Here is a 144,179-nt window from a genome sequence, read left to right on the forward strand (position 1 = left end):
TCTTTTATTTGCATCTTTGGGATAACTTTCATCAGGTTTCTCTAGGTTTTGGTGGGGACCATTTTGAATTAAATCATGATGCTGCAAATCTGTTACTGGAAATACCCACTCTCCTGGATCTAATCCTATTAGTGACTCTCCTATTCGAACGGTTTGCTCTTGATTATCACATTTGGAGTCTTTATTCGGCTCACAATCATGGATCACAGCAGTTTCACCCAACTCTGATGCTGTATCAGAAAGGCTAACAGATTCATTAGACCTTGAAGTTGGTTCTGTTTCAGAAACTAAAGACATTTGGATAAGAGCTTCATCACAGGCCTCTGGAGGAGTTACACCTGAAATTTTCTTAAGAAATTTCATCATATTCGAACTCATAGCTATGTTGGATATAATCGTCTAAGCCTTTTGTTTTTCTTTTTGATTCCCATTTTCTCCCTATGCCTCTGTCTCTTTAGGGTCCTCCAGACATGATGATCTAAAAAACATTTTGTGCTAAGTACATTGACAAGTACAGGAGGGTATTTAAAGCACTCAATCTCATAGTATAAAGCCAATAGGCTGTGCGATTATCATACATGGCAGAATTTTTTTTTTTAATGTCATGTATGATAGCAGCCAAGTAAATACATCAAGAAATGTATTTGTATACTGACTTACCATAGGATGGGGTTCCTTTAGAATGTATGGCTGAAATGGGTACAACCACACCTTCAGAGATAAAAGACTTGTTCACTTGTACCAGTCCAGTAACTTGAAAAAAAGAGCGAAGGTACACTTAGTAGGATTGGTTTCAGAGAGCCAAGACAATGCTCATGCCCGTATTGTCTCTTCCACAAAGCAGTGTTGCATTTACTTGTTATTTGGATTGAAGTGTCAATTCGGAAAAACTGTGCGTACCAAGCAGGCTGGGAATATGATATAAAGAAAAGTAAATGTATTTTCCATTTAATATACATCTTTCTTTAATATGGTGATCAGCTTTCTCTCTAAATAAATAATTTAATAATTTATTGTACAAAATTTTTTTAGTCTGTGTGAACGACTTTACAACAAAACAGTCTCCTTCAAGTTTCATGCGGTACTGCCGTGTAGTGCACATGTGGTGATCCACGACAGGTGTATCACGCGTGAACCTTGTAGTGTAATAGGCCTACCAGAAGCAGTCTGCAGTCCCAAACTTGTACGCTTAATGTGTTGCCCCATAGATATACATCTTAGATGCATCTTGTAATGGGACTTAACTGTCATAATGTTACCAGACGACCCTCGATAAATACTACTACATTCATACAGAAATAGAGACAGACAACTAAGCAGCTAACATTGTAACACCTTCAACAACTTTGCGACAATCCCACAGGTGTGAGGCCATCAGCAGTCACCGACACTTAATGCCGCCACTGGTTACTATCAATCTTCCTCAAGATGAAGGCCTGACTGGCTGCTTAGCACTTCATGACCAATGATGGGCTGAGAGATGCTGAAACAACTGGCTGAAACATTATACAGTTCTACCCTTTGATGAAAGGATAAAGCTGCTGGTGTCAAGCTAAGTCAGATGTTTAACTTTTGGTGATGACTGTGTGGAGAAGTATTGTTAATGTGTAAGTACAGATTTTATGCAAATTATCTGTTTTTCGTTCTTTTTTTATAGACAGTTGGACGTTAATTTATGAATAGCCTTCATAATTTCAACACCTAGAGTCATGAACACAACTTATCAAATAAAGGTTAAATTAATATTTTTAATACAACAGCAAAACAGCCAAAGTTGTGAATTTCACTTTTATTTACTCAGTGTCTAGCTTTGAGTTGGGACCTATTTTTAAATCATCCAGATAGTCAAAAGGTATTCCCCAAAATATAGGAACCATGTCAAGATAACAATCATATACATTTAACAGAGTGCAAATGATCAGTTACAAGGTGTACAGATAATTTTATGCTCTGTAACTATTCATTTACACTTTGTTATACATATATGTTTGTTAACTGTATGCTCTTTAACTGACCATTTGCACTTTGTTACAATGTATGCCTGTTATCTTGACGTGGTTCTTATATTTTGGGAAATATCATTTTTCCTTCTCATCTTGTGCATTAAGTCTCCCCTTACGCGCAGTTTTTTGTGACATTTCTGAAACCTACCCCTTTTCCTAGACCTCTCCAGTCCTTTTCCTTCCCCCATATTCCTACCCTTCAATCCTTCTGCCTGAAGAAGGAGCTACTGGCTCTGAGAGCTTGCCTAATTACAACCTTCTTTTATGTGTGTGACCTGCCACCACTTCTTGAGTAGATTTTTTATCCATCCAATTAAATTATTTTGTCAAAAATTGATCGTTTTCATTGTTACATTTTGACTATCTGGGTGAGATGAAAATGGGACCATACCCAAAACTAGTCACTGAGCAGATAAGGTGGAATTTGCAACTTTGGCTGGTTTTCCATTGTATTGATTAACAAAGTTGCTGCCCAGCAATTACTCTAGCATGCTGGAAGTTTGTAATATTCCTTAGTTCTTCAAGTTGTATTTTGATTTAATGTTTTGTGTAGTTGTGTCAGTTCTCTGAAATTTTCTAATATTGCTATTGCAGGGTGGATCTTTCCTGTCTTATGGTTACTTTTGAATGAGTTGGAAAAGTATTGTATTAACTTTACTTATTGTTCTTTGATATGTCTTGTGCTAGTAGTAAATGCTCGTATACGGTACGAACATAAAAAGCTTCACAGTTCCCATGACATTAAGAGATGATGTAATATTAAAAGTATGACATAAGGAATTAAGGTATCTTGTTTGTTAAATATTGTATAAAGAAGTATACAATCATATTTTAAAAAAAGATGCTGTGACTTACCAAACGGGAAAGCACTGTTAGATAGACACACAAATACATATACACCTTTCCCCCAAAGAAAAAGAAAATTGATGAAAAATCTAAAAGAAATAGAGGGCTGTCCATAATTTTTTCTTCATTTAAGATGTTGGTGATTTCTGGAATCCAGCCATGTGAACTCATTGGTGTTAGTAATTAAAGGCATAGATAGACTTTCTTGAAGACTTTACCAGAATAAACGGTAATTACACAAGGCAGTTGCAAGTCAAAGATACTTCATTGAGAGTTCTGTTTTGACATAAACTGAACAACCTTACACATTTTAATTGACAGAGAACAGTAACAGGTGTAGAATATAATGTGTAACAGGCTTACAGTATAAGATGTAAATGTATAAAAATATTTTGACTTTAAAATAAACCGAACGATAAAAACAACATTATCCAGTATATTTAAAATATTTTTATGTTACAATGATATCCAATTATTTTATGTGTGCAATAACTGAAATCATTATATTGCAACTTCTGATGGCTCCACCCCTACAATGAATGATGTTCAGTCCTGGAATTTTGAGGTGATTAACCCAGATGGAGATGTGAAGTGGTCTTCTTTGAGGAGAATGGCCAAGCTCTTCTGCAAACCCTGGAGCATAGAAAGAATCAGCTGAAAAATGCAAAAAATTACTATATTTCAAAGGAGACAATAATTGTATATTTATTTGTGTGAAACTGCGTACATGTAAACAATGACCATGTCTCCCTTGTAACGAAAATCACAATACTATCAGTGACGAAGCTTGTAAAAATATCTTCCACAGTTTATTGCGGAATCATTTTTGTTTCTTCCATCCTTAATCAGAAGGCACAATTTTAATTATGAATGCTTTCATCTATACATTTGGCTATCTTCAGAAACCATAAATCTGCACGTGGTGAACGGTATGTCCACTACATGTGTTGTCATGCTAAACCAGAGAACTCTGTTCACCATATGATGCCTAAGTCTTATTGTCTCTGAAGATGGACAAACTGGCCACAATTAAATGTGTATTCTGTAATTGGGCCTAAAAGAAATGAAAATTATTGTATAATATGTCAATCACTTTTTCCCATAGGCAGAATACTATTTGTACCAAAAATTCTAATTTCAGATTGGAATGTATATCCCAAAGAAAAGATAAATGCCAGTGGTGATGGCATGTTTATAGCTGTAAAAAAATACTGTAATATCTGGAGTGGTTAGCACAGATTCTGAATGTGAAATAATTTGGCTTTGAATGAATGTTAAATGTGGATCAAATATGGTCATCAAATGCGGTTATAAATCTTCTGCCTGAGGAGCAAGAGCGTCAGAACATTTGAAGGAAACTTTGGGAATATTTCACATAAATTTCTTTCTCATGTTGTAGCATTAAGAGTAGTAATATAGTATTAATTGGAGATTTTCAACTTACCAGCTACAGACTGTGAAACTTGAGTGATTAAGTTGGGTAGTAGGGACAGAGAATCATTGAAATTGTCATAAATGCCTTTTCCAACTGACTCATGAGGTAACATATTAGATCTCTTTGCATCTACAGGCCTGAACTGTTTGATACAGTTATCATAGAATGGGGAATCAGTGATCACAAATCCATTATAGTATCACCAAACATCATTGTAAATAGGAATATAAAGAAAATTAGGATGAAATTTTTGGATTAGCAAGATAAATAAGAAACAAATTTCAGAATACCTGAGAGGTCAACATGAAAATTTCATCTCCAGCACTAAAGATGTCGAGCATCAATGGGCAAAGTTGATGTCTGTAATTGTGTCTGTAAATAAGTATATCAGTAATATGTATAAGAGATCAAGCCTATTCTGTAGTGGTTGTTGACAATGTCAAGTACAGATGATGAAAATACACTCTGGATAGGTATGTGCTGAGCAAAGTTGTGGTTCAACAGCCTTGTCAGAAAGCTGCTACCAAAGAAAAAGATAGCTTCACTGCAAATTTAAATGTTGCAAAAGCCTTGCAGACAAACAAAAATTGAACAAAGCCAAAATCAGTGTAAGGAGAGCAATTCATGAAGTATTCAATGAATTTTAAAGTAAAATTCTATATATTGATGTAACAGAAAATCCTAAGAAGTTGTGGTCTTACATTAAATCAGTAGAAAGATTGAAGCAATCCACCCAGACACTTTGTGATGAAAGTGACATTAAAACAGAAGATGACACAGGGAAGACAGAAATATTAAATGTCATTTCACACATGTGTTTCTCTGAGGAAGGTCACACCATGTTCTTGCTTTAAATCAGTGCGCAAATGTCAGTGACAGATATCAAAATAAGTGACTGTGGGATAGAAAATTAATTGAAATTCCTCAACAGAGAAAAGACCACTGGACCTGAAGAGATACAAGAACTGTTTTACGTACAGTATGCAAAAGATCTTGCTCCTCTTGTAGCAGCAGTGTACTGTAGGTTTCTTGTGGAGGGAAGTGTTCCTAATGATTGAACCAAAAAAAGGGCAGACAATTTGCATTTTCAAGAAGGGCCAAAACAGATGCACAGAAGTATAGACCTAAGAGGTGCGACAATAAAGTAATGAGACTGATTTTCTTTGCAAGATGGGGAAACCCTGCAGGCTTTCGTGGGCACAATATCTTTGACCTTGATCTATAAGTTGTTTCTAGTCCAAGCAGCACATCGATGCAACTGCTCAGTCATGAGTTGTGCTGTAATAAGTTAACATGCGTTTGTGTATCTTGTCCCAGAAATGGAACCGCTAATAAGTTGACAAGTGTTTGTGCCTCTTGTCACAGAAATGGAACCGCGTAATATTGCGCAACGGTATGCCATTTCTTTTTGCTTTAAATTGGGTGAAAACGCGATGACAACTTATGGTAAACTTCAGAACGCATTTGGAGAGGAGGTTATGTCAAAGAGCTCAAGTTTTTCATTGTCATAAAATGGTTAGTGAAGGTGGAATGAATGTTGAAGATGAAGACCGCAGTGGACGACCATCAACCTCATGGACGGATGTCGACTTGGCCAGGGTGCATGAACTTGTATGATCTGTTCGAAGATTATCTGTGAAAATGATTGCAGAAGAGCTGAACATCAATCGAGAAATGGTTCATCTAATAACAACTGAAGATCTTGGTATGAGAAAGATTTGTGCAAAAATGGTCCCCAAAAATCTCGCGCTACAACAGCAAGAAACATGGAAAAATGTGGCAGCTGATCTGTTTGAGCAAATGGAAATCAATCCAGAATTGTTGAGCCATGTTATCACTGGTGATTAATGTTAGTTTTTTCAGTATGATCCAGAGACAAAACACCAAAGTTTGCAATGGTGCTGAAAGGGATCACCCAGACCAAAAAAAGCTCACATGTCAAAGTCAAAAGTGAAATGCATGCTTGTGTGCTTCTTTGATTCCAAGGGAATTGTTCATAAAGAGTGGGTGCCTCCTGGACAAACAGTTAACCAATATTACTACAAAGAAATTTTCGAAAGACTTCATAAAAGAGTTCTTCATGTCTGTGCCAACATTGATGTTAATTGGAATCTGCATCACAATAATGCGCCATCCCATACTGCTCTGTCAGTACAGCAATTTTTAACGTCAAAACAAATTTAAGTACTACCACAGCCACCTTATTCACTAGATATTGCTCCATGCAACTTTTTTCTATTTCCAAGAGTCAAAACGGCGGTCAAGGGACACCATTTCCAAGCAACACAAGATGTCCAAAAAGCTGTGACGAGGGTCTTGGAGGATCTTACAGAAGATGAGTTCCAGAAATGTTACCATCAATGGCAGAAATGCTGGAAAAAGTGTGTGCAGTCAGAAGGGAACTACTTTGAAGGAGATAACACTAAACTTGACTAAAATGGTAAGCAACATTTTTTTTCACATCAGTGTCATTACTTTATTGTCACACCTCGTATATCTCTGAGGTCGGTCTGTTGCAAAATTTTGGAACATATTTTACGCTGACATATGATGACATTTCTGGAGCCCAAAAATCTACACTGTAGGAATCAGCATGGGTTCCAGAAACAAGGACTGTGTGAATCTCAACTCACTTTGTTGGTCCCCAAGATCCAGAAAGTGGTAGACATGAGTGTCCAGGTTGATGACATATTCCTTGACTTCTGGAAGATGTTTGGTACAGTTGCGCGCTGTTTTCTAATGACCAAAATATGAGCTTACGGGATATAAGACAAGTAGTGTGACTGGACTGAAAAGTTTCTAGCAGACAGAATCCCTGCACATCATTCTCAATGAAGAGAAATCTTCAGACGTAAGAGTAACTTCAGGCATACTCCAAGGGAGTGTTGTTGGACCATTGCTTTTCACACTATATGTAAATGACTAGTGTATAACATTGGAAGTTCTGTGAGGCTTTTCATGGATGATGCAGTTGTGTACAGAGAAATTGCAATGGAACATTTAGCGAAATGCAGGAAGACATGCAGAGGATCAACACTTGGTGTAATGATTGGCAGTAGACCCTCAACATTAACAAATATAACATATTGCACATATATAGGTAGAAAGACCCATTATTGTATGATTACACAATTGCAGATAAATGACTGGAACCAGTCACATCCATAAAATATCTAGGGGTATGCTTAAAAAGTGATTTAAAGTGGAATGACCAGATAAAACTAATCACAAGTAAGGCAGATTCCAGATGGAGATTCATTGGAAGAATCCTCAGGAAATGCAGTCCAGTCACAAAGGAAGCAGCTTACGAAACCATCATTTGACCAGTACCTCAATATTACTTTTCAGTCTGGAATCTGTACTTGAGAGGATTGATAGAGTAAATAGAGAAGATTGAAAGGAGAGTAGGCATTTTGTTACAGATTCATTTAATGGGCTTCGAAGCATCGTGGAGATTCCCAGCCAACTCCAGTGCCACAGTGCCAGATGATACAACAGAGGCATTCTGCATCATGGTGTGGTTTACTGTCAACATTCTGAGAGCAGATGTTCTTAGAAGAGTTAGTCAATATATTGCTTCCTACTATGTATATCTCATGAAAAAACCATGAAGTTAAATTCAAGAGATTCTAACTCACATGGAGGCTTACCAACAATCATTATAATCTGGGATCTATTCACAGCTGGAATAGGAAAAGTACAGTGGCACACAAAGTACCCTCTACCATACTGTAAGGTCACTTGCAAACTATAGAGGTAGATATAGGAATTTGTACACTGAGCCAGTATCTTCTGATGGTTGTTGCAGATAGCCCTGGAGATATACAGTGTGTTTGCAAGTTGTTCGAACAACTCTCTAATCCTGAATTGAAAGAAACTGGAAGGCTTCAACCACTAGTCATTTGTTTCCAGTTCAGCCAGTGTTGCCCAACTGACAGTACTGTCTGAGGTATCCTTTGTCTGCTGTGTCACTGCGCTGTACTTCACTCTATTTTGCACTGTTTCCTTTCCTTCTAATAAGTGTACATAATTGTTGCAGTTATGTTCTTTATTAAACATGCCAATACATAAGACAATTTCAGTTTCAGTTATAAACAGTATTTAAGTCTTTTTTACCTCGGTACATGAATTCTGCTTTTGCTGAAGCATGAAGCATAAATTAAGGTGCCTGTAATGTGGGAGGCACATGGAACTTGTTCCTTCCTCCCCTCTTCCCCCACATAGCTCCTCATCCCATGGTGGTCTGTGTGGGGGTTGGGCTTATTTCCTCTGCTCACCACAAAACCCTCAGGTATTTGGCCAACTTACACTTAACACACTATACTTGGCTCAAGTAATTAATTTAAGAGTAATTTTATGGCTTGTTGTTTGTAAGTTGTCATTACTAATTGGGCTACCATAGTGTCTAAGGAATCATATTATTGTGGTTTACTGCAATCTGCAGTTTGGTCTTTAGGAATTCAGTATTATTTGAAATGAGTGGATTGCTACTCATCGCACAGAGTATGTATTAAATGGCAGGCAAGGACATTGAAAAGACTGCTAGATGTTATCAGCTGCTGGACTAAGTCCTTGCCAGATACAGCCAAAGCACACATACATTCACAAGCCACATACAGTGCATGAATTATGCATGTGGATATGGATGTGTTTTGGCTACATCTGACAAGGGACTTAGTCTGATAGCCAATAATATCTAGCAGTCTTTTCAATAAGCTTGTCTGCCACTCAATACCATTTCTGTGTAGTTTGATCTTACATTATTTATTACACTTATTTGTAAAAATTGGGGCACTTTGTGAGCTCTAATAATGAGAGCATAGTGTATGCTATACGAACTTAGCTAAAAGTGAAATTATTAAAGAAATGTCTGAGGACATAAGATGCGAATTGTCCCAAGAAAAATTCTTAATCAAGTAGCTTCAAATATTGCAGGAAGTTTGTTACCAAAAAGAAATTCTGAGTGTATTTTTCCCATATTTATCAGATTTTGTTTCCTTAAATAGAAATGCAATATTCTTGATACGTGTCAAAATGAAAAAATGTTTTACTTTGATATTTTTTGTATTAGTAGAGAAGGGTCTTTTCAGTTTTTGAAAACTGTGAGTTATATTTAGTCAAGTAATTTTGATAATAAGCAAAATCTGGTGTTTGTAATTCAAATGAAGCCAAGTATACTACTTGTGTCAGAGAGCTACTTTTAGTTTTTGGTGAGGTATCTACTCAAGAGATGAATTCACTAAGCAGATTCAGAAGGACGTAGGTTGCAGTAAGTACTGGGAGATGAAGAAGCTTGCACAGGATAGAGTAGCATGGAGAGCTGCATCAAACCAATCTCAGGACTGAAGACCACAACAACAACAACATCTACTAGAAAAAAAAATCAAAATGCATAGAACAGATGCACATATAGGGTAGAGTGTATCCTGACACACTGTCTAAATAGATGCAGCGACAAGTGTCAACAGTGCAGAATTAGGCCAACTACATCAGGCTTTTCTTTTCATGATAATGTCATGAAAACTAAAATCTGTGTCATAATTGTTTCATACTGGTTGTTCTGAGAACGGACCTGTCAATGTATTTGTGAGATATTATAATTAATTTTGACTTAACAAATAATGTCCTTTCATACTTCAGTGTTTTTTAATAGGATACTTCAGTCACACATATGATATATATTAATTTTTTCCTTTCCTTAATAAACATATAGAATTTTTTGTGGTATACCTGTCTATTCCTCTTCTTCTTCTTCCTCTTCCTCTTCTTCCTCCTCTTCTTCCTCTTCTTCAACCTCCTCTTCTTCAACCTCCTCCTCTTCAGGCTCAGGTTGGAACTTGGGTTCTTCAATTTCCTCATCTTCATCAACAGGCTTCACTTCCTCTTCCTCGGGGCTGTCTGGGTCTCCCTTCTTCTTGCCTGGCCTCTCACCAAACCATTTGGGCAGCTTGGCTGTGGGGATAATGCTTTGCATTATGATTTCAATAATTAATGCCAAAATAGCTGACTAGAACAAACTGTGTTTTGGCCAAGAATATTTGCAAATATTATGACAGTGACTCAGTAAGTGAAGTTTACAAGCTGTAACAATGTAAATTTATTCAGATGTTACCTGTGAACAACAGAATGCCCTGATAGATATTGCATCTTCAAATTGTTGCATTTTAGCAGGAAAGAAGTAAGTGTTAAACACTTGACTACCTGAAAGACGTCTAGCTTATTTTATGCATTACCAAAGGATTACATGCTGTCAGGCACACTGACAGTCCAACTATGGAGACAGCTTGACTAGTGCAGTTAGTAGTACATTGCATGGAAAGGGCAGGGACATGGATTCCAGTCATTGTGTGACACACTATTGTAACTTGTTGCAATGATGAGCACATACCACTGTTTTTTTCTTATTTCATAGGTATTACCTCCGATAACTATTTTAGTCTGTCATAAAACCTAGCACAGTCATTACATTTCCACTGAGGGGAATTAGCAATAAACATCACACCATCATCATCTTCATTTCCCTTCTATCCAGCATCTGGTCGGGATGGGGTGTCAATGGTACTTCACTACTTTTCTGTCTTTCCACCATTCTTCTTCCACAGTTTGGTTCCATAGCAGGTTTCTCCTCCTTAAACTCATCTCTGTTGTATCAATCCATCTTGTTCTCGGTCTTCCTCTTGGCCTCTTGCCCTCAATCTTCAACTCTATCATTCTTCTTAGTATTCTTCCATCTCCCACCCTCTTCACATGCCCATAACATTTTAATCTATTCTTTTCAATTTTCTCAGTCAACTTCTCCACTCCAGTTTCCTTCCTAACATCTTCATGACCGGCTGCAGTGGCCAAGCAGTTCTAGACGCTTCAGTCATGCCTCAGGCATGGATGTGTGTGATGTCATTAGGTTAGTTAGGTTTAAGTAGTTCTAAGTTCTAGGGAAATGATAGGACCTCAGATGTTAAGTCCCATAGTAGTTAGAGCCATTTGGACCATTTTGAACATTTTCATTTTTCACTCTGTCTCTCCTAGTCTTCCCTAGCATACTTCTCATAACTTCATTTCACTGGATTGTATCCCACTCTCCTCTCTTCTGGTCATAGTCCAAGTCTCTGAGCCGTAAATTAGTATGGATGTAAAGTAAGTCTTGTATAGCACCAGCTTGCACCTCATTAGCACTTCCCATCCCCACACCAAGCCCCTCACACACTGGTAAAATGTACTGCTCTGATGTATTCTTTTGCTGATTTCTGTCTCCAAACGAGCATTCCCCATTAATACACTTCCCAAATATTTAAAGTTGTCCACTATTTCAATATCCTGTCCCTTAACATGAATTTGTCCCTTGCCCTCTCTATCCCCTCTGGTTACCACCATGGTCTCGCTTTTCTCCACACTAAATTTCATTCCATATTTCTTGACCTTATCATGTGGATGGCTATTTGTTTTTGTACCTCCTTACTGCTTGTTCCCCACATCACAATATCATCAGCAAATATTGACAGCTTCATCCTCATCCTCTATGGGCTTCTTTCACCTCTTTGACTATTACATCCATCACCATTATAATTAGTAGTGATGATATCACACTTCCTTGTCTTAGTCCCATAACATTCTTAAACCATTCAGATCTTCCAACTGGTGTCTGCACACATACATTGCCTGGATGACTTCAAGTGTTTGCTTTCCAACTCACTTTTTCTTCAAGGTTGCCCATGCCTTTTCCCTGGGAACACTGTCATATGCTTTCACTATGTCGAGAAAGGTCATCACCAGATTTTTCATCTCATCAAACTACAAAATACTGTGAACTGTTTAATGTTCTTTGGTAACATGCTTTTAAATTTCCCAGAAAAAGAAAAAATGAATTCTGTGTCTAACTTGGTACAATATTTCATTGTTAACTGCATTCTTTCTTCATGTCATCACATCTTGTAAACATGAACAATGACTTACTTAACACACTATAAGTTATCTCAGTAGTCAGTGTGGAATGCATTGTTTTTAACCCAGATGCAAAGTCCCCAGTGAGATGCTACACTAACTAGCATGGATGAAATCAGAGTTGTTGATCACCCCCATACATCAGTGCTACACAGAGTCTGATGTTGGTTCTTGATCATCAGAGCTGTGCCATTCTCAATGCCTACACAGTTGTTATTGCAGCTAGTGTTCCAGTTCTGCACCTTTTTTTCATTTGATGCAATATTACCTCTCTATTCATCAACAAATAGGCAGTAAACTATACCAAGTGAGGCAATATTTGGATGTGTAAGGTTGACCACATTGCAAATCCTATTTCTGTAAGTTCTGTCATCTTTCGGATTGAGTGTCAAAAGATTAAAACATCAGTTGGTGTTTGTGAGTAATTTGTATTAAATTATGTGTCATAAAGTTATTCTCCTCTGCATAACAAATACTTTATAATAACTGCTATTAGGAGTGCTGAAATAAGAACTGTGATATGTAATTTAACCTTGTTCATAACAACTAAGAGCCTATAAGGCTGTTCATTAGATTAGGAATAAATAACAGTTATAATTCCTAGTGATGTGTTTATTCAGTGTATTCCTTATAACTGAAGAATCAACAGTTCCTTTCTGATAGTTTTCTCTGTTTGATTTTCTTTTTTCTTTCTTCCCATAAACCTTTTAAATGTATCATTATCATCTTATAAATAATTGTGATATAGGAGGGAAGCTATTTATTCTAGAAGACCTTGATTACTTGAGTGTCTCTATATTAGTTATTGGCTCTCAAGTGTGACATCAAACACTGATTTATAATTGGGGGAAAATACTGCCGTTTCATTTTGTGGACATATTTTTATGGGACGTAATACTTTTAATGAATATTTCCATATGCTTTACCAAGAATTTTCAAGGCATACTATACCTTTCGGTTTCTTCTTTGTCATAGATGTCTTTATAAGTATTACTCACAGCTTTTAGGGAATAGTTGCTGATTTGTTTGTAAAGCAGGCAGTAAAAATTGAAATTTTATGATCTGCATCTATACCCAAAATCTGCATATTAATCACATTTGCTGCTGTCCTGTAAACTAAGCTGTTCAGTGAACAATGGAACAAATTTCTAAGATTATTCCTGTTGTAAATGTTTGTAGTTTGAAAACATTATGTACCTGTAGGAAAACTGTAATCTTGTTCATCAAGAGACTACATAAGAGCTCATTAAAAATAGTAGCCATTAGGAAGCAGCCAGCAAAAGTTACCAGCTATTGTTTGTCAAGGCCTTCTGTGTTCATTTTATGAGATGATGGAAAATTCAGGATGGAATAATAACTATATTATGAAAAGGATAGTTGCTACTCACCATATAGTGGAGATGCTGAGTCGTAGTTAGGCCTATCGGTGTCTCAGCATCTCCACTATGTGGTGAGTAGGAACTATCCTCTTCACAATATTGTCATTTTGTCAGATGAAATTGATTATAATATGACACAATCCAAGGAGTTAAATAAAGCTAAACAAACAGTGTGACTGCTACCTTTGATTATTTTTCTAGAACCAACAACATAGCAATCTTAAAATGAAGTTCTGCACAATGGTAAAATGCCCCCATGGAGGGCAACCTGATAAAATAATCATTATACTGCATTGTTACAAAGTATTTTTCAGCTGCATTTATCAAAATTCGTTATTATGTGAAATAATTTAACAGTACATTGCATAGAAAATAAAACTTATACAGTCCCACATTCAGCTTGACATTATTACTATAAAAACACATTAAGTTATAACATGCATTCAAGGAAAGAAATCTGGAGTATTCTGATTCAAGTTATAAGTTAAAAACAGCAAAAATTCTCTCACATTTCAGTTGCAGTGGTACGAAAAAACAAACTGAGGAAGATCAGTCATTTGGGCACAACATACTCACACATTATAACAAAAGTAAAGAAAAATTGGCTCAAAATACTGATCTTGGTTTTAGAACCTTTTCACTGAGAAGAATGACATATTAGGAAGTTATAATCATCAGTATTAGTCTTAAGATAATAGTTTTAGTTTCTGTCATTAAGTGAATATTTCAGTTTACTCCTGATGACAGCAGATTATGACTGTGGTAGTTTATTTCACTACGGGATCTAATGTACTTAAGGAAGACAATGACTCCTAAAACAACATAGTTCAACCATATTTACAGTTTGAATCATTGCAAATCTTGGTGAGAGGCAAATCAGTGAGTTGACAAATTTTACATATTTTCATTCAACAACGTGATATAGAATAACTTCCTGGGGTAACTCATCTTTAAGAAAGAAAGTCTTCAACTCTCAAGAATGTGCTGTTAAGAATAATATGTGGTTCTCACCCACAGTCATCTTATAGACATATATTTAAGCAATTAGGCATTACATTTTGGTTCTGTTTGCATTTGTGATTAGGTGCAATCTGCTGGTTCATTACTTACCATGAACTACAGTTTTATATTTTTATTTCCCCTGTAATGATATGTTTGAGTGTGCAGATGATGTCATTTGTACATACATTTCCACAGTTTGGAAATGTTTCCAGTTGTTACAGTAAATAATTTGCATTGACACATATGTACTGGTAGTATTCTTTCCATCTTATCTCAGTTGCCTCACAGACTGTAAGACCAAAGAAAAGGAATTTTTCTTCAGAAAATAAATGATTGGAATATTTATGAGACAAATTATCATTTGTCCGGAAAAGCCCCTGTTGATCAGCTGATTATGAACAATTGGGGGTCCTAAAGTTTAATTCTGTGCAATGTAGTCATGTCGTAAGAATCTTTCCAGTCACAGAGTTGTTTCAGTTGTTCTAATTTAAGCATTCATCATTAATAACCATCTGTAACAATCATCTTATACTATCTAGTTCACAAGATGAACCTGCACTTTAGAATTCCTTTTTCTCAACTACTCACTTTGTGAAGCATACATCTGCTCCCCAAACAAGAAACATCATACATTAACAATATATTCACATCACTTATGCAAATGAGTGGCATTCTATTTTTAAAATTTTCACTGAGCGATTGAAAATAATTCATCAGCTATATGTGACGAGCACCTTCAGTTGTGCTTATCTCCCCAAAATGTATCAGTGTTTACAGCAGAGATAGTACCCATCATCATGTCAAGCATCTAGGACTGCAACGAGATGCATACCACATCGGACTTGGGAAGTGTACTGGCTCTTAACACCCCAGAAGTATGGAGGAACAACATTCATTTTAAGAACATAATACAAAATGTGGTTGAGCTATAGAAGTATGAAAATTCACTGAACTTTCTATGGATACCACCTTACCCAGACACCCAACAAAATGGGTCTTGGACCTTCTTGCAAATGATGTACCATACAACACACAGTTGTTTTACCATGATTTCAATTTATCCAACAACATCCCTGAAATTTTAATATGTGAAAAGAAGAGTGGAAAGAAATATAGTGTTGCAGAGATAATGCCATAATTTGCAACCCATACCCTCTAAAGATCATGGTTTACAGATTTAGCATTTGCTAGACTGCACCTAATGTCCATCAAGACAACTTTCCTAGTCATTTTCATAGAGTAGGCATCAGAGACTCCCCTATTCTTTCCTCTGACTACTGCAGAAGATGATCTAAATCGTGTATTCTCTTTGTCTGAAGAATACCACAACCAGCAACTCAATTTGTGCAAGAGACTAAGCATATTGAAAAACCAGCTGACCACTAGTATCACCACTATCCTTGCACTGCACTACAAAAAAGACTGAAGAAAATCATCATAGACTTTTTAAGAGATTGTAACCTTGAGCGTCTTGTCTCATGGAGAGATTCTGTAGCATTCCCTGGGCTATGGGCTAAGTGATAGTATTTTGTCTGCAGGTTGTTTAATGTCATCTTGTGGAAGTCATCATATAACCAGAAGATACTGTAGCAGTTTCACGAAAGTTAGAGTGTTTTATTTGTATTATTCCTTACCTTTTTTTATAATCTAAAAGAACTGTATTAGTTGTCAGTGCAAAAAAAGATGTTATTATTAACTGTGTGCTCTGATGTTCTGACAAGATCATTTTTTAATGTTAAGATTCTATATAAGGGACTGTTAAATTACAATATAAAACACATTGTCTAATAATGTTAACCTGACAAAGGGCAATTTATAGAACTAAGAAATTTGTAGTTCATTTTTCTCAGTATTCGGAATATGTAATTTTAAATGATTACCATGTATTATCAACATTGCTCTTGAGTTTATTGTGACATGCATAGATTTTTGCGCAGAAAAAAAATTCCCGGTGGATAAAAACATTACTTGAAATATGAAAGAAAGCAAAAATTTTAAATCAGTTTTAGCAGTTTGCTTTTCTCAATGAATGTGATATGTAAACTACAAAGTTATTTGATATAATGTAACATTTTAGTGTTAACTAATTTTCAAATAAAATGCTTTGATGTCATTTGAATTTGTTATTTACTGTTAAAACATCACAATGAATCTATATGCAAGTGTTTGTTAAGAGTGAAGCATAGGCTCCTGAGAAAGCTCTACTGATATAGTTGTTTTAAGAAAGAGTTAACTGCTAATTAACTGCAAGTTTAATTTTGTTGCTTTTTTCCTATGCCAAGCTACTGCAAAAACATATTAAAATCGCAAAAAAATGTTACCTCCATTGTAAAAATTTTTCTTGAACATAACTTACATTTTTGTCTTGAATCAAATTCGGTAGCCTTATCGGTCCACTGCTTCTCCAGGACTTCTTTGTTTTGCTCAGCTAAACCCTGAAGGGGAAGACCAAGCAGCCACGCATTGTATTAAATGGGAGCACACAATCAGTCATACAAATGCATCAGGAGTCAGATATGTTAGTTTTGCTGTGTTGTCATTCTTCCACAGAGAGATGGCGATACGATTTTGCAACCGGTGCTGTTCTTAAAAAAAAAATTAATTAAATCAAAGTGAAAAGACATTGCACGTGCACATGCTGTACGGTTTCGTAAGGACCCACAGATGCAACCTGTTAGCTTTCATGTCATCGGCAGGGAAAGAGAACTATATAGGCTGTAGTTACAACAAAAAAGATCAATTTTGATGGCACAACTATTCATCTGTGTTATGTGCCAAAACAGTGAAATGAACAAGGCAATGAATTTAACAACTCTCTTTAGACGAGAATGTGGTTATTTATCTAGGTTTAGTAATTAAAGAGAAGAAATATAGTGAATTATTTTCTATGTTATGTTTTTTGTTATTCTTTACTTTGAATTAAGGCAAAAAATAGGAAAGAGTATTGTTTGAAATCAGAGGAACAAAAATCTTCTTTTAGCTTGCAGATAGAGGACTATAAACAAATATGAATAAATATCTGCAATAAATTGCTTTTCCAGAGCTTTTGAATCATTTGTTCTTTTGAGAAATTGATAGAACTGAGATTCATGCAGTCATTCATTCAATTGAAGGATGAATTGATTAGCAAATTCATCTTTAGCTGCTTATGTAGAAACTTCAAACAAGAAACTGATAAATTATAAATATTATACAGGTTGGTTTCCTTTTCTGAAAGAATACTTTTGACATTCTGGTCCAAGCTGCCAGAGTTGATGGTCATGTGTGGATGAAATATGCATGTTTGTGTGAATGAATGGGTGTGCATGTTTCTCTTTCTTTTTCTGACGAAAGCTGTGGCCGAAAGCTCATGTGTAAGTGTCTTTTAAACGCGCCTGTCTGCAGCTTAACATTTCATTTTTATGGTATGTAGCACTCTATCTTTTCCGTATGTTGTAAATATTAACTTTTGTTAATCTTCAAGTAGTGACCATTCTCCACTATACAAGTGTTTGTCACCAAAAATGTGAACATAAACTTCTGACGAATGACCACAACATTATTTTCTGCATTCATATGCTGCTGATAGTGTTCAGTGTTACTCAAAATCCTCCAGAATGAAAAGAACTATAAATATTTATTATTGATCTGAATTTTCAGTTCTCATGTTGCAATGAACAGAGATTTGTAAAGGGCTGCAGTAAGCAGTCATATAGTTCTCTTTAACTTTATGGACAATTAAGTGTTGTGTTAGTGTTATCACATTTTAATAAATATTTAACTGTTATTTGACTGTAAGTCATGAAATAGCAAACAATCTCGTAAAGGTCCAGCCATATATTCTGTGGAAGAATATCCTAAGGGAATAAACACAGGTATAATAAATAACATATTACATCAGTGCAGTAATACACATCTCTAGGAGATATCGGCAGGCCTGTTGCTTTGTCCCAGCAGTGAGGTGCCTGAGGTAGGGAAAAACAAGCAGCAAAAAATGCAGTTCTCTGTGGCTGGAACCACCTCACTACTTACTCTTGCTTCTCTTGGTAAACACTTCGTACTTCTCTTTCCAAAGTTTCTCATTTACCTCAGAGCTTAATGTGGCCCAACCCTGCATGAGGACAGGAATAAATGTTACACTAAGCAAGAAAAATGTGTGTTTTTTTTCATTACAGTTTCTTCCATGAATAAAACTGCAGCTAGATATGTGCCTTTTGTTTTGAAAGTGGTAGTAAGAAATCATACAAAAGAGGTAAAAATGCGGTTGTCAAAAGCATGAAGTCTGACGTCTGATAAGAAATAGAAATTAATGTGATTAAGATCCACAGTAAAGGCCACACACAATTAACAAGGAAAATAGTATTATGAAAGTGGAAGTACAATGTATAGAAATGCAAGAAAATAAGCAAGATGTCTTCATGACATCAATGGTGTTTGAAAGTTAAGCAATATATTCGTGAAATAAATAAATGGTTTTTAGCCATTGGCACGCATATTTATTCAAACAATATTAGAGTCCACCAGCTGCAGATAACAAAGTGTGTGCAAAGTCAGGTAACCAAGTCAAGTAGTTTAGAAAAATAAGTTAAAGATTGCAAAAATTGAGAGATACCATTAAATGTAACTAAAATTCTGGTTAACTATTTTAGACTTATGTCTGTGTGCCAAAGGGAATTGAGTAATATTGTAATACTAACACCAGGGTTTATACAAAAGGTTTACTGGTTAAGATACCTCCCAGTTCATTTACTTTGTTCTGTATTGTGTGTATTTCACAGCACTGTGAGCACACTAAAACTATGTATTCAATATGCCTGATAACTCAGGCACCGCTGATCTTGATTTGCAGGATAGCACTTGTAGGCCATGTTCCCAAGTTAGCCACCCATTTGTTAATGCCACACAGATGATAGTTTTTCTTTCTATGTCTAAACTACAGACAAGAAAGTTAAAAATGAAAAAAAAAATCAAACAGGGATAGATATGTAGAGAAAAATCACACTTGCCTAGCAATAAATGTCTGTATATGACCATCAAAGAGAGCAAAAAGTAAATGATGTGTTTTCACTTTAAAAAAAATAAAGAACATTAAAAAGAAAAATTAATTAAAACATTTACAAACATTTATAATGAATACTTCTCAAGAAGATACCATGATTTTTTTAAAAAAAATAACGGCTTCAGATAAAAGAACTCTATTTCTCCCCATTCCTTCTTTTGCTCTGTCTCATGATTTTGTGTTTACTTTTTACTTTTCTATTCACATAACCCTGATTTTTAACATATTTCATTACCACTGTTTTTCCCTTAGATTACTTTTTACTCCTACATTATTATGAGCTTTTTATGTTTCAGTTTCTCAAACTGACAGTTGTGAGAAAATGCTGGTAAAATGCAAAAGATACAGCAAGCAATAGAGTGGTTTGCAACTCCTTTTGGAGGTACTATGTTCAGATGGGAATTAAAGGATATAGTGAAACAAGATTTATTGCTTTACTGTATTAGTGTTAATGGCTTATTACATTTAATTTTTTATCTGTCTTTGTCATTTACGTCTCTCTCTTTTATATTATGTTGAGTATATATTAAAAATGTCTTAATTCTTTCAAATTTAATATTGCATAAATGACTCCCATTACTTTATCTTTGTTTTGTATTGGACTGGGACATGTGCCTAGATGCAAATAAGGAGTTTAGAGGCATCATTTTTCTCACTGTTATCGTTTTTCCATTGAAATATGCACCTGGTTATCACAGATGAAGAAGTGGTTAATATACAGTATCCTTTGCTTTTTATGGGCATATGGTGCCAGAATTGAATGGTTTATATATTTTTCTTGTACCATAATTTGCATTTTATGCCTGCTGTGGCTGACAGACTTCTTTTTATATCAACCTTCAGTGTATGAGGGAGCTGTGAAGTTCTTGTTGCCAGAAAAATTACTTCAGAAGATAATGAGAACAACAAGAGACTACCAATGTTATTGGATGTTGATTGGTTAATTAATAAAGACATTTTTACCATTCTTTATAAACATTTTCTCATATTTAGCTCAAAATGAAATCAGACATTGTACTCTTTTTCTTTAGTTATATACAATATGTGTGATTTCTGCAACTATTTAAATGTTTCAAAATGTGGTTTCATGAGCAATGACTGTTGATTGTCTTTCAACTTACTTGGAGGGTGTGTGTAAGATGTAATACATACGGAATGTAGATTGTTTACAAATGAGGAATTGAAAGTCTTACCCCTTCAAAGAGCTTCTTCTTGTCGTCATATGATCTTGTATCAACACGGCGCTCATACTTTGAAGCAACCTGGATTTTAGGCTGTGAAAGTGATGAAATTAAGAAAATGAAAAATTAATATAATCTATGATGCTGAAGAATAAGTACAAAAGAAGACTACTATTTGAAAATATAAAGATAATACTATTTATCATCCTTAAATACTTCATTATAATGATACAGATAAAAAGAATGGTCTGTAGAAAAATCTTCCTCACAGGAGATCTACTTCTAAAATATTTTGGAAGTAGTCTTGTGATTAAACATCCAAGAAAATGTATTGAAAATTTAATTTTATGATTGAAAGAGTGGTTGGCCAGTTAAAGTTTTTCCTACCATACAACAGTAAGAAAAATAAGTTTAAAGTGAAGTCGCTTTTGATACTTACTGGGTACTTTCCAGTCAGTGCTCTGAAAATTGAGAGAGAGAAGTGGAATAATTAGTAAAGGTTTATTCATGTCATCACATAATCCTGTAAACATAAATCTCTATGAATGGTTCTGAGAATTAGAATATACTTGGCAGTATGAATAACAGGTTAGGGGATATTAAATTGTCTTATTTACTCTAAGAATACAAATAATACTGTGTGCGGTAAAATTCATGAATGTAACTGCAGGTACACTTACTCTGGATCCAGACCCTTCTTCATAGCTTTGTGCCTAAGCTGCTGCTTCTGCCTCTCCTTCAGTTCTTTCAGCTGCAAGACAAAATCATGCAGTTGTGTTGGATTATACATATCATGAACAAATTATGTAGAGGTAGAAACATTCATGTAACTATCATCAAGCTATTGATTTTTATTTGTGTACTTATCATGTGTGTTTTCAATTGTAAAATGTTCATTTAGTTGAACTCACGTCATAGTCCTGCCTCTTCTGCCTTTCTTCGAGGTCATATTTCTCTGTTTCAAGCTTTACAATACTTTCCCACAGTTCTGTTGCTTTTGTACGCAGCTTATCTAAACTGAGCCCGTCAATATCAAGAGGCTTGATGCGAATGCTCAGGGAGATTCTCTTCTCTTCCTCCAACTGTTCCTTGGTCTTGTTCCTCTCCAATTGTGCGGATGACATGTTGAACTGTTGAAGAGGAAGAAGTCATATAGATTATAAACTCACAAATCTTCTCTTTTGTTATACATTTGCATTATTTATACACCTATAAGTATGTTATTTCATGATAATGGAAAAATCCAAAATTGAAGTAATTTTGATAGTATAAAATCTACAAATATAATTAGTAGTAGATCAAGTACTTCTAATTTATCATAAAAACATGTCCAGTTACAAGTAGTTATCAAGTTTTACAATGGAACATTCACTCTGCAGTCAGATATAATAGGGTGGTAATGTTCTTGACACGTTAAATTTGTAGGCCTTTCTAGACAATGTTCTGCTATCTGAAACAAAAACTGATTCACATCTACGGCCTTACTCTGCATACCACTATGAAGTGTATGGCAGAGGGTACTTCCCATTATACAAGTTAGTAGGACTTCCCATTCCATTTGTCAATGGAGCATGTGAAAAATATTTGCTTAGACACCTCTGGATGCACAGTAATTAGTCTTACCTTGTCTTTATGACTGATACAATAGTGACACATGGGGCAGGGGTTGTATTATATGCCGGCCGGAGTGGCTGAGCGGTTCTAGGCGCTACAGTCTGGAACTGCGTGACCGCTGTGGTTGCAGGTTCGAATCCTGCCTTGGGCATGGATGTGTGTGATGTCCTTAGGTTAGTTAGGTTTAAGTAGTTCTAAGTTCTAGGGGACTGATGACCTCAGCAGTTAAGTCCCATAGTGCTCAGAGCCATTTGACCCATTTTTGATTGTATTATATTCCTAGATATCACTTAAGGTTGGTTCTTGAAACTTTGTAAGTAGAATTTCATGGAATAGTTTGCGTTCAGCCTCAAGCACCTGAAAGTTCAGTTTTCTAAGCATCTCCATGATGCTCTGTCCCTCCTATTCTTTTTCTACAGAAGCTCACTTGCATTACTTTGTGTGACTAGCATTTTTAAGAGAAAGAAGTTGGTTGAGAAATAGTTTAACCATAGCTTAATAATTAGTTGCCGAATTGAACTTTCAGTCTGCACTGAGGTGTAAGTAGGAATAAACTTAAATAAACATGACTACCAGGTTAAAACAGTCTACCACACTGAGACATTTTCCAGTGCCAACCATGTGCAGGACTGTACCTTCCCCATAAACTTTGACATGATTAAAGAGGTTGCATCATTAATGTAAACAACCAGCCTCTGCAGACAACTGCAAACCTCCATGGAATATTTGTGTTTTTCTCAGCAGTAATACTTTAGTATCGATATTTTGTCTAGGTGCCAGTGTTTGGGTTCGAATTACTGGTAATGACATAATGAGCCAATCATTCTTCACCAACATGTCAGTGGACAAATAAATTAGCAGTTTTTTCAGAATACTGTACTTTTGAGTTACAGAATGAGATATTGGCAGATGTGTGCTGATGGTCAATTACGTGTTGCCATTCACCAACTTCTCTACAGTGTCCTCTCTGGCAGGTAAATTGGAGAATGTTCTGCTCTCTGGTTGATAATCTGTACTTCATTTATTTAAGGAAAGAAGGAGAAGGGGAGGTTAGGGTAAACAGTGATTTATAAAAGCGTCATGTATGCTGCTTATCTGCGTCCTGATTGGTACATACACAACACTGCAGCAGAAGTTATCAACAATTCTCAGTGTAAACCAGAACATGTGGACTGATATTTTTCCATTGTGGAATGGGCTGACACCTTTTCTTGACCATGAATGACACTTCAAATGGCAACTGTAAAGTTGTCCATTCACTAAGCATTATGATTCCAGTACAATTTCACAATTTGGCTGCATTGTTACCCAGTAATTGATTTGATCACCAGTCAAAGGAGTGGGCAGAAAAATGTAAATTGGTTTCAGACCAATAAGAGGTATTTAATCAAGAGTTAAAAACTTTGGTTTTAGAGGTATTATGTTGTAATGTTGCTATACTATTACAATATGAACTGTTTACTTACGGATGCATCCTTCTTTGTAATCGTGAAGTTGGGGCCCTTGTTCTTGCTCTGGTCCTGTGGAAGGAATTGTAATTTTCAGTTCATGTACTGTAAACAGAAATTGTTAGAATGTTCGTTTCTTTTTTTTTTTCTTTTGAAAATTGATTTACATTTTACATTTCTGTCCATATTTTCATTTTATATGTGACATTTAATGAAAGTAAGTCATATTCGTATTCAGGAAAACTTTTCTGTTTTCTAGTTTTGTTCAAAATTATGATGCCCAGATACAAAAATTTAAAAAAGAATATTGTAAAAAAACTGACTTACCATACAGAAAAAAGGTTTTCTTTACCTATGTACGTTGTTGCACAGGAACCAATTTCGGTTGAAAGCCTCAAAAATCTTTCGCAGAAAAGCTTTGCGTTGAGGAATTATTTAGCAGTTATATTTTTAAAATGTTCTTTTGCCATTTTTATTGTATGTACATGCTGTTTGGTTGTTAGCAATCAGATAAAAATAAATTGTCTGATTTTTAAAAACTTCACTTTTGCAATTAAAAGAGAATTTCTTTCCATACTGACTTTTGTTAGAATTAAAAAAAGGAAAAAGAGAAACATAAAAACAAAAACAAAAATCTTTGCAGTGAATAAATATTTTGTAAAGCTCACAGACTTCACAGATTTCACATCCTTATGATGTGTCAGCACTGTAAGAAGCAATCTTAAAACATGTTTTAATTCCTTCAAGTATCTGCAGTTTAAACAGAAAGACACCAAAGTATTTATTAAACATCCAGAAATAAAAAAATAAAAGCAATTTTGTTACACAGTGTTTGAATAGAACATTGTAACAGATCTTATGCCAGATTAGTAGGTTTTATAGCACAGGAAGAAATTGCTACAGCACATGCTGATTATATGTGGAATACAGTAAGTTCTTTCAGTTAAAAAAGGTAAGAGGCTTAATTGTTACAGCATCTGTTATTGAAGAAAGGAATGGTAAGAATTAGACAGGGGCACTACAAATCATGTTAGCCATTTATTTTTGAGGTGGTTGTTCCTAGAATGATAAGCATTCTTCCTAAGTCAAGAAAGATGCAGGAGGACTATCTTCTGGGCAGAGAAACCAACACTCGCCCAGAGTATCCAGGATAATACACAGGCAGGTTGGTCCAACAGGTCTCACCACACTACACTGTAAATTTCAGCGGTCACCACTAGCTTACCGGCTGTGAAAAATAGAGAAAAACAGAGAGAACACAGTTAGACACTGAACATTAAAAAACTGTCTGTACATCTAAGTGGATAGACTCAATTCAGATCTACTGTACATTGATTTTAGGTCTAGGAATCACACTTTTGTGTGTGCTTAATAAAAGTAAATGTATGCTACTGTTTACAATGATGCGTGAAAGTAAACAATTTAATACATTACTCTATGAATCTAACTAACATTTTAATACCTCATTTTCACATCCTTTTGTTTTTGCTATAAGGAATTTACTACTTATTGGGCATGCATCATATAATGGAATTTAATACAGTACAGTGTAAAACTATCCAACATATTAATATTATATCTCATAAAATCTTTTTACTACAAGGAAGTAGCTACAAATGGTACATGCATCGTATAATGCAGTTAGAAACCCCTAAACCAGTATGTATCTAAAGAGAATGTAGCAACTGCAGTTACTTGGGTGTAAGTTATCTACTAGTAGGTGTCATACAGGAAAAATACAATAATAATACAGGATGTACATAAAGTCTGGGAACACTTTCAGTTATTTATTGCACAAGAACTAAACATTGTACAGATATCATACATAGTGCATTTTGAAGAGTTTTTTTTTACAAACATTCGATATGGAAACCGTGAGTGATCCGGCAGACGTGAATACAGTAATCGTATTCTTGCCATACCCATCCCAGCATGGCATCGTCAACTGTGGCAGTTGCTTCCCATATTTTCTCCCGGAGTTCTGCAACATCACGTGGTAGAGGCGGTACACACACCAAATCTTTAATGTGTCCCTTCCTTGTTGGTGGCTTCTTACCGTACATGGTTCTAAACATCCACTGAACAGCTGTAGCACACTTGTTATTGTCAACTCCTGCATGCAGAAAGCTCGCTCCCCACCTGAACTCGCCATGTTTGCCACTAGCGCTGACTATCAGCAAATTACCAAACTAGGCTGTGGCAGTATACCTGAGGAAAAACTTTCAGGGTTTATGACATATGTATGATATCTGTACAATGTTTGGTTCTTGTGTAATAAATAATTGAAAGTGTACCTGGACTTTATGTACACCCTGTATATGGTGTGCTCAACAACACATACGGTATTTCATGAGAACAGTGAATCTTTGAAAACTTTATGTGATATATTATTTTGCTTTTAAGTAATAACCAGTATATCTGTTTAAGTGTCTGGCATTACAGAAATAATAAAAAAAAAATGCAAATTACTTGTAGCTACTGATGAAAAATATTAAAATGCTTTGAAACAGCATAAAATAAATTTAAAATCATTCCCTCACTTCCTTCAGCTCTCCTTGCATTAGTACACCCAAATCATTTGAGTTCTTTTAAGTGGAAGGTAATATTTACAACACAGATAGCCACTTCATCCAAAATCACATGCCAGAATCTTGTGAAATAGAATCTGGTGGAATGTAGGTGATTTAAAAATGTGACCAACACAATTTAGGGAATGTTTAACTGATGTGTCATTTGCAATTAGAACATGCAGGAACTCTGTCACATAAAAAAAGAAAATGTGTCTTAAGGAATTTGTGATCACTCCTTATTTTACCTGTCTTCATTAACTGCCAGGGTCATACAACAGTCTTATGGTGGTTACTGGTTTTGATTTTTCAGTAAACCATCTTTGGATCAGTTAATTCCTTTCACTACGACTGTAGTATGTCTGCCCTTTGAGCATGTCATAGGAGATGTATGATGATGAAATGTCAATATCTAACACAACATGTGATATGACATGCCTATATAATGGATCAAATATAGTTGTAGTTAAAGAAATGTCAGATTTGAAGATGATTTCTGAAAAACCAGAACTGATATTCACGAAAAAATTATGTTATTATTCTGATGGTCAGAGAATGCTCTGTTAAAAGTATTTAATCTTGCTGCTGAAGAATGCCTTCCAGTAATAGTGTAAGCTAAGTTTCAGAAGTTTATGTAGACAATACATAAAATGAAATTTTATATGTGTAGGGTAAGTTCTAGTAGAATGTAAAGGAGACCACTTACTGAATAGCAGAAGCATTGAGCTGTCGACAGGCACACAAAGAAGAGTGGAAGCTTTGCTAGCTTTCAAAAGAAATTCTTTGATGAATTGGGTACAAATACATTACGCACACGCGCCCAAATACACACACATGCACACACGCACACACACACACACACACACACACACACACACACACACACACACACACACACCTTTGGATCTACAATGTGCTGACTAGAAGCTCAATGCCAGGGTCTCAGTTCGGTGACCAAGTCATTGCTACCTGTCCTCAATCCTTCCTCCTGCTTCCTGCCTCTTTCTTTCTCTACCCACCCCATGCAACTAAACCCCCAACCCAGTCCACCTGCCAAACTGCAATCCTGGCATTGTGTGTCCAGCCAGCACTGTGTAGGTGCACAGGTGTGTGTGTGTGTGTGTGTGTGTGTGTGTGTGTGTGTGTGTGTGTGTGTGTGAAAGGATTTCTTCCTAAAGCTAGCAAAGTTTTCATTCTCTTTTGTGTGCCTGTTAACAACTGAACATTTCTGTTATTTGGTAAGTTGTCTCCTTTGCTTCAAAGTATTTGAAACGTAATTTTATAAGACAACATTCCCAATTGTCAATCACACTGTCAGCACTGAAAAGCAAACTTAAGTGTTGTATGTTGTCAGTGCTGTAATGTGTGAAAGTGACTTCATCGAGGTACAGTGTTAATGGAAACATATGGTGATAAGCATTTATCCGTTAATAAATTTTAAACTGAAAGTAAAAATGTTATATCAGAGAGCTTTTTATTGATTCCAAATACCAATACTGTGTGCCAACTGCAAACAAATTTAATGTTACGCTAACTGAAAATTAGATGCAAATCTGTGTGTCCGTCTTAAGCCGGAATTGTACATACTAAAAGCCTCAAATAATTATGGTTCCTCATAAAAAAAACTTTGTTTAAATTTGACATATGAAACTTTAAGATGTGCAGCACACTAATAGATAGTGAATTTAAGTTCATACGACTAGCAAAAGATTGTCACTCGGCATGTTGAATCTAACAGTATCTTCATGTGTCTGCAAATACTGTGGAATAACGAGAAACAGAATTCAATTGCTTGGAATGTTTGCACTAATGTTATAGTATCTATGGGAATGGTACAGGTGAGTGCCTATTACATTCATCTTGAGTAACACAGTGCACAATGCTGATATGACAGATTGGCAAAATTGTGGTTATTTTCCTTCAGCCATAGTAGAGGACATTCTATGGAGGAGGTGGCAGATTTTACAGTTGCATCAACAAGCACTATCCAATAGCTTTATGTGTTTATAGGTGATTAAGATCGTAGTTGCAGTAAAAAGATGATTGTGATTTTTTAGCTTTGTGTCTCCTTGTAGTGGCTAAAGATGAACTTATATTGTGGTCCTTTCCAACTTGTTTTCAAATGAAAACTTAATGAAGAACAGCATCAGATTGACATCTGGAGCAGAGCTGCATGCAAAAGACCCAGAAAGTCTGGAAATGTGTGAAATGCTGTTTCGTAGGGGTAATAAATGTGAATAATAGTTGATGAAAGGGATAAGCCAAGAAGCATTGTATTCTGACTATACCTTGAGAGCTGCCATCATAGCTTGTCTCTTCTTCTCAGCCTCCTCCAGACGGCGTCTCTTTTCCTCAATGTCCCTCTGCTTCTTTTCCTCAATTTCACGCTGTCTCCTCTCTTCCTCTTGCTTCTTCCTCTCAGCCAAGCGCTTCTCTTCATCAGCACGCATGACCTGTTTGGAATGGTTTTGTATTTAGTTTGAGAGGGCTACAGATTATGTGGTAAGGAATTGAGACTACATGAAGAGAATTTAGTACCAGCTACATTTTTCAGCCTGTTTAATTTACTGATAGTCATAAGACACAGCAGATCACTAGTGTCTCAGCAATAATAATGATGATGATAATAATAATAATTTCTAGATACCGCCTACAGGAAAATTAAAGAGACCTTTGGAGATAAGAGAACGACTTGTATGAATATCAAGAGCTCAGATGGAAACCCAGTTCTAAGCAAAGAAGGGAAAGCAGATAGGTGGAAGGAGTATATAGAGGGTCTATACAAGGGCGATGTACTTGAGGACAATATTATGGAAATGGAAGAGGATGTAGATGAAGATGAAATGGGAGATATGATACTGCGTGAAGAGTTTGACAGAGCACTGAAAGACCTGAGTCGAAACAAGGCCCCCGGAGTAGACAATATTCCATTGGAACTACTGACGGCCGTGGGAGAGCCAGTCCTGACAAAACTCTACCATCTGGTGAGCAAGATGTATGAAACAGGCGAAATACCCTCAGACTTCAAGAAGAATATAATAATTCCAATCCCAAAGAAAGCAGGTGTTGACAGATGTGAAAATTACCGAACTATCAACTTAATAAGTCACAGCTGCAAAATACTAACACGAATTCTTTACAGACGAATGGAAAAACTAGTAGAAGCCAACCTCGGGGAAGATCAGTTTGGATTCCGTAGAAACACTGGAACACGTGAGGCAATACTGACCTTACGACTTATCTTAGAAGAAAGATTAAGGAAAGGCAAACCTACGTTTCTAGCATTTGTAGACTTAGAGAAAGCTTTTGACAGTGTTGACTGGAATACTCTCTTTCAAATTCTAAAGGTGGCAGGGGTAAAATACAGGGAGCGAAAGGCTATTTACAATTTGTACAGAAACCAGATGGCAGTTATAAGAGTCGAGGGACATGAAAGGGAAGCAGTGGTTGGGAAGGGAGTAAGACAGGGTTGTAGCCTCTCCCCGATGTTGTTCAATCTGTATATTGAGCAAGCAGTAAAGGAAACAAAAGAAAAATTCGGAATAGGTATTAAAATTCATGGAGAAGAAATAAAAACTTTGAGGTTCGCCGATGATATTGTAATTCTGTCAGAGACAGCAAAGGACTTGGAAGAGCAGTTGAATGGAATGGACAGTGTCTTGAAAGGAGGATATAAGATGAACATCAACAAAAGCAAAACAAGGATAATGGAATGTAGTCTAATTAAGTCGGGTGATGTTGAGGGAATTAGGTTAGGAAATGAGGCACTTAAAGTAGTAAAGGAGTTTTGCTATTTGGGGAGCAAAATAACTGATGATGGTCGAAGTAGAGAGGATATAAAATGTAGGCTGGCAATGGCAAGGAAAGCGTTTCTGAAGAAGAGAAATTTGTTAACATCCAGTATTGATTTAAGTGTCAGGAAGTCAGTTCTGAAAGTATTCGTATGGAGTGTAGCCATGTATGGAAGTGAAACATGGACGATAAATAGTTTGGACAAGAAGAGAATAGAAGCTTTCGAAATGTGGTGCTACAGAAGAATGCTGAAGATTAGATGGGTAGATCACATAACTAATGAGGAAGTATTGAATAGGATTGGGGAGAAGAGAAGTTTGTGGCACAACTTGACCAGAAGAAGGGATCGGTTGGTAGGACATGTTCTGAGGCATCAAGGGATCACCAATTTAGTATTGGAGGGCAGCGTGGAGGGTAAAAATCGTAGAGGGAGACCAAGAGATCAATACACTAAGCAGATTCAGAAGGATGTAGGTTGCAGTAGGTACTGGGAGATGAAAAAGCTTGCACAGGATAGAGTAGCATGGAGAGCTGCATCAAACCAGTCTCAGGACAGAAGACCACAACAACAACAACAATAATAATAATAAAACACCCAACATATGACATAACAAAAGTTAAGGTTCACAGCAATCATTTAGTTTTTTTGAACAAATAACACATAGTACAAGCACAAATGCATGAATGAGTATTTATGAAGTTAACTCACTGAACAAAAACCTTAACACTATGCAAATATTTCATATGTGTAGACTTAAATAAATAAAATTGACATTAAAAACCTGTACCTATTTTGCAAACTGATAGTTAAACGGGGACATTAGCAAATATTAAACTATGATTATGAAGAGCTATTTATCTGTCCTGAAACTCCAGTAAATACATAAATTTATTCCTTTTACTATGTAACATTACGTGCAGATCTCTCATTGGCCTCCCATCCTCCTCCTTTTCCAAATTATTCGCAATAGGCATAATAGTTAATTCTTGATATAAGGAAGCTGCAGCATATTTATTCATTTATTAATGTTGTTTCCTTGTTGTTTTGGCCTCTTTTTCCACAGTTGTGCATATGCAGCTTGTATAGGTTAATTGCCATCTTTAGCAACTGTAATAAAAGTCTTATTCAGACCAGATGCATTTTGTTTTATTTTAACACATCCTCAGTCATAAGGTTTTATATTGTTTATTCCGTTCTTCTTTGCCTTCCATGTGTATTTGTTGAGTGTTTGCATTTGCCCACAGGACCACGTGTATGTGTTTAGTATTTGCATTTGATTTAATTTCATTTGATTTGCGCACAAGACTTTCACTGCTCTTCAGGACAGTGCGCGGAAGTGTAAATGTGTCAAGTACAGTGAAAATCCTGTATGCAAATGCAAATAATCAATACATACAAGTGGAAAAAGAGCATATTTAAAATAAAGCATAATGTGTACGGTCTGAATAAGACTTTTATTACACTTGCTAAAGATGGCAGTTAACCTGTACAACATGTATTTACTTATTTATGTCCATGGACCATTCTGCACAGTCATATTGGACATGTTTACATGAAGTTTGAAAAAATTACAAGTTTGAAAAATACATAACTATATGTATATATCAGTAAAATGACTGATTTCTTCAAAAATAGCCTCTAAAATATAAGCATCTAAAAATGTTGATATACATACATAATTACCAAAGATTAAAATCACTTTATGCTTTCTGAAAGTGTTTTTTACATATTTTCACATTTACGTATGAAACATTACATTATATTTTTGGTTTATGGAATTCTTTAATACTGTATGGGAAAGTTTTAATCAAGTGACATTTTAGTTTATTTTTGAGAGAAGACATGAGAGAAGGCACTCTGCTTTTATAGGCTCATTTTCTGTTAATTTGTGTCAGTTTCGTTCAGTATGATAATCATTTTTATTTCTTGTATTACAGTTATGGATATTACTGTTTAACAATGTAGCATGTTTACTTTTTACATGAATAATTGTTTCATATATGTACAATGATGCTACTGTTATTTATTTGTGCAGCAATCTCTAGGGGATAATTTTGCCTTCTTTTGTAGCTTTAGTACTCTTTGTATGTGCACCAGGATACCATATAATTTGTGAATGAACTAGCCCATAGTTCATTAACAAATTCAAAATTTGAGCAGACATTTGTGATAGTATTGTTCATATTTTGCTTTATTTCTACACACTTTTCTTTATTTTCCATGAATGATTTTATGACATCAGCTGCTTTCCCCCTTATCTATAGCTGACTTATCTATATAGCTGATTAATTTTAATTGGGATATTATTCGCTCAGAGAATTTAATTTTTAGAAAATTGTTGAGGCTTTGTGGTTGCTCTCCGACATATTGCCTGGGGGCTTCTGTCTTTGGAACTTTGGGCGATGCTTATGCAATTATTTTATTGGTGTTTCATCATTCGCAAAAACAAAAATTATTGGATTATAAAAGGGATTAAAACATCTTTAATAAAAATGGGCCTACTGCACAGAGCTAGCAAACTGGACGGTGGCAGACCGAAAGAGTTCAATTTGTACTTCAAAAGTGCAAATGTACTTGTAGAAGAGTGATTAAAACAGCAAAAAAGGGTCACAATGATAATGTCATTAGGAACTCATCTAACAAATGTAAGACAATATGGAGTATAATAAACGACCAAAGTGGAAGAAAGAGAACCACAGACAATGAATTTAAGTTGAACATAGAAGGACAAAAAACAGAAAATGCACATAAAATTGTCAATGATTTTAACATTTTTTTAAGAAATTTCAAAAAAAAATATATTGCTTGCCTGTTCAAATATTGTGCACTCTTATCCAAAAAACAATGTTCCCTTGAATTCCTTTCTCCTATCTCCAACAACACCTTCTGAAGTAGAAGATATTATAAGGAAAAGAATCAAAAAAATATTCTCTGCTGCACATGTATGGTACCTTGCTTTTTACTTGAAAAGTGTTCTCTTTCATCTGTGGGCCCGTGTGTAGTTTCATGAACACCTCTTTTGAAGAGGGAACATTTCCTGATCAGTTAAAAATTTCTAAAATTACCCAACTGTACAAGAAAGAGGCAAAAGCTGCCATGGAAAATTATAGACCTATTGCAGTGTTATCCACATTTTCAAAAAAAATTAATACTGTGTTTCCGTAAGATAAGGAAGCTTTTTTAACTCCAACAACATTATAACATCTTCTCAGTACAGTTTTCACAAAAATGGGTCAATCACAAATGCACTGCATAAGTTTTTAGAGAAGTGCTCAAGTCTAAATGATCATAAACAGCCTGTTGTTGGTATATTCCTTGACCAATCCAAAGCCTTTGATGCGGTCAACCATAAGTTGCTCCTTGCAAACTTGAGAAATTTGGAATCGGTTTTACTGCTCACTGCTGGCCCAGAATGAAAGGTGACAATGTGTAGAATTCAGAAACCCCAAGGATGCTACCTATTGCAGGTCAGAAAGCCTAACTATAGCTTTTTGTGTCCCACAAGGGTCTGTTCTTGGGCAAGTCCTATTCACATTATTAATCAATGACCTCCAAGAAAACATCTCTAATGCTATTTCTTTTATGTATGCTGATGATACAAATATTTTAATTTCCAACAGAGAAGATGCACTTCAAGAAACATTCAGTGAAACTACTTGTCACACAAAATATTGGTTTGAGGCAAACAGATTACTAATAAACACCCAGAAAAGCGTAAACATGAACTTTCACACAAGGGAGAATGATAACCATTTCAGTGCAGATGTACATATTGGCAAATATGAAATTGTCAGTGTGGAGGACACCAAATTCCTTGGAATAACTGTCAGTAGTTCACTAAACTGGAAATTGCATGTAGAGATAGTAGCGAAGAAGTTCAGCAAAATGTGTTACCTACTCAGATCAGTGAAAGACTCATCCAACATTGACACTTTGAAGCTCATATACCATGCTCTGTTTGAATCCATTATGAGCTATGGCCTAATTTTCTAGGGAAATAATTCTGAAGCCAATACAATTTTCAAATTACAAAAACAGGTGGTCTGAATAATGGCTTCAAAAAACAGAACTGAACACTGTAAACCACTGTTTAAAGTATTAAAAATCCTGCCAATGCTGTGCCTTTGTGTAATAGAATTGGTTTGTTTTGTAGCTCAGAATTTAGGAACACTACACAGAAATCTAGATTGCCACATGCACAACACTAGAAACAAATCTCAGTTAAAAATTATAGCACACAGCACCAAATTATATGCTGAGACAATTAATAATCTGAAGAACTGAGACCAAAAATTTTAAAAAAAATTAAATTACTGTTTTTACTCCATTACTGCATTTCTTGACACAGAATTCTAATTTCACCTTAAAAGCTCATCATCTTGTATATAATGCAGCACTGTTCAAATTGTTACTTTTTCTGTCCATGCTCTATGCATTTGTATGCAAACATAAACTGTGTAATACAGAAGTGAGTTTTCCCATATGTAATGTATTTTAATGTATACTTTTGAATTTCCATGTTGTTTGTTTTGCATTTTGTACGTAAACCTCAACACCTTTTATGTAAACCTGAACACTTCAATGCAGAAGTGTGTCACCTTTACTTTTACTTTAGTAATGAATTTCTAAATGTATGTTGTGCTTCTGAATTTCCATTTAATTTGCTTACACATTTCTTTCCCTTAATAGTGTGAACTTATTTAGAAATATTGAGCAATTCTGAATGTTTCACAAGATATTCAACTATATGCTTTCACAATCAGTTTAACCATGTATCATCTCATCTTCATTTTTGACTTATCCCGCATCATCATGTGTTTCTCTGCACACAATGTATGATCTACAGGATAAATAAAATTACAAATTACAAATGGCTGGCACTGTTAAAGATTCAGCCCTCATTGCTGATGGTGGCTGTTATATCAATTTACTTTTTGTTTATTACCCAGGTCCAGACCTTTAGAGTACACATTTACAATTGTTACGGTGGAGAATACTTGTATTGTTATTTGTAGTCTTCTGTCAGTGATATGTTCCACAAATAATGGGCACTTTTCATTAAACACAGTGACATATTTTTTGTGCCACTAATGACTTCTTAGCTTTACATTGTTATAAAAAGGATTATTAAGTCAGATAGCAGGAAAAGCAACTTATACAATAAAAAAACTTCATATGCTGGCTGCAAATTATAAATCAAACATTCTGCTTAATCTATGAAATTCGCCTAAATTTTGATGAGTGTATTATGAGTACTACGTGTTGTTGCATTCAGAATTTCTAACTACTTTAAGTCGTGTGTTTATGTTTTGTTCAATTATTGTCACAAGCTTTTTGTGAAACAAGTAAGTTCTGTGGAAATTATTCAGCTTCTTTGGTACTTGTGGCTTATTTATGGGTAAGATATAGGTTTTTGATTGATTTGAGTAACTGAGAAGAAAGCAAGTGACATGGTCCATATATTACATAAATTATATTTGCAGCCAACAGTTGAAAAGTGAATGTACCTTGCGCTTGGCTTGCTTTTCTTTCAACCTCTTGAGTTCTTCTTCTTCTTTGGCTCGCTGTTTGCGCCATTCTGTGATGTATTCTTTCAACTGTTCATCAAGATCGGATTTCTTCTGCTCTTGCCTCTGAAAAATTAATCATACAATTTCATATACATTAGCTCTATTTTTGGTTTAATCTAACAAAATTGCTTGGCAGTTTAATTCAAAAACTCACCTTAATAAATTCTGGGTCACCAGCAGGAGCAGTTTCTCCCCTATTCCAAAGAAATAGAAAATAAATTACAACTAGTTACAAAGTGATGTTTATTTATAATGCTGATAAATTTCATGTTTAGCATACTTACATAGAGAAGTGATGTTACAACTTATCATTTGATTTACCTTTACAGAAACATTTAAAAAATGTTTTCAACTTGATGTTTTTTGTTTCATATCAGTACTATTTCAATTTATTTATAAATCACTTAAAATGTTTGAATTATAAATTTATTGTCTGCCAAAATGTAGGGAGCTATGTAAACTGTTTTCAGTGCAATGGCTGACTCCAAGTAAAATATCTTTTGTCCATAAGTAGGAACAAAATTAGTGAAAAAGCAACTGTCTTCTGTTCAGTGAGTTTGCAGAGCTGTATTGCAAGCAGGAGTATGGTTGATAATAAGAGACATCTACAAACTTGAGTATTTCATCTTCATAGTGCAATGCAGTCTGGTCTTAGCTGAGCTGCTATTAAATGGGTTGTATGGCTTTCTTATCATAGACAGCTCTTTAACAGGTTAGAGTAAAAGATCTTTGTCACAGGAATATGATGTCCCATTGTGAGGATGTATATGCAGACAGCATTGTTTATCTCATTACACTGAGACGGAGCACATGTCCACACACTTTTGTGTATGCAGTATGGCAGCAAGTTGAAAAGCCCTTGTTCGGTACTGAGGTGGCATTAATATTAATAAAATCTCATTTTTGGTATTTTAATGCATTTGATAAGTCCACTGTAAATAGTATCTGTGGAATAATTTTGCTTCTACAGCTTTTAAAAGTAGCTGTTTTTCACTCAAATGGATGAACTGGAATACTGTGCTAAAATTCTTGGCTTGGAATTATTTGTCATAAAGGAAAATTTCTCCAAGTTCACAAAATGTTTATAAACATCTACTTCTTCTTTCTCAATAGTTAAGAAATGAGCATCAGAATTCAAATGCAGCTGTACTTTTCTTGAAGATAATCCACCTGAAAGATCTCCAAAAACTGCAACCACAGTGAAGATATTGAGAAAATGCACCATATGGTACTGGATGATCACTGATAAAAAGTGTGTGAAATAAATGATACTATAGACAAATATAAAGAAAGATTTGTAAATGAAGAATTTATTGGGAGAATACTTTGTGCAAATAGGTGCCATGATAGTTGAATGCTGATGAGTATATGCAAAGTGAATGGTTCAGAGCATTTGAAAAGAAAAAGAAAAAAAAAGTATTTTAAGCGAGAGCTGTTTACAAACTACATTCAAGAAATGAATCAGCAGTAAAAGAAGTAGGTGGAGGCTGGTCGTCCTGCACCAATAAAGACAAACTCTTTTTCATCTGACAGACAAAAGGTCCTTCTTTTCTGTGTTATAAAAGGATTTCCTCCTACAGACTATGCTGCTAAGTATAAAACAGTGCTGTTATGTATTATGGAAGTCTTTTAGACTGGGAATGACATGTAATTATGGAACAGCAATATTATATATAGGGCTTTCATTTTAACTGAAGACATTGAAGTATATTGAAAAGTACACATTGGATCAAAAAAAGTTATGATTCCAAGTTGCTTATCTTGGAGGGGAAAGTCCAGCAATAACACACTTGACCTGCCACCCCACCCCATGCATGGCGCGGAGGGCAACTTTGAAATCTTCAATGGGAACCCCCATTTTTTATTTCAGATTACAATTCTACAGCAAAATCTACATACATTTTGTCTAAAACCTTTTTATTTTATTTTATTTTTTATTTTGCCACATATGGCACTGTAATTGGAGGAATAGAAATGGGTACACACTTGTAATTTATGACTTGCTACTCGGTGGCCCTCGAATATCGTATAACACCTGGTACCACACCTCCATTGCACAAGGGTAGGACAGGCCAGTATTTCATAACTTCCTGATGGAAACCCCATTTGCAACATCGTATTCCTCCAACATATTGAACAGCAGATTACTCAATGCGCTGTTGTGGCGGAGTAGTGGTCTGTGATGTATCATAACAGGCAGCACACTGCGACTGGAGCTCATGTATCATGCAGATGTAAAACAGATAGAGGCTCTAAATATTATAATACTTGCACAGTTTTTATTGCCTGCTTGCCTACCTATCATTTGGAGAACAGATGTGCAAGTGGACCCTGCATGTTACAACCACAGAATAAAAAATTAAAATGACCCTAATTTATGGAGACTATAGGAGAAATGTTGAGGCTGCTGTTGCCTCATATGCCGAGCATTTTCCAGAGAAAGCTCGTTCTCATTCGTTATTTTACAAGGTTGTGAACACCGCCAACATACAGACCGGCAGAAGGAAACAAAGCAAGGTGTTACAGGAGAAGCTAGTGAAATAGCTGTGCTAGCAGCAGTTCACCACAACCCATGGATAGGTGCCCGGTGATTATACTGTGATTCTGGTATGTCCATAGGTAGTGTTGTCACAGTACTGCATCATCATAAGTATCATCCATACCACATGTCACTGCATCAAGAACTTCACTGTGCCGATATCCATAACCGGTTAGTGTTTTGTGAATGGGCACCTCAACAAATGCAAATGACCCTGACATTCTTTGCCTAGGTACTATTTTCTGACGTGTCTGCATTCACAAACCATGGTAGTGTTAACTGGCGAAACATGCATTACTGGAGTGTAGACAGTCTGCACTGGTTATGACAAGTCAACCGTCAGTGTCCTTGGTCAGTTAACGTATGGTGTGGCATCATAGGGAACAAACTCATTGGTCTGTATTTTATCAATGGAATGTACAATGGATGCAAATATCGAACATTTTTGGAACAGGAACTACCAGTACTATTGCAGGATGTTACCCTGGATGTTCGACAATGTATGTAGTTTTACTAGGCTGCCAGATTTGACATAACCGGATTTCTTTCTATGAGGATTTAAAGGATAAGGTGTACCAATAAGTGCCAACATTCCAGGAAGACATGACCGACTGCATCAGAAATGCTGGTGCTGGCAGTCCCACAGATATGCTTCTATCCTTTGCATAGTCATTTGAAAAGTGGATCACTAAGTGTATTGAAGTTGTTGCTACTGTGCTCAAACACTTATTTTAATTTGAAAAGTACAGTAGTGATCGCCACGAGCCACATCAACAGTGGCACGTCGAGTAGTACCCTGTTCGATATGTCGAAGGAATACAACGTTGCAAATGTGGTTTCCAACTAGAAGTTATGAAATACTGGCCTTTCCTACTCTTGCAGCGTGGAAATGGGGTCCCACATGCCATTGGATGTTCAAGGGCCATTGAGCAGTATGTTGTGCCCATTTCTATTCCTCAGATTACAGAGCCACCTGTGGTGAAATGAAGAAGATGCCTCAGACACAATGTATGTAGATTTTCTCATAGAATCATTATCTGCAATAAAAAATGGGGGTCCCCATTGAAGAGTTCCAAAGTTGCCCCAACCACTCATTCATGGGGTGGGGTGGGAGATTGAGAGTGGTATCATTGGATGTCCCCTGACGAGAAAGTAGATTGCATTTATAACGTTTTTTGATCTGATGTGTAGTTTTTGAGATATTTCAATATCTTCAGTTAAAATGAGCACCTTGTATGTTTACTGTGCACAAGGCTAAACAGAACTGAATCAAAGCTCACACTTCCCAACAGATTTTGGGCACAGGTTGCATGATCAGGATAGTGACATTTTTTTGAGCATGAAAATGTATTAGTAAGTTGAGAAGTGCAGATTTAACAAGTTCATTAGACCAATGAATGTGGTATGTAGACTGCTGCACACTGAGGTTGGGTGGAAATGTTGTTGCATAACAATTATAATGCATGGAGAATACAAATCAAAGCATTTCTCACATAAAAAAAAGACTGATAATGGGGAATTGTATTAGGATATATCTGTCAATACATCCAAAGAACGTTCTTGCGAAGCAACAATTCTTAAAGTCTCACATTTCACAAAACAGAAGTTGGCAATGACATGATATAGCATCATGTTGAATTCTTTGATTCTGTGGACATGTTACAAGCAATGGATGCTGATAATGCTTTCAGTATTCCAGGCAGTCATGATAATCTAAGGTGTGCCATTAAGTCTTTTGGCAATTTGCTGAATATTGGGACACTAAAAGTAAAAATTCTAGGAGAACACTACACGAGGATTCAGAAAGGAATGGAAAATGTAGTGATGCAATGTTTGTTAAAAAAGTGTTTGTGAACAGGTCAAAAGTTGCCATGAAAAAGTGACAAATCAGAGCAAAAATCAAACCGAAAATTGAAAAACCATACAAGTGTAACATTTGTTATAAAAACACACATATGGCAGGGCGAGCACTCTATCAAGAATAAACTGAATGAATGAGCCATGAAGGAAGTCAACAAAGCTTATTGTTGTTTTTCCATGAATGAACTATTTCCTAAGGTTGTGACTTGAACGCCCTGTGATGCATAGAAAGTAGCTACGTATCTCACATGTGTTATGTAATGTTCTCATATGTGACAGAAACTCATGTACAGATGATCTCCCAAAACACACAATATGTCTTGAAGCAAAGATTGTGTCCACTCCTTTCACCAAATGAGGGACAGATTCAAATTTCTGCAATTAATACATCCTGTTGTCCGTGGACCAAGGAGAAAAACATCTCTAGATGGAGCAAGATTTTTTGGTGACTTTCATAGACAAAAACAGCAGTTGGAGTCGAGTGTATTTTCTTCATCATAAGGTAGAGGTTTCTGATAAATCTATTGAATCAAAAGCTTGGCAGAAAATCAGACTGGACATAAGATTACGCCTTTTCAATCAGACAACAATAAGGAATACTGTAGTGAGAGAATGTTCTCCACCCTCAGGATGGCAGATATATGGTGATGTCTAATGGCTTCATAGACACAACAACAAAATAGTGTCACTGAATAAAAGAATCATCCCTTGCTCGAAGTGGCTCACTCCATGTTGATTGAATCAAAATTACCACCATATTTAGGGGTGAAGCCATCAATATAGCAAAACTACAATAAAAAATCCACAGTCTCCTTAATAAATGGGAAAACTGAAGATTTTGAAGTACTTAGTGCTGGAATTGGGAACATTTGAACATAGTATGTTGACATAAAGGGTCCCACACCCAACAAAAAGTGAAATTTTGATACAGAAGAGACAGTCTTTGACAAAGAAAATATGTTTCATCTTGCCACCATACATGGCTTTATACAAGCCAAAAGTCAACAGGTTTCACAAAAATGCTGGCTTTATTACAGCTCTGTATATTTACTGACATGATATGAAGAAGGCAGTGGTACTCTGCTTGTCAGTAGGAACATTATTTCACTTTACTCTCTGCATAGTGCAACAGAAAAAAGTTTCCATACATCTTGGCATAATGGTACACAAATACAGATAAAAACACACAGTAGACATGGCAACAGAATGCATTTGTGTTTTTTACAAAACAAGTAACAGAAAACTGAGAAGAAAACCACATCATCATTAACTTTATTAATTAATTTGTGCAGTGTTAATTAATAAACAGCATAAATTTAAAAACTAAAGTAAGTCTTAACACTGTCACATGCTCAGCACTTCAAAAAATATATTTACAAAAAGTGACATTGCACCATATGTTAATTGATGGTACAAAAGGGAGAACATTAGGGCTCTAGGAAAGAAAACTTCATTCTTGTGATGTTCAGTTGACAGAACTGGTTGGTATTTATTATGCTGAACAAATTCATCTGCTCATTAATCAAGTTGTGTCTATAGGAATGTATCTCTAGCAAGACAGCACACAGTGTGTAAGCTACACAATATATCTTCTTTGGTGTAAGTCCCCCAAAAAATTACAATATTTGGGTATTGCTGGCTTGTGTAACCTATGTTTCTGTAGTGAACATATTGCAGACATAAATATAAATATTATATTTTAGTTTTCTTTGTCGTTTTTTCATGCACCCATAGTGAAAACAATATTAGTAGGTTGCAATAACATGTTTAACGATATTTTTTATTGGCAGAAGAATATCACGTATACAGTGTTTTGTTTTTGAACTTGACATTTTTTTTAAACTGTGCAAATGACAAGAAAAGAAAACTATCCCATATATGCTGAAGAGAGCAGGTGATTGTTCAGGCACTTTTTTATTGAACTGGAAATGGAAGTTGAGAAACATCCTGACAAATACAACCATCTGTTGGACTGGAACTCAAAAGTTTCATAACAGAGAACACTCAGCAGAATGAGAGATTAAAATTGGAAACATGCTGTGTTGCTCCTAACCATTCCCCATGATGTCCTTTCTCTCACTGATAATCCAGTGTGAGCTTTTGAAAGTTGGAGAGAAATATAAGCAAAATTGAGGCTGTGAGTTGTGGCTGGATAGCTCTTCAGTAGGCATGTAACTAGTAAAAGGCAAGGATCCTGGTTTGATTCTAAATCCAGTACACAGTTTTAATCTGCCAGAAAGATTCAAAACAGCTTAATTCCATTATAGGATAAAATATTATTCTGAAAGGGAAATGAGCCACATAACATTGTGTCAGTATTGTCAATGTTAATTGCTTATCTAGATGGGAGCCTGTCAATCTGCAACTGATGTTATTGCATACATCATTTTCTGCTCACATTTACCATTAGCTGATTTTTGATTTTGTAATAAATAATTTGTCTGCAAAAATAAGTCACCATTAATGAGAAACTTGATCTTATGAAGTTTTCTTTCTCATGTATTCATCATACAAAAACTGAGGGTGAATGAGAACTATAATTCACGTGTAGCTAACTCATTGCAAACATAAAAACACAAGTCATAAAAATCTTTCACAAACCAGACATAAAGCACTTGAAAGGTACAGACAGATTCATGACAAAACCAGACCATCAATTCCAAGCATACATTTAGCTATCAGACGCACATATATTAGCATTTTATCAACACCAAACACATAAACATATGTACAGTAATGCGATAACAAACAAAGCTTATTTTGACAGTGTATGTTCCTTTAATTGTACAATGACTTGGGGTAAACATAGAAAATAAAACAGGAGAGAAACTATGCTTCCATAATGATTGTAGGATAAGTGTGAGCCTGACACCTTGTTCCTCTGTTTTTAGAACACGTTTTAATGCTATGTGATACTAAAGTAGAAACATCGATACTAATGACCATGTCATTGGTGAGTATAAACAGTGTACAATAAAATGGAAATGTGTGGTTAACAGAACTCTATTATACAATAAACATGTACAGACTATCAGTGTTTTTGTTGCCTGTTTCAAATGTATTTCAATTACCTGTGTTTTTCAGTACCCCATTTTGTTATTTGGGCACAATACGTACAGTCTGTATTTGTAATTTTTTTGACAGTTTCTATCTCCACCACATGTGCAATGCTGTTAAGATATTTTATTGCTGTGTCTTGAATTTCCTGGAGTGGAACGGGCCTCAGAGTTTTATACTCAATTTAAGGTCTGTTTGTAGTATATATTAATAGTATCACATTCATGTACCCTTAAATTTGAAGATGAGTTAGCACCAAACGTCATGTTAGAGCTTGTGGTAATAGTAAATTTAATATTATCAGTAGAGGTAGATTTCAGCAGTTTTTAATTGAGCTAGCATATTGCAGTGCTCTGCAGCAAGCTGTGTGAAAGAATGACATTAGCATGTATTTCATGCATATTGGACAATAACTGCAATTTTTCTGAAAGACAAAGGATTGACATTTGATCAATTCAGGACACAACTTCAGATCAAGCACACATGTCCTTATAATTTTCTGAGCATTTTTTGATATTTCTGTCTGTATTGCTGTCTTGAAAAATGTAAAAGTTAGTACATAAATGTTCTGTTCTGTATAATCAAACAGTGGAAAATACAGGATGGAATTGAACAATATTATGAAAAGGACAGTTGCTACTCACCATATGGCAGAGATGCTAAGTCTCAGATAGGCATAACAAAAAGACTGTCAAAAAGTGAGCTTTCGGCCAACAAGGCCCTCATCATAAATAGACAATGCACACACTCACACATGCATGCGCACACACGCACACACACACACACACACACACACACACACACACACACACACACACACATGCCATTGCAACTCACACACACATGACCACAGTCTCTGGCCTCAGCAACCAGAGACATTGGTCAGGTGTGTGTGAGCTGCATTTATGTGAATGTGTTTGTGCATATGTCATGTATTTGTGATGAAGGCCTTGTTGGCCAAAAGCACACTTTCAGACAGTCATTTTGTTTTGCCTGTCTGCGACATGGCACATCTGCTATTTTGAGTAGCAACTATCCTTTTCTTAATACTGTTACATTCTGTTCTTTATATAAGTAACAGATATGTACTTTTCATTTGCACAGATTGTGCTTAGTGGGGCAGCCCATTGTCAAAATGACTGGAAACAATCAGTCACAGAATATGATAAAAACATTATAAGACAGTGTGCTACAAGTCCATATTGTGATCTGAAGAGCAACAGTATTGCAAAGGAAGCACATTTATATGTAAATTCTGCTTTTCATCCTTTATGTTTTGTTAGTGAATTTCTGTGTGATGTGTTTGCAACTACTAACATCACAGATTCATTGATTGTCACTGAAAGATGTAGGTCACACTTACACATTTATAGCATGGCTTGTACATTATATAATATGCCAAAAGAATATGCTTGAAAGTGAAGTTATTATTTTTAAAATATCGAGTTTCCTAACAGAGCAAAAAGCAGAATTTATGTTAAGAAGCATGCCACTGACTGACATATAATGCTGCTGGCCAAACTTACACAATGCTCTTTCTGGGCCTAAAAAGAAAAAAAGTATCAGGTAGTAAAACTGTTAATTTATATGATACTGTGTTAGCATACAAGTACTCAACTAATTCTGCATTAAAATATTGGCTTTTAAATTCTACTTATAGAGGGTAATCTAGAACTGTATTCAAAGGTGAACTCTTGTTTTATAACATTGTAACAAGTGACAGAATACATTGACATATTAAATATCGTCTGACCTTATGCTGCATATAGTTGTGAAATGTGGATACCATTTTTCATTTTCATCAGGTATCAAATATAAAATTTCCTAAAAATGTCAGAACTGTTCATTGCACATATGTTATTCTACATTGTAGTCACAGTACTTCCAATATGAATCAGAAGAAAGTGAGAAGATATTTTGTAATTAATTAGCCTTATATCAGTCATTTAATAATATTTTCATTACATAATGAGATGATGTATTCCATTTTTGAGTTGGACTGCATGATGAAAATAAACATAAATTGTTTTAGAAACAAGAGCTCACTTTCAACAGTATGAAGTATATGACTAATAGCTAAAGCACTGTAGAATCTGAGGATACAGTGATGTTTTACTTTACCCAGGACATCTGCTGTTACCATGCATAATTTCATGCTAGAGGGCCTGAAAGGCAGTTTAGAGAGCTACAGTAAAAGGACTATTTCATCTGCATGTTATAATAAGCAGTAAAAGCGAACAGCTAGGAAGCAAAGCTACCCATTTTATCTAATATATATAAAAGCAGAACCTATAGTGATAAAACTTAAGGTTTATAACCATAACCTGTTTGAGGAATATGTCTAAGCCTTTTCAGACACTTTTTGTTTGAAACAAAATACTTTTATGAAAAAAAATCTAATTACTCCTAACACTGGAATTTCATATCTGTGTTTAAATTTAATTTCTGGGGAATTCAATTTCTTCACATATTATTTTGATTTATCACTCATTTGAAGAGATGATTGTCATCTTTTTGTGAAACCTAGAAATGCCACATGTCATTTCACTATATATTAGAATTCCAAACTTCTTTAAATTATATCACTATACTTTGATGAGGAGCTGCATATAAGGCTAAATATAACTTGACAGAAGGCCTATGATGCTTCAGTTGGGCTGTTTGTTTAGTTATAAAACAACTTTAGCAAACTATCTGTTTACATAATGCAGAGTTAAAACTGGAATACATTTGTTGAATAGGTGGAATAGGACTGATTAATTTGCATTGTCTCGTATGTAGAACGTGTCTGTGTTTTTAATTCTTAAGCTCAGAAACATAAACCTTAGTTTTTTTTCTGTTTTAATACATCATGAAGAAACTAGTTTAAGTCCTTTAAATTGGTGCTAAGATGCTTTAATGATTAATAGCATAGTCGACATTACAAGCATAAGGAACCTAACTCTTTTCTAATATATATTGTTCTCAATCATGATTCATCATTTAGTTGTATTTATAAATGGAGCAAAGTGCTTAAAAAATCTTTTTCCACCATTGGTGTCTAAGTATGATACAGGCTGAGTTCCATAGTTCAGGGGCATTTATAGCAATTGTTAAAGAGCTCCAATGAAACTATTTTTTTGGTCTTTGTTGTAGAGTAGATGACAATGAATTAAAATATTTTTTTTTTTTTAACCTTCACATTATCAGTTTTTATGAGTGACATTTTACCAGTAACATAAAAAAGAATTGAAGCTTTACTGCCATACTAACATTTAGATCATTACCCATTGTCTGTAAGTGTTACCAAATGCAGTATTTCATAACGTTCATTTGGTGCTTATGTTTGTACCAGATTATGACCAAGAAATATTTCCAATACAAATAGATATTTACTTGAATGATGTGGATGTTATATAATGTAATCTAAAGGATAGTATTGTGTCCTGATTCTGGACACATCAGGAGAAGACACAAATTAAATGGGCATTTGACAGACAACACAAATTGTATAAGACATCAATATACACTTTACACATTAAAGTTTCTAAATGAACAAGGACAGTGACAAGGACGTCGCACAACTGCCAGACAGTCATGTTCACAATAAAAAGAAAAACAACACATTTGAAAAATGATACCATCATTGGAAAAAGGCAGGAAAATGATGATAGACAAAGTTTTCTTTTAAATTTTTTGAAGTACTTTTGTATTAAAGTCCAATTAGTAAAAGAAAACCATATGGGCATTATTTTGCAAATAGCAAAAATGAAAATTAAAAATGATATCTATGGCATTCATAAGTAAATCAAGTAATTAAAATATGGAAAATACAGTTAAATGCTTCTGAAGCATGTGAAATCTACACAACGCAAACATAAACGACACTACTGTTTGTCTGTATGTAAAGAAATACCTAATTGTTTATTAAAAAGAAAGCCAGTGCATATAAAAAGCATTATCAGGGACATAGTCATTTCATCACAATGTTATTCCTTTTACAAGGTTTTGAAGAAAAACTGAAATTTGTTTTAATGATCTATTCAGAGTTCTGCAGTTGATGTAAGCTTTTATTCTGTTCAGTTCATTTATTAATCACTGGATGTCTTTGTTGTTCCAGTAATACATTTTTATTCAAGCCCACCTGAATTAATTGCCTTAGACAAAATTCACGGAATCCAATAGTAGATTTATAAATATCTAAAGATAATGTTTTTCCACTGACACCAATAGGAATTATTAACCACAAGCTTGAATCAGTCCCTCATACAAAAATTGTAAGTTTACTTTTTTTCTGTTATGGATGTTAAGTCAGTTATAAAAGTTTTGTGATGAAATGACTGTTTAGTGAAAATGAATATTGCTCATATTGTATCAGCGACTTCTGGCAGGTGTAGTGCGACTGATGCACAATCCACTTACTCTTTCTTTGCTTCTTGTGGCTGTCTTTGATAAGGGTGACATCATATCGAAGAAGATAAAAAGGAAAACAAAAATGTTTAAAGTAAATTAACTTGGTTAAATCTTAGTAATATTCTTCACTGAGAAAACATTTGAAAGTTTAATTACAGCATCTCGGAACAAGACCCATGGATTAAAATGAACACTATAATATTTAAAGTATGAAATAAATTTGGCAGAAAGTAGTATTAAAATGCCAATGTGTATTTCTAAAAATATACATAATACATTTTATGTTTGTCATACATTTCAAAAACATACTTTTAATTTAATTTGTATAGTTCGTTAGTTCCTCTGTGATTGTCATTTCTGAGATGCTGTCATTTTCTTGTATATATAACTTAGTAGAGAATCAATTTTTCAAAACAGTATTAAATGTACACCATATCACCAATAAATTTAATTTGTTATTGTAGTGCTATTTCATTTACTGAATACAGTTGTATATCACAAATGCAGCAGGGCACAACTAAAAAGTGTTTATTCAGACCTAATTGGAATGCATTTTTTGTGTCATTTAGTTTATGAACATTAGATAAAAGTGAGATTTTCATTGATAATACCTTGTCCATATTCCAAAAAAATGAAATGTGATGGAATGAATGTGTCTCTGACCTACAAAAATGACAGCTTAGAATCACTATGAACATTACTGTAATTTTTTTTAGTATTAAAATATTTTTCCCTCCACAGGAGAGGTCTTTCCTGAGCTGTTAGCTTAATCACATTTCTGTCTGTGTGCTGTGGCACTGGAGAATTTTTTCTTTCTGACTATCTGTTTTGCCTTTCACTGGTACTGAAAAACAGTATACTTCCTTTGTGTTTACAGGCTTTATCACTCTGACCTTCCCTGAGGGCTTTTGTATGTCAGAAAGTTTATTTTTTCATCATTCTTATCTTCACAGATTTCTTAGAAAGATTCCACTGTATTGTGAAACAGTTTTTGCTTGAAAATGTTAAGCAGATTTAATACTCCACAATGATTTCACGAAAAATAAATGTTGAATAACTACTATCATTGTGGCATTGAACAAAGATGCAGAACTATTGAAAGTAAGATAAATATATGGTTTCATTGGCAATTGATGATATGAAATATAAATGGTAAATAACATAATAGGGTTCTTGTGATTGTTGTTATGTACAGTCACGTACCATCTGATATACTATGATGATGATTGTAAGCCATGAACACATAAGAGCCAATATGGCTATAGACTGTCATAAATGTAGGCTGCGTACAGATGGAAAATCCATATTGTACTTGTTTATTCAGTGCAAGGTTCATAATGATGTATCTTTTGAAATTCACGTGTGATTCATATTGCTGTATTTCTATGATTATTGTTCTACAGAGAGAAAAAAGTTTCCCATACTTGTTGCTACATTGTGCTAATTTATTGTTAACTCAGTCAGAAGTTGTTTCAGTTTCCATTCTTTGTCACTGCCCGTGGTCCGCTATCATGGGGGTATGATAGAAGACAGAAGTAGTTGTTCATTGCATCAGTTGAAATAGACTCAAAAAATATTTTTATGTTGTAATATATGAATCCATATGCTGCAGAAACACTGATAAGCCAAAACATTATGACCACAGCCCACCCTGAAGTTGTATGTTGCCTGGTGCTGTTGAGGGAACATGACATGGTAAGAGAAGTATATAAGTGGATCAAAGACGGGTGGGGAATCATTCTAGCATGACACCGGCCACAAATGGGGAAATCTACTGATATAAGCGACTTTGACAGAGGTGATATTATTCTTACCCAGATCCTGTAAGCAAGTATCTTGAAAATGGCATAGCTGGTTGAGCCTACACATGCTACTGTAATGAGGGTCTGTGGAAAGTGGAAGAATGACAGTGAAACTACCACTGGGCAATAAGTGGTTGGACGTTCACGACTCTTCACAGAACATGAGATTTGGAGGTTTCCCTGCTCTGTAAAGCAGGATATGAGCCAGTCTGTGGCATCTCTGCTGAAAGGGCACAATACTGGTGCATGTGTAAGTGTTTTGGGGCACACTGTTCATTGTACATTGTTGCACATGTGCTACGCAGCAGACAACCACTATGTGTTCATGTGTTGGCCCAATGACATTGCATATGATTGCAGTGGCCGCAGGATCATTGAGATTGGACTATGAATCAATGGAGAAATATCACCTCATCAGATGAGTCACGGTTTTGCTACACCCAGTTGATGGTCATCTACACAAATGCCATCATCCACATGAACGGCAGTTTGAAATGTGCACTGCGCCAAGGATGCAGGCTGGTGGGGGCAGTATTATGCTATGGGAGACATTCTGCTGCACTTACATGGGCCCGGTCATGGTAATCGAAGACACACTGAGAGCCGCGACCACCTGCACCCCTTCGAGCTTGATGTCTTTCCCACTGGCGATGTCTTCTTCCAGCAGGACAGTTGCCCATGTCTCAAAGCCAGAACTATGCTACAGTGGTTTGAGGAGCATGGTAGTATACTCTTGTTGATGTCTTGGCCATGAAATTCTCTTGATGTGAATTCAATGGAACCCATTTGGGTCTCTATCAGGCACCATCATCGCGCTCACAGATTAGTAGCATGCTGTTTAAGGAAATTACATGAGTTGTGCATGGTCATCTGGTGCGACACATCTTGATGTATTGCGTTCCAAAGATGGACCAACAAGTTATTAAGTACATGATCATAATGCTTAGGCTTGTCAGAATATGTGACATTGATTCCAAATCTACATAGAAGTGCATTACAGGAGAGCATTAGCAACATAGATATGTGTAATAACAATAACCAATGAAATTATGTTCAATAACTATTGTTTGTGGGGAGATTCTCACAAAAACTGAGTAGGCTTTCTTCAAGCACATGCAATTTTATATCATCTTATCTGCCTTGTTTCACAACAAAATTCAAAGCACATCAACGTTAATATTCACTTGTCATCTTGAAGTTCTCTCTCTGCTGTGGCATGCAGTGTTTATTACATAGCACTCTTCACTTGTTTGTGGCAGTTCAGTTAGAAGCAAAATTGGGGAACAATCATTATTCTATTATAACAGATTTGTAGCAATACACAGAGTGTTTGAATAATATAGCAATACAGCATATGCTAGTTTTCTTCATTAATTCTTCTCTCTGTGTCATAGAATTAACAAATGTAAAATTTTCCTTAAAATTGTGGTATGACACAGAGAACATAGATCTATCTATCTATCTGTGTGTGTGTGTGTGTGTGTGTGTGTGTGTGTGTGTGTGTGTGTGTGTGTGCGTGCTTGAAAAGGATAGTGGGATGTACATTCTTTGATTATTTAGTTTTGAATTACTGTACAACAACAAAAAAAAAAAAAACAAATATAATACATAAACCCCATCTGTGAATTTCAGTTCTTGTTATACAAAATTATATAACATATTCTAAAGGTTAGCAAGGTAACAGAGTTTTATTATACGTGCAAACAAAGTTGACACTTGCTGCAGTGGCTGAAGGGAATGACTGTAAAGGCATTTCCCATGTACAGTCGCTCCCATCAGCCACCTTGCCAGGTGTCAACTTTGTTTGTGTGAATAATACTTGTAGCAGAATGGAGGTTTATGTTCATAATATTGAGTCACTTTTGTTTCACACAACATAAATGAATAAGGCGTGCTGAATATTCTGCTTCACTTCTTCTAAAAACTCATCATATTATGTACAATACCTGATATGGTGTACAAAATCATTTTCCACTATGCACATCTATGCATGAACTGCTAGTATCGGATGGAACAGTAAAATAACAAACTTCCAGCAAGCTACCATAGGTGTTTTCAGATTGCTCATGGCTGATGTCCATGGGTAATAATTGTGTTATTTCATCAGCAAATACTTCACAGTAATTATTGTCCATCTAGGGCTGTAACTGTCATTTGACTAAAGTAGAATAAGTGTTGGCTGCCGGTTCAATACTTACTTCCTGTAATCATAAAAAGAAATATATTGTAAACCCTTCAGAAGTTAAACTTTTTATTAATAGAAGCTATTAAGTATTGCATTTAAAGTTAATAGTGCCAGAATAAAAATGTATACAAATTAAACAATATACTTACACCTCAACCTCCTCTTCCTCCTCCTCACTAGAAAAGAAAGAAAGAATAGGTTTAGTTAAACAGTAAGGTGCTTTCAACACAAAATAATAGTTTTACAATGAACAATTTATTTTAATGAAGTATCAAATTTAGTTATAAATATTGTTACATACAGCAAGTAGCTTTGTTTCATCTTTTGGTCATGAACAGCTAACAGGGTTGTCATACCATTTCCAGTGAGAGTTAACAGAAATATTGTATGTCAGCTCTTCATCACAGTTTTATTCACATTTTTCTTGTGTCCAATTTATTCATTGTTCCTATTTGCTATTGTATTATCTCAGTATAGCAGAGACACAGCACAATTTGTCTTCCATCCAATCTTTTTGCTTCAGAGTTCCTGATATGAACTCCTTACATTTCCCTCTTTTATGCATTAATATTTTCACAAAACTGAAGCATCTGCTGCATAGGAACTAGAATGGCTTTCTGTGAGGTAGCTTGTATAATTAGACAATGACTATGAGCTGCCCAAATTACAAAACTTTCAAAATATTACAAGCTGATACAAGGAACATCAGAAAGAGAATTCTGCATGAAATGGGAAGTATAGTATAGAGAAAATATTGATATTTTTGCCTGTGCAAAAAAAAATATGGAACAAGTGAATGCTCTGTTGCGTTTCTAAAGAAATTAAAGAAGGAAACAGATGTCGCTGTGGCAGCTGTAAGCATCAAAAGGTTGTTAGAGATAATTTTGGTAGAAAAATGGTGGTAACTGTAACAACAATGTGTTTGATGCATACATTCATACTGGAGGGACATAGATCATAGTATTCTGAGCCCAACTGAAGAGGGAAAGCTGGTAAAGCATGTTGTTGTTGTGGTCTTCAGTCCTGAGACTGGTTTGATGCAGCTCTCCATGCTACTCTATCCTGTGCAAGCTTTTTCATCTCCCAGTACCTACTGCAACCTACATCCTTCTGAATCTGCTTAGCGTATTCATCTCGTGGTCTCCCTCTACGATTTTTACCCTCCACGCTGCCCTCCAGTACTAAATTGGTGATCCCTTGATGCCTCAGAACATGTCCTACCAACCGATCCCTTCTTCTGGTCAAGTTGTGCCACAAACTTCTCTTCTCCCCAATCCTATTCAATACTTCCTCATTAGTTATGTGATCTACCCATCTAATCTTCAGCATTCTTCTGTAGCACCACATTTCGAAAGCTTCTATTCTCTTCTTGTCCAAACTATTTATCGTCCATGTTTCACTTCCATACATGGCTACACTCCATACGAATACTTTCAGAAATGACTTCCCGACACTTAAATCAATACTGGATGTTAACAAATTTCTCTTCTTCAGAAACGCTTTCCTTGCCATTGCCAGCCTACATTTTATATCCTCTCTACTTCGACCATCATCAGTTATTTTGCTCCCCAAATAGCAAAACTCCTTTACTACTTTAAGTGCCTCATTTCCTAATCTAATTCCCTCAGCATCACCCGACTTAATTAGACTACATTCCATTATCCTTGTTTTGCTTTTGTTGATGTTCATCTTATATCCTCCTTTCAAGACACTGTCCATTCCATTCAACTGCTCTTCCAAGTCCTTTGCTGTCTCTGACAGAATTACAATGTCATCGGCGAACCTCAAAGTTTTTATTTCTTCTCCATGAATTTTAATACCTACTCCGAATTTTTCTTTTGTTTCCTTTACTGCTTGCTCAATATACAGATTGAACAACATCGGGGAGAGGCTACAACCCTGTCTTACTCCCTTCCCAACCACTGCTTCCCTTTCATGTCCCTCGACTCTTGTAACTGCCATCTGGTTTCTGTACAAATTGTAAATAGCCTTTCGCTCCCAGTATTTTACCCCTGCCACCTTTAGAATTTGAAAGAGAGTATTCCAGTCAACACTGTCAAAAGCTTTCTCTAAGTCTACAAATGCTAGAAACGTAGGTTTGCCTTTCCTTAATCTTTCTTCTAAGATAAGTCGTAAGGTCAGGATTGCCTCACGTGTTCCAGTGTTTCTACGGAATCCAAACTGATCTTCCCCGAGGTTGGCTTCTACTAGTTTTTCCATTCGTCTGTAAAGAATTCGTGTTAGTATTTTGCAGCTGTGACTTATTAAGCTGATAGTTCGGTAATTTTCACATCTGTCAACACCTGCTTTCTTTGGGATTGGAATTATTATATTCTTCTTGAAGTCTGAGGGTATTTCGCCTGTTTCATACATCTTGCTCACCAGATGGTAGAGTTTTGTCAGGACTGGCTCTCCCACGGCCGTCAGTAGTTCCAATGGAATATTGTCTACTCCGGGGGCCTTGTTTCGACTCAGGTCTTTCAGTGCTCTGTCAAACTCTTCACGCAGTATCATATCTCCCATTTCATCTTCGTCTACATCCTCTTCCATTTCCATAATATTGTCCTCAAGTACATCGCCCTTGTATAGACCCTCTATATACTCCTTCCACCTTTCTGCTTTCCCTTCTTTGCTTAGAACTGGGTTTCCATCTGAGCTCTTGATATTCATACAAGTCGTTCTCTTATCTCCAAAGGTCTCTTTAATTTTCCTGTAGGCGGTATCTATCTTACCCCTAGTGAGATAGGCCTCTACATCCTTACATTTGTCCTCTAGCCATGCCTGCTTAGCCATTTTGCACTTCCTGTCGATCTCATTTTTGAGGTGTTTGTATTCCTTTTTGCCTGTTTCACTTACTGCATTTTTATATTTTCTCCTTTCATCAATTAAATTCAATATTTCTTCTGTTACCCAAGGATTTCTACTAGCCCTCGTCTTTTTACCTACTTGATCCTCTGCTGCCTTCACTACTTCATCCCTCAAAGCTACCCATTCTTCTTCTACTGTATTTATTTCCCCCATGGTAAAGCATAGGTATTATAAATAATATAAAAATTGTGACAGCCTTATAAAACAACACTTGAATTAGTTGGTTTAGCTATGCCAATTTTTACAGTTCACTTCAGTTTGCTCTACAATGCAACTTCTGTCAGACTGCTTGTTCCTTTAGATTATGTAGAGCAGTGTCTCAGAACTTGTATAGAGTACTGCCACTGAACTCAATGCAGTTTTCTTTCTCTGAACGGTGTTTTGAATCTAATATATTAATTTCATTCATTTCCTTCTTCTCTTTCAATTTATGATAACATATGCTTGATGTCTTTGGATATTTTTTATTCTAATTTCCTGATTATCATACAGCTTGCACACTAAAGAATTTTACTAAGAATAAAATTGGTATGGCATCGACATATTTTTACTCTTCAGCAGAAAACTTGCGACAAGTTAAAACTGTCTCCTGGACTGATTCTTCAAACTAGAAATTTAACTTTGCAAACAGTGCATTAACAATATTGCTGTCCAAGCAAGTTTCAAGGACTGACTCAAATATTCACCTCATCACCAGTTTCAATTTGTCGCAAACATGAAACAACTTTGAGGCAGTTATTATTACTTAAGTATGGTCATGATCATAAAATAATGTACTTACGAGTAGACTTCCTCATCATCTGACATGGTTGCAAGAGGTTAAAGAGCTGTAACCAAAAGGGAAATAATTATCAACAATCAGTTTAATTATGCTATATATGAAATCTATTAAATAATTTACTTTAGACAATGTCAATTTTGCTGAAATAGCCACATTCATCCACAAAAGATTAAACATCATCCACAGAAGTATTTTAATTGTAGGGTGACTAAGATTCTATAAAATACCACCACAAAAAACTACATTCTAATAGTGGTAGAAGAAATTTTTTTGAGAGATGGTACATTGCTAAATGGATGGTGAAAGGCCCATTTATTTATCTGACATACTGGATGTTTATAATTAACATGCAGCTACTCATGGAGGTCCAGTGTAGGCTGTAATTATTGTATGGCAGTGAAACTTGGTAGATATGCTAATATATTATTCCAAAATCGATTTATGTTGGGAAATAATTAGTTCCAATTTTGGCCATCTGGTGTAAGTCTGCCACTTTACACTGTTTGTATGATGGTATGACATCTATGCTATCATTTGACAAGCCATAACGCAAGTTAACGGTAAGACTGTCAAGAAAAGAGACTGTGTGCTGTGCTGTTAATGAAACTGTTTTACATGAATGGCAACAATTACACTGATGCATTTCTTTATTCATTCTGTAAATCATGATTAACTGAGATAATATTACCCAACTGAAAGGTCTGAGGAGAGAAGCTTAATGTCATTAAATGGTGTAAAGAAGTTGATAATGAAATTTGAAAATATGTATCACCTCGGTATGGGGCATGGAAGAGGAAGACATCTGCTGGAAGTTATTGACAAGGTTGCTGTTTCTGTAATTGATCATGCAACATGTGTCCCAGATAGTGTCAGTGCTCATTCAGTGTCATGAGAATTGTCTATCCCATGGTTAACAGTACTGAAAGTTTTGCGGTCTATTTTACACTGGTACCTATGCAAGATCTAGGCTGTATAGCAACTGAAACCTCACAATCGACTGCAACATTCTGAATTTGCTCTCTGGTTTCTGGCACAGATCAAAGTTGATGAGATGTGCCTGGCAATATTCTATCATGGGACGAGGTACATTCTTCACTGCAGGGGTAATGTTAAACTGCATTATGTGCACAAACAGCCATAGCTCTTGCCGTATGTGACCATGTCGTGTGTTTTCACAAGCACCTTTGTTGTCGGTCTGTTCTTCTTTGAAGACAATATACGCAAAAGGTGTCTCAGGTGTACCATGACGGATGCGCGTTACCTAGACCTCCTTGCACAGCGTATGATTCCTGCTTTGGAAAAGCACAACTGTGTGGAAACCACTATTTTCATACAAGATGGGGGAACACCTCATGTCAGTTGCCCAGTGAAATATCTGCCTAATGCAACCCTCTAAAAACATGTTATCTCCATAAGTTTTCCAGGTGTATGGGCTACAAGATCATTTGATCTGAATCTACATACCTTTTGGCTATGGGGATATCTAAAAGAATGCATTTGCTATGGATCTACATCTACATCTACATCTATACTCCGCAAACCACTCTAAGGTGCATGGTAGAGGGTATGTACCAGTTATTAGGGTTTCTTCCTGTTCCATTTGCATATACAGCATGAGAAGAATGATTGTTTGAATGTCTCTGTGCATTCAATAATTATTCTAATCTTATCTTCATGATCCCTACGCAAGTGATACATTGGGGGCTGTAGTATATTCCTAGAGTAATCATTTAAAGCCGGTTCATGAAACTTCATTAATAGACTTTTTCAAGAGTCTTCCAGTTCAGTTCCTTCAGTATCTCTGTGACACTCTCCTACAGATTAAACAAACCCGTGACCAGTTGTGTTTCCCTTCTCTGTGTACATTCAATGTCCCCTGTTAGACCTATTTGGTATGGACCCCACACACTTGACCAATATTTTAGAATAGGTTGCGTGAGTGATTTTAAGCAATATCCTTTGTAGACTAATTGCAGTTCCCCAATATTCTGCCAATAAACCAAAGTCTGCTACCTGCCTTATCCATGACTGAACTTATGTGATCATTCTACTTCTTATCCCTACAAATTGTTACTCCCAGGTATTTGTATGAAGTGTCTAGTTCCAACAGTGACTCATTGATTATAGTCATAAGATACTACAATTTTTAATTTTGTGAAGTGCAAAATTTTACATTTCTGAACATTTAAAGCAAGTTGCCAATCTCTACACCACTTTGAAATCTTATCAAGATCTGACTGAATATTTACGCAGGTGTGACATGTGCATTTTTCCTAGAACTGGGGACGGTTTTTTGTTTGAGGGATCTATGACAGATTATCATTAGAAGAGGGGCTAACACAGCTGCAAATTCAGTGTAGAACCTGACAGGGATTCCATTGGGTCCCAGAGCTTTGTTCAATTTTAATAACTTGAGCTGTTTCTCAACAGTAGTGACACTAATACTTATTTCATTTATCTTTTCAATAGTACAAGGATTGAATTTGGGCAATTCTCCAAAGTTTTCATTTGTAAAGTAACATTTAAAAATGTAGTTAAGCATTTCAAAGTTCCTGTCTCATTCACTATGGACTGGACAGTGACTTTGGTGCCACTAACAGCCTTCATATATGACCAGAATTTCTTTGGTTTCTGTGAAAGATCATTTGACAATATTTTACTATGGTGGTCATTGAAGGCATCAGAGACAAGTGTATCATCAGGAGTGCCCCAGGGAAGTGTGATAAGACTGCTGTTGTTCTGCATATACATAAATGATTTGGCAGACATGGTGGGCAGCAGTCTGCAGTTGTTTGCTGATGATGCCATTGTATATAGTAGGGTGTCAAAGTTGAGTGACTCTAGGAAGATGCAAGATGACTCAGTAAAAATTTCCAGTTGGTGTGATAAATGGCAGCTAGCCCTAAATGTGGAAAAATATAAGTTAATGTAGATGAGTAGGAAGATCAAGCCTGTGATGTTCGGATACAATATTACTAGTGTCCTGCTTGACACAATCAAATCGTTGAAATATCTAGGTCTAATGCTGCAAAGCAGTATGATGTGGAATAAGCATGTGAGAACTGTGTTAGGGAATGTGAATGGTTGACTTCTGTTTATTGGGAGAATTTTAGCAAAGAGTGCTTCACCTGTAAAGGAGGCCACGTATAGGACACTGGTGCGACCTGCTCTTGAGTACTGTTCAATTGTTTGGGATCTGTGCCAGGTTGGATTGAAGAAAGACATCAAAGCAATTCAAAGGTGGGCTGCTAGATTTTATTACTGGTAGGTTTGAACAACATGTTAAGTGTTATAGAGATGCTCCAGGAACTCAAATGGGAACTGCTGGAGGGAAGCTGACGTCCTTTTTGAGAAACTCTATTGAGAAAATTTAGAGAACAAGCATTTGAAGCTGGCTGCTGAATGATTCTACTGCCACCAACACACAGTGTGTGAGAACCACAAAAATATGATGCAAGAAATCAGAGCTCATATGGATGGATATAGACAATTGCTTTCCCTTGCTCTATTTGCAAGTGGAACAGGAAAGGAAATGACAAGTAGTGGTACAGGGTAGCCTCCCCCATGCACCATATGGTGGCTTGCGGAGTATCTATGTAGATGTAGATGTAGAAGGCATCACGCATTGCTCTCTCTTGACAGCCAAAAGTGTTTCATTCAACATCTCTCAATCTATAATCCTATGCTTCGTTTTACACCTATTATTCAGTTACATTTGGTCTCTACCTGATGTCAGTATACAGGAACACATTGCACGGGAACACATTGCTCAAATTCCACCAGAACTGCTGTGAGCAACAGTTGATTATATTGTTTTACAGATGCAGTATGTTGTCAACATCTCTGGTGCTCATATTGAACAAACTGTGTAAGCAGCAGTTAATGACAAAATCATCATTATGCCTTTTTCACTTTTCTGTCCTTGTCCCATTCCTAATCCATTATATATGGAAACATTGCTGTATGTAGGTCTTTCTTGCACTCACAGTGCCAGATTTGCACCTGGTGGCTAGAATTGCAACTAACTTTATTTCTAGCATAAATCAGTTCTACATTAACATGTTACCATATCTGCCAAGTTTCATTACCATATAATGATTACAGCCCACACTGGACTTTTATGAGTATCTGCACTTTCATTATAATACCTGGCATTTTGTTCGGTTATGAAGATCAAGCACAATATTTGATACTTGTGATTCAAAATTGATAAAATGGTTCATACAACAGGACCATGAATGATTTATTCTTCCACCTTGTCTAGCTGAACTAGTGCTCCATCTGTCTCCAGAACTGATGAGTATAATTCATCATCTCTTTTGCACACAATTTGGCACATTTCACTATGACTGATGCAGTTTGCTCAAACTGGTCGCACAATGTGCTGCAATGCAGTTTCCCATGCCAGGAAAGGTGTGTAGCCTTATTTTATTTGAGAATTTTTTTGTATTTATTACACAGGCAGAAGGAAATAGTGAAGCATTTGTCCCCTGGTGTTCAAATTTTTGAGTGGCATAAACCAAAGTTACAGGGATTATTTTCAAGGAATAATGTGGATGGTGCCAGAAAATGTGGTGAGTGTGGACAGCAATTGCAAGTTTCTGTTTTACTATCATTTTGAAACAATTTTAATCACTGTCTTGTTTTTCTTTAGTGTGTATGTAATGCTATTATGTTGGTCATGAAAATTCAACAATAAATTTCATGGTTTTCTTATCAATGTGGTGTTTTAGTTAAGGCACTGAACTTTATGTGGGATTAGAGGGGTTCACATGTCCATCTGCAATCAAGATTTAGACTGCTTGTGATTTACATATGTTGACTAAGGTCTGTGCTGGGATGGTTACTTTTGAAACCACATCTGATTTTTTAAAGTCTGGTTTTACTATACGAGGAAGTATTCTGTCTTTAACATTGTTATCATTGGCAGTGTGTTATGCAATAAGCTTCATTTTATTCCATAATTTAGTGTCTTACATACTTTATCATTTGAGTTGACTCCTCATTGTTTGTATTTAAGTGAAGCTTATGCATGATTGTAAGTATAGTTAATTATGTAGTACATGTACTGAGTATAGAATGCAAACATTTCAGACAGGAAGATTGGTAAGACTAAGATTCACTCCATTCATAGACCTAGCAATCATTGAGTTGCACACTTTCCAATCTGTTTTTTAAGTTTTTTCCCTCATCTTTTTAGCCAAATGCCTAGCTCGCTCTTCACGTTCATCTCATAAATATAATGTCATAAAACACAAAAAAACCAAGAACAGATTTTGAATGATTTGCAAGTATATGTCATTCATAACATTGTTCTTGAGAAAGTTACAAAACTGCAAAGACAGACTGGCTGAGTAGCACTTAATTTCAGGAGGCAAAATCACAGTACTGCTAATAGACACATTTAAAATCGAGAAAACTTCTTGTAGGTTTTGGAACTGTTGGTTCCATTCTTAGGGAGGAAAGAGAGGTGGATGGAAAAGATTAGAAAGTAGGGGCAGATCATCTGACTCCAAGATGAGAGGGGTCCTTGTTTTTTGAGGACAAGGGGAAGCAAAGATGATGGGGAAGGTGTCAAAGAGAGTGGGTGCTTCAACCCAGAGGTGATGTGAGGATGGAATGAGAAGTAAAGATGGATAGAGGAAGAGAAAGGAGAAATAAAATGGGCTGTACGGATCCTAACACCTGGTACAACAAGTCCATCCATGGCACCACCTACTTGGACTTGACCGCCTTAACATGTCATCAGACCCACTTCTTTTTTTATGATTATATGATTTATTTACTCAGTTATTTCCCTTATTCCACTTTCTATATTTTTCACTTTCTCCCTTCCTTTTCTTTATCTCCATTTCCACTTTCACCTTATTTTTTAAGAGTCCTTTTACTTCTCATATCTCTTCCTCTGTCCATCTCTCTCTCTCTCCCTCCCTCTCTCCCTCCCTCTCTCCCTCCCTCTCTCCCTCCCTCTCTCCCTATCTCCTTATTTCTTGACTGAAACTGGGGCAGCATTACCAACATACTATCTTTGTCCTCCTGTTTCTGACACCTCCCTCTTCATGTAGGAATAAGTTTTACACTGTAGCATTGGAATTTCACCTCCTGAAGTCAATTTTGGCCAGACATTCTGTGTCCTTATAATTTTATAACATTCCACTTATTAGATTAAAGTGATGTTCTAATGTTGGAAAGGCAGTCATCACCAGGAATAAATACCAGACAAACAATAAACATTGACTTGCCGTGTATGGACCAGACGATATAAGAATAAACCAAATAAACTCACAATTCTTAATATTATTCCTAGACCTGTCTATGGCTCTGGTTTTGAGCCAGTGAAGACATAATCAGATTTTGAAACCATTTAGGCTGTGAATCTTATATTTCGAACTTTCGGTTAATAACTGCAGGAGTGCACTAAATGTCTCATAGGTATTTGTATATAAACGTGCAATTATGCACTTCAGAAACTTGGAACATATGACAGACTTCTAACACAGGATTAATGAGTCATTATAAACACTGTATTCTACCACTGTCAGTTAAGACTGTCCAGCAGCAACACCATTTTCAGTCAAGTCTGCTATGAATCTCACATTTTTAACTTATCAATTTTTGAAAATATGATATAACTCAATAGATAAAATATTTACTCACCAAGTGGTGGCAGGAGAATGAAAAGTCATCCAGAAACCCAGATCATGGGGACTTACCAGACAAGATGATAAGGGAAAACTGACCGTTGGGGCAGCACAGGATGATATTTGAAAACTGGGGTTATAGGTGGAAGATACAGTAATAAGCAAGACAGAGATTACTGACAAAACATTGTGCAAGAGATAATCAGAGTGGAAAGCTAAGTGCATAGTATGTGGTAAAGTGGGGAGGTGGAGAAAGATAGACAGGTTAAAAAAAAAAATAATAAAAAAAAAAATAATAATAGAACACTAAAACGGACTGAAGAAAGGAATAGTTGCTGAGAAGTAATGCTAAGACTCAAGAAATTAACGTACAAGGTGATTATAATTAAAGTGAAACTTTCAAAACGCTGTATAAATAGGACCACTGGTCAGAACAGCATCAAATTGTAAAGGAATATTATGGGAGAAGGGGGAAAACATATGGCAGAAGAAAAAAAATAGTGTGTAAATTGATGAATAGATGGTGCTGTATGTGTCAGACTCATTGAAGTTGGTATAAACACCCCGGGTACATGGCGTTTCCTCCTTTCACATCTGCGATGTTTGCCATGACTGTCTCAATGCAGGATCGCACTCTGCTTGTAAAGCTGTATTACAAGAATGATAACTGTGCACACATTGCTCTGCAGAAGTTCCATACACTGAAGGGTTTGAAAAAAGACATTGGACCAATGAATGCAGTGGGTCTGGAGAAAATGATTCAGAAATTTGGAAAAGACAGATTCTTATGGTGTGCAACATGGTAAGGGACAAAATGAATTGGTTCAACGTCAGTGGAAGCAGTGGCCACAGCAATACAGGAGGAGACGAGTCGTGGTGTGCAAATGTGTAGTGTACAGAGAACTGCCCGAACATTGGACGTGAGCACAATGCGTAAAATCCTACAAAACAGCCTCTTCAGCTATCCTTTCAAAATTACCTATGTCCAAGAGTTGCTTCCTGTTGACCTGCCACCAAGAGAGACCTACGCTTTAGAATTTCTTGCTCACATGGAACTGGACAATGATTGACTGTGGAAGATTTTGTGGATGGATGAAGCCCACCTCCATCTGACAGGATATGTCAATACATAGAATTGTCAAATATGGGCAACAGAAAATCCACATGCAAATCAACCAGTACTAGAATGAGATTATCACTCTGCAACAGAGTGTGCGCTGATATGAAACTTCCTGGCAGATTAAAACTGTGTGCCAGACGGAAGGTAGGAGATGAGGTACTGGCAGAAGTAAAGCTGTGAGGATGGGGCATGAGTTGTGCTTGGGTAGCTCGGATGGTAGAGCACTTTCCCACAAAAGGCAAAGGTCCCGAGTTCGAGTCTCGGTCTGGCACATAGTTTTAATCTGCCAGGAAGTTTCAACCAGAACCACTTCATCCTGAAAAGGTCATTGTGTGGTGTGGAAAAAGAAATCATTTAACATAGACCCATATTTTTTCAAAGAGACAGGAACTTCCGGTCCTGTTACCTGTACCATCACTGGTAAACGCTATGAGTGTCTTTTGCGCAACTACGTCATTCCGCCTCTCCAGCAATGTGGATGGGATCATTTTTGTGCAAGATGGTGCACCTCCGCACATTGCAAATCCAGTTAAGCAGCTACTGAAGCACCATTTCAGAAACGCTAGAATTATCAGCCACCATTTCCCTACAGCCTGGCTGTCCCGATCACTTGATCTTAATCTGTGTGACTTCTGGCTGTGGGGCTATCTGAAAGATGTTGTGTTCAGTATTCCAATTGCAAACTTGGCTGCATTGAAGGCACACATTGTGGAACACATTCTGAACGTGACCTTGGAAACACTTTGATCAGTTGTGGAACATGCTGTTTCTCGATTTCAACATGTTGCAGAAAATGGTGGACAGCATATTGAACATGTTTTGTGCCAGTCACATGTAAATTAATAATCTGATTTGATTTGGATCGATGCTTTATATGCAGTTTTTGCCCTCAGGACAATTAAAATACAATGTGATGTGATTTTCCCGTGGTGAATGGGCTTACATAACTAACAGTATCACACCTGTAAACCCATGCACACTTAGTAGTACAGTTTGTTTAGTGTCAAATGTACACCTTAGGCATTGTTGAATGATTCATTTGTCATTTTAGTCAACCACTATTAAATTGCCATATGTTTTCCCCCTTCAAAGATAATGTTCCATTGCAATTTGTGTCATTCTGACCAGTGGTGTTATTTCGACAGCGGTCTGAAAGTTTAACTTTAATTATAATCACCTTGTAAATTAAGACCAGTTGGGGGTAGTAAGAACCCAGGTAGGAACTGGCATTACAACATGTCCTTGGTTCTCACCAACCACCTGGTCTTAATTTATGTTAATTTCTTCAGCTTCAGCATTTATTTTCAGTAACCATTCCTTTCGTCGCCTCCTTATAATTTTCTACACCTTGCATTATTCCCTCCCCCCTCTCACATCTGCAATGTATAATGCACTTAGCTTTCCATTCTTGTTGACTCATGCATGATTCTTTGTCTGTAATCTCTTTCAAATCTCATTCAGTGCAGTCTCCAGCAATCAGTCTTTCCTTCGCATCCTGTCCAGTAGTTCTCCTCTGATCTAGGGTTTTGGGTGACTTTTCAAAATTCTCCCACCTTTTTGCAAATCCCAGCAGTTCTTTTCCTTCATCCGTCTTCCTTCCTCTTCAGCCCTTCTGCCAGAAGAAGGAGCCACTTGCTCCAAAAGCATGCGAATTTCTTTAACGTACACATGTGTCTTGTGTGTGTTCTCTTGCCACTGTTTGGTTAGTAGATTTTTTATCTATCAAGTTACATTGAATTTCGCTCATTTTAACTGATGTTTCAGAACTAAATGCACATTTATGTTGTAAGTATAACTATTTACCAATACGCTATTATAATCTCACTGTATTCTACTGGGCTGCAAAGACTAGCATTTATTTTAATTACAGTTTAACTTAGATGATCTTTTCCTATCTCCCTTCATTTTTATTTGTTTGTATTTGAACTAGTTCATTAGTTTCTGTTCTGCTCATTCTGTATTCAGATGATGTTATTTTTAACATTGTGTTGTTGATCTTATGTATTTTCCCCTTTATAATTAGACAGGTGAAAAAATCTATTCGCCAGGCAGCAGCAAGAGAAAACACATATAAAAGTTATGGACGTATGCAAGCTTTCAGAGCCAGTGGCTTCTTCTTCTGGCAGAAGAGTTGAAGGGAAAGGACTGCTGAGGTTTATGAAATAGGGACAGTTATGGAAAAATTGCCCGGAACCCTGGATATGGGGGACCTTACTGAATATGATGAGAAGTAAAGACTGATAGTTGGGTGAGCTTAAACCAGCAGAGTGCAACATGTGTGGTGGAAGGTGCGGGGGTTACAGGTAAACTAAAAGGAAGTACAGAAATGGAATAGTTACAGAAAAGAAATGATGAGACCAAAGAAATTAACGTGAATTTAGGCCAGGTGGATGGCAAGGACGGATCACAGGTGTATACTAATTTCCACCTGCAGAGTTCTGAGAAGCTGGTGCCAAGAGGAAGAACCCCGATGGCGTGTGTAGTCAAACAAGCACTGAGTCATGACTGCCTTGTGGTAGAGCATGCTCTATACAGGATATTGTGTGTTGCCAGTATACACCATCTGCCTATGTCCATTCATCCAAAGTGATAACTTGGTTGTAGTCATTCCAATGTAGTAGGCTGAACAGTGTTTACATAACCGCTGGTAAGTGACGTATGTTATTTCACAGATGGTTGTCCCATTGATAATATATGTTTTGCCAGTTAAATCTCTGGTATATGTGGTGGCAGGAGAGTGCGTAGGGCAAGTCTTAGTGTGGTACAGCAGTCACAGGGGTACGAGCAATAGGATAGGGATATGGGTACAGAAGGAGCATCAGGTCTGACCAGGAAATTGTGGACATTGGGAGGACAACAAGACGCTATTCTTGATGTGGTGGGTAAAATGTAAGACAGAATGGATCTCTTTTCATGGCATGATTTTAAGAAGTCATAACCTTGTTTAAGTAGCTGATTAATAAATTCAAGAGAAGAATTTACAAGATATGTGTTATCATTCACATTCAATATGTTCACATCTACATCCATATTCCACAAATCACTGTGAAGTGCGTGGCAGAGGGTACTTTCCGCTGAATCAGTTATTACGGCTTATTCCTGTACCATTCACACGTGGAGCATGGGAAGAATGAGTGTGTAAACACCTTTGGCTGCGCTGTAATTAGTCTAACTGTGTCATTGCTAACCGTGCAGAAGTGATCTCAGGAGGAGGGGGTTGTAGCATATTCCTGAATCCATCATTTAAATACAATTGCTGAAGCTTTGTAAAAGTAGACTTTCTCGAGATAGTTTGTGTCTATCTTCAAGCGTCTGCCAATTCAGTTTCTTCAGCACCTCCATGACACTGTCCCATGGCGCAAACAAATCATGAGCATTCGTGCCGCCCTTCTCTGTATACGTTCAACATCCCCTGTTAGTCCTGTTAGGTACGTGTCCCACACACTTGAGTGGTGTTCTAAGATGTGCCCAGGAGTTATTTGTCACCAATCCCCTTTGTAGACTGATTGCATTTCCCAAGTATTCAACAAATGAACTGAAATTTGACACCTGCTGCACCTACACTAGAGCCCACATGATCAATCAATTTCATATTCCTACAAATTGTTACATCCAGATATTTTTATGAATAGACCAATTTTGTTTGTGACACTTTGATGTTATAACTATAGGATACTACACTTATTTGTTTTGTGAAATGCACAGTTTTCCATTCCTGAACATTTAAAACAAGTTGCCAGTTATCCGGTTTTTCAATTTCCCACTGTTTAATAACCAGGTTAGTGACGAGTTAAACTGAATGTGTAGTTTTGAGAGCATACCCAGGACCAGAGTTGATGGTGTGTGGGGGTTGGGGTGAAGCAATTCATGTCTGTTTCCCAGTGAATGGCAAAATAGCTGTGGGATCTCACAACAAATAGCTCTCACTACACATCTTATTTGTTAGCAATGGCAGCCAGTTATCATATGCAATAGCTCACTGTAAATATCAAATGTGGCACTTTGGTTCAAATGCAAACCATAAATTGCACTAAAATTACACAATTCTCTTTGCATACGAGCTGGAAATTGCACTAAAATTATGCCATTTCTCTTCAAATGTGTGCTGATAGGCAAATAAAATGAACGAAAACATGTTTTACAGTTCTGTCTCTATGATAACTAGAAACCAGCATCGAGTCCTGAAATGATGGTCAGCTGCACTAGGATCAATTGAGAGGAATGATACAGCTGTCCATTTTCCACTGCACGTGATCTTATGTGATATCATCTCTTCTGCCACTAAGAGTGCTATGTTGCTCACAGCAGCAGGTCAGTATTTTTCTCTGAAACTGTCTATAACGTATTGTACAATCGTAGGGCATGACGGATTTTTAAAGGGTGGCTTTCTCAATGCCACTGTTAATGAGCGGACTAAAGCACAGACTGGCAGCTCTCTGACTTGGGTTGAATTCATGCTGTTGCCAACATTCTTTATTTTTCCATTGTATCTTATTCCTCACAATGTTGAACTATTAATAATAAAATTTAAATATCAATTGATATATGCAAAAATAATATATTCACTTTAGTTACGAATGCTGCCCTAGTAAGTTGGAATGCTGTAGGCCACCACATTGTACCACAATGCATGAGCCATCATTACTTGTCAGTATCCATTACATATTCTGGCCTTCTTCAAACTGTTAACCAAATTCGTACTCTTTAGTTGACAGGGTTCAGGATATTTTTAGGCCAACGCAAATTCTTAATAAAGAGGATCATACACAAAGAAAGAGCTTTCCATTTCCGTGTGGTCTGGTGCACTTCGTCCTCATTTTCCAAATGTACAGAGTGTTAAAAAAAGTGTTGAATACTTTGAGAGGTGGTAGTACTCATCAGAGCAAGAAAAATAAGTTCAGTAAACATGGGTCCAGAAACGCATACTTTCTGTGATACATTCAATTAAATATGGATCCGGAAATGCACACTTGCTGCCATAAACACGTGTTTACAGGAAGTGCCCAACAAGGAGTCTATCCAGAAAATGTGCACCTCTGTCCTCTGGCACAAGGAATGATGCACCCTTTGAAGTACATCCAGTTGTTGTACCTGCTGGGCTGTATTGAAGATGTGACCCTGTTTTACCATTGATTGGCATGGTGTAGACCAGTTCCTTCAAGTGTTCTCTTAATCAGAAGTCTAGGGGATTGAGGTTTGAACCCCCCTCCCCCCCCCCCCCCCCACCGTCTCCCCTGACCAATCCAGCAGACCTGAGATATCCGCATTAGATGTTCGCACGTGTATTCATTGCTGCAATGGCACAGCCTCCAACAAGGTAGGCAATACATTAATGAGAAAGTCCAGATAATGTATCCCTATTAACCTTTGTGGTAGCACATATGACCCTATTAATCTATCGCCAATTACACCTGCCCATACGTTGATTGATAATCGGTGTTGGTGTCATATCTCCTGAATTGCTTGGAGATTTACATCTGCCTATACATGCCGGATGTGTTAATTCACAACAAGATCTCTTGATAATTCTGCAACAGCCACTGACAGAACCACCGTCTGCCATGATGTCTTCCCAGGACACCGCTCTACTCATCGACGGTCGTCATCTGGATAGCGCAGAACTGCAATTCATCGCTGAACATATTGTGATGCCATTCATCAACAGTCCATCCTACCCCTCATGGCACAACAACAAATGCAGCCAGATGTGTTGTGATGTTAATGGTAACCTGCTCATGGGATGGTAGTTCCCTAGTCCGGCCACTGCCAGTCTCCTACCAGTGGTGCCGGATGACACAGAATGTTGCAGGAAGTCCATTACTTATTCTCAGAAGGCAGGTGGGAATGTGAACGGTTTACGATGTGCTATGTACACAGTGTGGTAGTCTTTCCTTGTTGTCGGATATGGTCAGCCCAAACATTAATGCCCTAAAATTTCCATACATACCAGCATTGGTCCAGTGTCACATTTCAATGCCCCAAAAATCTGAAAATTGTGTGATTTGAACGGGCAGTCAGATGTAGACACACAGTGAGGCGCCTTTCAAATCTGTCAGGGGCGGATAGTGCTATCTCATATGACTACATGGAATCTCCGTATCCTTCACAATAATGCACCTGGTGGCCATTCTTCCTATTATAGAGAATTGCGGTCTAAAGTCTAACCATTTACATGCCAGCCAATCACATCCGACTGTGTCTTCTGGGTGCTTCACTTTACTGTGTCTGGTAGTGTATTTGGATAATAATTTGTGGAGGTATGAAGTAGAACAGCCCTAAATGTTCAGTTGTGCATAAAGCAAATGGCAGGCCACTGTCCATTGGTAGAAATTTGGGGAACTACAATGCAGGTCAGAATAACAGGGAACATTGAACATATACTAAAAAGGTGGATGCGAATTGTGATAGATTTGTTCCACTGACAAGAGAGTACAACAGAAACATTGAAAAATCTTAACTGCCAGCCACTCGAAAAATGATGGCGTAGACTTTGCTAAAACTTGCTTAGAAAAAATCAAGAACCATTTTTAATGACAAAAACTACGAATATTCATAACCCCCTACGTACCTATCTCGTAGAGATCGCGCAGATAAAGGAGGTGAATATCAGCTTGCACAAAGGCTACAAGCAACCATTCCTCTCACGCTCCATCCGGGAATGGAACGAGAAGGAACCTTAATCATAGTGCAATGCTGTAGCGATCTGACAGTAAACCATTGGTAAATGAAGGACCAGATCTATTGCATAGAAAAGTAAAGCTCCATCATTCTAGCCGACCGAGCGCCGTCTCAATCCCAGCCAGTGTTTCTATTTGTATTTGTAGTCTTGGCTTCACGAGGCCGAGTAGACTCCATTCCAGTCCACCCACCGAGGAAAATTCCCTGCCAGTAGTGGGAATTGAACCCAGGCCCTCCTAATAACGGTCAACCGCACCAACCACTCACCTATCCTATTGGGGGCGGACAGGTCTGTCGCATAAACAGTCCAGGATATTACCGTTACCTTGCCAGGTCCAGCGACCTTCCACCTTTCGTACGAGTTTAGACGATTTTCAACTTTGCATTCCCTTATATCTAGGTATGGAATTTTTGTGTCCTTACATCGCCCATAAGTACAATAATGGAAAAAATTTGCAACACCAAGAACGAGTTGTGCGACATAAAGTAAAATTGGTATTAATGTTTCTACACCTGAAAGATGATGTGTATTCAAATTTCGCGCGAGAAATTGCAGAAAGATTTGACAGGAATGTTGCCACTGTACATGATTGCTGGCAGCGGTGATCACGGGAACGTACGGTCGCAAGAAAACCAGGCTCCGGATCATCACATGGCACTGTAGAGAGGGAACACCACCGTGCTCTGCATATGGCTCTGGCGCATCATACTGCATCTGCAGCAGCAGTTGGCAGTACGGTGACGCAGTGAACTGTTACAAATCGGTTACTGCAAGGACAGGTCCAAGCCGGACACCCTTTAACGTGTATTCCACAGACCCCAAACCAACACGATATGCGACTTTACTGGTGTCAAGCGAAAGCGCTTTGGAGGTCAGGTTTGGGATCTTGTGTTTTCTGATGAGAGCTGATTATGTCTCGGTGTCAGTGATGGCCGTTTTTTGGTTAGAAGGAGACCAGCTGAGGGCATTCAACCACTTATCTCCAAGTTAGACGCACTAACAGTACACCTGGTGTTATGGTCTGGGATGCGATTTCGTATGACAGCAGGAGCATTCTCGCGGTTCTCCCATGCACCCTGACGGCAAATTTGTACGTCATTCTGGCGATTCGACCTGTTGTTCTGTCGTTCATGAACAGCATTCCAGGGGTGCTTCCCAACAGGATAACACTCGACCACAAACAGCTGTTGTAACCCAACATGTACAGTATCGACATGGTGGCTTGACCTGCTTGATCACTAGATCTGTCTCCAATCGAAGACATATCGGACACCATCGGACAACTACAGTGTCATCCATAACCAACATTAACTGTCCCTGTATTGACCGGCCAAGTGCAACAGGCATAGAACTCCGTCTCACAAAATGACACACGGCAATGGACAATAAAATGTATGCACGTTTGTATGCTTGCTTTCAACAGTCTGCCGGTTACACTGGTTACGAACATACCAGTATTTCACATTTCTGATGGCTTATCTCGCACTTACATTTGACGTGGGTTATATCGCGATTAAGCTGTGATCGTGCAGTGTTAATCACTTAATTATGTTAGAAAGACAAATTAATTCCGAAATTTCATTACTCTACATTGATTATTTTTTGGTGTTGTGATTTTTTTCTGTCAATGTAGAAACTGTAGAACGCCTTTATTTTTGCGGAACAATTATGGAAGACCGAATTTAGTACTTCCGGTTTCGCTTTATCGTCTTCCGATTCCGTGTCAGTATAATTGAATGAGTGATTGGATATATGATTTGACCTTATTACTAATTTTATCCAGTCAGAATGCAAGTCTGAAAGTACAATGTCCTACGGACGAAAGCAATGTCCAGCTGTCCCTTCTTCACATACTGTGTGAAACGCGGAAATGATGTAAATTCTCGGGTGTAGGAAGATTAATGGACCCATTTCATGAGTCTAGAACTGCATGTGTCAGGCTGTATAGTATCATGTTGAAAACCAGAAAAAATAATAGAGAACTCAAAATGACCAGTGCCCTGACTGTTCTACACAAGGCGAATGCTTGCAGTCATTTGTAACTAATGAGGATTGCTACTGCCTACTGTACTACGACCTTATTTGAGACATCCTTGCTGATCGTCTGTTCCTACATCATACTGAAGATAATGACTGTGCTCTGTTCTGTCAAGTGCACATTTGGTAGCTACTGCACTATAACATGGCATAACGTTAGCCGTAGCGACTTGTTGCTTCCTTTATACTATCGGTCGTTATTGGTTACAGTGCTGATCGACCTCCATACTGTTGAAAGTACTATGGCGGTTTGATAAGCCTGGTAAATTACCATGAAAGAATGGAACGTTTTTGTTGCGTCTTCGGGGTTGGTCAGCTTGATTATTCCAAGGATCGTATAAATACTTTCAGTAGTGTACAGTTCATTGTTGACAGCCATTTGAAATGGTCAGTGTGTCGACTGAGATTGAAAATGGAGAAAACTTAGTTTAGTGCTGTTATTAAACGTTTTAATTTGAAGAGCTGGACTGCCACATAAACCAAAACGGGACTGGATGAAGTTCACGCGTAATCTGCACCATCACTGAAGACCATTTACTTTTGGATTTATACGTGGTCCGAGAAGCACCGAAGATGAAGCGCACTCCGGCCGCCCAATTGATGTCACCATAAAGGAAACCACTGACAAAATCCATGATATGGTAATGCAAGACCGCTGAATAAAAATTCGTGATGTTGCTGAGACTGCAGGCATCTCAAATAAGCTAGTGCATATCGAGCACGTAGAATTGGCGGCACGGGTGTCACGAATGCTAACAGACCACCAAAAGCGCATCCGGCACAACATTTCAACGCAATGTCTGGCGATATTTAATCGCAATCCTCATGACTTGTTGCGCCGATTTGCGACTGTTGATGGGACCTGGATCCATCATTACACACCAGAGTTAAAACGGCGGTCAAAATAATGGACAAAGGCTGGCGAAAGTGCTCCAAAGATGGCAAAGACCATTCTGTCAGCTGGTAAGGTGATGGCCACTGTTCCTTGCGTTTCCCAACGAACAATCCTCGTAGATTATTTCGAAAAAGATAGAAACGTAACTGGACCGCATTATGTTTCATTGTTGGATCGTTTGAAACTTGCGCTGGCAGAAGAAAGGCAAGGTTGGCACAAAAAAATGCGCTGTTTCGCCAGGATAGTTCACCATCCCTCACATCAACGATAACAAAGGCGAAAGTGCATGAATTAGACTTTTACTTGGTCCCTCATCCAGCTTGTTCACCAGGCTTAGTCCCAAGTGACTTCTTCCTGTTCCCTACCGTGAAACTTTGGCGTGCTGGGAATAAATTTTAATTAAATGAGGAAATGATAGTTGGAGTCAAAGAGTATATTGCAATTTGATAGCTGGAGGTTTGCTGGACCAAGTGTATACCCCACAAGAAGACTATGTCGAGAAGTAAGGTGAGTTGTTTTTCTTGCAGTTTTAGCAGACTCGTTAAACTATCCTCGTAGGTGGTGTTGCCACTAATTTATTGTCAAGAGTACAATTGTGACAACGTCGATCGAAGAATGTTGAATGGTCATACAACTTTGGACACTAGTATCACAAACAAGACTGCATAACTTGCCTTGCTGCTCTGTCCTTATCGTCTGTGAACAATCAAGCCTGTGTTTCATACGCAAAAGGAAAGTTATGGTAGAATTTTACGTCTAGACGATAATGAGATGGCTTGATTCCTTCCACAAGGGATAGAGATAGGAGAAAGACGAAAACGCGAGCTAGCACACGGATTCACAAGCTGCAGTTTTACTATATGGGTAAACCTAGGCAACCGAGCGCCTGAAGTCTTAATTTTTTTTTATGGTGTGAAATATTTTATTTGTGTGTATACGTTTTAAGGTTTGCCAATGACTTATAATTCTTTTGAGGTAGCACAGAACGTGGAGGATCAGTCGAAAAGAATGGATATTGTCCATAATAGAAGTTGTGATGAACACTAGGAAATGTAAAACAAGGGTAATGAAGTGTAGCGAAATTCAGTCGGATGAGGATGAGGGAAATCAGATTAGAAAAGTGACGTTAAAAGGTGTAGACAATACTGCTACTTGGGCAGCAAAATAGCGGACGACTGCACATGCAAAGATGATATAAAATGCAGACTGGTATTAATAGAAAAGCCTTCTTGGAAAGAGAACTATATTAATGTCGATTATAAATTTCAGTGTCATGAAGTCTTTTCTGAAAGCATTTGTGTGAATAGTAACCTTATATGGAAGTGGAACGTGGAAGATAAACAAGAGGAAAGTAGTGGCTTTAGAAATGTGGTGCTACAGTATTCTGTTGATTAGATAGGAAGATGGAGTAAATGATCAAGAGGTACTGAACCGATTTGGGGAAAAAAGAGCTTAATGGTACTGAAATAAAAGACGAGACGACTGATATGGCATATGCTATGGCAGCAGGGAATATTAAATATCGCCGGCCGGGGTGGCCGAGCGGTTCCAGGAGCTACAGTCTAGAACCGCGCGACCGCTAAGGGCATGGGTGTGTGTGATGTCCTTAGGTTAGTTAGCTTTAAGTAGTTCTAAGTTCTAGGGGACTGATGACCTTAGATGTTAAGTCCCATAGTGCTCAGAGCCAATATTAAATATCCTTTGGTGTATAATATATTCGTAATGGACGAAAGCATGGATGCAAGAACTGTGAAAGGAGACCAACACTAGAATTGGTACATACACAATTTCAAATAGATGTAGAGTGAAATAGCTGTGCAGATATGAAAGTACTTTCACAACATAGACTAGGCGGAAAGCTGCATCGAACCAGTGTTCAAACTAACAACGTAAGTTTTGATTTCTGTATTCAGCAGGACGTGCACCCCACATGAAGAGACAAAATACTAACTCGATCATAAAAGGGGGAGTAAGATAATCGCTCGTGGCTTTCGTTAACGGGACCATTCTGGTTTTCACCTTATTAGCGAAACCCCGGAAAAATCAGGCTTACTGGACTGGGATTTGAATCCCATTCCAACCAATGTCTTAATCGCTGCACCCTTTCGCTGAGTCATTTACAAATACACAATTAGTGTACACATTCGGTGGGCCATTGCACGATGGGTTTTGTCTAATCCAGGTAAACAATTCCTCAGTATAAAAGGCCACCCGAAGGTCATGGATATTACTGCCTGCCTACAAGATTGTCTTAAACTCTCTTTTTAACACAGAAGCGCAATTGGTTTCACTGTAAGGCGAAGAAATGAAAGCATGCCTCGGACTTAGTTGCCAATTTGGAAGAATTGGGGTTAACTTTGAGTACAATAATTTTAATTGGACGTGGCATGACTATTATGAGTACTAATTGAATCATTTTAATTGGCTTAACTGTGTGTTCTTACTGAAAGATAGTAAATAATTACACATGAAAACTCTATTTTTTTCTTGTGTCCACGAACGACCTAGATTCTGGGCACAGATATATAGTATTACTGTTTTAAAGATGTTATTGTCTTCGAAAGAAGGGCTCACCCTGAACTGCTGCGACCTAAAGCGTTTTGCTTGCTCTACGTTCTTAAATACTTACTGACTTAACCACGATCCTCTGCTTTGTAATAAATAGTGTCCCGTTGCCATTATTCTGTTTTTAGAAACCAAAAAAATGGTTCAAATGGCTCTGAGCACTATGGGACTTAACATCTGTGGTCATCAGTCCCCTAGAACTTAGAACTACTTAAACCTAACTAACCTAAGGACATCACACACACCCATGCCCGACGCAGAATTCGAACATGAGACCGTAGCGGTCACGCGGTTCCAGACTGAAGCGCCTAGAACCGCACGGCCACACTGACCGGCTTAGAAACCATATATTTAACCTGTATAAACTGTTCTAGATGTACTTGCCGCATTTATTCTCTATACATGAAGTATACAGATGGAATAGATAATAATGGGAGCACACCAAGAACAGTTTATACAACAACAACAACAAATTGGGAATGAGCGTATGGCCGGGAGGCCCCATCCGGGGAAGTTCGGCCGCGAAGCGCAAGTCTTATTTCAGTTGACGCCACATTGGGCGACTTGCGCGCCGGTGATTGAGGATAAAATGATGATGAGGACAACCTATAACCTATTTTCAATATGGTATGATCTATTAGATATTACTCTATCAATGTTTCATATACATCACTTAATTTACCTGATATATATTATAAGATTTTGAAGTATTTCGAATTACTACTTAATTTCCTTGATGGTTGTACTGTACATCAACATCTGTGTTCCTACTCTCCACAAAGAGACTGCTGACAGGCAGATATAACTCTTTGAAACAGTAACGTTAGAAAACGGGCTTGTAATCCGAAACCGGAGTAGAGAATTTTGTGAAATGGAAACAAGAATTCTACAAACGGTATTACCCATAAGAGCAAGCAAGTATGGTTCATACTCATAACTTCATCTGACTGAACTGATATACTGAAGAACTGCCTTTTTTCAAACTGAATGATTTTTTTGCGAATGCTCTTGAAAAGAGGGGAACTATAATGTAATGACTTGAGACTTTTCGCAAATATAGCTGAGAAGAGTTCTAGATACGGGATCCAGAGTTTCTGGGACAGCAAACTTTCACCTCGATTACCACGTAAACATTGCGTACCGTGGCTCGGACACATTTAACACATTTCGCGCCCATTTTTGAGAAACATTGTGCTGCAAATACTAATAAGCTTTATATCACTGTATTCTTCTTTTCAGAAACTGTCTGATAGTTAAAGGGAAGTTTTTATAATCATAATTACTTCATATAGCAGTAGATGACAAATGTAGAAGTCTTACTCATACAGCATACCTTCCGGCATATTCGTACTATCACTTGCTGAGAGGTCAATTTTTTTATGTTGCCCCGTTTATGACATGTCTGTGTTGTGTACGTTACACAGGACCTTCATATAACATATCTTTCGGCATTTACGTACAGTCATTTGCTGAAAAACAATTTTTTTTGCCCCGTTTTGACTAGTAAATGTTGCCCGCGTTTCAAAGGACGTTCAGTTTATACGTTTTACTTCCCCTACCGATATTTAGGCATATTTCTCATATTTGTCGCTTCCTTGTGGATATGGAATGGCACTAGACTATCTAAGTGTCATAACTGATTCTCACTCTTCTCAACAAGATACATGTGCAGCATCTAGTAGTAAAAAACTACAAGTTCTGGTGTACCACGAAATAAAAAATTGTCACTGTATTTCTTACGTTTATATGACGTTAATTCAAGTGAATGATTGTTATTTCTGAGGATAAAGCATATTTATGAGAACTGTGAAGAAGGAGAGAAACACAGTAGAAGCAGTGATGGCATTTGAGTTAATAAAGCTAGCGTGAAGTGCAGTGACAGTAAACAGAACAGACTGAAAGAGGTGACGCCCTCTTCTACCGGGGAGTTTCTCTGGTAAGACGCATCCAGTGACAACGGAAATCTGTCTGCTAAGACTGTACACTTAGTGACAATAAAAGAACTATTTTCACCATTCATGCCTTCTGAGATTTATTCCTAACATTGAATTTAAGTTGTAAGTCAGTCAGGAGTGACAGATTAGAGTCTAAAGCTGCATGGTGACACAGCTCAAGGTGGAAGGGTCAGGGGCAATATGGTTTTAGACATTGCAGAGTGATGAACGAAGAAACTACCACTATAGTGCTGAATTTTGGAAAAAATGTAACCAGTTAATTAGATTAGGTATAATTAGATTTTTGCTGAGGAAACATCATACAAGTGTGAGAACTATGAGCTAAGGCGGGAAAATAAGAGAGACAAAATCGACAGGGCAATATTAAATTGCGAAGTACCTGTTACCGAAGTACGCTGTATAATCAAAATAGAAAAATGAAAATGATGTTTTCAAAGTAAAATAAAAGTGTAGAACGAAGGGTAAGGAAAGTAAATTAAGAAAGCTACAGTAGTTCGTGGGTGTGAGAAGGAAGGTTAATTTCCGTTTGGTTGGTTTCGGGACTTGAGAAGTAAGGCAAGAATCGACATCCTTGCACCTGCCCGTCGTTATAAGTTGTTTATTTTTATAGTTTTTTTAACACACTGCCACTCTCACTGAAAACAGCGGTGATCACAGGCAACAGAGATAGGCTCTACTCCTTCGGCCAAATTACGTGTCTGTACAGCGAAAGACTCGTCCGTGTCATACTCTGTCACAGATATGAAACCAATGAGCGCGTGTAGTTACTCCGAGCGAACGAGAGAGTAGATTCTTGTAGTATCGAGTTAGGTTTCTAGTCCCACAGAACGTGTTCTTCTGTGGCCACAATCTCATTCAGAATCCATCGCCAGAACACTCTGAATTCTTTTCGAAGAAAAACTTGTACAATGGTTCCCGGACACGAACTGAAACTTGCTGCGAATTGCTGGCAGCTACCGCACTATTTCCATAGCTCTTCACGTAGGTTTCATCAGACGAAGGCCAGTCGTTTCTCGCGGCGCGCATCCCGAATACGAGCCGATAGAGAGAACACTTGCACTGTCTGCCTGTTGCACCTGTGTTCACCACTGTCGTTCCACCACGGCAGCACAAGCGTCACCTGCAGTCGCACACAAGCGGCAAGCGGCCGACACACAGACGCAGCTGAGCCGCGAGGCACTCACACTGTCCGCGAAGAATCCGAGGGCCGTGGAATGTGGAGTCCGCGAGGCTTGCAGCGGATCTGGCGAGGGCGGGCCAGCGCGCCGCGACCACCACGGCTCGCAGGGGGCGGCGCCACCCCACCACCCCGCCCCCGGGGCGCCGCCGCCCCCCACCCCCCGCCGGCGAGACGACCAGAAATAGAGCAGTCGCCGCCCGGCCCAGTCAAATCGAGCGCTCGCCCAGCGCGCACGGTCGCGATCATGTTTCCAGACGCTGCCTCCGCCGCTTCCACCGCCCCCGCACACATCCAGAGGCTGCTACGAGAGCGCCGTATGCCGTCCGGTCCCTTGCCACTACGGTCGTTAACTCTCGGCCCCGCCCAACGTCGTTCGTGACCGTAAAGCCGACATCCCTGCGTTACGCAGTTGCAAACGGGCATCAGATTTGTTGTCGCTCGAAAATGCTCGAGATTACTATATGCGCTCACCGATTTGACCGGTATTGAGCGGTTTCCAGTCACTACCAACGTTGAAAGTTCCTGGCAGATTAAAACTGTGTGCCGGACCGAGACTCGAACTCGGGTCCTTTGCATTTCGCGGGCAAGTGCTCTACCAACTGAGCTACCCAAGTACGACTGACGCCCCGCCCTCACAGCTTTACTTCCGCCTCCTACCTCCCAGTTGGTAGAGCACTTGCCCGCGAAAGGCAAAGGTCCCGAGTTCGAGTCTCGGTCCGGCACACAGTTTTAATCTGCCAGGAAGTTTCATATCAGCGCACACTCCGCTGCAGAGTGAAAATCTCATTCCGGAAACATCCCCCAGGCTGTGGCTAAGCCATGTCTCCGCAATATCCTTTCTTTCAGGAGTGCTAGTTCTGCATGGTTCGCAGGAGAGCTTCTGTAAAGTTTGTGAGGTAGGAGACGAGGTACTGGCGGAAGTAAAGCTGTGAGGAAGGGGCGTGAGTCGTGCTTGGGTAGCTCAGTTGGTAGAGCACTTGCCCGCGAAAGGCAAAGGTCCCGAGTTCGAGTCTCGGTCCGGCACACAGTTTTAATCTGCCAGGAAGTTTCATATCAGCGCACACTCCGCTGCAGAGTGAAAATCTCATTCTACTACCAACGTTATTTGGCAACGCGTTTAATGCGCCAGAAATACCGATAAACAGAGTTTTCGGGAATTCCCGTTACAAACATCTTGGACTTGTAGGAGGAGGGGGGGGGGGTAGTACCTAACCCATGTCCGTAAGTGTATCGTTTCCGTGCTACAGCCGTTTGTAAATATGTTTGCTAGGAAGGCATGCAACTGCGTAGTCGATAGTCATGATGGGGGTTGGTTACGTCCGACCGGCTAATCTCATTTGACTTCTGTCTTACCTCTGTCACCTTGTTCGGGCCTTATTCACGTGTCTGAGTGCACTGGCAATGCCAAACGAAAGTCTATTACACTGAAACAGTCCAAAACGAATATTGACAACTAAGCAGCATTGGGAATCACAGCCAATGCAAGCTGGAGGTATACCTCACCTCGCAGTCGCAGTAGCTCCAGTCGATGTTTGTCTCTCAGTGTGAAGGTACCTTTCTGGCTTTGACGAACTTCAGTGTCACTGACGGGGGAAGACCCATATGTGCCTCAAAAGCTTTGAGACCCAAGAAGGGCTTTGTCGCACCTGAGCTAAACTTGGAAAAGAGGTCATTCAGGTAAGGGATGATGGCTAGCGATTAGATGTGGGGGCAGAGTCATGGATTTCTAAGCCAGTAGCATTGAACAGACCCAGACCCGAGAGAATGATTGCTTCAGGAGCATTGCCAACCAAAATCCCGGCTGTGCATTCATTTGAACGATACTGAACTACGACTGAAAATTAGCTGTTGATTTTAATGACATAATTGTGCTGTGGAGTGTCAATATCATCACCGATGTATCATAGTGCTGGAGGACCCTGTGTCTATCTGTAGCACAATGGGCACATTGTTGATGGCTAGCATGAGCGATAGAGATTCCTCTGAATGAGGAAGCACAAACTGGATGTAGGATATGTCCGGCAACAGGTCTGCCCTGTCGTCCACCCTGTGTCTGACTGGTCCATAAGTGTTTAGTTGCCTTTCTTTTTGAATATTGCTTGGCACATTTCAGCCCTATATCCGGATTTCCCACAAGAGTTGCTCTAGCACACCAGTAGTGTCACTGGTGTCTCTGGTGACTAATAAAACACAAGCTTCTGGAAGGGAGCTGTTGAGGGCGAAGTCAGGCTACCGAGTATTTGTCTGCATTGTGTGAAACTGACGTCACGGAGAGTGCAGCTGGGGCTGAGGGCAGCGTGTTGGTCGGGCGCTAAACACTTGTGATGGGTCCTGCAGGTTTGCTGATGATCTGAGACAGTGTTCAAAAGTTTTTCTATTTGGGAGACATGTTTCTAAGGAAGGGTCCTCCAATTTAAGGAGGTACACAAATAGTTCATCTTCAGGGCATGTACAAGAATCATATCCCAGGCCAAGGAAGCCACGTATGATTACTTTGAGGATTACTAGACTGGAAATGGCAGTCACGACATAAACCCTGGAAGTGTGCCATCCATTCGTGTTAAGATGGTCCGCTATGTTTACGGCAGGTCTGCTGTCATAAGTATATGTACATGTGATCCAAAGTATTCTAGCAAACTCAACTTCAACCTCTCATAGGGCATACTGTAGAGTTCCACTTCTAGGTGGCAAATGTCTGAGCTCACGTGTGCCAGAAAGAAGGCATTGCTATCAACTGTGATGCCAAGGGCTAAGACGTGCTGTTCCACGCATGCAGTGTAGTTCACCCATGGCTCGGCCTTCTTGTCGAGCTGCTGGAACGGCGACAACGCCGTCTGGAAGCCCTTGAACATGTAGTCGATCTGGAAGAGACGGTTGGAGAGCTCCAGAGGTGACGTGGATGTGGTCGCCAGCCAATCGATCAGGAGTTCGTAGGTGTGCTGCATTTGGTGGATGCAGTAACAACATTTAGGCAGAGACATAAACTGGTTCCGTCTTGCTGGAAGCAATGTGACACTAAATGTATTTGAAAGTGGAAGAGCACATTCCAAAATAATGTCTACCTGGCTCGGACAAAACAATTGCGACACTGCCTCATAAAAAATTACTCCATTGACTCTTGAATAAGTCCACCAAAGACGGTGCAGAAAAAATACCTGGGTATAAAATGACTATGATGTTTATTGTAACAAACATAAATACTTTTCAACTATGGAAGTTAATTTGGAACAAAATATTAGAAAACAGGTCACTATTTAGATCTTAAAAGAACAAGAATAACATCTGAAGGCTGAAGACCTGAAAAAAATTAGTAAATAGTAAGTTCCAAAATCCAATGTCCATACACTAAGCATATCACAATCAAAGTCCCGAAGGGACACACAGATGTTTAAGTAAGGTGGTTGCCAATCAAAAATGAAGACAAATAATACGAAGTCTGCGGCCGCGGTTCTAGGTGCTTCACTGTCTGGAACCACGCTGCTGCTGCAGTCACAGCTTCGAATTCTGCCTCGGCTATGGATGTGTGTGATGTCTTTAGGTTATTTAGGTTTAAGTAGTTCTAAGTCTAGGGGACTGATGACCTCAGATGCTAAGTCCTATAGTGCTTAGAGCCATTTTTGAACCATTAATACGAAGTCTGACTGCTGGTCATGGTGTCAGAGGTCATGTCTCTTCAATATAGAGGCACAGATGGTGTAGTTCATATCTGGCAGCCCCTGGAAGCGAAGATGGACGTTGGCGGCGTTGTCATTGAAGCGATGGCTCCAGCGTGAAATCCTGATTGTGGGGATGTTTTTGCAATCAGTGCCTACCCCCAAGAAGCTCACTCAGAGTGAACTTGAGCGTAGCCTAGGTACCTGCCTAGAAACTGCCGAGGCGCCAGGTTACTGCAGGTAATACTTTTGGTCACATGCCCCATGGAGGAGGAAAGGTCTGTGGGGCTAGTGACCTCTGGCAGTGCTTCAATTCCTGCCTGTTGGCAGGGTAGAGTGTGGACATCCCTTGACTGTCATCTGAAGAGCTGTCCTCTGCATGGTCTGTGTCCACATAACCTGTCTATGTTGTTGCTTACTGACTGAATAGGTACAAGACCTCGACACAGCATTCCTCATCCTCCCCCCCCCCCCCCAAAAAGAGAGGAGGAGAGGTGGTAGCACATCTCAATGTCACTGGAAGGGATAGGGCCCTGCCAGTGGTTGGAGTGGGTTGGGGGGGGGGGTCTCAGGTGCACCTCCATCAGCATTGGCATTTGTGATGCATGTGCAGCAGCTGGGGGACCTCAAGGAAGCCAGTCATAGGCCAGAGCTGAAACAGACAAGTGGTGTCTGGCGTGTTCATTGAGGAGGGCTTTGCCTCTGGAATAAAAGATGTTGGTAGATTACTGGACACAGGAAGAAGAATACGGCAAAGCTGCAATTGGTTAATGTGCTTACAGCACTCTGTGCCTTCTTGAAGTATCACCTCAGCCAGAGACCTGGTCAGAAGATTGGAAACAACCACAGGAAACCAATTCCGGCAGCCTTTGGTGAAGACAATTGCCCACAGGCTATGTTTGGGTGAGAAATAGTTGTGTTGCACAGCCAAGAGGAAGGGTGTGTGCTGCCAGACTGGATGATAGGTAATTGCCACTGATGGGGTCAGTTGTGGAGTTTTTCTGCTGGGGTTGACCTGTCCTGAGCCGTGGAGCGACAAGAAACCAGGAAGAGCATAAGGGCCTCATCCAAATGTTGATGGCACTGGAGCTTGGACATATGGGAATTAAAGGTACTGACTAAGTGTTCAGCTAGACCATTAGAAGAAGAGAAGGATTGTGCAATATGTATCAATGGTATCCCATTTGCTTTGCAGAAAGTGGAAAACTCTGCAGAAAAAATTGATGGCCATTATCTATGACAGTGGATTCTGGGAGCCCTCCAACTGAAGACATACAGGACAGAATTTAAGTGGTCTGACCTGCAAACATGGCAGCCATGCCTGAGGCATAGGGGAAGCTACAGCCAGCATCTATGGCGATTAACCAGGAGTCCCCCAGGAAGGAACCCACCAAACCAGGTGTAACAGTGACCAGATAATATCTGACCAAGGAAAAAACGACGATCCTTCATTATGGCTATCAACCTGAGAGACTCTTCAAAATGATTGCTTACATTACTTTACTGGAAATGACAGTTGTGAGGTAAATCCTGGAGGCATTCACGGTCAAATTTATGGCAGCTGAAAAGCTTGTTGTGGACTGCCACCATATGTACCTTGGAGTAAAATATTCTTAAAAAACTCGAAATCAACCTGTCATAGGGCAGATCTTGCGGTTCCGCTTTCAAATTTAATTGTTCTAGAAGGTGTTTAATGTCTAGACCCATGTATGACAGGAAAACTAGTGGGCATCTTCTGTGTGCTACGGTCTAAGAAGTGTTGTTCCATGCATGCGACATAGTTTGCCCATGGTTCAACCTTCACATCAAGCTGCTGAAGTGGCAAGGGCGCCGTCCAGAAGCCCTTTATCATGGAGTCGATCTAGGAGAGACAGTTGGGGAGCTCTGCAGGCAATGTGGTGATGGGTGCCAGCCACTCGATCAGGAGTTCATGTGTGCTGTGCATCTGCTGGAGCAGTAACAACACCTGGGCAGAGACATCCCCGGTTCTGTCATGCTGGAAGAAACATGACAGTAAGTGTACTTGAAAGTGGAAGAACTCAGATCAAAACATACCCTTCTTTGAGATGAATATGAAGTTAATTGTAGCACACATGAGTGGTCTTCTCTGATGGGATTTAGTATGGAACACATTGATTGAAAATAAGTCACTTCTTGGACATTAAGAGAACAGCAATATTATCTGAAGGCTGAAGACCCTAAAATGTCACAGTAATCTAAAAGTTCCAAACTCCAATGACCATAGACTAAGTGTACCGCAGTCACACTCTGGAAGGGATGTGTGAAAGTTAAGGTCCTGAGAATAAAAGTCCTGAATATTTCTGATGAAAAACAGAGGCAAATATCAAAAAGTCCGATTGCTTTTCAAGACATCTGAGGCCACATCACTTTGGTGTAGAGGCAAAAATCGTGCAAGTCAATAGCTGGCAGCTCCTGGCGATGAGTCTCCAATGGACACAGCGTCGTCATAGCAGCAGCTCCAGAGTGAGATCCTGACTGTGGGAATGCTTTTGCAGTTGACACCTTGCCCAGGAAACTCACTCGGAGTGAACTCTTCGAATGTAGCCTGGGCACTGGCATAAATACTGCTCGGGTGCCAGGATACTACAGGTACTAATTTCAGTCAAATGACCTTTGGAGGAGAAAAGGTCCCTGGGCCAGTGACTTCTGGTGGCCTTGCGGAAAGGCAGACTGCAGCCATCGCTTGTCTGTCATGTGAAGAGCTGTCCCCTGTGAGGTCTGTGCCCCTGTAACCCCTCTGTGTGCTTGGTTGCTGGCTGAGTAGGCATAAAGCATCGACAAAGCAGTTAGCGCCTGGTGCAGAGATTGGCAGCTGACTGAACATCAATAAACGTATGAAGTGAACATAAAAATGTGGAAAAATCCAATACCATTTACTTACACGATTAGCAGTCACTCAGAACCTACAGAGAGCTGGAAGATTCTGTCTGGAGCGATATAAGGTAGAACAAGCACATACACCGAGTGGAAAGTAAGGATGTTCAGTTACATGTAATATATTGAATTACACTCTTTATGTTAAAAATGAAACAAAAACAGATTAGTTGCAAAGTGTACAACTTTGCTTCCGCCATTTCTTCCCAAAAATTTGCGGCTTTAATGAAACAAATTGGTTACACATGTATCAATTCAAAGTATTTTCCATCGCTGGCCACTACTTTCTCCTATCTTTCGGGCAGTTTACGGGCCCTGCGTCTTTTGAAGCGATCCACGAATCGATCCAGTTTGTGACTTCTTCATGAGATCGGAAGTGTTGGTCAGCCAGTCCATGCGCCATTGATCTAAACAGGTGATAGTCAGAGGAAGAAATGTCTGTAGAATACGGCGGGTGGGGTAGGACTTCGCATTTTAACGTTTCCAAGTACGTTTTGACCTCTTTTGCAACGTGGGGCCGAGCGTTGTCGTGCTGCAAAATCACTTTATCGTGCCTCTCGCTGTATTGCGGCCGTTTGTCTTTTAATGCTCTTCTCAAACGCATTAATTGCGTTCGATAATGAGCACCTGTGATTGTTTCACTTCGTTTTAACACCTCATAGTACACTACGCCGAGCTGGTCCCACCAAATGCAGAGCGTGATCTTGGAGCCGTGACTATTCGGTTTGGCCATCGACGTGAAAGCATGGCCGGGATATCCCCATGATTTTTTTGCGTTTATGGTTATCGTAGTGAACCCGGTCACAATGCGATGCAGAAATCCCTTCCGTTTTTGTCTCTGAAGCAACTGTTCATAAACACACAAACGCCGTTCAACGTCTCTTGGTTTCAGCTCACACGGGACCCAAGTTCCTTCTTTCTGAATCATGCCCATAGCCTTGAAACGTTTTGAAATGACTTGCTGTGTCACTCCCACTAATAGTGCCAATTCTTCTTCAGTTGGACGCGAGTCTTCACTCAGCAATGTCTCCAATTCTGCATCTTCGAAAACATTCTCTCTTCCACCACTATGCCGGTCTACGACGTTAAAATCACCGTTCTTGAAGCATTGAAACTACTCACGACACGTTCTTTCGCTAATAGCGTCCTTACCATACGTACTTGAGAGCATTCGATGAGACTCAACCGATGTTTTCTTCATATTGAAACAAAACAGTAACACCTTCAGCAAATGACGAGAATTAGTCTCGTAAACTGACATTTTCAATCAAGAACAACTTTATGATGCAGACACAAATCGACTAATGTTTGAATGAAATTATGTTGACAGGGGTTCAAGCTAACTGCCTGACGTCTGCGATCTGTTTCTTTCGACCGCTACTTACCGTTGTCGCCACCTATCGGCAAACGGCGGAAGCAAAGTTGTACACCTTATATATAATTTGGTAGCCCAAAGAAGCTATGCATCTGTCTGCTGTGCAAAACGAACTGGGGTGTTGTGGAGCATAAACACATCTTTGGGGAGCTTCCCATGACTTAATCTTGACAGGCTCTCGTCGCCATGAGATTTCTGTTGTATGCTCCTGTGACTTTTTTCACTTTACGAACGTAATATGTTAACAGTGTACCATGGCAGCCCCAGAAAACACACAGACTTCACCTTGCCGTCTTATGGCTTGGTCTTTGGGTTTTTCGGTGATGCTGAATCCACGTGTTTTCACTGTTGCATTGCTCCTCGTCTCAAAGTTGTAGTGATACACCTAGCACTAGTCCACGTTGTATATGAGGCTAAAAATATCGTATTGACTGGCCTTCACAGCTGCAAGAATTCTGATGCTGACTCGTTTTTTCAGCATGTTTGAGTGGGTATGAGGAATTGATGAACCCAGCAGGCAGCGAGCTTTGTTGCAGCGTGGTAGGTTACTGTGGTACAGGAATTTTCAATGTTTGCTTAGACTGCAGACATGTACCTACAACCAAATTTAATTAAATAATTTCAGCTTTTTGAGGTGGAAATTAAAACTTCCTGACTACAGCTCGTAAGCTACTGCGACCTGTTGTGGAATATTGCTACAGTTGTGGCGGTTCGCCCGCTTTTATTTGTTCGTTGATTGTCCTCGGTGTCGACGTACTGGCTGAAAGAATAGAGGATGGAAGTGTAGTACTGTCTAATGATGTAGCCGACAGATGCACAGTTGGGTTTCATAGTACTTTACTTTCACTATCCACAATCCCCAAACCACAAAAACTTGCACCAGTACTAATACAGAAAGGCAGTGAAAAATTTGGATGTCCTAACTAATTCTTTTTTCAAACTGTGAAATGCCTCTTCACACTCCTCTGTCCAATTCCACATCACATTCTTTTTCATTAAACTACCAAGGCAAGGACGGTTAAATGCCTGATCTGATACGAACTTTCATTAGAAGCCAAACAAACCAAACATATCTTTAAGAGCCTTCTTGTTCTTTGGGGGTGGGAAATCGGCAATAGCAGAAAGCTTTTCTGGATCAGGCTGTATACCTTCCTCGTTAATCCTGTGACCCAAAAATGAAATTTCCTTCTTTAAAAATTCAGATTTGCTTAATTTTAGTTTCGTACCTCCTCCTCTGTGCATAGCTCTCAGTACTTCATTCAGAATCTTACAGTGCTTGTACCATTCTGCACTCGCTACTATGATAGCACCTACATAGCACGTTATTTCATTGGTTAATATCTCACTTAGCACCTTGTCAATAGTTGTGATTAAAACACACACACAGACAAGTTCAGACCAAATGGCGCCACACAGTACTGGTAGCGCTTACCTTCATGTAAAAATGTTGTACATGGCTTAGATTCCTTGGCCAAACTGATATTCCAGTAGCCACAAGTCACATCAAAAGAAGTCAGAAATTTACGTCCACGGGACTTTTGTAAAATTTCATCTACCGCACGCTAGTGGGTTTGTCACTCTCTCCTATTACAATTTCATTTAACTTCCAGGCATCCAGAAACTGCCTGACACCACCGTTCTTCTTCTTTACAACCACAAGTGGGTTATTATACCTGCTGTTTGACCTTTCAATTAACCCTCATGAGACCATCTTTAGAATTTCTTTCCTGACTACTTCTTTTTTGAAAATGGAATAATATAACGTTTTTCGAACATGTTTCATGATCCTTAAACTTTAATTTGCACTCAAAATCTTTTACCAAACCTGGACTGTCTGAAAATGACTTACAGTTGCTTCGGAGAATACCTTTTAATTCCTCCCTTTGACTATTTGTAATACCTTCAATATACTCAACTCTCTTTATTATCTCCAACCTTACTCTCTCCCCCTCTTCTTCCTCAATAACCTGCTCTGTGGTCAAAACTGTTAATGGCGAATCTAATTCAGTTTCCATACACTTGTCCATACCTTTCAAAAATGATACTTTGTACCTACTTCCGTTGTACTTAAAACTAGACTTACCACTAGCAAAATCAATATTTACACACAATTTGCGCAAGAAATTAGTTCCAAATATTACATCAATGCTGTCCTGCCAATTCCACAGTTAACAGTACCTCTTGTTTTACACTCTATAGCTTACCAGTAGCATCGATAATTTTTATTCCAGAAACATGCATCACTACGATACCCTCTGTGTTCTTAATAGATTCAAAAAATGCCTGTGAAATGTCATTCAAGTCACTACCACTGTCCAGTAAACACTTAACATGTATCCCTTGTACCCTTGCTGCTATTACAGGGAGCCACGCTTCCTTTTTACTTGCCATACGATCTTCTTCATACAACACATCCTTATTAATCCTTTCCCTGGAGAAACCATCATCCTGCTTATCAAAATTATTATAGACTCAGTCAAATGACAGATAACATGGCCCTTTTCCTCATTACCGCCCTCAAACTCTAACTCTTCATTAGGCCTAATATTATCCTCTTTTATTCTTTCTTTACTTACCACAAGGCCATCATTATCAATTACAAATTCCAATACCTCGTCCTCATCACTCCTGGATTCGTCACCGCTATCATCATTACCACTACTGCCATAATCAGGCCCGCTGTCACTCTCATTGTCCTAAAATACTTGACTGATTAGTTGATCCTTGTGTCCTGTACTAGACCACAAAGCAAAACACGTGAATTCTTTGTGTTCTCTTAAAAATTTAACATCCATTTTGACACTGGGCATCCTGAGCACCAGCAACACACACTGTTTCATCACTTGATTTTATTATAGTAAGTTCCTCCTCTCCTTTTATGGGATAAACATTGCTACCCACACCATCATTCAAAATCTCACTAGAGTTAGAAATTACACTCGTTTTACTACTATCATTTGCATTACCCTTACTTGTGATTACAGCACATTTATATACACGTGGTTCTTCATCACTACCTGCTCGAGTGCGAGCCAAAAATGGAGCATTATCTAGTTTAATTGGTTTGATCCAGAATTTAGTCATCTCCTCCATTTCTTTTACTTGAATTTCTCCTACAATTTCCGTGGCCATTCTGGCTATCCTCCAGATCCTTTTGTGTAAATAGTTAAACCAACTTTTTGGCGTCACTAGTGGTCACTGGATCTGCCCAGTTAGCTATTTTCAATTTCTATCTGGTTAGTCCTATGAGGGGATGATATGACGAAGTAATTTGGGATATTTTTACTTACCCTCTGGTTTTGCCATCTGCTTCCTTAAAATAATCTGCATTTTCATAAAAGAGAAAGGTTGGCCCTCAGTTTTAAGGAATATAGTACCAGATCTAATTTTGTGCTTAGTTTTATGTATGTAAATGATTTTCTAATTTATTTTGATTATTCTTAGTTAATATCAGTAATTGCTTCGTAACTTAAATTCTGTTGTTGCTGAATAAACAAATATAAATTCTGTACTAATTATAAACATTTGGAGGAACAACAAATAGTATTTTGAAAGTATTTATTTCTGCTCTATTCGAAAACATGTTAGCAAAGCCACCCTTAATTAATTCCAAAGTAATTAACAGTTTCGTCAAAAGTATTGTTTGCGTAACGATATTTTTTAATTTCATGTTACTACAAGATGTTTCACTGCATGACAGAATGGCGATGTACTTCCAACATGATGGATGTCCGGCACATAGCTCGCGTGCGGCTGAAGCGGTATTGAATAGCATTTTTCATGACAGGTCGATTGGTCGTCGAAGCACCATACCATGGCCCACACGTTCTGTGAGGGAAGTTGAAGGATATTTGCTATCGTGATCCACCGACAACGCCTGACAACATGAGTCAGTGCATTGTCAATGCATGTGCGAACATTACGGAAGGCGAACTACTCGCTGTTGAGAGGAATGTCGTTACACGTATTGCCAAATGCATTGAGGTTGACGGACATAATTTTGAGCATTTATTACGTTAATGTGGTATTTACAGGTAAACACGCTGTAACAGCATGGGTTCTCAGAAATGATAAGTTCACAAAGGTACATGTATCACATTGGAACAACCGAAATAAAATGTTCAAACGTACCTAAGTTCTGTGTTTTAATTTAAGAAACCTACCTGTTACCAACTGTTCGTCTAAAATTGTGAGCCATATGTTTGTGACTATTAAAGCGCAATCTGTCACAAAGCGAAAAAAGAGGTCCAACTAAAACATTCATATTTCTTTACGTACTACATGAATATGTAGTAAAAATGGGGGTTCCTATTTAAATAAAACGCAATTGATATCCGTTTGACCTATGGCAGCGCCATCTAGCGGGCCAACCATAGCGCCATCTCGTTTCCCCCTTCAAGCTAGACGAGTTTCATTCTTTGTAGTTTTTTCGTTTCATGCTTATTTCGTGAGATATTTGGACCGGTCACTATCAATGGACCACCCTGTATAAAGTCTCCACACTCTTCATTCGCTTCCATCGAATACTGTTGCAACTGACAGCGGAATAGTGCGTACGACTTCATGAAATTCAATATTCGTACCACCAATTTCTTCACATGCTCCATGCCCACAAATTTAGCAGAAAGTTCTTCTTGATGTACAGAGCAATGAACCCCGTCTGCCGATGAGAGTAATTTTTTACTGTCTCATTGTCAACTAAATCTTAAAATTCTTTCTGCATGGTATTGTAATGTCGTTTCGTATCGATTTTGCAGTACCCATCAATCATGCGACTGCGTCATGGATAATGAGAATATCCATCCCTCTCTTCCCTCATTCCTATTCATTTTTAAAGGCTTGTGACTGTAGATCTCTTTATGTCTCTTTTTATGCAAACAGCCACTGTACCTCTGAACGTCCTTCATACCACGAACAAATGGCGAAGAATAAACAGCGTTGACGCCACGACTCTGCCGAATTGAAGAGAGTTGGCGAGGTGTGTCTGTCCTGTAACGCAGAGGCTTTTTGAAAGGCGTACGACGCACGTCCTGAAACCACAAAGTGTGTGTAGTCCAGTTCACATCACAAAGAAGCAGAGCCGAATAAAATTAATTGCATAATTTCAATTATAGATTCGAGTTTCTTGCAAAATTTCAAGCTCACTGCTAGTAATCGTAGATCTGACTGTCAATCAATTAAAACGTCACAATACTAAATCATCTATTTTATGTAGTAACATTAATTTTCTCCAATTGAATGACATCAGCAACCCACTCGGATAGTCGTCCATGTTGAAGCGCTGCTTCTGGGAGGGGAAGGTGTGCTGATCCCAAATCGAATTCACCCAGGGGACTAAGGATGAGGGTCAGTGTGCTGCCCATCCTGGATGCGGCTTTTTGGTACATCCCTCTAGGAGAATACCAGGCTGGTAACTAAGTTTCGCCTCAGTTTCACGATCAGCAAACATTTCGAAAACTTTCGCTCGCTTTCACTTAAATATCACTACACAACTGGGGTACATATGCTACGTACCATGGGGTAACAGGGTGGCGCACAGGAAGGAGTCCATCCATCTCTTGAAATAACCTTGCCAAATCCGTTACTAACCACGCAGTGATGAGGATCAAAGGCATAAGAAAAAGTATAACCAAAGGACACCACTGATGGCTTCCGCGCACGAGGGACCACCGGCTGGAGGGCGTGAAACAATGTTCACATTAACCATTTAATTAATTTAGAAAGTACCTAAGGTGGTGGGCGAAAATCCGTAAAGTTCAGAGCCGTTATGTTCGAATTTAAGTTGGAGCCATGCCAATGTGGATGGGCATTAATTTCTCCCATGCTCGAAGAACTGGCACAAAGACAGCTCTCCCAACTTGTGCATCCATAGACTGTGTCATCCCACTGGTCTGAGGGAGCAGCAACAGTTCTGCCTCCACCCCTTGTTATGTTGGCTATGGGAACCTTTTATCTATGGACACACGCTGCTGGATGGCTTTCGAGTTTACGAAAGTGCGGGGACAATGCTCTGTGACTCCATTCGGTTACAGATACTGGACAGTAGCGTGGAAGTTATCAACGTTCTAATACACACACATTGCCTTCCGTTACCTTGGGAGCATTCCTGTGTGAAAATAGTCCGGCTAGATTAGCATGTTTTGCGATAGGATACTTGCAGGAACTAGTATGTTGGTAACTACCATACAACTCTGCTACTTGTACCATGAGCGCCTGGCATTGTAATTCCGCCAGTAGCGATATGGTTAGTTTTGTCGTACTGCTCCTGTTTTTGTGATCGTACTTCGGAACTCATGGCTAACATTGATCTCATTTCGGAAGTTCCCGCTCTCTATATAGACTGGACGCATTCTTGTTTAATTTTCATTGTGTCTTTATGTATTTTCTATTTCACTGCTTGCCGTACGGCAAGGTGACAGCTTGCTAAGTTTCTCAGAACTTCTCTCTAATTATAGTATCAATTTAGGCGACGAAAGTCTTACAGTAGGTGAAGAAGGTTAATGTCTTCATAATGTAAGGCAGAATATTATCCTGGCTGATAGGAAACCATTGATAGGCAGTAACTTCCCTTTCTCTATCCACTGTCATCACAGATGTGACCTACCATACTACTACACCTGCTACAACTCTTCGTCTTTTTGACAGTTTTAACACTGTTGGGGACACTTTCAGTGAGGTGTCTGAATGTCTACGCATGAGTGGCAGCCCATTTTTGCTCAAGAGCCGAAACCGGAGAAGGTAGTGATGATGGTCGCTGGGATCTGGAGCGAAATCGGCGTTTGAACTTATCCGAAAGGTGTTCTGTTAGGTTCAGTTCGGGAGACTGGGCGGGTCAGTCCATTTCAGGAGTGTATTTGCCACAAACCATTGCTTCAGAGATGTTGCTTTGCGATAAGGTGGACTGCGAGCTGATACAGTCGTGGTCTCCTAACTGTTCCTTTACCGTACGCGTCACATTATGCTGTAAAATGTATTCACACCCTTCCTCATTTAGGATTTTGCTTAAGCGGAGTAAGAGGCCCATAACCTAACCATGGAAAACCCCTATGGAGTAACACCACCTCCTCTGTACTCTTCCATTGGATTGCCACTGGTTACAGTGTCATTCATCACACCTTTCCAATCATCCACTGAGCTGTGTCGTTGCTCTGTACCCCGCCTCAACCGTCGCTTAGCACTGACTTCAGAAATTTGGCTTACGAGGAGCTGCTCGACCATTGTATCTCGTTCTTTTTATCTCCCTATGCACAATCACTCTGTTAGCTGGACTTCCGGTAGCACATTGGGACTCACTACTGGTTCCTTTCGCTGATTTCATACGATTCTTACAACCACCGTCTGCAGTGCTTAATAGTCCCTGTCAGTCAGCATGCGTGGTCTTCCTGGCCTAGGTTTAGCAGTGGTTGTTCCTTCGGATTTTCACTTCACAACTGTATCACCAAAAGTTGGCTTTGGGAGCTTTAGAAACGTTGAAATGTCCCTGAAGAATCTGTTACTCAGGTGACATCCAATGGCTAGTCGACTTTCGAGGTCACTGAGTTCTCCTGACCGACCTGTCCTTCTGTTACTGTTTCTCTACTGGCAACACAGTACTGCCCTCCTCCATTTATACACACGGGGTCCCGAGTTCGATTCCCGGCGGGGTCAGGAATTTTCACCAGCCTCGAGATGACTGGATGTTTGTGTTGTCCTCATAATTTCATCATCATCATGAAAGTGGCGAGATTGGGCTCAGCAAAGGTTCGGAATTTGTATGGGCGCTGATAACCGCGCAATTGAGCGCCCCACAAACCAAACATCATCATCATCCATTTATACGGCGGGTCAGCTTCTCATGATAACATATAGTTGTAAATTCTGCGTTATTTAGGGATGTCTGGCTACTTTTAACCAGATAGTGTATATTGACGTAATTGTTATTGGAAAGTTCTGCTATGCTCAGAGATACATTATTTCGCTTCACGGTTCGACACATTCTCTTTTTCTAGAGGATGAAATTAATTAGGGACTTGCATCTTCAGCAAACAGCCAAAGCAAAATACTGCAGAGCATCTGAAATGAGCAATATGTATTACAACACTAAGAAATAAAACATAGGAATACGGAAACCCGAAGCTAAATACGTTGCAGTGACATATAACGGCTAAGTTTCGGCGACAGCAAAACATAATTTCAAAAATGCCGACGTGAAACTGAGCTTTCGAAATATCAGTCGGAAGATGAATGTAACAGTTTATTGGTAGTCAAGTGGGACATTCGTGTGAAGTGCGGTATAAAGAACATATATACAGGATGAGTCACCTAACGCTACCGCTGGATATATTTCGTAAACCACATCAAATACTGACGAACCGATTCCACAGACCGAACGTGAGGAGAGGGGCTGGTGTAATTGTTTAATACAAACCATAAAAAAATGCACGGAAGTATGTTTTTTAACACAAACCTACCTTTTTTTAATGGAACCACGTTAGTTTTGTTGGCACATCTGAACATATAAACAAATACGTAATCAGTGCCGTTTGTTGCATTGTAAAATGTTAATTACATCCGGAGATATTGTAACCTAAAGTTGACGCTGGAACAGCACATTGCGTCCACATGCTAACACCTTTTTATTCGTCTTTTTCACTGACGCACATGTACATTACCATGAGGGGTGAGGTACACGTAAACACGTGGTTTCCGTTTTTAATTATGAAGTGGAATAGAGTCTGTCCCGGCATGTCAGGCCAATAGATGTTCAATGTGGTGGCCATCATTTGCTGCACACAATTGCAATCTCTGGCGTAATGAATGCCGTACACGCCGCAGTACATCTGGTGTAATGTCGCCGCAGGCTGCCACAATACGTTGTTTCATATCCTCTGGGGTTGTAGGCACATCACGGTACACATTCTCCTTTAACGTACCCCACAGAAAAAAGTCCAGAGGTGTAAGATCAGGAGAACGGGCTGGCCAATTTATGCGTCCTCCACGTCCTATGAAACACCCGTCGAACATCCTGTCAAGGGTCAGCCTAGTGTTAATTGCGGAATGTGCAGGTGCACCATCATGCTGATACCACATACGTCGACGCCTTTCCAGTGGGACATTTTCGAGCAACGTTGGCAGATCATTCTGTAGAAACGCGATGTATGTTGCAGTGCTCTCCGATACACACGATCGTACAGCGGAGGAGTGGTACTCAAGCGTCAACTTTAGGTTACAATATCTCCGGATGTAATTAACATTTTACAGTGCAACAAACGGCACTGATTACGTATTTGTTTATATGTTCAGATGTGCTAACAAAAATAACGTGGTTCCATTTAAAAAAACATAGGTTTGTGTTAAAAAACATACTTCTGTGCAATTTTGTATGGTTTGTATTAAACAATTACACTAGCCCCTCTCCTCACGTTCGGTCTGTGGAGTCGGTTCGTCAGTATTTGATGTGGTTTACGAAATATATCCAGCGGTAACGTTAGGTGACTCACCCTGTATACACTACTGGCCATTAAAATTGCTACACCAAGAAGAAATGCAGATGATAAACAGGTATTCATTGGACAAATATATTATACTACAACTCACACGTGATTACATTTTCACGTAATTTGGGTACATAGATCCTGAGAAATCAGTACCCAGAACAACCACCTCTGAGCATAATAACGGCCTTCATACGCCTGGGCATTGAGTCAAACAGAGCTTGGATTGCGTGTACAGGTACAGCTGCCCATGCAGCTTCAACACGATACCACAGTTCATCAAGAGTAGTGACTGGCGTATTGTGACGAGCCAGTTGCTCGGCCACCATTCACCAGACGTTTTCAATTGGTGAGAGATCTGGAGAATGTGTTGGCCAGGGCAGCAGTCGAACATTTTCTGTATCCAGAAAGGCCCGTACAGGACCTGCAACATGCGGTCGTGCATTATCCTGCTGAAATGTAGGGTTTCGCAAGGATAGAATGAAGGGTAGAGCCACGGGTCGTAGCACATCTTAAATGTAACGTCCATTGTTGAAAGTGCCATCAATGCAAACAAGAGGTGACCGAGACGTGTAACCAATGGCACCCCATACCATCACGCCGGGTGATACACCAGTATGGCGATGACGAATACACGGTGACAATGTGCGTTCACCCCGATGTCTCCAAACACGGATCCGACCATCATGATGCTGTAAACAGAACCTGGATTCATCCGAAAAAATGACGTTTTGCCATTCGTGCACTCAGGTTCGTCGTCGAGTACACCATCTCAGGCTCTCCTGTCTGTGATGCACCGTCAAGGGTAACCGCAACCACGGTGTCCGAGCTGATAGTCCATGCTGCTGCAAACGTCGTCGAACTGTTCGTGCAGATGGTTGTTGTGTTGCAAACTTCCCCATCTGTTGACTCAGAGATCGAGACGTGGCTGCACGACCCGTTACAGCCATGCGGATAAGATGCCTGTCATCTCGACTATTAGTGATACGAGGCCGTTGGGATCCAGCACGGCGTTCCGTATTACCCTCCTGAACCCACAGATTCCATATTCTGCTAACAGTCATTGGATCTCGACCAATGCGAGCAGCAATGTCGCGATACGATAAACCGAAATCGCGATAGGCTACAATCCGACCTTTATCGAAGTCGGAAACGTGATGGTACGCATTTGTCCTCCTTACACGAGGCATCACAACAACGTTTCACCAGGCAACGCCGGTCAACTGCTGTTTGTGTATGAGAAATCGGTTGGAGAGTTTCCTCATGTCAGCACGTTTCAGGTGTCGCCACCGGCGCCAACCTTGTGTGAATGCTCTGAAAAGCTAATCATTTGCATGTCACAGCATCTTCTTCCTGTCGGTTACATTTCGCGTCTGTAGCACGTCATCTTCGTGGTGTAGCAGTTTTAATGGCCAATAGTGTACTAATCATAGGTCAGTATTTGGAGTATGGTACATATAAAAGCAAATAGACATCCTGTGGGAAGTATTAGCCATGACATGAAAACATTGCAAAAATGGTTCAAATGGCTCTAAGCACTATGGGACTTAACATCTGAGGTCATCAGTCCCCTAGACTTAGAACTACTTTAAACCTAACTAACCTAAGGCATCACACACATCCATGACCAAGGCAGGATTCGAACCTGCGACCGTAGCAGCAGCGCGGTTCCGGACTGAAGCACCTAGAACCGCTCGGCCACAGCGGCCAGCTAAACATTGCACAAAGGAGCCATAGGAAGGTATGAAGCGAAGTCAAACGAAAACCAGTCACCCGCCACAACTGGAGCGTGGACTGTTCCTTTCAAAAGTAATCACCACACGCTTTAAGACATTTACCCTACTGGGAGGCGAGACGATCGTTTCCTGTTTCATAGAACGCTGTCGGCCACTGAAGGATCCGTACCCGCACCCACTCGTTCCCTTACTCGTCCGTTTGACACCAATGTCCACGGATGTCTTTCTTCAGGTAACCAGAGATGTGAAAATCACACGGTGAACGATCCTCGCTGTACGGAAGATGTTGCAGCGTTTCCCACCCACATCGTTCAAGCGTAGCCTTGGTCCGATTGGCAGTGTGGGGTGGGGCTTATCGTGCGACATGCTGATGCTTTCTGACGGCATTCCTGGGCGTTTTGACTTTAGGGCGCGTCGAAGTGTCTGCGCGTTGCTTGTGGTTCCATGCTTAAGGAACTCGACAAGCAGAAGGCTCCTACAGTCGAAGAAGGTCACAAGGTCATCATGACCTATCGTGGTGCTACCATTCCGAGCCCGAGGGCAAACAGCATAGCCGACAGTGGAAACATGCCACACCTCTCCCACCAAACAAATACAAAGCTGTTCACACAAGTCCCAGTGTGGTCATGATGCCCTTCTTCTTCGAATGTAGTGGCCCTCCGTTCATCAAGATCCTCGAGCATGGAACCACAATCAATGTGCAGTTTTATGAGGACACTCTGCAGACACTGTGACACGCCATAAAGCCGAAACGGCCAGGAACGCTGTCGTACAGCATCATCCTGCTGCAGGGTAATGTCCGCCTCTACACTGCCAATCGGATGTGCTTCAGCGATGTGGTTGAGAAACACTGCAACATCTTCCATACAGAGGTCATTTTTGGCAACCGGAATAAAATAATGATCGAATCCTTTTACCGACCTCCCAATTCAGATGATACAATTGCTGAAAGGTTCAAAGAAAACTTTAGTTTGATTTCAAACACGAACCCGACCCATACGATTCTAGTCGGTGGTAACTTTAATTTACCCCGATATGTTGGCGAAAATACATGTTTAATTCCGGAAGTACGCATAAAACATCATCCGAAATTGTACTAAACGCATTCTCTGAAAATTATTTCGAGCAGTTAGTTCACGAGCCCACGCGAGTAGTAAACGGTTGTGAGAACACACTTGACCTCTTAGCAACAAATAATACTGAGTTAATAACGAACATCAAAACCGATACAGGGATTAGTTGACACAGGGTTGTCGTAGCGAGATTGAATATTGTAACCCCCAAATCCTTCAAAAATAAACGAAAAATATACCTATTCAAAAAAGCAGATAAAAATTAACTTGACTCCTTCCTGAGGGACAATCTCCACTCCTTCCAAATTAATGATATAAGTGTAGACCAGAGAAATAGTATCGGCGCCAATTCAGAGATTTATACCAAATAAATTAACAAACGACGGAGCTGTTCCTCCTTGCTACACAATATGGGTGAGAACGTTGTTGCAGAAACAACGAAACAAACATACCAAACTTAAACGAACGCAAAATCCCCAAGATTGGCGATCTTTTACAGAAGCTCGAAATTTAGCGCGGACTTCAATGCGAGATGCTTATAATAGTTTCCACAACGAAACATTGTCTCGAAACCTGGCAGAAAATTGCGGTGAGATTCTGGGCGTATGTAAAGTATACTTGGGGCAAGACACAATCAGTGCCTTTTCTGCGCGGTAGCAATGGAGATACTATCGGAGACAGTGCTGCAGAGTTACTAAACACAGCCTTCCGAATGCCTTCACAAAAGAAGACGAAGTAAATATTCCAGATCTCGAATCAAGAACAGCTGCCAACATGAGTCACGGAGTAGTGAAGCAACTTAAATCACTTAATAAAAGCAAGTCTTCTGGTCCAGACGGTATACCAATTAGGTTCCTTTCAGAGTATACTTAACAATCATACAAGCGTTCGCTCGACCAAAGATCCGTACCCAAAGACTGGAAAGGTAGTAAGAGTATTCCACTAAATTACAGGCCCATATCATTAACGTCGATATGCAGTAGGATATTGGAACATATATTTTGTTCGAACATTATGAATTACGTCGAAGAAAACGGTCCATTGACACACAGTCAACATGAATTTAGAAAACATCGTTGTTGTGGAACACAACCAGCTCTTTACTTGCATGAGGTGTTGAGTGCTATTGACAAGGTATTTCAGATTGATTCCGATTTCTGCATTTCCGCAAGGCTTTTGACACTGTACCACACAAGCAGTTTGTAGTGAAATTGTTGTTGGATTCGTGATTTCCTGTCAGAAATGTCACAATTCGTAGTAATTGACGGAAAGTCATCAAGTAAAATAGAAGTGATTTCTGGCGTTCCCCAAGGCAGTGTTGTACGCCCTTTGCTGTTCCTTATCTACATGAACGATTTGATAGACAATCTGAGCAGCCCTCTTAGGTTTTTTGCAGATGACGCTGTCGTTTATCGACCAATAAAGTCTCCGGAAGATCAAAATAAATCGAAAAACGATCTAGGAAAAATATCTGTATGGTGCGAAAATTGACAATTGACCCAAAATAACGAAAAGTGTGAGGTCATCCACATGAGTGCTAAAAGAAGTCCATTAAACCTCGGTTACACGATAAATCAGTCAAATATAAAGGCCGTAAATTCAACTTAATACCTAGGAATTACAATTACGAACAACTTAAATTGGAAGGAACACATAGAAAATGATGTGGGGAAGGCTAACCAAAGACTGCGTTTTATTGGCAGGACACTTAGAAAATGTAACAGATCTACTAAGGAGACTGCCTGCACTACGCTTATCCGTCCTCTTTTTAGAATACTGCTGCAGGGTGTGGGATCCATACCAGATAGGATTGACGGAGTACATGCAAAAAGTTCAAAGAAGGGCAGCACGTTTTGTATTATCGCGAAATAGGGGAGAGAGTGTCACTGAAGTGATATAGGATTTGGGGTGGACATCACTAAAACAAAGGCGTTTTTTGTTGCTACGGGATCTTCTCGCGAAATTCCAATCACCAACTTTCTCCTCCGAAGGCGAGGATATTTTGTTGTCATCGACCTACATAGGGAGACACGGTGACCATGATAAAATAACGGAAATCGGAGTTCGTACGGAAAAATATAGGTGTTCGTTCTTTGTGCGCGCCTACGAGATTGGAATAATGGAGAATTGTGAAGATGGTTCGATGAACCCTCTGCCAGGCATTAAAAGTGATTTGCTGAGTATCCATGTAGATGTAGATGTACTGCTCGGATCGTTCAGCATGTGATTTTCACATCATTGGCGACCGTGGACCTGCGAGGACGTAGGTTGCAGTCCGATGAGGACGGGCAAGAGTGGGTGCGGTTGTTGATCCGTCATGCAATCTGAGACACCCCTGTGGGTAAACGTCTTAACGTGTGTGGTGATCACTTTTGATTGGAACCATTTCGTCCCGCTGTGGTGGATCTTCGATTTTCATTTGACTATCCCTTATACATTGAAGTTTAGAAGAGTTGGAGGAATATAGTACAAGAAAAGGTTCTCGTAGGGTCTTTTGAACGAGGAATGTGAAGATGGGTTTAATTTTTTAACATTTTTGAGAAGCTGATCACGTATTTTTATTAGCTCTCATATGTTTCATTACATAATTATTAATAGGATGAAGTCACTCACTGGAGATGTGTCACAGTGTCTCGCCATGATAAAGTATTTTGGTGTTTCCCCGTAGAGTGTCCCGTGCATGCAGCTTGGAGCCATGCTTCCTTTCCTGCAGTACGAGCCAAGTGGCTGTATCCTAGCGAGTAGATGACGCTGAATACATGACCAGCAAGCGATGCGACCTCTGCAGGTTGCTCGCCGTTACTGTTTCGCACCTATTACTTTCATACTGCGTTTTGTTCTGTTACTCCTTTACACAATATGCCTTTAGAATCTTGTCATGAACTATATTGTGTTAGTAGCAGTACCATTGATTCTAGGTGACTTATACGTTGTTATGTTACTTTCCTCTCTTACTGTTGATTTTAGGAACTTAATTTGTATTTGTACCATTGAATATCGTGAGCTTTTGGTTGATATAACTTTGATTTGGACTGTAGTTTTCTCTTTTGAAATTTTTCGTATGTAATATTTTGTTATCTGGATTATAAGCTGCACAAACCTGAGCTCCACTGTCCAGATTAGCGCATAATTCCAATATTAACGCTCTGAAGTTTGGAAACCGTTCAGCGTGATGACTGGTGATTACGCAACTGTGACGACCTTCTGCAGTAACTAATGTGTGGTTGCGTATACTGTTTTCTATGTAATGTTTTAATTGATTGGTTATATCTGATACTTTTCATTTGGCTGTCTTATCAATAGCCCTGAAGATAACCAACCATTGTGGTTGAAACTAGTAACCTTGTATTAATTCTGTCGAACAAGACATGTTAAATTTTCATGCGGTGCCACATTTTATGAAGTGCATATTATTTCCTGATGAGGGCGCAGCCCATGCCTAGTTTGCAGACTCATTTTCTATTTTGGGTGCCAACACAAACATTTCCAAATTAATTTAAATTTCAGTGTGACTCCCACCACATACCAAAAGTGTTATAGAGTTTGTCCAGTACTCTGGCCAAGACCAACCAACATTAATTATTTATGTTAGGATGATACATCACAGTTTTAAAAATAAAGACTGATAAATAATTTCAAATACTTGTGATAAATTGTCGTCAGAAGACTCACGGATACCACACTTCAGTTATAGAAAACTGCCACCGTATCTGCCAGGAACAGAATACGGTGTCTCCTCGCTCAGCTGTGCCATTCCAGCACCTTCTGTGTGACGTCACGTCCGCCAACTAAGAAGGGTGCGTTCGTATGCCTACTAAACGCCAAAGCGCTGGGTGGTCCATAGGTATGGAACAGCCATTCTAGTACAAAAACTTGTGGATAAACAGAAATGTAAAGTCAGATAGTGTGAGGTAGTAGAGGGCGAAAACTGAGAATATGTTAATAACATGGCGGCCAATTTGGAAGACACCATCTTGATGCAACACGTAGTTTACAGATACAAAGGGGGTCATGACATATAAAACAGATAGAGAATTATACGTGAAAAACAATGGTGTCTTTCATTTGAGCATGGTGGCTTTATTCATTCTTGAGTTGTACAGGCAGTGCTCGATGCGTTGTCCAGCTCATTGTAAGGTTGCTCTTAACTGTTTCATCTTCACGAGTTTTAACCAAACATGCACTCGAATGCGAGCACAAGCATCAACATTCCGTTCGCTGAGTCGTGCAACGATTCTGATCAGAAATCAGTTGGACTTAAGCACAGTTAATGTGGCGTCCACATCATCGGACCTCTAAGACGTATCCAGCTGCGGGGAAGCTGGATATCTAGGTAGGCCTATGCCTGGCTGACCCCGATGTCTTGTGAGACGTGATGAGTACTGCACTCTTAGACCCCTACTGAATGATGTCGGAACAGCTGTTGACGTTGCTTCATCTGTAATAGTTTTCGACCGTTCAGCTTTTCTGTTTGTCTGCAATAGACACAATTTACGAAATTTCGCGAGAAGTTTCACCATCACTGTCTGGATGACAATGATTGAAATCCTCTGCGATAACATGGGTACTCATTTCTCCTGATATCATGACGATCCAAACAACGTTGTGCTCTTGTTAGCGCCGTAAGAAAGAAGCATCATTCATAACTCGAGAGGTGATTGTACTTCTACAGTTTCCGCTATCGGTATTGAACATGCAAGGTAGGAGGCCAAAATTTCGTCACTTTAGTAGGTTAGAGATTGTATCATTCCTGAAAGGTTATCGAAAACGTCACAAATTGGTATATGTACCCCTCAATTTATTCTTCACTTTAGGAAAGTTACAATTAAACTGTTATAAAACACTAAAGAGAGTATTTGACATAAAAGTTGACACTTTAGAAACAGAAATACAAAAAAAATATTCGTAATTTCTTCCCTCATAACAATTCTAAAATTTTAAATTATTTTAAATGTATTTTGCCACACTAAAATTGGCAAACGCTTTCGTTGTTATAAATCACGCAAAGGCCTCGAATGAACAATGTTTTCCAGTTATTTTCAACCGTATAAACATCTGTCAGATATGAGTTTGTATGTTTGTCCGGGTGAATAGCGTATTTCATGATAACAAACCAAGCATTTCGTGCAACGAATCTATTTCTCTCCGTCTGCGTTTCCCCATGTGAAAAAAGTAAAATAATATCTATAAATAGCAAAAAAAATCAATTTTTAATAACAGTTCCAAATTTCGTCACCGAAACGAAAATTGGGATTGCAAGGGGGACGAAATTAGAAACTTCTTCAGATTTGTTATAACTCCCGCTACAGCCACATCCAACGGCCTTGCCGCAGTGGTAACACCGGTTCCCATCAGATCACCAAAGTTAAGCACTGTCGGGCGCTATTGGCAAACGGGGTGCACTCAGCCCTTGTGAGGCAAACTGAGGAGCTACTTGACTTAGAAATATCGGCTCCGGTCTCGTAAACTGAAATACGGCAGGGCGAGCGGTATGCTGACCACGTGCTCCTCAGTATCTACATAGAGTGATGGCTGTGTGCTGAGCACGACACGGCGGTCGGTCTGTACCGTTGGGCCTTCATGGCCTGTTTTGGCGGAGTGCAGTTTTAGCTTTTTTACAGCCACATAGGCCGAACCCTTGACTATAGCGAACACATGCCAGGAACTACAACACACGACTTAAATCTCTTGTCCATCTTGCCGACATTCTACACTGCTAATCTGTTACTGAATTATTGACGTGTGTTCCAGTTGGGTCTTGATCTCAAGTAACGGTCTCTATCGTCTGTCAACAATTTTTCCCTACGATCACTTCACGAGTATACAGTGTATATCAGGAATCCGGTAAAACATCAAATCTCCGACATTGTTGCGCACGGAAAAAGATCCTACAAGAACGGGACCAACGACGACTGAAGAGATCGTTCAACGTGACAGAACTGCACCCTTCCGCAGATTGATGCAGGTTTCGATGCTGGGCCACCAACAAGTGTCAGCATGTGAACCATTCAACAAAACATCATCGATGTGGGATTTCGGAGCCTAACCCAGGCTGCCTGGTCGGACGAGTCTCGTTTCAAATTGTATCGAGGGGATGGACGTGTGCGGGTATGGAGACAACCTCATGAATCCGTGGAGCCTGCATGTCAGCAGGGCACTGTTCAAGTTGGTTGAGGCTTTGTAATGGTGTGGGGCGTGTGCAGTTGGAGTGATATGAGACCCCTGATACATGTAGATATGACTCTGACAGGTGACACGTCTTATCACCTGCATCCATTCATGTCCGTTGTGCATTCCGACGGACTTGGTCAATTCCAGCAGGTCAATGAGACACTCCACACTTCCAGAGTTGCTACAGAGTGGCTCCAGGAACACTCTTCTGTGTTTCAACGCTTCCGCTGGCCACCAAACTCGCCAGACATGAACATTATTGAGCATTGTGCTATTCAGAAGAGATCTCCACCCCCTCGGATTTGTCGGCAGCCCTGCAGGATTCATACATACTTACATCAACACACATATACTCAAACAAACAAAAAATAAATGACAGCAAAAACTGAGAAAGTTGGCAACACTTACAAAAATAAATGGCACTTTAGACACAGAAAATAGCAACAGTGAGTTCACGAAGAACTGGGCGCTTTCAGCCAGTTTTGTGTATGAGGGAAAGCTGCTTGTTTCTCAAATGATGAATTAGACGTTTTGCTTTAAGTACCTTTCCATTTTATAGTAATAAACTTCCATGAACTGTTATAAATCTATGACCGATATGTGACAGTGAAAACAAATCACGCACTATTCCAGGACGCCCACTGAAGATGCCTCGTTAAAAAGGCGAAACGCGCTGGGTTCATAAATAAAATAAAAAGTTAATGTGCAGCAGCCAAAAGGCGTTTTTCTTGTGAACTTCGTCCAGTTCGTGAGAGTGTTGCTTATCGATTTGAGACCCTTAGGGAATAACATTAACGGATGATATTCGTTGCTATAGAAATAATTAACAATCTGCAATGAGAGACTCTAGGAGATAGCCGCGTGCATCACAGAGAGATTTACTTCAATAATTCTGGGTGCCTACATTTCATTATGTGTCACGAAACATATAATTTCCATCGTCATATGTCTCGCCTACTGACATGAGGGCGAAATTTTGACGAAGCTGAACATATAGATAGAGGTATCCACAACGTGTCCACCGGCACTCCATTCACTCATGAAGCGGAAAAAAAGTGGAGGGAGGGTGGAGGCTCGATTCTGGTACACTCTGTACTCCCTGATACACAGTATACAACGGCTTGCGGAATACAGATTTAGGTATACTGTGTACACCGGTAGATGTGGATACCGTGATTCGTTGCTGCCGTAGGACTTTGACAACAGCAATATGAATACAAGAACAGCTTGGCTTGTTGACATGGGTGCGCATCGTTTTCTTGGCAACAGTCAGCTAATTCGATTGTCTTAGTTCAGAGTCGCGGTCCTTAGGAGGGGTACAATGGATTGTTTCGTAATGCCCTGGCAGACTGCTGACGGACGCTTGGCGTTATGTGGTTGGCACTCGCGAGAAAACATCTGCCTTGCTACATACATCCTCGTGTATTCTGTCTATAGTGGCTGGCAAATTTCCTTTACGGTCAGTCGGTGTACTCAATAGCGTCACCACATACAGAAGAAAGATAATTTCCAAATTAGAGATGAAGAACCGAACATCACGGCGAAAGCAACTTCGGAATCCATTCCCGCTACCACCATCGATATTGAAAAAAATTCCCAGAAGCTGGTAGGCCTATGTGATCTGTTGTAATATTATTATGATCTGCTGTTAGCTTCCTGAGAACACACAGCAGTTAGTCCAGCTGGGGAAGTCAGTCAGGTGCTAACTCTTCTCGACGGGTATCTGCATCCACGCTGTCTACAGCACTTCTCACAGTTTATTAACTGATTTGAGGTTCTGGGATTTTAGGACCACGGAACTTTGACCTATTGCTTATGCGCTTTCGTTCGTTTACCAACATGTCTAGACGTGTGACAGTACACGCTACTTGTAATCAGGTAGGTCAAAAGTACCTTCCATATGAAGAAATAGTCATAGAAATAGCGACACCGAAATACTCCTCATAGCATAGCACTGCTGCTACAGTCTGTTGTTATGGCGGTAGCCACAGAATGGGTACGTCGCGACACAGGACACAGTCACGCTGACGTCATCTACTTGCGCTGCAGCCATTGTGACAAGCATGGCAGAGGGTACTTACAACTGTAACGCACTTTGGGGTTTCCAAACAAGAATGGAATGAGAGAAAAATGACTGTTCAAATGCTCTGTGAGTGCTGTACTTAAATTTACCTGGTCTCCGAGGTCCATTCGAGAGCGGCACGCTGGCGTATATAGTATATTGCTAGAGTCTCCCCTTAATACTGGTCTTAAAAGTTAGTAAATGCCCTTATACGAAATAGTTCACGTCTATCTTCAGGCATCTGCCAGATTATTTTTTCCCGCCCTTCCGTGCACTCTCCTCTGAGTCACACAAACTTGTGACACTTCCAGCTGCCATTCTTTGTATACGTCCTGACTGGCATGGTACCCCCACACCTCAGAAATATTCTAGGATCTACACTGAAGAGCCGAAGAAACTGGTACACCTGCATAATATCGTGTAGGGCCTCCGCCACCACGCAGAAGTGCCGCAACACGACGTGGCATGGACTCGATTAACGTCTGTAGTAGTGCTGGAAGGAGCTGACACCATGAATCCTGCAGGAGCACGAGTGGATGGAGACCTCTTCTGAATAGCACATTGCAAGGTGTCCCAGATATGCTCATTAATGGTCATGTCTGGGGTGTTTGGTGGCCAGCGAAAGTGTTTGAACTCAGAAGAGTCTTCCTGGAGACACTCTGTAGCAATTATGGACGGATGGGGTGTCGCATTGTCCTGCTGGAAATGCCCAAGTCGTCGGAATGCACAATGGACATGAATCGATGCAGGTGATCAGACAGGGTGCATACGTACTTGTCACCCATCAGAGTCGTATCCAGAAGTAACAGGGATTCCATATCACTCCAACTGCACACGCCCCATACCATTACAGAGGCTCCACCAGCTCGAACGGTCTACTGCTGACATGCAGGGTCCATGCATTCATGAGGTTGACTCCATACACGTCCATCCGCTCGATACTATTTCAAACGAGACCCGCCCGACTAGGCAACGTGTTTCCAGTCATCAACAGTCCAGTGTCGATATTGACGGGCCCAGGCGAGGCGTAAAGCTTTGTGAATTGTAGTCATCAAGTGTACACGAGTGGGCCTTCGGCTCCGAATGCCCTTATCGATGATGTTTCGTTGAATGATTCGCACGCAGACACTTGTTGGTGGTCCAGCATCGAAATCTGCAGTTTTTTTGCGGAAGGGTTGCGCTTCTGTCATGTTGAACGCTTCTCTGCAGTTTTCATTGGTCCCGTTCTTGCTGGGTCTTTTTCCGGCCCCAGCGATGTCGGAGATTTGATGTTTTACCGGATTTCTGCTATTCACGGTACACTCGTGTAATGGTCGCACGGGGAAATCCACACTTCATCGCTAACTCGGAGATGATGTGTCCCATCGCTCGTGCGGCGACTATAACACCACGTTCAATTTCACTTAAATCTTGATAACCCGCCATTGTAACAGCAGTAACAGATCTAACAACTGCACCAGACACTTATTGTCTCATATAGGCGTTGCCGACCCAGCGCCTTAGTGTGCCTGTTTACATACACTATGTGATCAAAAGTATCCGAACACCTGGCTGAAAATTACTTACGTTTTCGTGGCGCCCTCCACCGGTAATGATGGAATTCAATGTGGTGTTGGCCCACCCTTAGCCTTGATGACAGCTTCCACTCTCGCAGGAATACGTTCAATCAGGTGCCGGAAGGTTTCTTGAGGAATGGCAGCCCATTCTTCACGGAGTGCTGCACTGAGGAGAGGTATCTATGTCAGTAAGTGAGGCCTGGCACGAAGTCAGCGTGCCATAGGTGTTCTATAGGATTCAGGACAGTCCATTACAGGGATGTTATTGTCGTGTAACCACTCCGCCACAAGCCGTGCATTATTAACAGGTGCTCGATCGTGTTGAAAGATACAATCGCCTTCCCCGAATTGTTCTTCAACGGTGGGAAGCAAGATGGTACTTAAAACATCAATGTAGGCCTATGTTGTGATAGTGCCACGCAAAACAACAAGGGGTGCAAGTACCCTCCATAAAAAACACGACAATATCACCGCCTCCGAATTTTACTATTCGCACTACATACGCTGGCAGATGACGCTCACTGGGCATTCGTCATACCCACACCCTGCTATCTGATCGCCACATTGTGTACCGTGATTCGTCACTCTACAGAACGCTTTTCCACTGTCCAGTCGTCCAATGTTTATGCTTCTTACACCAAGCGAGGCGTCGTTTGGCGTTTACCAGCGTTATCCGTGGCTTACGAGCAACCGCTCGACCATGATATCCAAGTTTTCCACCTCCCGCCTAACTGTCTAGTACTTGTAGTGGATCATGATGCAGTTTGGAATTCCTGTTTGATGGTCTGCCTATTACAGATTACGACGCTCTTTAGCTGTCGGCGGTCTCTGTCAGTGAACAAGCGAGGTCGGCCTGTACGCTTTTCTGCTGTACGTGTCCCTTCATTTTTCCACTTCACTATCAAATCGGAAACAGTGGACCTAGGGATGTTTAAGAGTGTGGAAATCTCGCGTACAGACGTATGACACAAGCGACACCCAATCACATGACCACGTTCGAAGTCCTTGAGTTCCGCGGAGCGCCCCACTCTGCTCTCTCACGATGTGTAATGACTACAGAGGTCGCTGATATGGAGTACCTGGCAGTAGGTGGCAGCACAATGCACCTAATACGAAAAAGTGTGCTTTTGGTTGTGTGCGGATACTTTTGATCACATAGTATTTCTGTATTAGTTTCTTTGGCGCCTCAGTGTATTACACCCAAGATCCTCTACAACATATTTCAAATTTTCCAGTCTTTGTCTGCTCTAACAAGTCTTCCCGACTTAGCTATTTTGGATGCAGTTACAAATGTCCCACACCTGTTCATTATTCAGAGTTTCTATTGTTTTAAATCATCACCTGCTCTTTGGTATTCCTCGTTTCGTGTCTGTTTTCTTTACATTGAATTTTCGACTTTCTAAGACCCGCAGTTTTTGTCATTCTGCAGGTGTATCGTCGACGCCTGTTGCCTTGTTTAGATCTGACCATTTAGTGCTCTGTCAAACACTGACTTCTCTCTTATCACGCTTTCGAACAGTTGTCACCATTTTGCATGTCTTCGATTAACTCTTGCAGTGTATACGCCCTTTCTTCTGCACTATGATCATTTTTTAAAATTATAGTCCATGTCTACTAAAATGATTCCAACGCTTTTTATTAGTCTGGTAGCTCCGACTCCTGGGCGTATGTATTCTAAATTTTCAGTATTGTACGAGGGTGGTTTTATAAGTCTGGTAAATATACATGAAAAAATGGAACCTTTTATGTTGCGCGTTCATGGTTGGTAAGCTTGATTAAACCAAGGACCGTATAAAGAATTTCAACAATATACAGCGTACAGTTCATTGTTGACAGCCGTCTCAATTGGCCAGTGTGTCGACTGAGGTTGAAAATGGTGAAAAATGAGTTTCGTGCTATTATTAATTGTTGGCAACCGAAATGAAATACACTACTGGCCATTAAAATTGTTACACCAAGAAGAAATGCAGATGATAAACGGATATTCATTAGAAAAATATATTATACTAGAACTGACATGTGATTACATTTTCACGCAATTTGGGTGCATAGATCCTGAGAAATCAGAACCGAGAACAACCACCTTTGGCCGTAATAACGGCCTTGATACGCCTGGGCATTGAGTCAAACAGAGCTTGGATGGCGTGTACAGGTACAGCTGCCCATGCAGCTTCAACACAATAACGCAGTTCATCAACAGTAGTGACTGGCGTATTGTGACGAGCCAGTTGCTCGGCAACCGTTGACCAGACGTTTTCAATTGGTGAGAGATCTGGAGAATGTGTTGGCCAGGGCAGCAGTCGAACATTTTCTGTATCCAGAAAGGCCCGTACAGGACCTGCAACATGCGGTCGTGCATTATCCTGCTTAAATGTAGGGTTTCGCAGGGCTCGAATGAAGGGTAGAGCCACGGGTCGTAACACATCTGAAATGTAACGTCCGCTGCTGAAAGTGCCGTCAATGCGAACAAGAGGTGACCGAGACGAGTACCAATGGCACCCCATACCATCACGCCGGGTGATTCGACAGTATGGCGATGACGGATACACGCTTCCAATGTGCGTTCACCGCGATGTCGCCAAACACGGGTGCGACCATCATGATGCTGCAAACAGAACCTGGATTCATCCGAAAAAATGTTTTGCCATTCGTGCACCCAGGTTCGTCGTTGAGTACACCATCGCAGGCGCTCCTGTCTGTGATGCAGCGTCAAGGATAACCGCAGCCATGGTCTTCTAGCTGATAGTCCATGCTGCTGCAAACTTCGTCGAACTGTTCGTGCAGATGGTCGTTGTCTTGCAAACTTCCCCATCTGCTGACTCAGGGATCGAGACATGGCTGCACGATCCGTTACAGCCATGCGGATAAGATGCCTGTCATCTCGACTGCTAGTGATACGAGGCCGTTGGGATCCAGCAGGGCGTTCCTTATTACCTTCCTGAACCCACCGATTCCATAGTCTGCTAACAGTCATTGGATCTCGACCAACGCGAGCAGCAATGTCACGATACGATAAACCGCAATCGCGATAGGCTACAATCCGACCTTTATCAAAGTCGGAAACGTGATAGTACGCATTTGTCCTCCTTACACGAGGCATCACAACAACGTTTCACCAGCAACGCCGGTCAACTGCTGTTTGTGTATGAGAAATCGGTTGGAAACTTTCCTCATATCAGCACGTTGTAGGCGTCGCCACCGGCGCCAACCTTGTGTGAATGCTCTGAAAAGCTACTCATTTGCATATCACAGCATCTTCTTCCTGTCGGTTAAATTTCGCGTCTGTAGCGTGTCATCTTCGTGGTGTAGCAATTTTAATGGCCAGTAGTGTAAAAATTGGATCCTTTTACCGACCTCCCAATTCAGATGATACGTTGCTGAAGGGTCAAAGAAAACTTGAGTTTGATTTCAAACACGTACTCGACTCGTAACGATAATAGTTGGTGGTGACTTTAATTTACCCTCAATATGTTTTCGAAAATACATGTTTAATTCCGGAGGTACGCATTCTCTAAAAATTATTTCGAGCAGTTAGTTCATGAGCCCACGCGAATAGTAAAAGGTTGTGAGAACGCACTTGACTTCTTAGCAACAAATAATCCTGAGTTAATAACGAGCATCAAAACCGATTCAGGTATTAGTGAACTCATAGTTGTCGTAGCGAGACTGAATATTGTGATCTCCAAATCCTCTAAAAATAAGCGAAAAATATACCTATTCAAAAAAGCATATAAAAATTCACTTGACGCCTTCCTAAGAGACAATCTCCACTCATTCCAAACTAATAATATAAGTGTAGACCAGATGTGGCTTAACTTCAAAGAAATAGTATCGGCAGCAATTGAGAGATTTATACCAACTAAATTAACAAACGACGGAGATGATTCTCCTTGGTACACAAAACGGGTTATCCACTGTGACAGAAACAACGAAACAAACATGCCAAATTTAAACAGGCGCAAAATCCGCAAGATTGGCGATCTTTTACAGAAGCTCGAAGTTTAGCGCAGACTTCGATGTGAGATGCTTATAACAGTTTCCACAACGAAACTTTGTCTCGAGGCCTGGCAGAAAATCCAAAGATATTCTGGTCGTATGTGAAGTATGTTAGCGGCAAGAAACAATCAATGCCTTCTCTGCGCGATAGCAATGGTGATACTGTCGCAGACAGTGCTGCCAAAGCAGAGTTACTAAACACAGCCTTCCGAAATGCCTTCACAAAAGAAGACGAAATAAATATTCCAGAATTCGAATCGAGAACAGCTGCCAGCATGAGTAACGTAGAAGTAAATATCCTCGGAGTAGTGAAGCAACTTAAATCACTTGATAAAAGCAAGTCTTCTGGTCCTGACTGTATACCAATTAGGTTCCTTTCGGAGTATGCTGATGCATTAGTTCCATACTTAACAATCATATACAACCGTTCGCTCGACGAAAGATCCGTACCCAAAAACTGGAAAGTTGCATCTGTCACATCAATATTCAAGATAGGTAGTAGGTGTAATCCACTAAATTACAGGCCCATATCGTTAACGTCGATATGCATCAGGATTTTAGAACATATATTGTGTTCGAACATTATGAATTACCTCGAACAAAACGGTCTATTGACACACAGTCAACATGGGTTTAGAAAACATCGTTCCTGTGAAAGACAACTAGCTCTTTATTCACATGAAGTGTTGAGTGCTATTGACAAGGGATTTCAGATCGATTCCGTATTTGTGGATTTCCGGAAGGCTTTCGACACTGTACCACACAAGTGGCTCGTAGTGAAATTGCGTGCTTATGGAATATCGTTTCAGTTATGTGACTGGATTTGTGATTTCCTGTCACAGAGACCACAGTTCGTAGTAAATGACGGAAAGTCATCGAGTAAAACAGAAGTGATTTCTGGTGTTCTCCAAGGCAGTGTTATAGGCCCTTTTCTGTTCCTTATCTATATAAACGATTTTGGAGACAATCTTAGCAGCCGTCTTGGGTTGTTTGCAGATGACGCTGTAGTTTATCGACTAATATGACGATGTCGTTTATCGGCTAATAAAGTCATCAGAAAATCAAAACAAACTGCAAAACGATTTAAATAAGATATCTGTATGGTGCGAAAAGTGGCAGTTGACCCTAAACAACGAAAAGTGTGAAGTCATCCACATGAGTGCTAAAAGGAACTCATTAAACTTCGGTTACACGATAAATCAGTCTAATCTAAAAGCCGTAAACTCAACTAAATACCTAGGTATTACAATTACGAACAACTTAAATTGGAAGGTAAATATAGAAAATGTTGTGGGGAAGGCTAACCAAAGACTGCGTTTTATTGGTAGGACACTTAGGAAATGTAACAGACCTACTAAGGAGACAGCCTACACTACGCTTGTCCGCCCTCTTTTAGAATACTGCTGAACGGTGTGGGATCCTTACCAGATAGGACTGACGGAGTTCATCGAAAAAGTTCATAGAAATGTAGCATGTTTTGTATTATGGTGAAATATGGGAGAGAGTGTCACAGAAATGATACAGGATTTGGGCTGGAAATCATTAAAAGATATGCATTTTTCGTTGCGACGGAATCTTCTCACGAAATTCCAATCACCAACTTTTTCCTCCGAATGCGAAAATATTTTGTTGACACCGACCTACATAGGGAGGAACGATCACCACGATAAAATAATGGAAATCATAGCTCGCACGGAAAGATATAGGTGTTTATTCCTTCCGCGCGCTATACGAGATTGGAATAATAGAGAATTTTGAAGAGGGTTCGATTAACCCTCTGCCAGGCACTTGAATGTGATTTGCAGAGTATCCATGTAGATGTAGATTAAACATTTTAATTTGAAGTGTTGGATTGCCACGTAAATTAAAACAGAACTGAATGAAGTTTGCGTGGACTTGCACTATCATTGAAGACCAATTACGTGTGGATTAGTGAGTTTAAATGTGGGAGGACAAGCCCCGAAGAGGAGGAGCACTCTGTCCGTCCAATTGAGGCCACCATAAAGGAAACCATTGGCAAGATCCATGACATGGTAATGCAAGACCGCCGAATAAAACTTCGTGATATAGCTGAGCCTGCAGGCATTTCAGATAGGCTAGTACATAATATCACGCACGGAGAATTGGCATTGAGGATGTGTACAAGGTGGGTACCACGATTTCTAACAGTCGACCAAAAGCGCGTCCAGCTGAACATTTCAACACAATGTCTGACGATGTTTAATCGCAATCTGCAAGACCTGTAGCGCTGTTTCGGGACCGTTGATGAAACCTGGATCCATCATTACACACCAGTGTTAAAACAGTGGTCAAAAAACTAAACAAAGGCTGGTGAAAGGGCACCAAGAGAGCAAAGACCATTTTGTCAGCTGGTAAGGTGATGGTCACTGTTTTTTGGTTTTCCCTGAGAATAATACTGATAGATTATTTGAAAAAAAAGGCAGAACCATAACTAGACCCTATTGCGCTTCGTTGGTGGATCATTTGAACTTGCGCTGGTTGGTTCAAATGGCTCTGAGCACTATGGGACTCAACTGCTGTGGTCATTAGTCCCCTAGAACTTAGAACTACTTAAACCTAACTAACCTAAGGACATCACACACATCCATGTCCGAGGCAGGATTCGAACCTGCGACCGTAGCAGTCGCACGGTTCCGGACTGCGCTGGTTGAAAAAAGACGATCGTTGGCACGCAAAAAGTGCAAGATCGATGCATGAACTGCTCGAGGTGCTGCCCCACAATGTCAGTACTGGCTCTTGAGCGAAAAAGTTTGACGACCACTGGTTTACACTGTTGGCGATAAATTATGTCCGAGAGCGTACGTTCCAAGAAGTCTCAAGGAACATATTACTTCTTCCCACTTACATTTCGGGAAATGATAAAGACTTAAAAATACGGAGGCATACCGACAGTCGTTCATCCCATGCAACATTTCGCGAATGGAAGACTTAATGGGGGAAGTGAAAAGGGTGTGACACTCGATCCCTCCAGTGGGGACCTCTCCTTGTTAGCTTGACAATCTCATCTTTTCAGTAACAGCTGTTTGCAACGTTGCACACATCTGTCGGCAATATATCGTTTATTATTCAAATTACCTGCTCCTCCTCACCTGTGGCTCAGACATTTTCCTCCTTCGGTATATATTTGTCTTTATTTTGTTTCCTGCTGTGGCCATTTTATTTTCGTAATATGTTAGTTTCAATATCCGTATTACTTTCTAAAGTATTATGCCGTAAGCGATGTAATGAATAATAGCTAAGAACAGGAAACAGTTGCTTTATTTCTATGTTATTCTGTGTAACTTTGGGTTCAGGTTTCTAGACGATAAACAAATTGGCGATGTTTTGCATTACTTTTGGTGGAACGTTAGATAAAGTAGTAGAGCAGAGGCTGCACGGATTAGGCTGTACAGGCACAGAGAGGACACGATCCGAGGTTAGTGTTGGGGGAGTGGGTCGCATATTGCAGTTGTCTGAGACCGCCCTAGGTGCACACTTACGTAACCGACACAGGACTATTCTGGGAGACCGTGCTCCACATAGCGCCGCTACTGCCAGCTACTGCTCTCTGGGGCGAAATCCAAGTGCGTCACACCTCCAGGGAAAGCGGGAAATCTCTCACAGCGCCGTAGAGTCCACAAGAAAGTGTAGGAACACACCGTTGTGACATCACTTTCTTCGTTTGTTGTTGGTGCCTGAGGTGACAAAGGTCATAGGACAGCGATATGCACATATAATGATGGCGGTAGTATCGCTTACACAAGTTAGTGCATTGGCGGAGCTGTCATTTGTACTCAGATAATTTATGTGAAAAGGTTTCTGACTTGATTATGACAGCGCGACAGGAATTGACAGACTTTCAACGCGGACTGGTAGTTGGAGCTAGACGTGTGGGACATTTCATTTCGGAATTCGTTAGGGAATTCAATATATCGAGATCCACAGTGTCAAGAGTGTGTCGAGAATACCAAATTTCAGGCATTACCTCTAACTGCGGACAACGATTTGGCTGACGGCCTTCACTTAACGACCGAGAGCAGCGGCGTTTGCCTAGAGGTGTCAGTGCTCACAGACAAGCATCACTACAGAAATAACTGTAGAAATCAATGTGGGACGTACGACGAACGTATCTTATAGGACAGTGCGGCGTAACTTGGCGTTAATGGGCGATGGCAGCAGACGACCGACGCGAATGCCTTTGCTAACAGCACGACATCGTCTGCAGGGCCTCTCCTGGGCTCGTGGGATCCTGGGCCCGTGGGATCTAGATGACTGGATTACCGTGGCCTGGTCAGATAATTCTCGATTTCAGTTGATAAAAGCTGATGCTAGGGTTGGAGTGTGGCGCAGACCTCACAAAGCCAAGGACTCAAGTTGTCAACAAGGCAAGATGCAAGCTTATGGTGGCTCCATAATGGTGTGGGCTGTGTTTACATGGATTGGACTGGGTCGTGCTTATGTTCGGCTACTTGGAGACCATTTGCAGCCATTCATGTGCTTCATGTTTACAAACAACCATGGAATTTTTATGGATGAGAATGTGCCATGTCACTGGACCGCAATTATTCGCAATCGGTTTGAAGAACATTCTGGACAATGCAAGCGAATAGTTTGGCGACATGAATTCTACTGAATATTTGTGGGACATAATCGAGGGGTCAATTCGTGCATAAAATGCTGCACTTGCAACACATTCTCAGTTATGGATGACTATAGAGGCAGCGTGGGTCAGTGTTTCTATAGGGGACTTCCAACGGCTAGTCGAGTTTATGCCATGTCGATTCGCTGCAGTCCGCCGGGCAAAAGACGGTCCGACACGAGGTTAGGAGGTACCCTATGACTTCTGTCACCTCAGTGTCGCTAGTTGTAAGTTTCGTCAACACGGACCGTCTCTGAGACTGAACGAAAGATAATCACATTTCATTTATTTTGGCTTCGATGAATCAGCAAAACTGAAAGAGTAGGGCTTATCGCCCCATCGAGAACGAGATCGTTACGGAACGGATGAAGCATCTGCATAGGAATGTTGCATTTGATTTTGTACAGTAGAGATGTGACAGTACGGTTTTGGACAGTTTTACAAAAAAAGTTTTTATTCTGTCTATTCAGGTTAAAGGCTCAAAGAGTTTTACTTTGAATTTTTGTGGTCGTTTCTTTGCATCTACGCTGAACTCGAAGTGACAGTAATTGAATTGTACAGCCAAGCAGTTCCACGCGCACCTGCAGGCACAACGGATGATGCCTGTTGGATGTAGAAAAGTAGTAACGCTAAATTACTACAGCGAAATGCAGATTAGAGGTGCACAATTCGTAGTAATTGGTGGAAAGTCATCGAATGAAACAAATGTAATATGTGGCGTTTCCCAAGCAAGTGTTATAGGCCCTCTGCTGTCCCTGATTTATATATACGATTTAGGAGACAATGTGAGCACTCCTCTTGGATTGTTTGCAGACGATGCTGTCGTTAACCGCCTAGTATAGTAGTCAGTAAATCAAAAAGGAATTGTCAGATTATTTAGAGAACAAGTTTGTGTGGCGCGAAAAGTGGCAACTGATTCTAAACAAAAGTGTGAAATCTTCTACGCGAGTACTAAAAATAATCTATTAAATTTCGGGTACACGATAAATCACATCAAGTCACAAGTTGACGATTTAATTACATACCTAGGGATTACAATAACGAGCAACTTAAATTGGAACCATCACATAGAAAACTCTGCGGTGAAGGCGAACCAAAGACTGCATTTTATTGGCGGAACACTTAGAAGATGCAGCAAATCTATAGCGACTGCCTACAGTGCGATTGTCCATCCTTTTATGGAAAACTGCAGGGTGATATGGCATCCTTAGCAGATAGGATTGTCGGAGAACGTCGAAAAAGTTGAAAGAGAGGCAGCGCTTTTTGTTGTTGTTGTTGTTGTGGTCTTCAGTCTTGAGACTGGGTTGGTGGAGCTCTCCGTGCTACTCTATCCTGTGCAAGCTTCTTCATCTCTCAGTACCTACTGCAGCCTACATCCTTCTGAATCTGCTTAGTGTATTCATTTCTTGGTCTCCCTCTAGGATTTTTACCCTCCACGCTGCCCTCCAGTACAAAATTGGTGATCCCTTGATGCCTCCGAACATGCTCAATGAGTTTTACTTTGAATTTTTGTGCTCGTTTCTTTGCATCTACGCTGAATTCTATTCAATACCTCCTCATTAGTTATGTGATCTACCCATCTAATCTTCAGCATTCTTCTGTAGCACCACATTTCGAAAGCTTCTATTCTCTTCTTGTCCAAACTATTTATCGTCCATGTTTCACTTCCATACATGGCTACACTCCATGCAAATACTTTCAGAAATGGCTTCCTGACACTTAAATCAATACTCGATATTAACACATTTCTCTTCTTCAGAAACGCTTTCCTTGCCATTGCCAGTCTACATTTGATATCCTCTCTACTTCGACCATCATCAGTTATTTTGCTCCCCAAATAGCAGAACTCCTTTACTGCTTTAAGTGTTTCATTTCCTAATCTAATTCCCTCAGCATCACCCGATTTAATTCGACTACATTCCATTATCCTCGTTTTGCTTATGTTGATGTTCATCTTATACCCTCCTTTCAAGACACTGTCCATTCCGTTCAACTGCTCTTCCAAGTCCTTTGCTGTCTCTGACAGAATTACAATGTCATCGGAAAACCTCAAAGTTTTTATTTCTTCTCCATGGATTTTAATACCTACTCCGAACTTTTCTTTTGTTTCCTTTACTGCTTGCTCAATATACAGATTGAATAGCATCGGGGAGAGGCTACAAGCCTGTCTCACTCCCTTCCCAACCGCTGCTTCCCTTTCATGTCCCTCGACTCTTATAACTGCCATCTGCTTTCTGTACAAATTGTAAATAGCGTTTCGCTCCCTGTATTTTACCCCTGCCACCTTCAGAATTTGAAAGAGAGTATTCCAGTCATCATTGTCAAAAGCTTTCTCTAAGTCTTCCAATGCTAGAAACGTAGGTTTGCCTTTCCTTAATCTTTCTTCTAAGATAAGTCGTAGGGTCAGTTGTGCATCACGTGTTCCAACATTTCTGCGGAATCAAAACTGATCTTCCCCGAGGTCAGCTTCTACCAGTTTTTCCATTCGTCTGTAAAGAATTCGCGTTAGTATTTTGCAGCTGTGACTTATTAAACTGATAGTTCGGCAATTTTCGCATCTGTCAACACCTGCTTTCTTTGTATTATCGAGAAATGGGGGAGAGTGCGCGACGGATATGATAAACGAGGTGGCAATTATTAAAACTAAGGGGATTTTTGTTGCGACGAGATCTTTTCACGAAATTTCAACTCACCATCTCCGAACGTTAAAATATGCTATCGACTCCCACATAAACCATAATAAATTGCCCGAGTAGTAAAATAATGGAAATCAGATCTTGCACAGAAAGATAAGTGTTCTGTTTTCCCACGTGCTATTCGACAGTGGAACGCCGGATAAATCGTCTAAAAGTGTTATTAATTGTGCGGTGTCTGTTCTTCTGGACACGACACATTCGTGATTCCGCGGCCTTATGTATACACGATGAAAGAGAAATAACCACGTCAGGCGCATGAGGGCACTGAAATAATTCAATGGCAACAAATGAAAATTTTTGCCGGACCAGGACTCAATCTCGAATTGCCGCATTATGCGAGCTATCGCTTTAACTACTTGGTCTATCCGAGCTCGCTTCCCGTCCAACCCAAATTCCCAACTTGTCACACACAACTTCAGTAGCGCCCCCTGTCTATTTTCCTCATTCCTCTCAACATGTTCTGTGAATCCCTCACGGGGTCAGACCTAGGGTGCATTCACACTGAATATATCATAAAATGCTCTCAAAGCTTAGATATAATATTTATGTGTGTGCTGTCTGTTCTTTTGGAGATGTCCAAAAGAACTAACGCCACACATATAATAGTATAATAGACGCCTTGATGGAATTTTGTGGTATCTTCAGTGTGAATTCGCCCTAAGTCCGATTTCATGTGGGAATCATGCTAAATGCTGCGGGCAACGAGGAGGACGCTGGACGGTGAGTGTGGGGCGCTATGGAAATAGTATGCAACAAGTTGCGAGCTCGGATAGCCAAAGAGGTTGAGACGACCACTCGCGTTAAGTGTGAAATATGGGTTCGACTGCTGGTCCGCCACAAAGTTTCACTTGTCGCTATTGAATTATTTCAATGCCCTCATATGGCTGAAATCGGTGTTTCTGTTTCATCAGTCTGAACCCTCTGTCAAGCACTCAAGTGTGAATCGCAGAGTACTGAGCTAGTCGATGTGCGAGGTCTGTTAAAAAAATTCCGGAACATTCGTAATTCCGCGCCAGTGGTGTTTGGATAGATATGCGGTTGGCATCCCTGCACAGGCCTGTGTTTAATGTTTAACTGCCGGAAGTTTTATTGTTGTATATTTGTTAGTTATTGTTCAGCGCCGTATAGAGTAGAGCGTTGTGTCGAGCAGTTCGCGGATTTCGAGACGGGCTAGTTAGAGGAGCAGCGCGTCTGCATTAAATTTTGCGTGAAACTCGAGAAAAACTTTAGAGACACGCCAAATGATGCAGGAAGCCTACGATGATGAGTGCTTAAGCCGTACTCAGTGTTACGAATGCTTCACACTGTTTAAAAATGGCCCGGACGGAAGTTAAAGATGACCCTCGTTCAGGACGCCCTTCGACGTCTACCGACGATGCTCATGTTAGAAACGTCAATGAAGTTGTGCGTGCCAAACGAAGACTGACTATCCGAGAGATTGCAGAAGAATGTAAGATTTCAGTTGGATCATGTCATGAAATCCTGACACAGCATCTTGGAATGCATTGGGTTGCCGCTAGGTTCGTCCCATGGCTCATGGGTCCAAGACCAGAAAGACCTTAGCCTCGCAATCTGTGAAGAGCTTTGGGATCGCACAAATGAGATGTTGCTTAAGAGAAACATAACTGGTGATGATGTTGAGACCAAGACTCATCTTCACTGATAGTCGGTAAAAGTTCTCCAAGACCAAAAAAAGCTCGTCAGGCCAGGTCAAATGTCAAAGCCATGTTGATAGTTGTCTTTGACTTTGAAGTATTAGTTCAGATGAATTTGTGCTACAGGGACAAACTGTTAGTCGCTGGTTCTATCGGGACACGTTGAGACGCCTGCGAGAAAGTGTGAGAAGGAAACGGCCTGTAATGTGGCAAGACAATTCATTGTTCTTGCATCACGATAACGCACCAGCACGTTCATCCCTGTTGGTGCACGACTATTGCACAAAAAACGAAATCAATGTGCTGCCTCATCTAACGTACTCTCCAGGCCTGATCCCTGCTGACTTTAGTGTTTCCGAAGTTTAAAACTCCACTGCAGCGATAGACGAGATAAAAGAAAATTCGCAGACGCGCTTCGCGCGATCCAGTAAAAGGCGTGCTAAGGCCGGTTCCAGCAGTGAAAACGGCATTGGGAGCGGTGAATCAATTGTGGAGGAGAGTATTTCGAAGGGGACCGTGCACTATACGTAAAAGGTAATCGTAGCAAAATTTTGTGGACAAAGTTTCAAAATTTTTTGAACGGATCTCGTAGATTAGACGCTTCGTCCAGACATTGGTAACTGATCCTCGACATAAACAAATGTAAGCTAATGCACATAAAGAGGTGCAAAGATCAATTATGGTTTGCTGATGAATCATTGGAATCAGTCACATCCACTAAATATCTAGGAACACGCTCATGGGGCGATTTTTTGTTAGGATTGGAAGAGGAAATCGAGAAGACCGATAGAAGATCAGCGCGTTTCATCACTAGTCCATTAATTAAGCGCGAAAACGGCATGGAGATGTTCTCCAATTCCACGGGCAGGCGCTATAAGAGAGGTGTTGTGCATCGCAGTGTGTCTTACTGCTAAAATTCCGTCAACCAGCCTATTTCTTCTTCATATACCTCGCGAAAAGACCACGAGGGAAGCACTAGAGAGATTCGCGCTCATACGGAGCAACGGTCCTCCTTCCTCCGCACCATTCGCGATTATAAAAGAAAAGTGGGAAGCAACACACCAAAAGGTGGCTTGCTGGTTATAGATGCAGCTATAATGTGGTTATCATAACTTTAATACTTTTATGCTGGAAGGGGCAATTAAAAAGTGTCTGTCTGAGGCGTTTCTGCACCGTATGTGCAGCATAGCGCCATTCCGATGCGGGTATGTGAGCATCGACTTGTAGGCAAAGGATTAGTGTTGTATTCGTGTGTCTCCGACGTGTGTGCGGTAAATGCGGAAACATGAACATTGGCGACGTTTTTACTAGACGTGCAGGACCAACGTTTTGTTATTCTTTCCTTGGCTGCCGAAGGACAAGGGCCGGTAGATATCCATCGGAGAAAGAAGAGTGTGATTGGGACAGCATGTCTACCGAAAACCACCGTTGTTGAATAGGACGCCAAGTTTCGTGCTGCTACTTCATAATGGGAGACACTCGAGCACCCGCCCTGTAGTCCCGATCTCTCCCCAATTATCATGCCACCGGTCCCTTTGAAAAAGGCCTCGAATGCTCAAGGATTCCTTTCGGACGAGCACGTGCAGCTAGGAGGTACATAATTCTTCACGCAACAGGGCATGGTGTTTTACCAAACAGGTATCTTCAACTTTGTGCGTCGGTGAGATGATTGTCCCAGTGCTCATGGCCATCTGTTGGCGTATCGATTGTGGACTGTGCGGCCTTCGAAATGAAACGTTTTATTTGCCCCTTATATAAGAGGTGCGACAATAAAGTAATGAGACCGATGTGAAAAATAATGTTGCTTACCGTTTTAGTCAAGTTTAGTGTCGTCTCCTTCAAAGTAGTTCCCTTCTGATTGCACACAATTTTTCCAGCGCTTCTGCCATTGATGGTAACATTTCTGGAACTCATCTTCTGTAAAATCCTCCACGACCCTCGTCACAGCTTTTTCGACATCTTGTGTTGTTTGAAAATGGTGTCCCTTGAGCGTCGTTTTGACTCTTGCAAATAGAAAAAAGTCGCACAGAGCGATAACTGGTGAATAAGGTGGCTGTGGTAGTACCGAAATTTGTTTTGAGGTTGAAAATTGCTGTACAGACAGAGCAGTATGGGATGGCGCATTATCGTGATGCAGAATCCAATTATCAGCAATGCTGGCACGGACACGAAGAATTCTTTTACGAAGTCTTTCTAAAATTTCTTTGCAGTAATATTGGTTAACTGTTTGTTCAGGAGACACCCACTCTTTATGAACAATTCCCTTGGAATCAAAGAAGCACACAAGCATGCATTTCACTTTTGACTTTGACATGCGAGCTTTTTTTGGTCTGGGTGGTCCCTTTGAGCACCATTGCGAACTTTGGAATTTTGTCTCTGGATCGTACTGAAAAAACCAACTTTCATCACCAGTGATAGCACGGCTCAACAATTTTGGACTGATTTCCGTTTGCTCTAACAGATCGGCCGCCTTTGCTCTTAACAGATCGGCTGCCTCATTTTTCCGTGTTTCTCGCTGTCGTGGTGTGAGATTATTGGGGACAATTTTTGCACAAATCTTTCTCATACCAAGATCATCAGTTATTACTAGACGAACCGTTTCTCGATTGATGTTCAGTTCTTCTGCAATCATTTTCACGGATAATCTTCGATCAGATCGTACGAGTTCACGCACCCTGGCCAAGTTGACATCTATCCGTGAGGTTGATGGGCGTCCACTGCGGTCTTCATCTTCAGCATTCGTTCTGCCTTCACTAAACATTTTATGCCAACTAAAAACTTGAGCTCTTGACATAACCTCCTCTCCAAAAGCGTTCTAAAGCTTACCGTAAGTGGTCGCGTTTTCACCCAATTTAACGCAAAAAGAAATGGCGTACCGTTGCGCAATATTATGTGGTTCCATTTCCTTGACGAGAGACATAAACATGTGTTAATTTATTACAGCACAACTCACGACTGAGCAGTTGCATCGATGTGCCGCTTGGACTAGAAGCAACTCATAGACCAAGATCAAAGATATTCTGGCTACGCAAGCCTGCAGGGTTGCCACATCTTGCAAAGAAAATCAGTCTCATTACTTTCTTGTCGCACTTCGTATCATTTTCGCTCCAGTGCATCAACTGTTACAGTTGGCCTTTCCGGTGTCTTCAGTTTGTCTTTTAGTGTCATGTTCTTTATTTTTCACTTCCTGTTTTGTTTCTATTACTGGAAATGGCATTTGCAATCCTATACGCCAGATGCAAATACTAAATCTCACTTGTATATGATGCTTGTATATGGTGCTCAAATGAAACCCTATCACTCACAAAGCATCATACGCTCCACTTTCATAATTTAGATCTTTTTTTTAGCTACATGTAAAGATAAGCAACAGCATTTCCGTTTATGTCTCAGAGACACTCTCTCGAGGTAAATTGCTGTCATGATAACCCTACGTACGGTGCATGATCCGTACCGGAGAGAAGTGGTTGGTTCGTTTGTAGGGTAACGGACAAAACGACACGGTCATCAGTCGATGAGGAGTGGGAAACAAAGAGAGGGAGAGGTGGGGTAGTATTAGCGGCAACCTGTCCCAGTCCTTCTTCGTGTAGCGCATAGCGCAGCGCTAAAGATGAGTGTCTATATGCCTACGTACGCACTCTAAACTCAATTCGTATCTTACTACGCCGATCATCAAGGTGACGCACTGGTAAGACACTGGACTCGCTTTTGAGATGACTTCGGTTCAACTCCCAATCCGCTCATCCCGATTGAGGTGTACCTAAACTGCTTAACGCGAACACTGGGACGATGCCGTTGAAAAAGACACGGCTGATTTTCTTCCCAATCTAACCCCAACAGATGCTCTGGATGCTCTCTCTCCAGACCTCGATAGGACGTTCTTCGTAGTCCCACGACCCATACAGATGATCCAAGAAGAAGGCGGCAGAATAGTTGCACAGTCTTCGTCCAATATTAGGTGTATAAATTTTTGCAAATGGATTTCGCGAGAGTAACCGGCCTTTCTTCAAAGATTGTCATTTAATGTTTAAAGCGCGAGTGCTTCATGAAATTGCCTAAGAAATCCTCCTGACAGACGCTGCAAGGAAAGCGTCGTGTATCACGGAGAGGTTTTCTGTTGAAATTCCGATGTCGCACTTTCCAAAAAGAGTGGGGCAACATATTCGTCCCCTGAATTACGTCTCTCGAAATGAGCACAGCGAGAAAATCAGAGAAATTAGTTCTCTTACTGAAGTTTTACTCGTATCGACAGTGGTTCATCCCGCCCCAAATTTGCGAATGGAACAGGAAAGGAAAGAATGTTAGTGCTACCAGAAGTACCCTTTGCCACACGTCGTCAGGCTGCTTACAGATTATAGATGTAGGTGTGGTTGGCACAGAAAAGTAAGTCGTGTCGGAACGCATCAGGCCAGTCAGAGGACTAATGACCCCTCACAAACAAGCAAGAAAGTAGTTTGCGGGAGGACTTCAGTACATAAGAAGGGAAAAAGAACGGGCCCGCAAAATTACAGACCGAAATCGCTAACTTCAGTTTGCTGCAGAAATCACTGAACATACTCTCAATTCGAATATAATAAACTTTCTTGAGACTGAGAAACTTGTGTCCAAGATTTTAGAAAGCATTGCTCGTACGAAACTCAGCCTTCCCTTTTCGCACAGATATTCTGCGAACAACAGATGAAGAGCAACATGCAGATTCCATATTTGACACGGTGCTTCATTGCAGGCTGTTAACAAAGGTACGAGCTTATGGAGTAAGTTCACAGATATGTGAATGGCTCGAAGAATTATTAAGTAATGGCACCCAGTATGTTGTCCTCGACGCCAAGGAAAAGGGTATCGTCAGGAGTCCCCAAGGGAAATGTGGTAGTACTACTGTTGTTCTGCCGGCCGGAGTGGCCGAGCGGTTCTAGGCGCTACAGTCTGGAACCGTACGATCGCTACGGTCGCAGGTTCGAATCCTGCCTCGGGCATAGATGTGTGTGATGTCGTTAGGTTAGTTAGATTTAAGTAGTTCTAAGTTCTAGGGGACTGATGACCTCAGCAGTTAAGTCCCATAGTGCTCAGAGCCATTTGAACCATTCTTTGAACTATTGTTCTCCACATACATAAATGATTTGGCGGACAGGGTGGGCAGTAATCTGCGGTTGTTTGCTGATGATGCCGTGGTGTACGGTTGGTTGTTGAAGCTGAGTGACTATAGGAAAACCCAAGACGACTTAAACAAAATTTCCAGTTGGTGTGACGAATGGCAGCTAGCTCTAAATGTGGAAAAATATAAGTTAACGCCGATGAGTAGGAAGGTCAAGACTGTAATGTTCGGATACAGTATTACTACTGTCCTGCTTGATATAGTTAAATTGTTTAAATATATCGGTGCAACGTTGCAAAGCGACATGAAATGGAACGAGCATTTGAGAACTGTTGTAGGGAAGCTGAATGGTCGACTTAGATTTATTGGGAGACTTTTAGGAAAGAGTGGTTCACTTGTAAAGCGGACTGCATATACAGTAGGACGCTGGTGCGACCTATTCTTGAGAACTGCTCGAGTGTTTGGGATCGCCACGCGGTCGGATTGAAGGAAGGCATCGAAACAATTCAGAGAATGAGTGATGGATTTGTTACTCGTAGGTTCGAAAAACACGTAATTGTTACGGAGATGCTTCGTGAGCTCAAATGGGGATTCTAGGAGGGAAGACGACGTTCTTTTCGAGAAACAATATTGAGAAAATTTAGAGAACCGGCATTTGAAGCTGGCTGCCAAACGATTCTGCTACCGTCAACATACATTAAGCATAAGGCCCACGAAGACAAGATGCGAGAAATTAGGGCTCATACGGAGGTATATAGACAATCGTTTTCCCCTCGCTCTATTTGCGAGTGGAACAGGAAAGGAAATGACAAGTAATGGTATGTGGTACCCACCACCACGCGCCATACGATGCCTTGCGGAGTATCGATCCTGAAGAACCAAAGAAACTGGTACATCTGCCTAATATCGTGTAGGGCCCCCGCGAGAACATAAAAATGCCGCAACATGACGTGGCATGGACTCGACTAATGTCTGAAGTAGTGCTGGGAAATGACACCACGAATCCTGCAGGGCTGTCCATAAATCCCTAAGAGTACGAGGAGGTGGAGAGCTCTTCTGAACAGCACGTTGCAAGGCATCCCAGATACGCTCAATAATGTTCATATCTCGGGAGTTTGGTGCCCAGCGGAAGACCGTTCCTGGAGCCACTCTTAGCAATTCTTGACGTGTGAGGTGTCGCATTGTCCTGCTGGAATTGACCAAGTCCGTCGGAATGCACCATGGAGATGAATGGATGCAGGTGATCAGACAGAATGCTTAGTACGTGTCATCTGCAGAGTCGTATCTAGACGTATCAGGGGTTCCATATCATTCCAACCGCACATGCCTCACTCCATTACAGAGCCTCCACCAGCTTGGACAGTGCCCTGCTGACATGCAGGGCCTATGGATTTATGGGGATGTCGCCATATCCGTACTCGTTCATCCGCTCGATACAATTTGACACAAGACTCGTCCTACCAGGCAACATGTTTCCAGTTATCAACGGTCTAATGACGGCGCTGACCGATCCACGAGGCGTAAAGCCTTGTGTCGTACAGTCACCAAGGGTGCACCAGTGGGCCTTCGCTCGGAAAGCCCATATCGATAATGTTTCATTGAATGGTTCGCACGCAGACAGTTGTTGATGGCCCAGCATTGAAATCTGCAGCAATTTGCGGAAGGGTTGCGCTTCTGTCACGTTGAACGAGTCTCTTCAGTCGTCGTTCCGTTCTTGCAGGATCTTTTTCCGGTTGTAGCGATATCGGAGAGTTGATGTTTTACCGGATTCCTGATATTCACGGTACACTCGTGAAATACACTCCTGGAAATTGAAATAAGAACACCGTGAATTCATTGGCCCAGGAAGGGGAAACTTTATTGACACATTCCTGGGGTCAGATACATCACATGATCATACTGACAGAACCACAGGCACATAGACACAGGCAACAGAGCATGCACAATGTCGGCACTAGTACAGTGTATATCCACCTTTCGCAGCAATGCAGGCTGCTATTCTCCCATGGAGACGATCGTAGAGATGCTGGATGTAGTCCTGTGGAACGGCTTGCCATGCCATTTGCACCTGGCGCCTCAGTTGGACCAGCGTTCGTGCTGGACGTGCAGACCGCGTGAGACGACGCTTCATCCAGTCCCAAACATGCTCAATGGGGGACAGATCCGGAGATCTTGCTGGCCAGGGTAGTTGACTTACACCTTCTAGAGCACGTTGGGTGGCACGGGATACATGCGGACGTGCATTGTCCTGTTGGAACAGCAAGTTCCCTTGCCGGTCTAGGAATGATAGAACGATGGGTTCGATGACGGTTTGGATGTACCGTGCACTATTCAGTGTCCCCTCGACGATCACCAGTGATGTACGGCCAGTGTAGGAGATCGCTCCCCACACCATGATGCCGGGTGTTGGCCCTGTGTGCCTCGGTCGTATGCAGTCCTGATTGTGGCGCTCACCTGCACGGCGCCAAACACGCATACGACCATCATTGGCACCAAGGCAGAAGCGACTCTCATCGCTGAAGACGACACGTCTCCATTCGTCCCTCCATTCACGCCAGTCGCGACACCACTGGAGGCGGGCTGCACGATGTTGGGGCGTGAGCGGAAGACGGCCTAACGGTGTGCGGGACCGTAGCCCAGCTTCATGGAGACGGTTGCGAATGGTCCTTGCCGATACCCCAGGAGCAACAGTGTCCCTAATTTGCTGGGAAGTGGCGGTGCGGTCCCCTACGGCACTGCGTAGGATCCTGCGGTCTTGGCGTGCATCCGTGCGTCGCTGCGGTCCGGTCCCAGGTCGACGGGCACGTGCACCTTCAGCCGACCACTGGCGACAACATCGATGTACTGTGGAGACCTCACGCCCCACGTGTTGAGCAATTCGGCGGTACGTCCACCCGGCCTCCCGCATGCCCACTATACGCCCTCGCTCAAAGTCCGTCAACTGCACACACGGTTCACGTCCACGCTGTCGCGGCATGCTACCAGTGTTAAAGACTGCGATGGAGCTCCGTATGCCACGGCAAACTGGCTGACACTGACGGCGGCGGTGCACAAATGCTGCGCAGCTAGCGCCATTCGACGGCCAACACCGCGGTTCCTGGTGTGTCCGTTGTGCCGTGCGTGTGATCATTGCTTGTACAGCCCTCTCGCAGTGTCCTGAGCAAGTATGGTGGGTCTGGCACACGGGTGTCAATGTGTTCTTTTTTCCATTTCCAGGAGTGTATGTCGGTATGGGAAAATCTACACTTGATCGCTACCTTGGAGGTCCTGTATCCCATCGCTCATGCGCGACTATAACACCACATTCAATCTCACTTATATCTTGACAATCTGCCATTATAACAGTAGTAACTGATCTAACAGCTGCGCCAGACACTTGTTGTGTTATATAGGCGTTGCCGACTGCAGTGCCGTATTCTGTCTTTTTACATATCTCTATATTTGAATACGCATGCCTGTACCAGTTTCTTTGGCGCTTCAGTGTATGTAGATGTAGATGTAGACAGAGCTGATGCTACGTTCAGTTCGGCGAGAATATCGATGCACGGAGAAAGCGAACTGGCAAGCTCCCTAAGAAATAGTGGCCACAGGCTTTGAGTTGGCATGTCGGAGCGATGCCAACACTCATGCCATTACTAGAGAGGCGTTTGCAGTTGGCTACTGCGGGCGCGCAACAGCGCATAAAGCAGCGGTTACGAAACTGGACTCACACCGCCGAATACACGTCGGTTGCGAAACACATTCCCTGATGGGACCTACAACAATTTTACAGTACACTGAGAGTGACGAAGCGCGTTACACGTTGTGCGGTCCAATACACACGTTATGCAGAATTTTCAGTTTGTGTTACTTTCTTCTAGAGGATGTACAGGAAATACAGGAGATAGAGCGTTTCGTTGGAAACTCTCACGCTAATAATTTGTCATTGATCCATATCATGACAACCATGTACTGCGTACAATTTGCATCTGTTCAAGAAGTTCTAATACCCTGTACATCTGATATTAACAGTTCAGAGAATATTACGAAAACACATCATTTCTGTTGGATCTTCTTGGAAAACTACCAAACACTGGCCCAACAAACAGGAAAGAAGACAAGAACGTAGTTTATCTCCTACTTTATTAATAAATATCTACACTGACAATGCTATTCGCAGATAGAGTTTTAAAATGATCTGTTAGTATTAAAAGTATTTTTTATGCAGACAATCTTATACGTATTTCTAGTGCAGAAAATGACAAGCAGGTGATTTTGCACACTCCTATAATCGGTTGTCTGTCTCTCTTTTTTCGTACTAATATCTGCGGCTAGTGCCACTGTTATTACAAAATTTGTATCAACATAAATTGATATTTAAGGATCACGATGATATTTACTAAAACTTAGTAACTGAATGGTAATAATAATAATTCCATGGGGCTCAACGGCCTGGTACAAGTCTTTAAAGTGGGCGCCAAATCAGCGACTTGTGTATTCGTAACCCACTCTATTCATCTTACCGGGGATAAAAGACCTACAGTTAACGTGGGATTAGAACCACGGTTCCATATCAGGACATTCTAACAGATCGGTCCATAGTTCTACAGCTTATGTAATATTTGTGCTGTCTGGTTGAAGAAGGTCCAGGACTCTGTAAACTTCTGACAGTAATGTTCTCAGAGAACAAGTGTGGCATCTTTATAAGTTATAACATTATCCAGGAGTTTGTTAATGTTAGCAGGGACTTCTTCAGAGTGCTCTGTTTCTACGCACTAATCTATCCTGCTAGGAATTTCATCTAGCAGAATTCGGGAGCCGCCGCATAAGGCCATTCTTTTCGTTTAACCAACCATGTGGTTGGTGCTGGTTTCGAAAGCACTTATGAACGTCGCCAGTATGCTTTATAACTCTCGTAGGTGTGACTTCTTCATCGAGTAGATTAACGTAATGAACCGAACAAGCGTATGTTAACAAGCCAGGCATGTCTTTTTTTAAAAGCTGTCGCATTTTTATGATTTTATTTTGATTATCAGATCAAAAACAAATACTTCTTTCTTTAATTTATCTTTACACATTTCAACTGAATTTTTCAAAGACTGTACAAAATATTGCTGTCTTTTGGTTGGTTTCAAATCGACTGTATTTGGTAGAAATGCTTATTGGCCAGTATGGATACTGGTTGTTATAACTGGGTCATTCGTAGTATTAGGCCACCCGTCGTATAGTAATACAATGCTATTATGCATTTATAAATGATTTTTTGTATTTACTTCAACCTCACGTGCAACTTTATCAAGCACCATCCCGCTTAATTTGAAGCGATCAAGACCGGCTCTTGACTTGAGGCCGTGTTGCTGTGTTGAAGGCTATGTTGTCAGCGAAAGAGAACTTTGCTATCAACAGATTCAGTTGTTCCTTCTACTGATCATTGGTTTTAACTACGAAGTTCTCACGTAAGTCCGCTTTCTCTTTATTGGTTATGAAATTGAATGATGACTGCAGTGAAGTACTACTATTGTCCCACTGTTACTGCTGCTACTGGAATAGCTACAGGGAGAATCCATTTCCATTATAGATCTATTATTATTTTGTGTTGCACGTATCTCTAATTCCAGAGTAGTCGAAAATTCTTTTCTCTTAGAGCAGTTTTTCAATTTTGCCACTGACCTCAACACTGCAGCGCTAAGAAAAAGTTTTTTGTTGTCTTCATCATATGTAACCTGTGACTATTTTGCTGCTGCCTTTCTTCAAGCTCCAGATGACGTGAAATTGAAAAATTACTTTTGAGAAAATAATTTATTATTATTTAATTCAGTTATAAAGGAGGTTATTTCTTGATACAATTAATTGATATTTACATTATTTTCCGTTTTTATGTTATTAACAGATAACAAAGAATTTTTAATTGCCTTTCAAATGTGTGCAGTACATTTTATCTACTATGGAAAAACTAGAAATCCAAGAAATACACGTAACTAAAGTATACTCACCTGTATAATGTGCATCCAGTGTTGGAACAAAGTATGAATTTTCACAACTACGTGGTGTTTCCAACAACGCACTTAAATAATGGATTATGGTAACTGCGCAAGGATCTGGGTGCCTAGTCAAGAAAATTAATTTACCAATTTTTGCTTGTTCAATTTATACGTTTTTCCACTAATAAAGTACTTGTAAGGATGGGTTAGTGTGTTGCATAAATCAAGAATTTAAACTGACCTACTAAACTTTCAATTCGAAAAAATTAAAAAAAACAATAAAAGCCAAAAACCCAATTTAACTCACTTTTTTTAAACGGGATTTTCTCAGCTCTGGCTGACCCTATTATAAAATTCAACTGCTAGCTTGCTGTACCATTTCACACCCCGTCTTAGACCGTGGGAGTGTGACTTCATCCCACAAGAGAGATTTATAAATAACTTTGACTGATTATGGTCAATTACCGTTGCTATTTTTTTTCATTTTGGTAATCTTAGTTGAATCTCTTGTTCTTATTCTTCTTCGCCATCAGCAGTGCTTAGCACCAGTATATTCCTCTCATCTTTCCATTTTAGTACTACGAAATCTTTGTTACTTTCTGTTGCTATGTGTCCGTCCTTCCCCCCACTTTGCCTGTACAACATCTTGAGGACTGATCATCTATTTGATATTAGAGTGCTTAGTAAATGTGCCAGTTCTTCAAGAAGTTAGTGTGCTAGGTGTATACGTGTGTGAAAATTGTCTCTGTATAAAATCCTTCCCTCATTCAGTAAAGCAGTCACAAGGTTCATAACAATGGAAACTGAAAGAGGAACACCTGGCTTGCCATCATTCCCCCATTATACTTTCATATTCTAGTTGTGGCCGCCCTTTAGACAAAGTTTCAATAATTTTATTCCGACTTATACTTTATGTACTGAACAAAACTTAGTCGTCCTCGAAATGGCACAAGTGTTTCAGCAATGCAGACTTCCTTATCTGGCGCGACAGCTCTTTGAAATCTCTGCAGTAATTTCTCAATAAGTGATTGAATTTTAAACGCATGGTCTCCTGAAAGGCAGTGATTGTTAGCGGAAAAATGCCATATACTTAACAGTAGTTCAAAGCGATTTCGTGACCTAAGGTTTTTTTATATAGTTCTGATAAAGGAAATTTTTCGACCAATAATTTATAATCTTTGACTTTATACTTAGTGACATCCATAACAACATTCCTAAATACCGTTCAATTTCAATCTTCCTAACATCACTCCATTTGTTCAGTCGAGAATTGACACTCAGTGATTTCCTAAGACTTGCTCTGCGTATAAGTTATTTTGTTATGAGGTGTTTTGTCTGTGACAGAAACTGCTTGTTACGATATTTTTGACTTTGTGTACAATTTCTACAAAATGTTGGAACTTAGTCCTTCTCCATGTTAACTGTACACGAAAATGATGCTAGTCTGTAATCCCTGATATTTAACTTCTCTATCCCTGTGGTTACACGGTGTTCAGAGAGACACAGAACATTTATCACTTCCGAATTTTCCACATCTTCTAGATCCACAAGTAACTCATCTACCTTGTTTTTAATATACACTCCTGGAAATTGAAATAAGAACACCGTGAATTCATTGTCCCAGGAAGGGGAAACTTTATTGACACATTCCTGGGGTCAGATACATCACATGATCACACTGACAGAACCACAGGCACATAGACACAGGCAACAGAGCATGCACAATGTCGGCACTAGTACAGTGTATATCCACCTTTCGCAGCAATGCAGGCTGCTATTCTCCCATGGAGACGATCGTAGAGATGCTGGATGTAGTCCTGTGGAACGGCTTGCCATGCCATTTCCACCTGGCGCCTCAGTTGGACCAGCGTTCGTGCTGGAAGTGCAGACCGCGTGAGACGACGCTTCATCCAGTCCCAAACATGCTCAATGGGGGACAGATCCGGAGATCTTGCTGGCCAGGGTAGTTAACTTACACCTTCTAGAGCACGTTGGGTGGCACGGGATACATGCGGACATGCATTGTCCTGTTGGAACAGCAAGTTCCCTTGCCGGTCTAGGAATGGTAGAACGATGGGTTCGATGACGGTTTGGATGTACCGTGCACTATTCAGTGTCCCCTCGACGATCACCAGTGGTGTACGGCCAGTGTAGGAGATCGCTCCCCACACCATGATGCCGGGTGTTGGCCCTGTGTGCCTCGGTCATATGCAGTCCTGATTGTGGCGCTCACCTGCACGGCGCCAAACACGCATACGACCATCATTGGCACCAAGGCAGAAGCGACTCTCATCGCTGAAGACGACACGTCTCCATTCGTCCCTCCATTCACGCCTGTCGCGACACCACTGGAGGCGGGCTGCACGATGTTGGGGCGTGAGCGGAAGACGGCCTAACGGTGTGCGGGACCGTAGCCCAGCTTCATGGAGACGGTTGCGAATGGTCCTCGCCGATACCCCAGGAGCAACAGTGTCCCTAATTTGCTGGGAAGTGGCGGTGCGGTCCCCTACGGCACTGCGTAGGATCCTACGGTCTTGGCGTGCATCCGTCCGTCGCTGCGGTCCGGTCCCAGGTCGACGGGCACGTGCACCCTCCGCCGACCACTGGCGACAACATCGATGTACTGTGGAGACCTCACGCCCCACGTGTTGAGCAATTCGGCGGTACGTCCACCCGGCCTCCCGCATGCCCACTATACGCCCTCGCTCAAAGTCCGTCAACTGCACATACGGTTCACGTCCACGCTGTCGCGGCATGCTACCAGTGTTAAAGACTGCGATGGAGCTCCGTATGCCACGGCAAACTGGCTGACACTGACGGCGGCGGTGCACAAATGCTGCGCAGCTAGCGCCATTCGACGGCCAACACCGCGGTTCCTGGTGTGTCCGCTGTGCCGTGCGTGTGATCATTGCTTGTACAGCCCTCTCGCAGTGTCCGGAGCAAGTATGGTGGGTCTGACATACCGGTGTCAATGTGTTCTTTTTTCCATTTCCAGGAGTGTACTTAATGTTCTTATGAAACAAACTCATTTTACTTTTCTCGAAACTGTACATATGTTATGGTCCTGTTCTATTCTAATTTCTTTCAGGACAGTCTTTCTATAATCTGACTCTGACCTAAAAGAAATGTGCTCCTTCTGACTCCAAGAATTTAGCCTTGTATGCTTGTGGCACCCCTTACACTCTCTGCAAGAAGCCCATCTAATTTGTCCTTCCACCTCACACTCATATGCAGATCATAATTTATCTATCACCATCTCCCAATTTCAGCAAGATGTATAGCACAGATAAGAGAGTTTTTTGTCAGTCAAAAGCAATCTGCTCAGATTTTTGTTTACACAGCTGACATCAGTGTTAACCCAAGGCTGGTCATGGTGTTGCAAAATTCCACAAATTCCACACGAGTTGTTGCTGCTCCTATTTCATCGTATCACTTTTAATACTATACTCTTAAGTTCCTACCCGGGTTGTTATCTGCTCCTCTTACTATAAGCATCTGGTCTTCTTCATAAAAATCTCTACACAAAGCCCTTATGCTGTCACCAGGCTAAGCGTGACACAGTGACCTGATAGTCCACGTCTACTTTTTCTTGCAGCATTTGGCAGACACCCTTCCTGTAACTGCTACATAGCAGCAGGACTCTTTCTTTTTCTCCTCTTCGATCTACCTGCATTTCCCCAGATGTTATATCGAAATCATCTAGCTTGGGAATTGCAAAATGTGTTTGAGAACCATCGCGCAGAAACGGCATTTCTTGGATAGTGCATCGTCCAAGAAATCCGCCACTACACATTGTTGGCAAATCAGGTACCTATAGCACATTATACGAGGAGGAAGGTTGGGTAGTCCAACAAAACCACCTAGGACAGGTTGTAAAGAAAGGACATCGGGTGATCATATCATGGTTACTTTCAGTTGTGTGTCTCCTATTTGATGTTATAGCACATACGCACTGGGCAGTATGGTAAGTTTTTAATGGACACTGGTCATCGTAAAATCGGCCATTTGATGCCGTAGTCTGTACTTGCTGGTTGTTTTGGTTTTTAAATGCTGTCTTCAGTACTAAGACGACGCTTTATGTGTGTAACATTCAAATACTTTTGCTGATGAACTGTAGAAAAGTATCTTCACCTTTAGTTGATGTAATATCAGCGCAAGCAATGTAAAAACGTTCAGCCAGTTTTACGCATAGAGGTATAATAGCTCCATGGTTATACGTCTCATAAAAACCACAAGGTTTACACAGCGGTTTATGTTATGTGTATGATATTTCAAGGAGTTCAGAGATGGTATTGCTTACACAGAAGCGCCCGAATATGGCTTATATTGCTGTACCATTTCACTCTGATAAACTTATGGAAAATTAATTGCTGATCTTGCCAGGTTCTTTTGAACTTTTAATCAGAGGAATGTCTATGGTTTAGACAAACTGGTACTTCCAAAGTGTGACATACCGTCGACGTAAGAAACTTAAACCAACCGTTCATTATCTCTGCTGCGAATTCCGCAAAATGGTTTCTGATCAAGTCACTCACTTCTGTAAAAAAAAAAAAAAAAAAAAAAAATAACGTTACTTTCTAATAAATCAGTACCACCGTCTTCTTTAAATAACTATATTCTCATAAAACACGCTTTACACAAACTTGTACGTAGTTGAACTGTAAAAATGTACTTCGAAGCAAACTCAAGGACAGTTCAAAAGCAGTTGACTAGTACTATTTTATCTACAGTGTTCTTTCTAACTTTTTACTTCGTAACAACTTCGGAAGATGACGGAGGCCGATGCCCATCTTCTCGTTACCGCAGACTCGCGCCACACAGTCGTCTAGCTGCCAGTTGTGTGTTTTGGCTGCAAGTTGCTCTGGCTGGAAGTCACTCGATTGCAGTCTCGTACGATGATCATAAAATATGAAAAAAATACCAGAAATCAATTCTTTTGCTGAACACATAATAAAAAATACCAAAGACCTATCCTCTACTTGTGGTTTAAGTGGGAAAGTATGTCACAGTGCACTACACCTAGCATCAGGAAAGCTATGTTAGAACTGTCGATATTAGCGCCATTGTTAAGAAAGTGAATCGACTGTGTTTTGTGTTCCTACGAAAAAAGAAAAGAAACTTTATCTACTATGACTGCCTACAACCTCTAGAAATGTGGAACAGAGATTATGCAACACCTTCGAGCCAGGGAGACCAACGTCCTTGCTGCAATTGTAACACCGGCTCCTGTCAGATCACTGGCGTTAAGCGCTGTTGGGCTTGGCTAACATTTGGGAAGGTGGCTGTCCGGCAAGCAGAGGGCACTCAGGTCTCATGAGGCCAGTTGAGAAGCTACTTGTTTGACAGGTGGCGTCATCAGTGACGAAAACTGACAACGGCCAGCAGAGCGGTGTGCTGACAACATGCTCCTCTGTATCCGCATCCACTGACGCCTGTGCGTTGAGGATGATAAGGCGGTGAGTCCGTACCATTAGGCCATCAAAATCTGTTCAGACAGAGTTTTTCTGTAATCATGGAGGATGCCAGGTGACCGAATGAGGAGATAAGTATAAGCAACAGTAGACACAAGTGACGCAATTCTTTCAGACATTGACCCAGTCCACTTAAAATGTGACAAATGATACTATTGATAAACTAAGAGGCATAACATACAGATAAAGAAAGGAAGCACGGAATGGGAGGTAGAAACAGAACACTAAATACACTAAGTGATCAAAAGTATCCGTACACCCACAAAAACATAGGTTTCTCACATTAGGTGCATTGTGCTGCCATCTACTGCCAGGTACTCCATATAAATGACCTCTGTAGTCGTTAGACATCGTGAGAGAGCAGAATGGGGCGCTGTGCGGAACTCACGGACTTTGAACGTGGTCAGGTGATTGGGGGTCACTTGTGTCATACGTCTGTACGCGAGCTTTCCACACTCCTAAACATCCCTAGGTCCACTGTTTCCGATTTGGTAGTGAAGTGGAAACGTGAACGGACACGTTCAGTACAAAAGCGTTCAGGCCGACCTCGTCTGTTCACTGACAGAGACCGCCGACAGTTGAAGAGCGTCGTAATGTGTAATAGGCAGACCATCACACAGGAATTCCGAACTGCATCATGATCCACTGCAAGTACTATGACAGTTAGGCGGGAGGTGATAAAACTTGGATTTCATGATCGAGCGGTTGCTCATAAGCCACACATCACGCCGGTAAATGCCCAACGATGCCTCACGTGGTGTAAGGAGTGTAAACATTGGACGATTGAAGAGTGGATCACTGTACACAATGTGGCGATCCGATGGCAGGGTGTGGGTATGGCGAATGCCCAGTGAACGTCATCTGCCAGCGTGTGTAGTGCGAACAGTGAAATTCGGAGGCGGTGGTGTTATGGTGTGGTCGTGTTTTTCATGGAGGGTACTTGCACCCCTTGTTGTTTTGCGTGGCACTATCACAGCACAGGCCAACATTGATGTTTTAAGTACCTTCGTGTTTCTCACTGTTGAAGAGCAATTCGGGGATGACGATTGCATCTTTCAACACAGTCGAGCACCTGTTCATAACGCACGGCGGAGTCGTTTCACGACAATAACATCCGTGTAATGGACTGCCCTGCACGGAGTCCTGACCTGAATCCTATAGAACACTTTTGGCATGTTTTGGATCGCCGACTTCGTGCCAGGTCTCACTGACCGACATCGATACGTCTAATCAATGCAGCACTCCGTGTAAAACGGGCTTCCATTCCCCAAGAAGCCTTCCAGCACCTGATTGAACGTATGCCTCTGAGAGTGGAGGCTGTCACCAAGGCTAAAGGTAGGCCAACACCATACTGAATGCCAGCACACCGATGAAGGGCGCCACGAACTTGTAAGTCACTTCCAGCCAGGTGTTCGAATACTTTTGATTACATAGTGTATCTTCGGGGATGACTTAACAGAATGGCAGAAACGTGAAGAGGACGCTGGGCGAAGAGGTACAGGGACATGGTGCTGTTTTGACTACAACGGGGAACCGTCACAGAACGTCATGGAGCTGCGTTTCCACGGGTCCTGAGTGACTTCGGCAGGTAAGGTTGCGGAACTTGCCCCGGAATGCTGCGTGCAGCGTCTCAAGAGGGAAACCACATTAACCACTACGTGGCAAGATGGATATAATACGACGTGCGCTTATCTGGCAGTACCACTAGATGTTTCTTTAGTATCTAGTCATATTACTTTTTAATTGACATATTTCTTAAGTTTTCTTACGTTTGATAGTTCTATATTTATTGCGTATTATCGAAAATACTTCTCACATTGAGTACAAGACAGAATCTCTCTGCGCCTGTAAGGGTAGCTGCTTTGGGAGCAGAGGGAAACGATTCTGGATGAATAGAGTAAGGTAAGCAGTTAATATAAAATAAAGGCCGGCTTCCTTTATAACGTAATGATATGCAAACTTTTCAACGCTTTTCCACCGTACCATTGTGTTTTGCGTAATATGTAATAATAATAACAATAAAATCGTTACACAATCGGAATGGATGGCCAAACAGCCTTTGATAAACTCCATTGTTGGTCCACTTTACAATATGGTTCAAATGGCTCTGAGCACTATGGGACTTAACATCTATGGTCATCAGTCCCCTAGAACTTAGAACTACTTAAACCTAACTAACCTAAGGACATCACACAACACCCAGTCATCACGAGGCAGAGAAAATCCCTGACCCCGCCGGGAATCGAACCCGGGAACCCGGGAAGCGAGAACGATACCGCACGACCACGAGCTGCGGACGATCCACTTTACATATACGCTCGTACAATATTTGATGGAAATTTGTTTCCTGAATCGCAGTTTGGGTGTCTGAATTTTTGTGAATAGAGCCCGCGGGGATTCATAACGTCTTTCTTGTAGCGTCTCCGATTAGAGATCTCTGAAGACTTCTGACATACTCTCGCTAACTAAAGCGTGACCAAGTGCACAGCTTTTCTTTGAACGTTCTCTCTCTCTTATTAATCTAAACTTTCTATAATGAGGAACTGTAATGAAGGATCGTTTCAACAAAGATTTTGTAAGCTAACTATTTTGCGTATGAATTAAACTTCTATAATAGTTTTCCGATAAACATCAGTTTTTCATCTTCCTTTAGCATGGCTGTTTTAGTTTTAAATCGTCCTGTTGGAGGCAGCTGACTCCAGTGGCTGATCGGCGACAGTCTAATGATATCTGATCGTTGCATTTATGAAAGTTGAGAGTCAGCTACCAATGTTTGCTCTGAACACCGATAGCTTGGAAGTCTATCTGCAGCACGAAACAGTTTCTCATCGACGTAGCGTTCCTACCATTTTACCGAAGAGCAGTATGCAGTTACGACAATGTGTTCCCCAACCCCTGAATCTCAAAAGAGTCATAAGTTTCTAAGCACAGATTAAGAAAATGAAGTATCTGTTGACTTATTGCGACTCATTTTTAGGGCTTTAGGAATAACATTTCTTGCAACATGTAAGGAAGTTAATTCCATTCTTGTATGGTGAATCTATATGGAAGTAATTTCTTCACAACAGTGGGGAACTTGAGTGGTTCTTCTAGCGATTCCAAAGGAAAAACTTTACTTTTTGGTGGGGAGAGTTGGTTGTACTGGAAAGCTGTGCACACACTCTCGCTACACGGGAAGGTGCCAGACTTCTGTTATTCCTGGGCTTTGTCGGGTGCTTAAATATAGAACAGAGATTCGATCTTGGGTGTCAGCTACGGCCAGCTTGTGTTCCTGTAGTGCCCCGTACTGCCATCAGATCAACACGCAAGTGTTCTCACAGCGAAATGAAAAGTCTCAGTAGAGAATGAGGCAGCAACGTTTGCTTCACTGTGCTACAGGAAGCTGAAGACTTGTGCGGAAAACGTAGGTGCGTGTGTGTGAGTGAGTGTGTGTGTGTGTGTGTGTGTGAGTGAGTGAGTGAGTGTGTGTGTGTGTGTGTGTGTGTGTGTGTGTGTGTGTGTGTGCGTGCGTGTGTGCGTACGTGTGCGTGTGTACTTTAGAAGAAAAATGACGTACCTGCACTGAAACACTGCGTACAGGTGTAGGTATCAGGTGTGAACCTGAAACGTATTATAATTCCGTCACAATGGCGTCTATCTCTGCCTACAGGAACAAGTACATGAGAGCCTGGAAGCAGATGAGTTACAGTGAGATTATCATGCAAACACGGCTAAAAGTTTTATCAAGCGGCCGGAAGTACTTGCATCAATGCAACAGAGATGAAATTTGAACCACACAGTAATAACGCCGGAGCTGGCAACAATTCTGAACCCACTCAAATACGAAGAAGCGGCCTCAGAAGATATTATCCTGATAATATGGACGCTCCATCAACATTATCACCGCTTAAAAAGTAAAAATAAGCTCTGGCGTAGTCATAATAAACCTCAAGTCATGTTACAAATTTATAAATACTCATAGCACATTTCCAGCATTTCACTACAAATTTATAACAATTCCGAACACATTTTTGGTTGTTCATAGTGAGTTTAAAACAGTTTGTGATCAAGTTTAAATAGTTTAAAATATATTTTAAATGTTTTAGAATGAAGTTTAAAACAATTGCCAATCAATTCAAAACAGTCAGTTCAAATTAAGTTTTTGGTTGTACACAATACCCACTATAAATTTAAATACACTTTTTGCTCTTAGAACACGTAGCGTTTTTTTCCTTCAAGAAACACTCCCTTTCGCTTTTAAAAAAATAAAAAAAATAAAAAAGGCAGAAGCGCCCGCGATGCAACATATCAGTTCATTGGCCTATCCACCTTTCTTTCTTCTGTAGCTTTCTGTTCTCATGCAACGTCATACTGTAACTATCTTTCTGTATAAAGTCTGGAGCTCATGGTGCTCAGAAAATGGCATTAACGTACCCACTTCGTTGATTAGGTAAGTGCAATTCAGATGTTGTCCCCCACGTATGGTAGAAAGCGGATGGACTACATCATCCTGTAAATACATTGATTCCGTGTGCCTATTGTGTTTTAAAAGCTTTGCAGACATATCACCAAGACGTACGAAAGATGTTTTATCGTAAATCATTCGAAATAGAGATTAAATTGCAAATAACGATTTCTGTCTCCTCTGAATCCATTTCTTGAAGTACCAGTTATTGTAAATTGTCAGATTCCTGTCTAAATGTTGGTCCATCAAGATTTGCGAAAAAGTCTTTGAGGATACAAACCTCTTTCACTGCGTATCCTTACATTTTTTGTAAATGCTGTAACAACCTGTGGTGTTTGTAGAAGTCATTTTTTTTTTCAATCGCGGTGCCGTTCTCTGAGTATTTTTGATATTTGCTGTTATTCTACGTGATTTGAGCCGAAATACTAGGACAGGATTCCGTTATACTAACATTCTATGTGGTACAGAAAATATTTCCCGATATTGTACAGTTCCAGAACTGAAACTATGATCGTTCAACTTCGCATTGTCACGTATTGTTACTTCGAGTTATTTGTGTGGAATGAGTGAATGCAATAACGCCATTGATTCTGAAATCAAATAAATTTACGTCCCCTGTACTAGAGAAATGTATTTTTTTCTTCTATATTTACAGGCACATGTCTACATACAGCTATCAATTCGGGCAACTTTCTATAGGTGACATTTTGCATTGGTAACTGCATCACCTCGGAGAAACCTATCGTTGCAGCTGATCTCTGCAAAGTCATCATCATTATTATCATTAGTCATTAGACACTCGTTACTGGAAAAATGCGTCCTACAGACTATTACTGCAGCTTTATGTACCCATGTCGCTCCTGTATGTTATCTACGAACATCGATGTTTTGTTTCTTTCTAATATCTGAGAACCCAACAAATAAGATCCTTCGACAATCCAGAATGTATTATCCTGGCTACATTTGATTTCTGATTGATTTTTTTGTCTACCTGTCCCTCCCAGTAATTCCCAACACTCATCTCTCCATTGCTATCTGAGCAACTTTCATCTTATTTATGGTTTTCGCATTGATAGCCCACGTCCCATTGTCATGAGACCAAACTGCTAACAAATACTGATTGTGAACTATCTGTTGGTTTTCCGGTTATTGCCTTGAAGTGGCTCAAATACAAATATTCATCAACAGTTTACATGATTTTATTACTAATTTTTACTTTATTTTGCTTTGTCCGTTATATATTATTTTAGTTTTATTATCTGTAACATTCTTTCAGGCTATAGAGGCGAAAAAATGGTTGTTGAGGAATGTTCCATTAACACGAATGCCTTCTTTCTCCCTCTTTAGGTATCTGAAAACTTTACCTGTGACTGTGGAGAATAGTGTTGGTGACATGAGAACTCTCTGCTTGACTTGTTTTTCAATTGTGAATTTACCACAGCATTTACGAATTGTAATACAAGCTGGATCACTAGTCACTGACGACGTGTAATAAAAGCTGCAGCATCAATTGCACACTGAATTTCAATTAATTGGTTAATCAGTTCAAAGAAATCTCTGCTAACAAGGTATTGATGCAGTTTATATATGTACATTGTTTCCTAAAATCTCTGAAAGTTGTTGATCATTTTACTTCAAATACACATTTGTACGGAAACAGGCTACATATTTTGCTAACCAACATTGTGCAGGTATTATGTTAAGGATATAGGGTAATCATAAATGGTGGAAAAATCTAAATTTTTTAATGGATTTATTAAATTCTGTAGTCTTTCCTGATTACATTGATATATACATTATAGGGTTTCAAACGAAAAATGACCTATATATACCAAATTTTAAAGTTACTTTCATGTACGCCG

General features: G+C 40.1%; 1 protein-coding gene across 2 annotated transcripts; it reads right to left on the reverse strand.

The window, feature by feature from the left end:
• Positions 1–3,265: 3,265 nt before the first annotated feature.
• On the reverse strand, positions 3,266–78,512 carry LOC124804601 (troponin T). 2 transcript variants are annotated; one of them, XM_047264796.1, is made up of 14 exons: positions 78,375–78,512; positions 55,299–55,344; positions 51,795–51,825; positions 35,969–36,008; positions 35,752–35,877; positions 28,740–28,904; positions 23,903–23,956; positions 21,734–21,952; positions 21,503–21,573; positions 21,262–21,283; positions 20,835–20,915; positions 16,960–17,038; positions 10,015–10,236; positions 3,266–3,482 (listed from the first exon to the last, which is right to left on the reverse strand). In XM_047264796.1, the coding sequence occupies exons 2-13, from the start codon at positions 55,315–55,317 to the stop codon at positions 10,019–10,021; spliced, it is 1,125 nt and encodes a 374-aa protein (XP_047120752.1). In that variant the 5' UTR covers positions 55,318–55,344; positions 78,375–78,512; the 3' UTR covers positions 3,266–3,482; positions 10,015–10,018. The 2 variants fall into 2 exon arrangements, with proteins under 2 accessions (XP_047120752.1, XP_047120753.1); XM_047264797.1 differs by lacking the exon at positions 16,960–17,038 and adding an exon at positions 18,615–18,693 and having other exon boundaries at positions 78,375–78,453.
• Between the last annotated feature and the right edge of the window lie 65,667 nt (positions 78,513–144,179).

The sequence above is a fragment of the Schistocerca piceifrons genome, chromosome 7 (genome assembly GCF_021461385.2).
Source record: "Schistocerca piceifrons isolate TAMUIC-IGC-003096 chromosome 7, iqSchPice1.1, whole genome shotgun sequence".
NCBI classification, from domain to species: Eukaryota; Metazoa; Arthropoda; class Insecta; order Orthoptera; family Acrididae; genus Schistocerca; species Schistocerca piceifrons.

Excerpts from the sequence above, each read along its gene's own strand:
- LOC124804601 (XM_047264796.1), bottom strand. Across the intron at positions 36,009-51,794 it reads AAGAGGAGGTTGAGGTGTAA|GGGAGAAACTGCTCCTGCTG; the intron begins GTATATTGTTTA and ends TCTTTGGAATAG. Across the intron at positions 21,574-21,733 it reads AGAAGAGGCAGGACTATGAC|CTGAAAGAACTGAAGGAGAG; the intron begins GTGAGTTCAACT and ends TTTGTCTTGCAG.